A 113,789-nucleotide genomic window follows, 5' to 3' on the forward strand; every position below is an offset into this window, starting at 1 on the left:
GCTGCAGCTGCCAAATACAGAGCAGCTGCAGCAGCGTCGCTGGAAGCTGAGAAGCTCCGCATCCTCCCGATCGGCAAGGTGCGTCCTTCTCCTTTCTTCCAGCATCTCTCCCAGAGCGGCAGCAGTGGCTTCTCCACAGAGACCGACAGCAGGATCCCACACAATGAGGTGAGCGGGCACAGGGACAGTTGTGTGGCTGCAAGAGGGAGGGATTGAACGTGACTGTGATGAATAAATTTTTTAATAATTAAATCGGGGGGGGGGGGGCGCAAGAGACGTTTTTGGCTGGGGGGCGCAAAATTTCAAGCTACGCCACTGGGTCAGACACAGAGGTTGGACGAGGAGGCCTGGCTCACAATCTCTCTTCCAGTTCACCTCAAAGATGCTCAGTGTGGGGTTGAAGTCGGGGCTCTGTGTGGGCCAGTCAATTTCTTCCACAGCGACATCTGACTGCCAAACAGAGAAGCGTGATTGGTCGCTCCACAGGATGTTTGCACTGTCTTTACACCAATCCATCCAATGCTTGGCATTGGACTAGGTGATGTGAGGCTGGCATGCAGCTGCTTGGCCATCCCATTAAGCTTCCGCCTCCTAGTTTTTGTGCTTACATTAATGTCAGTGGAATTTAGGAACTCCTCAGCTATGGAATCAGTCGAGCATTGACGAGTTTTAGGCACCATGGGGCAGATGAATTAAGTCTTAACAAGAGATAGATGCAAGGGTGATAAAGAGAGATAAACGTCCAGCCAATCAGCTCCTTACTGACTTTTTTTCAAACACAGCCTGTAACATGGCAGGTGATTGGCTGGACGTTTATCTCTTTATCACCCTTTCATTAATCTGTTGTTAAGGCTTAATACATCTGCACCCATGCATCTTAGCAGTCGTTGAACCCGCTCTGTGATTTTACGTGGTCTTCCGATTCGTGGCTGAGTTGCTGTTCCTAAACGCTGCCACTTTTTTAATAATAATACAGTTGACCGTGGAATATCCAGCAGGGATGAAATTTCATGAATGGCATCCTTATTACAAAAATGGCAGTAGAACACTGAGCTCTTCAGAATATCCCATTTACCCTTTTTCACACAGCACAAATAACTAGGGTCTGACCCGGGTCGAGCAACTCTGCATTCTGACCGGGTTAATAGAGGTGTTAATCCTGGGTTGCTGTGCAGTTGCTGAACAGGTAATTCGGGTTGAGAGACCCAGGTCCCGTTCACAATATAGGGAGGATTCAGCGTCTGCTTCAAGCGTTGCCTCTTCCTCCACCCCCAATGATGCCCCGCCCCCTTTGTGATTTACAATTACATAAACAATCACATTATTATAACAAAATTATTTAATTAAAAAAAAGGTATAGAGAGAGCTTACATTCTAAAGGGGAGAGGCAGACAGGAGTGACACAGTAGAGGTGGAAGTAGGGATGCCAATCCCAGGGCATTTTTTTCAATCCCCTGCCTCCCCAAACTGACTGGCTGCCTCGCACATTTACTTACATGGACGGGCGGTGTAGCCAGTGGGCTGGCAAGTGCGACCTCTGACCAGGCCACAATCCACATCAGCCAGAGACGGGAACAGCAGTAAGGGCTGTACACACGCTTCCATTTTGACAGGTTTTCTATTTGATTTTTCTTATAGAATGGTTTTTTAAATGCTTTCGATCTGCATTCTATATCGAAAAGAAAAATAGACTGTGCAGGCAAGGAAATATAGAATTTGCTCCAGTAAATGAAATGTGTACAATGTGCCATGAATGTAAAGGGAATTCGATATCGAATGCAAAAGTGCAATGGAAAGCAAAGGTCAAATCAAAAGGGGGTGGAATTGGGGAAATCGAAAGCAAATCGAATTGAAAGTGAAAAAACGATGCGTGTGTACTAGGGATGGCCATTGTTGCCATCGATGGTTGCCATCAATGCCAATTCTGCAACTGGCCATTGATAGTGCTAAACTATGCAATGGATGACCATCGATGTTTTTACATATCGATGGTCATCCATTGTGTTTGATTGGCCTGGTGGCCAATCCAATCATGGGGCGGGGCTTCACGGTTGTTGGGGCGGAGCTATGTTCTGTGTCCCGGCACTTAAAAAAAAAAAAAAGAAGCAAAACATTGTTTTGCTGTTCCATCGATGGAGGGAAACCACCTGGTTCTCCCCCCATCGATGGCAAAAGTATTTAACATCGCCCATGAACCATCGATGATTTCAAATCATCGATGGCCATCCCTAATGTGTACACACCTTTAGACTGCACATGCGCAGTCTAATCCTGGGAATAAAATCCTGGCAATTTTAAGTCCCAATTGGCTACCCTAGGTAGCAGTGAGCATAAACATAAGGTTAGGATGAGAGGTGGCTGGGTTTAATAAAAAAAGTCGGTCTTAAGAACCGGTTTAATGTTTTGCAGAGCGGTTTTGAGCCTGATAGGGGGAGGTAGAGAATTCCAGGGATAAGGAGTACAACAGCCCATATTTTGGAGGCAGGAGTGGGAGGATGTAACCAGTTGACAGGAGAGGGTGGAAGTGTACCGAGAAATGAGGGCACATGTAAGTGGGAGAGGAATGGATGAGGGTTTTGTAAGTGAGTGTGAGAGGCTTTATTTGTACTCTGAAGGGAAGCCAGTGTATGGCTGGAAGGAGTGGAGAGGTGGACATAGTACATTGACAGGAAGATGAGCTGTTTGTCAAGGACGCTAGATAGGAGATTACAGTAGTCCAATCTGTAGATGAGAAAAGAAACATGGATCACTGCGCAGAACACAAGCGGTATATATTGGCAACATCTGTCCACAACAAAAATTTATATTTTATGGGCTAATGGCGTCCTATGCTCAAGCAGCAGCCTTATGTAGGTAGGAAGGAAAGACAGAAAATAACTCTTTTTTTAGGGGCACAATTTATTAAATGTATAGTGTTTTCATGTTAAAAATTAACTTTTATTATGATTCAATTTAAAATATAGGGAGCCAACTGTCATGTAGCCAATATCTGTAATGTAGCTCTCTGCTCCTGTATAATTTAGAACAGATGAGCTACATTTTAATGATAGCGAGCTGGCGAAAATATCACCTTGTGAGGGAATATCTAGTATGCTTCCAATATGATATTGCCTCACTTATAATGATTCAGTCAGTGTACACTGAGATACTACAATTGGCAACCCAAAGATCAAAAAATTTATGAAAATGTTGCAATATCGTTACCAGTCTAGTGTCTGGCTGTTAGCTATTGTACAGCCTTGTAATTGCTAATCAATAGTGACAATAGCTATCACAATCACCCAAGCTATCTAAGTAGTGGAAACAAGATATAAAGCAGCCCATACACGCTGCTAAGCGTGCTGAGCCGATGTGTGCTTTGAGGTGCGCGCTCCCGCGGCACCTCATCGCACAGTACAAAAAGTATGTGCTGCACATTCTTTTTGTACTTAGGTTTCATCACATTGCATCGCATTGCATGCACAACGCATGCAATGCAATGTGATCCCATCCCTGCTATTGCAGCCCACAACGCCCGCCCGCATCGGGACGTGTATGGGCTGCTTAAGGGGAGTTTGTTAAATATGCAGCTAGACACTAATGATAATAAGTGAAAGAATCGCCCTTATATGAGGGGAAAAGATTTTTTTAGGAAGCAGCTGGATATGCAGTTCAGAGACCTATTAATAACTGGTCTTCTATTCCATTATTGATCTTCCTGCTAATCGATTGGGTATCTCAGAAAACATGATATGCAGGAGAAATAGGGGGTATCATAAACATCAGTGCAATAAATGGCTGTTAATCAATGAACCATTGCTCTTGCTAAGGACATATTAACATCTCTCTTTAAGACAATAATTAATAGAGAAGTGCCTTATTGTGCTATAACGGACATAATTGTAATTAAGTTGGTTTATTAGACGCAGCAAGTTGCGTAGGAAAAAATATATATATAGAAAAAGGGAGAAGAGAAAATCTCCTTTAAATCTGCTGCTGCTGCTTGCAGGGGAGTGCACCTGTGCCAATATAGCAAGTGAGCGAGTGCATGCAGATCAGTGGCATAACTAAGTTTTGGGCGCCCCCCCCGCCAAGCACCCCCAATCCCCCGCTGCCCGTGCAAACCCCCCCCCCCCAATCCCCTGCAGCCTTACCTATTGTGCTGGTCCCGGCGGCTCCGTTCTTCTTCTGCTGAGGACCACCACAAAATGGCCGCCCCCATACAGCAGACAGTTTCAGAGAACTGTGTGCTATATGGGGGTGGCCATTTTGTGGTGGTCCTCAGCAGAAGAACGGAGCCGCCGGGACCAGCGAGATAGGGAAGTCTGCAGGGGATTGGGGGGGGGGGGGGGTGTAACTATAGCACCGCAGCCCCCGGCGCCCCCACATGCACAGCGCCCCCCCCCCCCGCGGTGGCGGGGGCTGCGGTGCTATAGTTACGCCGCTGATGCAGATTAATTTTGCCTACTAAAGGAGTCAGAGGGCTTCTGCTGTTAAAGCTCAGTGGGCGGAGCCACCTGGTTAACACTAGGTCATTGCAGGAAAGCTACACACAAAAAGCTCCAATGAGAGAGCCCAGAAAAGCAAATGTACTTATGCAGCCAGTGATGGGATCTCCTTCTAGGTGTCCCCACACCTCACATGAAGAGTACAAGAATTTAGTGTATGAATACACAGATGAAGTGGTCCCTCCACCGGCGCACACCAAGTAGAGAAATAATACGTCCCTACTGGAAAAGTTGCGTTCCTCTTCTCCACCTCCGAATCGGGGATATACTTCTCGGAATTTCCCCCTTAGCTTTGGATATGGTGTCTCTTCTCCCTGCACTGGACTTGCTTCCTCGGTATTAAAACTGTAGGTAGCGGACAGGAATAGAAGGCACAAAAATTCCGAAATATAGTGTAGTACTCTTAATTATTACAATTTTCAAACATATAAACTGATAAAAAGCATATGACACACAAAGAGTAGGCCAGGTAATTGGAGGAAAGCAAGTGGATAATTACCCTGTATAGTGGAGAACTGGGTTTGGGCAGTTCTCTCAGATCGCATTTGGGTATCAAGGGTCTCTTACTCAGCACCGGTACACCTTCTTCGAGATCCAAGAAGCTGTCCACTCACAGTCCCTGGGGCTTTCCGACACGTTTCTACCTCTGCTGAGGTCTTTATCAAGGAGTGTGTCTATGGGCGGTATTCAATGTGAATACCGGCGACGTGCAGCGAATCCTGTTTAGGATTCGCTGCACATTCGCCACTGCTCACTGCGTTCCGGAGCCTCGCCGGCTCCGGTATTCAACGAGTCAGGGGCTCGCTGCCCCTGACTGGCGAATTTGAGCTCCTGCGGCGAACGCCGCAGGGAGCCTGAGGACGGCGGCAGGCAGGGAGATGGAAGTCTCCCTGCCTGTCCCAGAACGTTTGTGGGGGGAGGTGGGCTCCCCGGGTGCCAGGCAGCACAGGCTGCCCCCGGGGGTGCCAGCAGGGGACCGGGTATATTCACTACACCCGATCATGCATATGTAATGATCGGGGGTACTTGTGTATTTTGGCGGCGCCCCCGATGTCCGTCGTACGATGAACGGATCGCATTGCATGCCATGCACCCGATGGCATGCGATGCGATGCGACGCGATTTTTACCCCCTATACGGTCAAAAATCGTATAAGCACCCTTAAGGGTGCTTTTGAGCACCCTAATGGGTGCTTACAATGTTAAATGCACCCCCACGCCACCCCCCCACTATAAATGTGAACCCGAAGCGTGGCGAGCGCAGCGAGCCCGCGAGGGGCGGTGGTACACGTCCTACGACCTTTTCATACCCCCACTATCCACGTCGGCGTGGAGTTGAGAATAGAATAGTGTGGCGAGCGCAGCGAGCCACCGAGCCCGAAGCGTGGCGAGCGCACGCGGATACCTTCACAGGTAAACGCGTCCCTTCGCGGGCTTCACAGGTATCCGCGTGTGCTCGCCACGCTTCGGGCTCGGTGGCTCGCTGCACTCGCCACACTATTCTATTCTCAACTCCACGCCGACGTGGATAGTGGGGGTATGAAAAGGTCGTAGGACGCGTACCGCCGCAGCTCGCCACGCTTCGGGTTCACGTTTATAGTGGGGGGGTGGCGTGGGGGTGCATTTAACATTGTAAGCACCCATTTGGGTGCTTTACATTGTATAAGCACCCATTAGGGTGCTTATACAATGTTTAATCGCATCGCATCGTATGGCATCGTATGCCATGTACAATGGCATGCAATTTCAAAATTGTATGCCATCGTGCACTATCGTACGATATCGCGTCGCATCGCATACCATCGTCTGCGTTATGGTATGCGATGCGATGGGCGCCGCCAAAATACACAAGTACCTGATCAGGTGAAGTGAATATATTAATATCTAATGAGCGGCTCGGCTCCCCCTGCTGGCTGGTCTGTGTAAAAAAAATATATATATTTTTTTAAATTAAATATATATTCATGTGCTTACAGCACATGAATAAAAATAGCATGCCCCTCCTCAGAATAAAATTCCAGATTTTTTGTCACCAAATGTAAAAAAACAAAACACTTTAGTTTAAAAGTTCACATTTCACTTCACCATAAAAAGATAGCGATTGCTACTCTGTGAATCATGAAAAAAACCTTGAAATGTATTCGCCATGTGGTCATTGAATAGGGTGATTCTCCGTTTTAGTCAGAAATTCGCCTTACAGCACAAAATCGCCATAAAAACCTGGCGAATCAGCCTCATTGAATACCGCCCTATGTCTTCCTGGATCCGGTTTTTATCCTCTGGGTGTCCAATCCAGGGAGTCCTAAATGGTCACATGGTTCAGTGTACTTGCCTTGACACTCCAGCTGTTGTTGAACTACACATCCCAGCATGCCCTGCATCAGTTTTAGCGTGGCCAAATAGTAAAACTGTAGCAGGGCATGCTGGGATGTGTAGTTCAAAAACAGCTGGAGTGTCAAGGTTAGCCATCACTGTATTATTAACCAAACAAGAGAATTTTCCATCATAACTGTATGGTCTAACCAACTAAGTAAATGAATACCTACATGGTGACCGAGGCCCCTGTTAAATATTAACTTTTTTCTCTGAAGTGAACATGTTGAAGGTGAACTGTAGTTGCTATACGTTCCAGAAACCTGGCACATGTGACCGCATATTAGGGATGGCCATCGGCACTATTGCCATCGATGGCGATAGTGCAAACGCCCATGGATGGTAGCGTAGTATGTGACGTATGACCATTGATGGTTTTAACTATAAATGGCCATCCCTTTTATCTGACTGACCCCTGGGCCAATCAGAATCCAGGGGCGGAGCTTTATGTCAGAGGCAAAGCTATGCTCAGTTTCCCGGTCCCTTGGGTACAAAAAAAATAATTGGTTATGCTTTGCCATCGATGGAGGGAAACCATCGAGTTCCCCATCAATGGAAAAACTATTCTATATCGGTCATAAACCATCAATGATTTTGAATCATTGATAGTCGATGGCCATCCCTTCTCTGCATATAGTATTTTCTGTGGTGAACACGCAGGCAGATGTGTTTGACGTGAGTTTATCACTTGTATGGTGTGACCCCTATTGCATACCTCCCAACATGACCCTCTCCAGGAGGGACACATTGCTCTGTTTCTGGACTTCCCTCATAATATATGATTGCCATCACCTGTTTCACACAGGTTAATTGATTAGAAAGGTGCTTCAACACAGGTAATGGCAATCATTAATTAAGATAGAAGTCCAGAAACATAGCAATGTGTCCCTCCTCGAGATGTTGGTAGGTATGCTATTGTGTTTTGTGCCGTATTTCAACTTCTATTGGTGATCTCTTATATATTTGGCTACATCTGTCACTCAAAGTGTGTCTGGAGATATAACCCTGGGTGGAGCCTCTGACTCACATGACTGACTCACATGACAGAGAACCAGCCCAGTGAGCCCACAGACAGTGCCAGACACCCTCTGCCTCTCCATGTTACACAGCAAAGACACAGCTACTCACCAGACACACCAGGTGAGCGCCCCACACCTCCATACCTCCCAACATGACCCTCTCCAGGAGGGAGAGAATGCTCTGTTTGTGGACTTCCATCTTAATTTATGATTGTCATCACCTGTCATTTTAAACAGGGTAATTGATAAGAAAGGTGTTTAAGCACAGGTGATGGTAATCCATAAATTAAGAAGTCCAGAAACAGCGCAATGTGTCCCTCCTGGAGAGGGTCATGTTGGGTATGCACCTCCCTCCACCCCCCCATTCACGGCATCCCCACGATTAAATGGCACATGCAAAACACTGACATGGCTATGGTCGACAATGAAAAAGGTTGACAAGATTTATTTTTCACTTTTTCAATGTTTTCATATTCATTCTCATGTGTCGACATGGACACCAATGAAGTGCCACACTTATGTCAACATTTACATGTGTTGACCTTTCTTGATTTTTTTCTTGTGGCGATTCGCGGCACCCCCCGCGACCCCCCTCCCCCGATTTGCAGCACCCCCCCCGCAATTCGCGGCACCCCTGGTGACTCCCGCGATTCGCGGCCCCACCCCGTGACACCCCCCCTCCTGCAATTCGCGCCAACCCCCGGGCCCCCCCTTCCGCGGTTCACGGTGCCCCCCACGACCCCCCCTACCGCGGTTCACGGTGCCCCCCACGACACCCCCATACCGCGATTCCCCACCCCTGACCCCCCCTCCTGTCATTGCGGCAACCCCCGCCCCCGCGACCCACCCTCCCGCGATTCACTGCAACCCCCCCCGCCCCCCCCCATCCCACGATTCGCGGCACCCACACCCCCCCCCCACGACCCATCCTCCCGCAATTCACGGCATCCACCCACGACCCCTACTCCCGTGATTCGCAGACACCCCTCACTTCCTCCCTCCCCCACCCCCGCGCGTGATTCACGGCAATCCCAGGATTAAATGGCACATGCAAAACACTGGCACGGCTATGGTCGACAATGAAAAAGGTTGACAAGAGTTTTTGAAGATTTATTTTTCTTTTTTTTAATGTTTTCATATTCATTCTCATGTGTCGACATGGACACCAATGAAGTGCCACACTTATGTCAACATTTACATGTGTTGAACTTTCTGTGTTGATTTTTTCTTGTAGCAATTTTTTTCCAGTGACAACTATAAACTATGTGCACGTCAACCTTCACATCATCAACCAATTCTTTGTATAATATATAACACCTGTTCTGTTTTACTGAAGGTGTTTTAAGTCAGACCTTTTACTGCTACTATTACTGTTTATGTAAATGCATTCTGAATGACAGCAACATCCTACCATCCTTCTACAAGAATATATAACCAACTAGGTGATTCATCGCGCCCCGTGCCCCCCCCCCTCCCGCAATTCACGGACCCCCCGCGCCCCCCCTCCCGCGATTCGCAACCCCCCTCGCGCAATTCACGCCCCCTCCCACGCTTTGCGGACCCCCGCCCTCTCCCGCGATTCGCCGACACCTGCGCCCCCTCCCTCCCTCCCTTGATTCACGGCACCCCCTGCGCCCCTCCCGCAATTCACGGCACCCCTAAGCCCCTCTTTAGTCCCCCGTATACTCACACACCCCTATCACTACCCAGCTTCCTGCTCTCCTGAACCGTAACTTCCACCACTGGGGAGTCGCTGACGCTGTTTCGCCCACATGCCCCTATCATGCCTCATAGCCCAGCCTCCTGCTCTCATGCACCCAAACTTCCACCCAGTAGTAGGAGACACTGACTAAGGGCCACCATCCTGTACTGCCACGCTGGACCCTCACCCACTGGCAGAAGCAGCACAGTATCTCCCACCCTCCTCTTTAGTCCCCCTTATTCCCACACACCCCTATCACTACCCAGCCTCCTGTTTTCCTGTGTCGTGACCTCCGCCAGTGGGGAGCCGCTGACTCAGAAACACCCTACTATACTATTGCACACACACACACACACCTAAACAACATGCACACACAGCCCCCCCCCACACCCACAAATGTCACTGTACCATCCACACTATCAATGTACATCTTACTCTGTAACCGCTTTTTAATTAAACAAAACAATACACCCCCCCCTTCCACATCATATGCTCTCTATTTAACGCATTTCACCTATAACTCAAGTTGCAATACAGGCATCTTTCATATAATTCTAACCATATTTCTCACAATACAAACGTTCACAAATTAAGGGGGCGCAGCCCCTTACGACGGTGTGAAGAGCGCCCGTAGGGCGCGATGAATCACCTAGTTTATTATATAAGGTCCCGTGGCCAAAGCATTAACCCTACTGACTAGTCAGCCTGGCCAGGGGTCCTGGGGGAGTGGGGACCCCCCCAATAAAGGGGTCCCCCCCTCCAGGACTTACCTGGCCAGGCTGAAGCCTGGTGCTGTCCCCGGGCTGATAAAATGGTGTTAAAAAAATAGAATGAACTATTGTCCAATACTGTGGAACCATGAGTCCCAGCAAGCCTCCACCGCATGCTGGGACTTGGAGAACCACAAGTCCCAGCATGCAGGGCATTAAAGGGCCTGCTGGCACTTGTAGTTCCACAGTATTAAAAATAGTTAAATAAACACACATACTAATGTGATTCATTTATATATATATGTGCATGTAGTGATTTATAGGCATACAATGCCATACTAATATAAGATATATTGTGCTATAAACATATGCTATCCCCACAGGGGACATTGTCTGAGAAATGAACAATTCCCAGCAGTCTCTGCAACTGGTGAAGAGGTCAGGAGTTGGTCACATGACCAGGGTCAGGGGAGACAGTTGAGAGTGAGGAACAGTTGTGCTGTGCAGTCTGTGAGGGGAAGATGGAGAGTCCCTGAGGAGATGTGTAACAGGCAGAGCTATGCAGCAGGCAGGGCGGACAGCGGTGCTGACAGGCGGTCTCTGAGGTGGAGAATCAGCAGTGACGCAGCATCCGGAGGGCAGTCCCGGCCAGAGTCAAAGGAGAATACTAATCCGCAGTCATAAGAGAGGTGCGGTGAGTCCCGCCCTGACACCCATATATATAGCAAAGGAGGGGAATGGCTAACTATCTAATACAGGGGTGGGGAACCTCCGGCCCGCGGGCCGGATACGGCCCCCGCACCCAGTATGTCCGGCCCGCCCGCCTATATTACAGAAGTATCATCCGCCCGGCCGCCTATATATCATACCAGCCGCCGGGGATGGCTGCTGCTGCCGCCGGGGAGATGTGCATAAGACGCGCCCGCCAATCACTGCCGGCGCATCCCCTCCACAGCCACTGTGATTGGCTGGCGCGTCTTCTACACATCTCCCCGGCGGCAGCAGTAGCAGCCATCCCCGGCGCCTGGTATGTAATATAGGAGGGAGGGCGGGCGGATGATAATACATCAGTAATATAGGCGGGCGGGCGGCTGATACATCAGTTATATTGGCGGGCGGGCAGCTGATTAATCGGTAATATAGCCGGGCAGGTGGCGGGGGAGATGTGCAGAAGACGCACCCGCCAATGCTGCTTCTCTCACCCTCCCTTCCCCAGTGACTGACACATCCAGGGGTTGTCATTTACCCCTGGATTCACCCCCAAACAGGTTAATGTGATTATATCTGATTCTCATAATCCGACATAATCACATTAACCTGTTTGGGGGTGACACCCCCCCTTCCTCCACACTGTCACTTTTTATGGTGTCTCTGCCCACATGTATATGCCGCTGCCCGTGTGTATAATGCCCACATGTATATGTCGCTGCCCGTGTGTATAATGCCCACATGTATATGCCGCTGCCAGTGTGTATAATGCCCACATGTATATGCCGCTGCCAGTGTGTATAATGCCCACATGTATATGCCGCTGCCAGTGTGTATAATGCCCACATGTATATGCCGCTGTCAGTGTGTATAATGCCCACATGTATATGCCGCTGCCCGTGTGTATAATGCCCACATGTATATGCCGCTGCCCGTGTGTATAATGCCCACACGTATATGCCGCTGCCAGTGTGTATAATGCCCACATGTATATGCCGCTGCCAGTGTGTATAATGCCCACATGTATATGCCGCTGCCCTGTGTATAATGCCCACATGTATATGCCGCTGCCCTGTGTATAATGCCCACATGTATATGCCGCTGCCAGTGTGTATAATGCCCACATGTATATGCTGCTGCCCTGTGTATAATGCCCACATGTATATGCTGCTGCCCTGTGTATAATGCCCACATGTATATGCCGCTGCCCTGTGTATAATGCCCACATGTATATGCCGCTGCCAGTGTGTATAATGCCCACATGTATATGCCGCTGCCAGTGTGTATAATGCCCACATGTATATGCCGCTGCCAGTGTGTATAATGCCCACATGTATATGCCGCTGCCCTGTGTATAATGCCCACATGTATATGCCGCTGCCCTGTGTATAATGCCCACTTGTTTAGTGTTATGCCGCTGCCAGTGTGTAGAATGCCCACATGTATATGCCGCTGCCAGTGTGTATAATGCCCACATGTATATGCCGCTGCCCTGTGTATAATGCCCACTTGTTTAGTGTTATGCCGCTGCCAGTGTGTAGAATGCCCACATGTATATGCCGCTGCCAGTGTGTATAATGCCCACATGTATATGCCGCTGCCCTGTGTATAATGCCCACATGTATATGCCGCTGCCCTGTTTATAATGCCCACATGTATATGCCGCTGCCCTGTTTATAATGCCCACATGTATATGCCGCTGCCCTGTGTATAATGCCCACATGTATATGCCGCTGCCCTTGTGTATTATGCCCACATGTATATGCCGCTGCCCTGTGTATAATGCCCACATGTATATGCCGCTGCCAGTGTGTATAAGCCCACATGTATATGCTGCTGTCAGTGTGTAGAATGCCCACATGTATATGCCGGTGCCCTGTGTATAATGCCCACATGTATATGCCACTGCCCTGTTTATAATGCCCACATGTATATGCCGCTGCCCTGTGTATAATGCCCACATGTATATGCCGCTGCCCTTGTGTATTATGCCCACATGTATATGCCGCTGCCCTGCGTATAATGCCCACATGTATATGCCGCTGCCAGTGTGTAGAATGCCCACATGTATATGCCGCTGTCAGTGTGTAGAATGCCCACATGTATATGCCGCTGTCAGTGTGTAGAATGCCCACATGTATATGCCGCTGTCAGTGTGTAGAATGCCCACATGTATATGCCGCTGCCCTTGTGTATTATGCCCACATGTATATGCCGGTGCCCTGTGTATAATGCCCACATGTATATGCCGGTGCCCTGTGTATAATGCCCACATGTATATCCTGCTGCCCTTGTGTATTATGCCCACACGTATATGCCGCTGCCCTGAGTATAATGCCCACATGTATATGCCGCTGCCCTGAGTAAAATGCCCACATGTATATGCCGCTGCCCTGTGTATTATGCCCACACGTATATGCCGCTGCCCTTGTGTAAAATGCCCACACGTATATGCCGCTGCCCTGTGTATAATGCCCACACGTATATGCCGCTGCCCTGTGTATAATGCCCACATGAATATGCCGCTGCCCTTGTGTATAATGCCCACATGTATATGCCGCTGCCTGTGTATAATGCCCACATGTATATGCCGCTGCCCTGTGTATAATGCCCACATGTATATGCCGCTGCCCTGTGTATAATGCCCACGTGTATATGCCGCTGCCAGTGTGTATAATGCCCACGTGTATATGCCGCTGCCCTGTGTATAATGCCCACATGTATATGCCGCTGCCCTGTGTATAATGCCCACGTGTATATGCCGCTGCCAGTGTGTATAATGCCCACATGTATATGCCACTGCCCTGTGTATAATGCCCACATGAATATGCCGCTGCCCTTGTGTATAATGCCCACATGTATATGCCGCTGCCCTTGTGTATAATGCCCACATGTATATGCCGCTGCCCTGTGTATAATGCCCACATGTATATGCCGCTGCCTGTGTATAATGCCCACATGTATATGCCGCTGCCCTGTGTATAATGCCCACATGTATATGCCGCTGCCCTGTGTATAATGCCCACATGTATATGCCGCTGCCCTGTGTATAATGCCCACGCGTATATATGCCGATAATTGATAATTTTTATATGGCCCCCGACGGGTTTTCAAATTTTCCAAATGGCCCTCGGTAGAAAAAAGGTTCCCCACCCCTGATCTAATAGAATCAAGCTGCAGGAATTGATAGTCAGGGAGCCAGCACCGCTTTCTATGCGTGATATACCTAGTGCTATACTGCTGGAACATCACACAGCCTTAGCTGAGGAACAGTACATTAGTATACAGGACAGTATTTATACAGCACAGCAAAGACTTCCGGCAGAGAGTTACACTATGATCCAGCTAAAGTGAGGATTACCTCATAAAACGTCCAGACTAATTTACATTGAGGATCCTGCATTTGAGTAAACAGATCATATACCTAAAGGGTTTCACCGCTAGCTAGTAGCTACACATACCGGTCAGCCAGTGCCCGACAACAGTAACTGTCACCGTAGCAACCTACTCCAGCAACGTCCAGTACTAAGGGAGCAGAGTCGCTTCAGAAAATTGTCTACTTTCACTGCAGTATATGGTGAGATTGATAAGCAGGCAAGTGTTGAAAGAAAGATTTATTAAGGACAGAGGCCCTTATTCTGATCGGTGCGTCCGGATCCGAATATGCGGCCAGCACCGTGCGTCCTAAATTCCGCCTTCCATACGGATCGCCAACTCCGTCCGTACGCGGTAAGAAGCTGTCCGAACGGACCGCACGTGTATTTCTCATGAATACACCTCCTCCATCTCAGGGAACCTCCCCCATAATTCGATGGTCGCAGAGGACCGAGTGGCCAGGCAGCTCCCGCAACCTCAGACCACACGGGCATTTCTCCGTGCAAAAGCAGGGATCTGGGCGGGCAGCTGACATCCGGCAATGTCATATGTCCGCCCCCTACACGTGCGTCACGGCCGCATTACCATACGTACGCCCAGCGTTTGCATGGGAACGCCCATGAAACGCGGGGTGTAAACATATGGTAATGAGCCCAAAAAGCCCTTCACACCCCTCTCCACCCCCTGTTCGTAGTGTACACATTTCATGCGGAATGTGGCCGTGCGTCCCGCTCGCACATGCACAGAGACGCCTCTGCACATGCGCAGACACAAAACATCGGCGGCACGAACGCACGCAGATATTACCGCACCAACCAGAATAAGGGCCAGAGTGACATATAGCACAGCCAGGAGAGCTCTGAATATTGGAAACATTATTGTATGTTTCGTGGGCATTCTACTAAGGAACTGAGCTGTCCGTGCAGCGAACATAGAATAATGCAGTTCAGTCATCTACATCTCTTATATATTTGGCTACATCTGTCACTCAAAGTGTGTCTGGAGATATAACCCTGGGTGGAGCCTCTGACTCACATGACTGACTCACATGACAGAGAACAAGCCCAGTGAGCCCACAGACAGTGCCAGACACCCTCTGCCTCTCCATGTTACACAGCAAAGACACAGCTACACACCAGACACACCAGGTGAGCGCCCCAAACCTCCATACCTCCCAACATGACCCTCTCCAGGAGGGACAGAATGCTCTGTTTGTGGACTTCCATCTTAATTTATGATTGTCATCACCTGTCATTTTAAACAGGGTAATTGATAAGAAAGGTGTTTAAGCACAGGTGATGGTAATCCATAAATTAAGAAGTCCAGAAACAGAGCAATGTGTCCCTCCTGGAGAGGGTCATATTGGGTATGCACCTCCCTCCCTCCCCCCGCCCATTCACGGCATCCCCACGATTAAATGGCACATGCAAAACACTGACATGGCTATGGTCGACAATGAAAAAGGTTGACAAGATTTATTTTTCACTTTTTCAATGTTTTCATATTCATTCTCATGTGTCGACATGGACACCAATGAAGTGCCACACTTATGTCAACATTTACATGTGTTGACCTTTCTTGATTTTTTTCTTGTGGCGATTCGCGCGCCCCCCCCCCGCGACCCCCCTCCCGCAATTTGCAGCACACCCCCCCGCAATTCGCGGCACCCCTGGGCCCCCCCTCACGCAGTTCACGGTGCCCCCCACGACCCTCCCTCCCGCGGTTCACGGTGCCCCCCACGACCCCCCCACCGTGATTCCCCACCCCTGACCCCCCCTCCTGTCATTGCGGCAACCCCCCGCCCCCGCGACCCACCCTCCCGCGATTCACTGCAACCCCCCGCGCCCCCCCATCCCACGATTCACGGCACCCACACCCCCCCCCACGACCCATCCTCCCGCAATTCACGGCATCCACCCACGACCCCTCCTCCCGTGATTCACGGACACCCCTCACCTCCCCCGCGCGTGATTCACGGCAACCCCAGGATTAAATGGCACATGCAAAACACTGGCACGGCTATGGTCGACAATGAAAAAGGTTGACAAGAGTTTTTGAAGATTTATTTTTCTTTTTTTGAATGTTTTCATATTCATTCTCATGTGTCGACATGGACACCGATGAAGTGCCACACTTATGTCAACATTTACATGTGTTGAACTTTCTGTGTTGATTTTTTCTTGTAGCAATTTTTTTCCAGTGACAACTATGAACTATGTGCACGTCAACCTACACATCATCAACCAATTCTTTGTATAATATATAACACCTGTTCTGTTTTACTGTAGGTGTTTTAAGTCAGACCTTTTACTGCTACTATTACTGTTTATGTAAATGCATTCTGAATGACAGCAACATCCTACCATCCTTCTACAAGAATATATAACCAACTAGGTGATTCATCGCGCCCCGTGCCCCCCCCCTCCTGCAATTCACGGACCCCCCGCGCACCGCCCCGCGATTCGCAACCCCCCCTCGCGCAATTCACGCCCCCTCCCACGCTTTGCGGACCCCCGCCCTCTCCTGCGATTCGCCGACACCTGCGCCCCCTCCCTCCCTCCCTTGATTCACGGCACCCCCTGCGCCCCTCCCGCAATTCACGGCACCCCTAAACCCCTCTTTAGTCCCCCGTATACTCACACACCCCTATCACTACCCAGCTTCCTTTTTTCCTGTGTCGTAACCTCCGCCAGAGGGGAGCCGCTGACTCAGAAACACCCTACTATACTATTGCACACACACACCTAAACAACATGCACACACAGCCCCCCCCCCCCACACACAAATGTCACTGTACCATCCACACTATCAATGTACATCTTTCTCTGTAACCGCTTTATAATTAAACAAAGCAATACACACCCCCTTCCACATCATATGCTCTCTATTTAACACATTTCACCTATAACTCAAGTTGCAATACAGGCATCTTTCATACAATTCTAACCATATTTCTCATATACAAATGTTCACAAATTAAGGGGGCGCAGCCCCTTACGACGGTGTGAAGAGCTCCCGTAGGGCGCGATGAATCACCTAGTTGATAAAGAATTGTCTTCATGTGAAGTACTGAACACCTGTCCTAAGAACAGAGAAACCGATTCACCGGAGTGGATACTTACATGATAGATTTCACACTGACACTTACCTATCTTGATCCCGTAGGTAGGTCCCTGGGTCCGGTGTCCGTGGTCCGGGGGTCCGGTGTCCGACGCAATCCATAGGGGAACCTGTGGAAGGAAATTCTACTTACAACTGTCCGGTGAAGATCACATCCTCTATTTTTCCAGCAGTAGTCCAGGGGTCTTGGAAAAAAAATAAACCGGCAGTACCCGAACCCAGACGGACTGAGCAGGAGCAGCACGTTGACTTTGTTTACATAGTGCAGCTCCGCCCACCGAATACCACTATTGGCCGGTTGTGGCGCCTAGCGGCCAATCAGGAGCCGCTAGGCCGCAAGACAGCTAATAGCGGTCATTTCATAGTAAATCCCCCCCCCGTTATGTTAAGCAGGCTGAGGGCCCATGCTAAAATGATACAGGATTCTGATCATTAGGTTCATGTCACTTTATATGCCCTTAAGAAGGCAGGCAGTAGCCTGAGCCCCTCTTGATTGGCTGGGCATTAGGGCATTAATGTGCAACAAGGAGCCATAATGTGTGGGCATAATGTGCAACAAGGAGCCATACTGTGTGGGCATAATGTGCAACAAGGAGCCATACTGTGTGGGCATAATGTGCAATATGGACCCATACTGTGTGGGCTTAATGTGCAACAAGCGGCCATACTGTGTGGGCATAAAGTGCAACAATGGGCCATACTGTGTGGGTATAATGTGCAACAAAGGGCACTACTGTGTGAGAATAATGTGCAATAAGGGGCCATACTGTGTGGGCATAAGGTGCAATAAGGGGCCATACTGTGTTGGCATAATGTGTGGGCATAATGTAAAATAAGGGACCATACTGTGTGGGCATAATGTGCAATAAGGGGCCATACTGTGTGGACATAATGTGCAATAAGGGGCCATACTGTATGGGCATAATGTGCAATAAGGGGCCATACTGTGTGGGCATAATGTGCAACACATATTGGTACTATTGTGTGGACACCCCCCCCCCCCCCCTCCCTCACTGTGTGGACACTGTTTTTTTTTTTTTTGCATAAAGGTCCCCACCTGGGAAATCTTTACATTACATTAGGCATCTATTGGGGCAATTCCCCATTCTACTGATGCCTAGGTCGGCCATCAACAAAATCCAAGATGTTGTAAATCCTAGAATCACTGATTCCATCCCAAAAATGTTTTCCGCGTCCCCTCGCCACGCTTCAGGCTCGGTGGCTCGCTGCGCTCGACACGCTATATAAAATCAACTCTATGCCCACTTGGATAGTGGAGAAATGTACAGGACCATGTTAACATTGAATCCTATGGAAAATCGCATCGAATCGATCTTAAAATAGAGCGCCCAGATACTACATAAGTACCTAAAGAACTGCCAGTGACCACTAGTGGGCACTCAACGGACCAAATTACTCCTTTGTGTGCTAAAAAAATAGAAAGTGACAGCAATTTTTGCAGGGACACTGATCTGCTTCAATCTTGCTGGATATGGGGAGAGGGAGCTGTGAAGACAGAGATTGGAGGTAGGAGCAGAAAGGGGCTGGGGTGGAGAGTTTGTGGGCTAAAAACAATCACAGCTGAAAGTGAAAGTAAAAACTGCCACAGCTCAAAGTAAAAGTACATTGCAGGAGCCGTCATTTTGATGGACTTTTTATTAGTAAGACATAAAACACAAATTGTAGGAGCTTATCTTTTAAAATGAGATATGTTCAGGAATCACCCAACGCGTTTCAATGTGTGGAGCAGGCTGCATTGTTCAGCTCCTACCTCTTCTGTTGATGCCTTAAAATGGAGGCGCGGATGTTTCTTCTGCCCCGTGGCTGTGACAGCAGCGCGCACATAGAGTAAGTAGATCCGCAACAGGTGAGGGAGCGGAGGGGAGATAAGGAGGTACTGTAGGTGGTTGGTCATAGTTAAGAGAAACTACTTTTTAGAATAAGTTTTTTTTTAAGATAATTGGGTTTTATTTTTGTGTTGAAGAGGCTAAGGGGCCCATTTATCATACTAAGGGGCCCATTTATCATGCCAATAGCCGCAAATATATTAAGTATCATTGGAATGTATCAGGAGGGACCACAGCAAGAAATCTCTGATCCCTGCTGCGATCCCTCCTGCACTGCCACCGGCTGCTTCCCCCATAGGTTACTATTGGGAATGCGAAGCTGGGCGATGTATCAACATCGGGCAGCAACGCTTCGCATCCCTGGGCTATTGCCATTCTGAGATGGCGGTAGCCCATTGTAGCCTATGGGCTATAGATTGCACTTCCGCTGGGGCAGTGCGGTTAGTGGGGTCGGTAAGGGGTCAGCACTAACCACACATGTGCAGACACCCCCCCGGCGCCCGGCTCAGCACATTGCATGGACAGGCTCCTTTCGGAGCCCTGTCCCTGTGCGCCAGGAATGATACATCCCGCCAATAGGATCGCATTTTTACAATGCTATCCTGGGTGGTAACAATCCGCCCAGATCACATTGTAAATGCGATCTGTGATAAATGGGCCCCTAATGCTTTTAACTCCTTTGCCGCTGAGGGTTTTCTCACCCTGGTGCTTAGGGTATTTATATAGTAATTTAGTTAGAATCAGGGCTGGGTGCCGGGACACGGAGGCAGCACGAGTGTGGTGCAATGGGGGCCTTGATGGCCTCACTGGTGTCACCAATGTGGGCAGTACTGCGGCGCCAATGTCAATATGGGACCGGGTGGTCCCACCAACGACACCGATGGAGGCGTGCCCGGCACTTACATAGGAGAATGGGAATAGATGTCGTGTGTGTGTGTAGGGCATCTATTCACGTGACGGCACGGGCAGGGTGTTTTAGCAGGGTGCTGCTAAAGTGCCATACAGAAAAGGAAGAACCACAAGTCTAGCTATAGCTGCTGTATAAGGAGTGTGTAAGTATCCTATAAATTGATAGGCCAAAAAGAAAAAAGAATTATACAGCGCTAGGTTTGACTGAATGAAACACACTACCACATGTAAAAAGTTAATAACACAGGGTTGCCGACCCTCCCGGAATTATCAGGAGTCTCCCGAAAATCTGATCCCCCTCCTAGACCCCCCAGAAGGGTGGGCAACCCTCTCGGAATCAGACCCCCACTGAGCCCCCCCGATCGCGGCATTTAAATGCCGCAATCCGCGGGTCTCAGAGGAGGGAGCAGAGCTAAAATGACACTCGTGTCGTTTTAGCCCCGCCCCCTCCATGGAGATCAGTGATTTTGACTATTTCCCTAATGGGGGCGGGGCTTAATGACGTCAGTCAAGCGCCCCCCAGCGGAGAATTTGAAAGTCGGCAACCCTGCGTTATACTATACAGTAACACCCTTATAAATGTTTTGTTACACAGTAGTATCACTACACAGTACACTACACAGTATTGCCACTTACACAGAACACCCACAGTAGTTGTGCCACACATCATGCCCACAGTCGTAGTGCCCAGTACACATAATACCCAAATTAACAGTGCACAATACACCCACAGTAGTAGTGCCACACATAATGGTACTTATGTACTAACTGGGCTGACGATTTTTGAAATCGGGTCCATCGCATCGCATCCGACCATATCGCATGCGATGCGATGGACCCGATTTTTCCATAGGATTCAATGTTAAAATGGACTGAGTCCATTTTAACATGGAATTCAATGGGAAAAGGGGTCCTTTTCATACCCCTACTATCCAAGTGGGCATGGAGTTGGATATAAACCTGTGGCGAGCGTAGCGAGCCACCGAGCCCGAAGCGTGGTGAGCGGACACAGAATACCGTCCCCTCGCTACGCTCGCCACAGGTTTATATCCAACTCCATGCCCACTTGGATAGTAGGGGTATGAAAAGGACCCCTTTTTCTCATTGAATTCCATGTTAAAATGGACTCAGTCCATTTTAACATTGAATCCTATGGAACAATCAAAAAAATCGGCAGCCCAGATAATACATAAGTTCCCACATAACACCCACAGTAGACATGTCACACATAATGTGCCAATTACACATAATGCCCACTGTAGTAATGCCCCTTACACATAATGCCCATAGTAGTAGTTGGGTGGTGTGGTTATTACACTGCACAGTGCTTAGATTGGAGAACTATTAAGCTGCTGATGCGGCTGATGCTTTAATCAAAATAAATCTTCAAATAAAGACAAAGAAAACTTTATTTTTATAATCTATGCATCCATTTTTAAATGGTCAGTAGTGTGATTAGGGGATCAATCCTATTTTTTGCAGCTGCACTAAATCTCGCACCCTTCGCATCCTGGGGTAGCGAGCACTTTTGTTGCCGTAATGATTTGCATCAGAAAATGAATTATAAATAATAGGTTCAAACCCTGGGGAGAATGTGGAGAGGCTGTGGGATGCCAGGTATCCGCGTCCACCCACCTACCACACCTGCCACTCCACCACCCACAGCACCCCCACATCCACCTGTGGAAACACCACACACACTCCTTACACACCTGCCCCTCCCCCACCCATGGCACACCAGGCTCTCCCACATCCACAGCAGGCCCAGACCCTGTCTAAACATTTTTTTAAACTTATAAATGCAATAGAGCTGGGGTAGCCAACCCTAGTCCTCGAGAGCTACCAACAGTGCATGTTTTGCAGGTCTCCTCACAGAATCTCAAGTGAGCTAATTAGCTCCATCTGTGTATCTTTTAAAATGTTTCAGTGATTAATGAGTGCAGCTGTGCAGCAGCTAGGTTGTCTGGAATATGTGAACTGTTGCATACCCTCCAACATTTGAATATAAGAAATCGGTACACATTCAGAAAGAGGGCGTGGTCATTAAAAAGGGGGCGTGGTCATGTGCAAAGAGGGTGCAGCCACGTCCCCTACTGAATGTGTACTGTGCACCAACCAACTACTACACCCCTTGGCTATATGTACCCAGGTTACCTAGGATTGCTGATGGTGTCCCCTGTCCCGTTGCTCCGCTGTTGCATGAGGCAGGCAAGTTTCAAATTAATTTCCAGACTGCTGTGTTATGATTGGCTGCAGTGCCTGCACTGTGATTGGCCGCAGATTGTGTAGGCGGCTACCATTGGCTGCAGCACTGTCAGTATTATGCAAACTTATTTATACAGATGGGCAGCTCCCCTGTCAGCCAAGCCAGCATCGGCTGTCATATTCTGCAGTTCCCCATAACAGCACCACTATAGTGGATCCCCAGCTGCTATCAGGCTCCAAGTGGCCAGCAGTGCATGCTGGGACTTGTAGTTCGAAACAGGAGATTCACGTTTGCAAAACTTGGCCAGCAGATGCGACTACTGGTATAAATTAAGTTCAGGAAAAGGAGGCGAAGAGCGGAAGTAGCGGGAGCAGTCGTCCACCCCCGAAGACACTCCACTTTTCTTACCAGTTGGTCTGTATCGTCCATTGCGGGTCGGGTGGGCACAACAAGCTGGGCCACAGAACGCTAACTCCTGCTGCTCCAGTGTTGCCGCCTTCTCCTCCTCCCCCCGCACGCCCGGGACTGGTGCGAGCTTGCCGCCGCACATGAGTTAGGCAGCTTGGTCTGCATGACACCCATGCCAGTGCAGGAAGGGAAGTGCCACTGAGTCAGTATAATAGGGCTGAGCAACTACACGTGTGGGTTAGTTTCTCTGGTACTTATGTATTAACTGGGCTCCCATGTTAAATGCACCCCATTTTTTCATACCCCTACTATCCAACTACGCATGGATTTGATTTTATATAGTGTGGCGAGCCACCGTGCCCGAAGCGTGGTGAGCACACGTGGTCTCATAAGAAAAACGGGAGCCCAGATATTACATAAGTACCGTTTCTCTTCGTGGAACCCTTACTCTGCGACTGCAGCCAGAGTCCAGACACTCCTGTGCTGCCCGCACCTTCAATGACACCAGCGCAGGGTTGCCTAAAACCGGTACACTATGATTTAGCCGGTACAGACCATTTAAAAACGGTACTGTACCGACTAAATCAGTACAGTTGGAGGGTATGCTGTTGGTAGCTCTCGAGGGCTAGGGTTGGCTACCACTGCAATAAAGGACCTCACAAGTTAAGGAGGCGGAGCAATGAATCACCTAGTATAATAATATGTTTTGCAAATTAAGCTGAAAGTTGTCAGTACAGTCACACAGCGAGTCTGACAGCACAGTTACACGGTTCTAACTTAACAACAAAATGAATATTGCGTTGGTCCATGGTGGCTGTGCCACTACCAATTCTGAATGAATTGGTAACCCCATCGCCAAGGGGCCACGCCCGATAGCCATGCAATAACAGCCACGGGTGGGGGGGGGGGGGGGGGAGGGGGAGTGGGATGGGTTTCTTTGTCTCAGGTTCCCAAGCCTGTATGTGGGTCTCTTTGTCTTCGGTTCCCAAGCCTGTATGTGGGTCTCTTTGTCTTCGGTTCCCAAGCCTGTATGTGGGTCTCTTTGTCTTCGGTTCCCAAGCCTGTATGTGGGTCTCTTTGTCTTCGGTTCCCAAGCCTGTATGTGGGTCTCTTTGTCTTCGGTTCCCAAGCCTGTATGTGGGTCTCTTTGTCTTCGGTTCCCAAGCCTGTATGTGGGTCTCTTTGTCTAACTCATGCTGCACCCACAACGTTTCAGAAATTTGGAGGCCCTTGACCTGGATGAGCCAGGGGGCACCTGCTCAGCTGGGCAATCAGCCACAGACAGGGTGGGCATTTGGGAGCATTGACCGGGTCTGCTGGCTTGGTCTTGAATTTGTCTTCCGGCTTGGTCTTCAATTTGTCTGCCGGCTTTGGTTTTGACCGGGTCTTCTGGCTTGATTTTGACCGGATCTGCCTGCTTGTCCTTGACCAGGTCTGCCGGCTTGGTTTTGACCGGGTCTGCCGGCTTGGTTCTGACCGGGTCTGCCGGCTTGGTTCTGACCGGGTCTGCCGGCTTGGTTTTGACCGGGTCTGCCGGCTTGGTCTTTAATCTGTCTGCCGGCTTGGTTTTGACCGGGTCTGCCGGCTTGGTCTTTAATCTGTCTGCCGGCTTGGTTTTGACCGGGTCTGGTGGAAAGATGTTGAATGGGCCTGCAGACTTGTACTTGAACGGGTCTGCCAGCTTTCTCATGCGTAGGTCTGCCCGCACGTACTCGAATGGGTTAGCCGGCATGTACTTGGATGGGTCTGCCAGCAGGGACTTGACTCTTTCTGCCACCAGGTACTTGACTGGGTCAGCCGGCCTGTACCTGGATTGGTCTGCCAGCCTGTACTTTAATATGTCTGCTGGCTTGGATTGTTCTGCCGGCTTGTGCTTGACCTTGTCCGGGTCTGCCGCCTTGTACTTTAATGTGTCTGCCGGCTTGGTACGTTCTGCCGGTTTGTGCTTGACCTTGTCCGGGTCTGCCGCCTTGGATCGTTCTTCCGGCTTGTGCTTGACCAGGTCTACCGGCTTGGCCTTGATCGCCGTTGCCGGCTTGGCCTTGACCGTGGTCGTCGGCTTAGCCTTGACCATGGTCGGGTAAGTGGCCTCTGGGTAGAGTGAGATCCGCTTAGATGTTGGGGGCCTTCGCGCCGGATGATTATTTACCACAAGCGCATACGGAGGCCAGTGTGGTGTCGCTGATATTTGAGCAATAGGCATGTCAGCTGTGACTACTTTGGACACTCTTGTGAAATGAATTTCCGCTGTGACTACTCTAGACTGTGACTTATCTTCTTAAGAGGCTGCAGCAGAATGAGGACCAGCAGCTCTGAGCACTCTTATTTAGAACCTCTATTTGGGCATTGTGATGTCATAATAGTTGTGTTCTATGCATTGTGATGTCATAATAGTTGTGTTCTATGCATTGTGATGTAATAAAGTACTTTCTAGATGCCCAGACATGCCCAGACATGCCCAAGCCAGTTCAAAAGTTTGGAATCGCATAGATATTTCCTTATTTTATAAAGAAAAGCAATGTTTATTTTTAAAATAAAGATAACCTTAAATTAATCAGAAATACACTACACTGTTAATGTGGTAAATGCATAGTTGCCTTCTCTCCTAAATTTTACAGGAGACTCCCTGAAATAGCAGCAATCGCCCTCTCTCCCTGATTAGTCTAGCAATCTCCCTCATTTCACCTAGCCCACATTATGTAGCTGTTACATTTTCGGGAAAAAAGGATAGATGAACAATCCCTGACACGTACTAGTGACTCTTCTTTAGCAAGTATAGTAGCTCTTACTAACTGCTTTGGGGATCATCTACATTTGGATATGTAATTTTAATAGTTTCCTCAGATGTAGTAAAACACACCCACGCTTCTAGGTGCCAAATTCACAATATCTTCAAATATGGAACTAGACACGCCCTTTGGGTGGAGCATGACACACCCCCTCAATGGGCACTGTGCTACATTCTACTACCAACCATAATCTCCCTGAAATTAGTTTTGAAAAGTAGGCAAGTATGATCTTAAGCAATAAACCACATTCTAGAGCAGTAATCCTAGATAGTGTCTGGAAAACAGAAAGTGAAACTAACACTCTGTCATACCTCCCAACTGTCACGATTCCGTCGGGACAGTCCCGATTTTCGGGTCCTGTCCCGACGTCCCACCCGCGGCAGGCATTGTCCCGCTGCGGGGGGTGGCAGTTGGGAGACCCCCCAATGTAGTAGAATAGACGCTGTGCGCATGCGCACAGCGTCTATTCTCGTATGAAAATGAGGTCGCGGCTAATTAGCATAAGCCGCGCCCTCATTTGCATACGCCACGCCCCCTTTTCGGGTGCTCGCGCGGCTTCGCCGCGCGAGCGTCCCTATTTCTTCAAATGAAAAGTTGGGAGGTATGCTCTGTTCCCAGCTACCAAACACCATGAGGTGAGGTAGGGGACATGTACCCCAACACTAGGACAGTGTTGGTATTGGGTAGTAGTAACCTTCCTCTATCACACTAATCACCATGAGGTGAGGTAGCTGTGCATGACATAGGCTGTGACAGGCAGCTCCACACTCCTCTGCTATAATGCCTAACCCACAGCACCTGGTGTGCACATGTGGTCTCCCACTCAGTACTAACCAGGCCCCACACTGCTCAGCTGCCAAGATCAGATGAAATTAGGTCTATCCAGTGTGGTATGGCTGGGGTCTGGGAGAATGAGAGGGAGAAGATGGGAGCCCTGTGGCAGAAAGCCCCTGAAGGGAACTGTCTATAGCAGGGCTGGGCAATTGCGGCCCTCCAGATGTTGATGAACTACACATACCAGCATGCCTTGCTTCCGTTTCAGCTTGGCCACATAGCAAAATGAATGCAAAGCATCCTGGGATGTGTAGTTCATCAACATCTGGAGGGCCGCAATTGCCAAGCCCTGGTCTACAGGGTTGTGGAGACAAAAAAAATCACACACAGCGCCTTAATTAGGACAGTGGGTAACAGGGGCGTAGGGAGGGCGGAGCCGCATAGTTGCCTACCCTCCTGCATTATGCAGGAGACTCCCTGAAATAGCAGCAATCTCCCTCTCTCCCTCATTAGTCTAGCATTCTCCCTCATTTCACCTATCCCCCATTACACTGTTAAATTTTTTGGGAAAAAATTTATGAGAGATAGATACAGTTACATTAAATCATCAGCACCATTTCCCAGCACTTTACCAAGTATAGTAGCTCTTACTAACTGCTTTGGGGATCATCTACATTTGGATATGTCATTTTAAAAGATTCCTTCAGATGTAGCAGTACACACCCACGCTTCTAGGTACCACGTTCACAATCTCTTTTCACAATCTCTCCATATATGGAACTAGACACACCCTTTGGGTGGAGCATCACACGCCCCCTCAATGGGGTGCTGTGCAAAATTCTACCACCAACTATAATCTCCCTGAAACTATTTTCCAAAAGTAGGCAAGTATGGCGGAGCCGGCGGAGCACAAGCTCCAGGCGCAGAGAGATCAAGTGGCGCCGGAGCAATGCAAACTGTGCCGCTGGCTCCCCCGTCCTACTTACCCGCTCCCTCCCCCGTCTGGCTGGCTGCGGCACTTACAGTGCTTGTAGTTCAGTGTGCGTGGAGGTGCCGGGATTCAGCATTCAGAGGCACCCGGCAGGACGGAGAGGCAGGGACAGTGACATCATGGGAATTGTAGTTTATATGTTACTGCTCAGACTTTGAGCAGTTAACTATTAAACTACAAATCCCATGAGGCCATGCTTTGCCCTTGGCAGGAAGTCTCACACTGAATAAACAGTGGAAACACGCTGCCTGGTGACATGCCTGCGAGTCAGACAGAGACACTGCAGTTACGATTCTGGAGGGAGACAGCTCTGCAGTTCTCTCCCTCCCCCTACCTCCCCTGCGTTTATCTAAGCTTCAGCAGCAGCATCAGGAAGAGGACCCTCCGTGACAATGTGTCATCAATGAGGGTAAAGATTCTGTAATGTGGCTTGTAGTTAATTAAATTGGCAGCTCCTGCAAACAAAATGGAGTGAGTGTGTGTGTGTGTGTGTATATGTATGTGTTATCTGCGTGTATTTGTAGGTGTTGTGTATATATATGTGTGTGTGTGTGTGCAGGGCCACTGGAGGGAGGTAGGTGGGAGCAGGGACTCCTCCTGGATGGAGGTGAGAGGTGATCCCCTCCAACCCCCTCTGCCCGAGCGACTTAGCGGCTGCCGCATCACCCCCCCCCCCCCTTCACATGCCGCCTGCACCAAGCATCTCCCCCCTCCCATCCCCCGGGACCCTCTTACTTGCTGCAGGAGGTGCCGGTCAAAACGCTTATGTTGACTGGCTGTTTCCTGTCTCCTGCCGCCGCACTAGACCTGAGCCGGCCCGACGCCCAGCAGGTGACTTTGAGACCACAGCCTCCCTTCAGCGCTGCAAGTCAGAGGGCCAGATGTATTAAGCTTAAGATAGTGATAGAGTGATAAACAACCAGCCAATCAGCTCCTTCCTGTCATTTTTCAAACTTAGCCTGTAACATGGCAGGTAGGAGCTGGTTGGTTGGCTGTTTATCACTCTCCATTTTATCACTTTTTGAACTTTGATACATCTGGCCCAGAGTGAGCAGTTAGCCCGACTGCGGTCCCTCCATCACCATATACACCCCGGCTGTGGCGAGTCCTTTCTGGGTTGTGGGTGGCACCCACTGTGTGTGTGTGTGGGGGGGGGGGGGGGGGGGGTTGTGCTGACCACTTGCCTAGGTTGCCGGGGAACCTTGCACCGGCCCTGTGTGTGTGTGTGTGTGTGTACATATAAATGGAAGCATGATGGCTCCCGTCAGCAGTGTAACTAGAAATGTTGTGCCCTCCTTCCAAAAAAGTTGGAAGTTTCGGGCACCGTGGAACGTAGCTACACCACTGATTGGTAATGACAGGCACTACACTAATTGGAAGAGACACAAACATAAGCAGTGGCGTAAGTTCATCCCAGTTGCCCGGAGGCAAGATAAGTATTGGTGCCCCCCCAAGTAGGTGTCTGTCTCCAGTAGGGTCATGGGATCTAACACTGGGGAGTCGCTGACGCTGTTGCCCACATGCCCCTATCATGCCTCATAGCCCAGCCTCCTGCTCTCATGCACCCGAACTCCCACCCAGTAGGAGGAGACACTGACTAAAGGCCCCCATACATTAGGCCGACTTGTCCTAGGGACAAGTCGGACCCAATTTACCTGCGAGCCGCCCGGCAGCTCCCCGGGAGGCTCACATACAATTTGGCACTTGATGTGCCATTTTTACATGGGATAAATCGCATGCGATTTATCCCATGTAAAAAAAACCCCGGGGAGCTGCAGGGCGGTGAGCAGTAGTGGGGACGGGCAGCGGTGGTGGGGGCGGCCAGCGGCGGTAGTGGGGGCAGGCGGCGGGGACGGGCGGCGTGTGCGGTGAGCGCAGTGTACTTACACATAGCAGCAGTGGCGGGGACGGGACGCGCAGTGGCGGCTATTATATTTTTAAAATACTTGTCAAATGACCGGCCGCTCTCTGATTGGCTGAGAGCTCTCCGGCCAATCAGAGAGCGGCCGGTCATTTGACAAGTATTTTAAAAATATAATAGCCGCCACTGCGCGTCCCCGCCGCTGCTGCTATGTGTAAGTACACTGCGCTCACCGCACACGCCGCCCGTCCCCACCGCCGCTGGCCGCCCCCACCACCACTGCCGCTGGCCGCTCCCACTACTCCCCCGGTGTCTGTATGCATATGCCTGTCAGGTGGCAGGCATATGCATACAGGGAGGTCGGACGTGATCGTATGTACAGACCGTCCGACCTCCCTGATCCGGTCCGATGCGCACGGGACCGCGCATCGGATCGGATCAAATGTCACATACCTACGATTTTGGGTCGATTTCATCCGATTATCGGCACAAAGTGCCGAAATCGGATGAAATCGTCCCAAAATCGCATAGTGTATGGGGGCCTTAAGGGCCACTATCCTGTACTCCTGTGCTGCCACGCTGGACCCTCACCCACTGGCAGAAGCAGCACAGTATCTCCCACCCTCCTCTTTAGTCCCCCTTATGCCCACACACCCCTATCACTACCCAGCCTCCTGTTTTCCTGTGTCGTGACCTCCGCCAGTGGGGAGCCGCTGACTCAGAAACACCCTACTATAATATTGCACACACACACCTAAACAACATGCACACACAGCCCCCCCCCCCCACACCCACAAATGTCACTGTACCCTCCACACTATCAATGTACATCTTACTCTGTAACCGCTTTTTAATTAAACAAAACAATACACACCCCCTTCCACATCATATGCTCTCTATTTAACACATTTCACCTATAACTGAAGTTGCAATACAGGCATCTTTCATACAATTCTAACCATATTTCTCATATACAAATGTTCACAAATTAAGGGGGCGCAGCCCCTTACGACGGTGTGAAGAGCGCCCGTTGGGCGCGATGAATCACCTAGTAAGTTAATACATTGCCACTTTTTTTCTATATATCGGCGACGGATGTTTTTCTGCCAGTACAGATAGATATCTAATATCTATCGATATTACATTTGCAGGTATGTATAGCATATTGGGGACCACAAGCTTCCCTTTTACCAGAATCTACAACTAAAGGATATATTGATAGATTGCCTAAAAATAACAGGTTGTAGTAATAGATATCCTGAATGGAACCGGAAAAATCCATATAAACCTGGTTAACGTCCCAGCCAGATGCTAATGATTAACAAATGGAGCGCACATCCGGAAACAGTTGGAACGCAGAAAGCGGAAGTGATTTTAGACTGCGGAAGCAGAGTCTGGTCCGGGCGGGCGCATGCGCGGTAGGTGGTGGGGTGGAGGAGGCGGCGCCCAGGCTGTAAAACCGGTAATTAAACTTATTGCCCCTACTCTGTGTCACTCACCTACAGGAGCTGCCTCTGGTGTCCCGGGGATGTGTGCCCCATCTGTCATCTCCCCCCCCCCCCCCCCCCCCCCCTCTCTCATATGTGACCAGTGTCACCATCCCTGTCCCCTACTGCCCCTATATACTGTATGTACCTGTATATCCCACCCCTTATATCACCTACTGCTCCTATATACTATATGTACACTTGTATATACTATATATACACCTGATGCTCAACATCGCTCCCCTGCACACACACGCAGAGGAGCATGTAAATTAGATTAACCCCCAAAATGCCATTTACTACCTTTCCCCCTGTGTCTTAATGACTCTGGAACAGAGATTTTCGGGTCATGAGAACAATGTGACACGTGGTCTGTCCAGCAGGTTTTTCTCTTTGCAATTTCTCCCCAACAACAGTTCAGGAAGAGTAAGTAGACTTATACCCCTTTCACATTCGCAGTCCCGGGTCATACCCGGGACTGTGTTCCCAGGTGGAACCCGAGACACTACCTGGGAATGTACCATTTCACACTGGCCACCCGACCCGGAATGAAGTCAGGCGGGTGGCATCATCTGGAGGCTTGCCCGGTGCGGCGCTGGGAGGTGTCAGCACCTCCCAGTGGTGCATTTTCACTGCAGTGAACGGGATCTGGGTCACGCTGAACCGGAATACCTGTTCACACTGACCGCATCCCGTGTCGATTCCGGGATCTACCCAGGTCAGGACCTGGGTAGAGATCCCGGAATGCTGAAGACGGGATATTCGTCCAAGACCCTTTCACACTGCACTAAATCCCGGGTTGCCCACAAAAATGGTGGGTTCGCCCAGAAAACCGCTGCATGGGGTGGACGGCTGACATCAGCTCCCTCCCCGTTCTCGGTTGTAACCCTCAAATGATTTCTCGCGCATTGCAAGTCCTGCTGGAGTGTCAATAAAGTTCAAATGTCTTAAATGAAGAAATGGACTGCCCCCAAGCCAATGTCAGCCTACACTGCTGTATACCCAGGGTAGAGTAATGTAACACATTGATCAGAAATTGAGACCTCTGAGGTTTTACACTTTCCCTCTGGACACCATCAGCTCATTAATGGTCTTTATGTAATCCCTTAGCGGGCACCCCGGAAACAAGAGATTACTCCAGTGAGCTGTAGAGATGGGATGCAGTTAAAATCCCGGCGATGGACACTTTCTCCCTCCGTGGGTGTCCACGGCACCCCTGGTGGGAGAATAAATTAGCGTGCTGAGCGGAGCGAGCCCGCAAGGGGGGGCGATCCACGTCCCCCTCTTGTCGGGATTTCGGCGGTTGGGATTCCGGCATCGGGATTTTGAACGCTGGGCTCCCGACCGCCGGGATTTCATACTGAATCCCTAGAGATCAGCACTGTGTTCATGCTAGCAGCCTGCAGTTCATCATTCCCGCCTGCAGTGTCGCTCTCTGCTGCGGTGCCTCTAGCACAGTGTGGTCTGTATCTTAGCACTCAGACCAGTCCGTGCTAGAAGCAGCAAAGCAGGAAGCGACACTGCAGGCCCAAAAGAGGAACTGCATGGAAGGCGCAGACTACTAGACGAACACTACGGCAGCCATTATTAGGAAGATGTGCCTGAAGTGGTCCGTGTTTCCTCGCAATGTGGTTTATTTGTGTTTAGATTTCTTTATATCTGTTATGCTCATGTTGGTATATTTTTTTTTTTTTAAGTCATTTCCAGATCTGGACGCACCTCAATAATGTTATTGCGCCCCCCAATGACTTGCTCTTATGCCACATCCCCCAAGCTGATGTAAGTATTATTCGACAAACAGTAGGACTTTATTTACCCTCCCGCATGACTTTCAGTGTGTAAACAGATCTCTGCATCTCCTCCCTCCTCCTGCACGGTTCTTAAGGAGTAACGTGATTGCAGCTGTACTGAGCCTTTACAGCAGACTAACAAGTCCCCTTCATAAACGCTATATTGTATTCTCTTTCTGTAGACTGAGCAGTGAGGTTATGTGTTACCCAGCTTTAGGGCAATAGAGTCCAGCCTACATGGTCACAATTGTAATGAGCATGGACAAAGACAGGAGTCGTATGACTGAAAGGATACTGAATCTCACCCTGGAGATCATCTACCTGCTGACAGGAGAGGTGAGGGGAGAGTGTCACTGTGACATCATTGTGCTCAGGGGAAACTGGGAGTGTCACTGTGACATCATTGTGCTCAGTCACAAACATTACATGATATTTATTAGTGTCAGTCTCATTACAGGATTATGTACCTGCAAAGAAGTCAGGTGATCATGTGGCACCCAGTAGCTGCCCCCGTGTGTCAGGAGGAGGGAGCCGGACCCAGAGCCCCATCCCGGTGCCTCCACCTCACTCACTGATACATGAGAGAGACAATGAGCTGAAGATTCTTGAACTCACCGACAAGATCATCCAGCTGCTGACCGGAGAGGTGACTGCTGGGAATGGGGCATTATACAGTAACATCAGGGGGGGATGTGACCGGAGAGGTGACTGCTGGGAATGGGGCATTATACAGTAACACAGGGGGATGTGACCAGAGAGGTGACTGCTGGGAATGGGGCATTATACAGTAACACCGGGGGATGTGACCAGAGAGGTGACTGCTGGGAATGGAACATTATACAGTAACACCGGGGGATGTGACCGGAGAGGTGACTGCTGGGAATGGAACATTATACAGTAACACCGGGGGATGTGACCGGAGAGGTGACTGCTGGGAATGGGGCATTATACAGTAACACCGGGGGATGTGACCGGAGAGGTGACTGCTGGGAATGGGGCATTATACAGTAACACCGGGGGATGTGACCGGAGAGGTGACTGCTGGGAATGGGACATTATACAGTAACACCGGGGGATGTGACCGGAGAGGTGACTGCTTGGAATGAGGCATTATACAGTAACACTGGGGATGTGACCGGAGAGGTGACTGCTGGGAATGGAACATTATACAGTAACACCGGGGGATGTGACCGGAGAGGTGACTGCTTGGAATGAGGCATTATACAGTGACACCGGAGGATGTGACCGGCGAGGTGACTGCTGAGAATGGGACATTATACAGTTACACCGGGGGATGTGACCAGAGAGGTGACTGCTGGGAATGGGACATTATACAGTAACACTGGGGGATGTGATCAGAGAGGTGACTGCTGGGAATGGGACATTATACAGTAACCCTGGGGGATGTGACTGGAGAGGTGACTGCTGGGAATAGGGAATTATACAGTAACACCAGGGGATGTGACCGGAGAGGTGACTCCTGGGAATGGGACATCAAACAGTAACACCGGGGGATGTGACCGGAGAGGTGACTCCTGGGAATGGGGCATTATACAGTAACACCGGGGGATGTGACCGGAGAGGTGACTGCTGGGAATGGGACATTATACAGTAACACCGGGGGATGTGACTGGAGAGGTGACTGCTGGGAATGGGGAATTATACAGTAACACCGGGGATGTGACAAGAGAGGTGACTGCTGGGAATGGGACATTATACAGTAACACCGGGGGATGTGACCAGAGAGGTGACTCCTGGGAATGGGGCATTATACAGTAATATCGGGGGATGTGACTGGAGAGGTGACTGCTGGGAATGGTGAATTATACAGTAACACCGGGGATGTGACCGGAGAGGTGACTGCTGGGAATGGGACATTATACAGTAACAGGGAGGGATGTGACCAGAGAGGTGACTGCTGGGAATAGGGCATTATACAGTAACACCGGGGATGTGACCGCAGAGGTGACTGTAGGGAATGGGACGTTATACAGTAACACCGGGGGATGTGACTGGAGAGGTGACTGCTGGGAATGGGGAATTATACAGTAACACCGGGGGATGTGACCGGAGAGGTGACTGCTGGGAATGGGACATTATACAGTAACACCGGGGGATGTGACCGGAGAGGTGACTGCTGGGAATGGAACATTATACAGTAACACCGGGGGATGTGACAGGAGAGGTGACTGCTGGGAATGGGACATTATACAGTAACACTGGGGGATGTGACCGGAGAGGTGACTGCTGGGAATGGAACATTATACAGTAACACCGGGGGATGTGACCGGAGAGGTGACTGCTAGGAATGGGGCATTATACAGTAACACCGGGGGATGTGACCGGAGAGGTGACTGCTTGGAATGAGGCATTATACAGTGACACCGGAGGATGTGACCGGCGAGGTGACTGCTGAGAATGGGACATTATACAGTAACACCGGGGGATGTGACCAGAGAGGTGACTGCTGGGAATGGGACATTATACAGTAACACTGGGGGATGTGATCGGAGAGGTGACTGCTGGGAATGGGACATTATACAGTAACCCTGGGGGATGTGACTGGAGAGGTGACTGCTGGGAATAGGGAATTATACAGTAACACCGGGGGATGTGACCGGAGAGGTGACTCCTGGGAATGGGACATCAAACAGTAACACCGGGGATGTGACAAGAGAGGTGACTGCTGGGAATGGGACATTATACAGTAACACCGGGGGATGTGACCAGAGAGGTGACTCCTGGGAATGGGGCATTATACAGTAATATCGGGGGATGTGACTGGAGAGGTGACTGCTGGGAATGGTGAATTATACAGTAACACCGGGGATGTGACCGGAGAGGTGACTGCTGGGAATGGGACATTATACAGTAACAGGGAGGGATGTGACCAGAGAGGTGACTGCTGGGAATGGGGCATTATACAGTAACACCGGGGATGTGACCGCAGAGGTGACTGTAGGGAATGGGACGTTATACAGTAACACCGGGGGATGTGACTGGAGAGGTGACTGCTGGGAATGGGGAATTATACAGTAACACCGGGGGATGTGACCGGAGAGGTGACTGCTGGGAATGGGACATTATACAGTAACACCGGGGGATGTGACCGGAGAGGTGACTGCTGGGAATGGAACATTATACAGTAACACCGGGGGATGTGACAGGAGAGGTGACTGCTGGGAATGGGACATTATACAGTAACACCGGGGGATGTGACCGGAGAGGTGACTGCTAGGAATGGGACATTATACAGTAACACTGGGGGATGTGACCGGAGAGGTGACTGCTGGGAATGGAACATTATACAGTAACACCGGGGGATGTGACCGGAGAGGTGACTGCTAGGAATGGGGCATTATACAGTAACACCGGGGGATGTGACCGGAGAGGTGACTGCTTGGAATGAGGCATTATACAGTGACACCGGAGGATGTGACCGGCGAGGTGACTGCTGAGAATGGGACATTATACAGTAACACCGGGGGATGTGACCAGAGAGGTGACTGCTGGGAATGGGACATTATACAGTAACACTGGGGGATGTGATCGGAGAGGTGACTGCTGGGAATGGGACATTATACAGTAACCCTGGGGGATGTGACTGGAGAGGTGACTGCTGGGAATAGGGAATTATACAGTAACACCGGGGGATGTGACCGGAGAGGTGACTCCTGGGAATGGGACATCAAACAGTAACACCGGGGGATGTGACAAGAGAGGTGACTGCTGGGAATGGGACATTATACAGTAACACCGGGGGATGTGACCAGAGAGGTGACTCCTGGGAATGGGGCATTATACAGTAATATCGGGGGATGTGACTGGAGAGGTGACTGCTGGGAATGGTGAATTATACAGTAACACCGGGGATGTGACCGGAGAGGTGACTGCTGGGAATGGGACATTATACAGTAACAGGGAGGGATGTGACCAGAGAGGTGACTGCTGGGAATGGGGCATTATACAGTAACACCGGGGATGTGACCGCAGAGGTGACTGTAGGGAATGGGACGTTATACAGTAACACCGGGGGATGTGACTGGAGAGGTGACTGCTGGGAATGGGGAATTATACAGTAACACCGGGGGATATGACCGGAGAGGTGACTGCTGGGAATGGGACATTATACAGTAACACCGGGGGATGTGACTGGAGAGGTGACTGCTGGGAATGGGGAATTATACAGTAACACCGGGGATGTGACCGGAGAGGTGACTGCTGGGAATGGAACATTATACAGTAACACCGGGGGATGTGACCGGAGAGGTGACTCCTGGGAATGGTGAATTATACAGTAACAGGGAGGGATGTGACCGGAGAGGTGACTGCTGGGAATGGGACATTATACAGTAACAGGGAGGGATGTGACCAGAGAGGTGACTGCTGGGAAAGGGGCATTATACAGTAACACCGGGGATGTGACCGCAGAGGTGACTGTAGGGAATGGGACGTTATACAGTAACACCGGGGGATGTGACTGGAGAGGTGACTGCTGGGAATGGGGAATTATACAGTAACACCGGGGGATGTGACCAGAGAGGTGGCTGCTGGAAATGAGACATTATACAGTAACACTGGGGGATGTGACCGGAGAGGTGACTGCTGGGAATGGGACATTATACAGTAACACTGGGGGATGTGACCGGAGAGGTGACTGCTGGGAATGGGACGCTATGCAGTGTCTGGGTGATGACTGTATCATTGTATGTGTCAGGTTCCTATAAGGTGTCAGGATGTCACTGTCTATCTCTCCATGGAGGAGTGGGAGTATATAGAGGGACACAAGGATCTGTACGAGGATGTGATGATAGATGATTGCCAGTTCCTCACATCACTGGGTAAGGAAAGGCTTAATCATAGATATATAATATCAGTTGTAACCAATATATGTCCCTATATATATTATGTAGGGAAGCAGAGAGTAGATTGGAGAAAGTAGAACAGGAAAGCAGGAAGTAAAAAGAATGGAGGGAAGCAGGAAGTAGAAGTGGTAGAACGGAGGGAAGCATGGTGATGGAAAGCAGGAAGCAGAAGTTGTAGAATGTAAAGAAGCATTACGCAGAAGTGGTAGAATGGAGAGAAGCCAGAAGTAGAAGTGGTAATATGGAGGGAAACAATATGGAGGAAAGCAATGGGGGGAAGCAGGAAGTAGAAGTGGTAGAACGGAGGGAAGCAAGTTGGACAAAAGCAATGGAGGAAAGCAGGAAGTAGAAGTGGTAGAATGGAGAGAAGCAGGAAGTAGAAGTAGTAGAACGGAGGGAAGCAAGTTGGACAAAAGCAATGGAGAGAAGCAGGAAGTAGAAGTTGAATACAGCCTAATTATGTTCATAATACAGACGTGCATGTTGGTGACATTCTGACCAGATATGTCAGCATTTTGAATGCAGACAAAGTGACTGCACACCTTATATGCTGTATATAGTATAGCTGTTAGTTTTCATTCTAGCACCCGCCATCTTTGAAAACCCGTGCAGTTCCTCTTCCCTGCCTGGGGTGTCGCTGTCTGCTGTGGGGTTTCTAGCACAGGTCTGGTTTTCATATCAGTGCTGATATACAGACCACACTCTGCTAGAAGCACCACAGCAGACAGCGACACCCCAGGCAGGGAAGAGGAACTGCACGGGTTTTCAAAGATGGCGGGTGCTAGAATGAACACTAGCTGTAATATGCTATTTGCTACTCTATTACAAGGAGAATAGCATATTGGAACCCAACACACACATACACACAGACACTTGGCTGCAACATCTTTCGATCAGCCCCCATCTTTTTGGTGTCTTCACACTTCACTTTGTTCCCTCATTGGGAGCCATTAGCAGGAAGATGGAGGACCTTTTATTATGTAGATTACGAAATCTAGATAACAGTTCATAGTGTCCCAACCCATTATGTGCTGCTTGGAGCTACTGACTTAGGAACAGCTATTTTTATTTCTACACGGATGGAGTATATTCCATTGTCTTTATGCTATTATTTTATCTACTGTGTTTATTCCGAACAGGATTAACTAAAGCTTCAAAGTCATGTGGAGGATCCCGCTCCCAGATTTCTACACCAGATTGTACGAAAGAAGATCAAAGTGTGGGTTTAAATACCCAGAATGCTAAGCGTTTACCAGAAGATGAACGGTACGCAAGCAACAGTGTGGAGGCAGTCATTCATACACCTACAATTAGCCCACAAAGTATGTCTGCTCACATGGTGGAGGGACCAGTCTCCTGTGATGGTGGAGACGTGACAAACGCTGATAATTATACTCCCACAGGTCATACACCGTATACAGCTAATCCTATTAAGGAGGAACCAGACCTATATACTCCCACATGTCATACACAGTATACATCTCATGTTAAGGAGGAAACAAGTGATGGGGGAGACCTCACACACACTGACCTATATACTCCCACATGTCATACACAGTATACACCTACTCGTATTACAGAGGAATCAATCTCCTGGAGGGGCGGTAATCTCACCGTCACTGACGTCTTTATACCCAGTGCGCGCACACAATATGTATCTACTCATGTTAAGGCGGAATTGGTCTCCTGCGAAGACGCAAAGCTCAACCCAACAACTATTTATACTGACGGACATGATCAACTCCCCCAGAAGCCCCAGTCTAAGGAGAAGACCATCCTGTGTTCCGCCTGTGGGAAGTGCTTCAGATGTTTCTCCGAACTGGTCTCGCACCAGAGAAGCCACACGGGGGAGAAACCGTATTTCTGCTTCCTGTGCGGAAAGTCTTTCTCTCTGAAGCGGAACCTGCTGAGCCATAAGCGGATTCACAGCGGGGACAAGCCCTTCTCCTGCTCCGAGTGCGGGAAGGCCTTCATCAGCAACTCTCACCTCATCAAACACCAGAGGATCCACTCTGGGGAGAAGCCGTTCTCCTGCTCCGAATGTGGGAAGTGTTTCATCACCAGGTCGGATCTGATCCGACACCAGAAGATCCACACCGGCGAGCGGCCTTACTCCTGCCCCCAGTGCGGAAAGTGCTTCAAACGCAACTCTGACCTCATCAGGCACCAGCGGATCCACACGGGAGAGAAGCCCCATTCCTGCTCTGATTGCGGGAAATCCTTCGCTCTCAAATCGAATCTTTTAGTGCATAGGAGAGTTCACACGGGAGAGAAGCCTTATTCCTGCTCGGAGTGTGGGAAATGTTTCCTCAGCAAATCTCAGCTTCTTATTCACCAGCGGATTCACATAGGACGGAAGCCATATGCCCTGTCCGACTGTGGGGCCATCTCGTAGGGTTGTCCCTGTCGAACTTCATACTGTCCGCCCTATGACCCATACCTCACAGACGCTAAGTTATTTCCCTGTACGGAATAAGGAGAATGCCAGCTTGCTAAGGTAGCCTGATGAGGGAGAAGACGCTGGCACTGGGCCGGATTCCAAAAGCGTCTTTTGGGCACAGCTGCTGTGGGAGAATATGCGAATGCCTCAGCAGGCTTCTGGTGTAAAGACACTCCTTCTGCAGGAGGTCCGCACACACTGTGAGGTAGATGTATGAAGAGTGATAAGGGAGAAGTGGCCCTTGGCAACCAATCAGCTGCTCTGTATCATTTTATATTATGCAAATTATAGATGTTACTTCAGTGTTGATTGGTTGCCATGGGCCACTCCTCCTTCCTTATCACTGCTTATCTACCCCTGAAGTTGCCATACATTACTGTGACTTCTCGCAGCTGCGCATCTTCATTCACCCATTGAACTGAGCGCACTTTAGCACTGATATTTATTTATTACCAGATATTTATATAGCGTACACGTAGGCCCTTATTCTGGTCTGTTCGCAAGGGCTTTGATGGTTGCGTATGGTTGCATGTGGCAGGGGCATATGCGTACTCCAGGTGCGTGCGTCCACGATAGACTGTGTGCGGGGGGGGGGTGGCCCGGCCCATTAGCAAATGGGAACACCCAGCGTTTCATGGCTGAAACAGAAGTCCAGTTGCGATGTCCTTTGTATGGTTTCTCCGTAAACCCCATCTGATTACCCTACTTCTGCACTTAAATGGAATATTGAATCCAATAGAAATCGGTTTCCTCTGGGCCCTGTCGGACAGCCAGGCGTAGGTCTTTCTATCTCAGGTAAGTATTGGCCATGGAGAAACTACATGTCCCATCATGCCTTGCCGCGGTTTTGCTATTAGGGAATGCTAAAACTGTGGCAAGGCATGCTGGGATAAGTAGTTTTACAACAGCTGGAGGGTCACAGTTTGGACAGGCCTGTCCTAAAGCCACACTGCTGCAGGTCTCTTTGCATTAAGATGAAGCTTGGATGTATATAAACTGTTTACATGCTGAGGTCAGATTTCCTGTTTTTCTACTGGTTTTATAAACACAATGGTTAGTAAATCCAAGATTTCTATTCTTTCCTGTGTTAAATAATCGATGGTCGGTCGAATGGTCTATTGGCGTCTAAATGGTAATTCCGAATCCGACACTTACCACAGTATATTTACCCCTTGGGGTCAGTAAATTAGTAAAGATGGGGGTTGTATTACAGGAACACTTTCTGTTGCACTAGTTACGATGACGGTGGGGACTTATATGCACTATGAATGAAATTCAAACAGTGGTATCCTGGCACTCCTCCTGGCTCCTTATGAAAAATGTCCCTCACAAAATGGCCGCCCCCTTATAGCAGACCGTTTTTAAGGATGCTAGAGGAGGCTGCCTCCTCTAGCACCCTTAAGGGGGCGGCCATTTTGTGAGGGACATTTTTCATAAGGAGCCAGGAGTAGTGCCAGGATACAGACTAGTAGATCTACTTGCCTTATATGAAGATTATGAGATAGATGTATCAGAGATAGGAGGGAATTAAAGTACCAGCCAATCAGCTTTTTGCCATTACTTGCCACAATGTGTTTATAATCAGGATGTTTCTCTCGCCTCTACTCCTGGGAGAGGCCACGACAATTCTCAATGGTTTCACGTCCTGTTATGTTATACTGGGGACCCTAATCAATTTTTTTGCAGTCAGTGAATAAATACTTGAAATATTTTTCTGACTTTTCTGTACTTTGTCATCTGTGTCCTTAACTGAGAGGCTTCAACATTTTTGCACAAAATTTACTATTTTTGTACTAAACGCGGCAACAATAAGAGCGGCAGCCATTTTCTTGTGGTTCAAACTTTCCTGTCATGAGCCTACCGGCTCTCTGTTCTTCCATAACATTGGTGTCAGCCATGGCTGGGATGTCTAGCTAGGTGATGTTAACTGGATAAGGCTATCCATGGCTGAACATAGATGGTTAAATAAAATAAAAAATGACTGAGGTAAAATTTGTTTACCTGTGCTCATTCAAGGATATCCTTATAACCTGGCCTGTTATACTCCTTTCACAGCGTACCTCGGACCTGGGTTGGTGACATATGGACCCGGTTCGAGGTGCAGTGTGAAAGCTTATTTATATCCCGGGTCGACCAACCTGGCAATTCGACCGGGATTATATCAAGAGTTAAACCCAGCTACCCGGGTTTAATATGAAAGTGTCGGTCTTGGGTCTGACCTGTGTTTGCGATGTGAAAGTGGTATTATGGTGCGTTGCGGATCGAGTTTGGGGACCATCGATGTAACCAAATACATTAATTTTTTTAGGCTATTTATCTATGTCTGCTAATCCAGAGAAAGGCCTAAAATGCTCAATGTAACATTTCCCCAACTCCAGGGGGTTATTCCGGTTCACTCGCAAAGGAAAATTCACTCTCAGAGGAACAAAACCATATGCACTGCAGTAACTTGTGCAGAGAGAGTTACATTTCGGTGGGGTGTGTACTTCAAACTGATATCTATTTTGCAGTGTAAAAATAAAGCAGCCAGTATTTACCCTGCACAGAAACAAAATAACTCACACAAATCTAACTCTCTCTGCACATGTTACATCTGCCCCACCTGCAGTGCACATGGTTTTGTCCATCTGAGAGTGAACTTGCCTTTGCGAGTGAACCAGAATAACCCCCTCAGTCCCCAGAGACCCCTAAGAGCGCATCAAGCCAATGAGAAAACATGTAAATAAAAACAAAAACACCTCGTTGACCATTTGTGGCGACCGCGGTCATGTTGGCGTTTTGTACCAGTTGGCCATATCGACTTGTTATCTAGATACCGTATTATTCAGTCTTAATAAGTGCTGGATTTTGGCCTATATCTGAATTTTTTTTTATTTAAATATTGATATTTGACCTTCTGTGTTTCTGGTATGTCGGCATAAAGGACAGCGTGATCAAATAACAGCGCTCAAGTTAATTTCATGAATGTTGTATAGATATTAGCGTTGGAAAGGGTGGGGGAAGGAAACCAGGCAGCCAGGAGACACATACACACATGGAATAGACACTCATAGTTTATTCAAATTCAATGCACACCTGATCTAGCCATAATTCAGCATGACCTGATCACTTCTACTGATAGCCGGAGAGCTTAATGACGACAGGGTAGCGGGTGCGGTGGGTCATGCACTTCTCCCGGTCAATGAACAGCGCGTTGCTTTTGAAGGCTATGTCTTTTTCCAGAGACATCCTCGTGTCCTCCAGGTTCCTGAGAGACTGCTCGGCATCATCCAGCTTCTGCTTAAGGAATTCTACGGATTCCGTCAGCTCTCCCACTTCACTGACCAGCCTACGGAGACGCAACAGAAACCATACCGAGGATTACACAGGAACATGGCCTGACCTAGCAGAAGATCTTTGGAAGATGTTTGTATGCGGAGAAAAAAGGTTATGTGACCAAGCTGAAGCTAACTGACATTCTCCTAGTACCATTTATAAACTGCAAGCAGTGTCTGGCTGATGCAGAGCTGGAATACATGGAATGGCATCACCAGACTGTCCTGACATTAAATAGAACCCGTGTACCCTTCCATTAAAATGAAACACCTTATTTTCCTCTAGGGTAATCAATGACCTTTAATCTAATTTGGATTATGTCATTAGTTGTACTTTGGAGTCTGTTATGTTCATTAAAAGTATGTAGAGGTGACATCAGCATATTCTATTGGGGTCCGGTATGATATGCCGGCGGTCAAAATACCGACTCTGGAATCCCGACCCAATGCCGACAAGGGGGTGCGCTCCCTTGCCGGCCCGGTGCCTCACTACACTCGGCACACTATTTTATTCTTACCCATAGAGGTATAAAGTGCCGGCATTGCGGCCGCCAGGATTCCGGCGGCATATTGACTGCATCCCATTCTATTGTACTATGGGATTAACTACTATGTGGATTATTAACTATGTATTGAGTTGACTTCAATCCGTAGTTAATCCCCAAGCCTGAACCCAGTGCTTGGGATAACTGTTTCCACACATGTTGTAGCTTCCATCAGTGCGATGCCCGTCTCAGGTAATCTCTGTTGCCTGTTCTGCACAACCATCCAATCAGGACAGTTGGGGATCACTTAAGGCCCCCATACACTAGCCGATTTTGGTCCGATTTAGGCCAGATCAGTCGGATCTGGGCGAAATCGGACCAAAATCGGCTACTTTTGATGTCCCCTCAGATCCGATGCGCGGTCCCGTGCGCATCGGATCTGAGTCGGGTGGTCGGACCTGCTGCACGTCCGACCACCCGACTTGGGACCTTTAGCTGGCGGTGAGTGCTGACCTGGGGGCGGTGTGGTCAGCAGCAGGGCTCATCAGGGGGACGTCGGAGCGGGGAGCGTGTCCTGACGCTGTAACTAGCCGGCGGCGCCTGTGTGTGATGATCTGGCCGGGCGCTGTGATCATTCACATATATCATTCAGCAGCGCTGCGGGACGGACGGGGCCGGGCAGTGGCGGGTATTATATTTTTAAAACACCTGTCAAATGACTAGCCGTTCTCTGATTGGCTGAGAGCTCTCAGCCAATGACTGACCGTTGGCTGAGAGCTCTCAGCCAATCAGAGAACGGCTAGTCATTTGACAGGTGTTTTAAAAATATAATACCCGCCACTGCCCGGCCCCGTCCGTCCCGCAGCGCTGCTGAATGATATATGTGAATGATCACACGCCCGGCCAGATCCTCACACACAGGCGCCGCCGGCTAGTTACAGCGTCAGGACACGCTCCCCGCTCCGGCGTCCCCCTGATGAGCCCTGCTGCTGACCACACCGCCCCCAGGTCAGCACTCAGTACCCCCGCTGCCCGCCCCACTGCTGCCCCTGATCACCACCGGCCCCCATGCCCCTCACCGCCCGCTGCAGCTCCCCGTACATGTGATAAATCGCAAGCGATTTATCACATGTAAAATTTGGCTCATCAAGTGCCAAATTGTATTTGAGCCTCCCGGGGAGCTGCCGGGCGGCTCACAGGAGTATTGGGTCCGACTTGTCCTAAGGACAAGTCGGCCTAATGTATGGGGGCCTTTACGCATACTCTGTTATGATTCCACAACAACAGCCATAGTCCTAGTGTTCATTCTAGCACCCGCCATCTTTGAAAACCCATGCAGTTCCTGCCTGGGATGTCGCTGTCTGCTGTGGTGCTTCTAGCACAGTGTGGCATGCATATCAGTGTTGATATACAGACCACACTGTGCTAGAAGCACTACAGCAGACAGCGACACCCCAGGCAGGGAAGAGGAACTGCATGGGTTTTCAAAGATGGTGGGTGCTAGAATGAACACTGTCCAATTCAGATGGAGCTGGAACGTTGATGAGTTACCGGAACTGCGGCGGGTCCCTGCAGAGTTCTACGTTCGGTCTGTAGGAGCGCTCGTAGAGCCGGCTCTCTGCCACCTTCATAGGGGCCTCCTTATCTTTAATAGCCTGCTTAAGGGCGGCTATATTCTTCTCCTGCCCGCCGATCTCACTCAGGATCTGTGTAGGGAGAAATGATACATATATTTATACCAGTTATCTATATAGCGCACACATATTCCGCAGCGCATCACATGAGGGTACATGGGAGTCCTATTGAATATGGGATGTTGCCCATAGCAACCAATCAGCTTCTACTTCTTGTTTATTTAGCACCTTCTAGAAGATAACAGATAGAATCTGATTGGTTTTTATGGGCAGCTCCCATCTTAGTAAATTTACCTCAGAGAGTCCCAGGCAAACCAGGATGGGGTTGTCTCCTTATATACGAGTCTTAGAAGACACTGGGATAACATAACAGGACTTGGCCCATGTCCTAGGTCAGTGATGGCTAACCTTGACACTCCAGCTGTTGTTGAACTACACATCCCAGCATGCACTGCATCAGTTTTAGCATGGCCAGATAGGAAAACTGTAGCAAGGCATGCTGGGATATGTAGTTCCCACCAGCCAATCAGCTTCCAACTGTCATTTTTAAAACTCAGCCTGGAACTTATTGGCCAGTGATAAAGTACCAGCCACTTTATCACAGCACCAGGCTTAATAAATCTGCCCCTCAGTTCTACCCGTTACTGTACTAAGCAGATGACAGCAGGGTTGGCCATCAGTGAGTTACCCACCGATGGCGCCATAGCTGGTTCCCTTTTTGATGGCAAAAGTATTCATCATTGGTCATAGACCATCGCTGATTTTGAATCATCGATTGGCGATGTTAATCCCCACATGACAGCGGCCTAATACAGGAATGGTCGGATACGCTTAGGGTCTGACGTACGTTTCTCAGGTGGCTTTCCATCTTCCTCTTGGCATCTTCCACTTCCTCGCAGCGCTGGGCAAAGGCGCTGTTCACATTGGCGCACTGAGACTGCAGGTCCTCTGCCGTGTCCTGCAGAATGCTGTCAATCAGAGAACGGAGGTTGATGGAGGCCATTCTCTCCCGCTCGGCCTTGTATATGATGTCGTGGCTGTACTGGGCCCACGTCTCCGGCGTGGAAGTGCTGGGGAAAGAAACGGACAACTGTTTTGTTCTCTTATACCACGCGCATTGTCGACCTTCCAACCCTGTCAATCTCAGCCATGTGGACTTATTTCATGAGTTGACCTTCTGTGGGCGTATTCGCAGCTGTGTGATCAGACCTGAACCGCACTGATGGGCATTATGGCAATAAGGCTGTGTGAATGGGTAATCCTGTGTTAGTGATATTGATGTAGTCCTCTGCTGCCATCTACTGGCCCATGTGATGAATGATCACAGCGTACTGTAGGCAGAACTGGAAGTGTAGACGACTGTGATTACATACAGAGGGAGGATTCATGCTAAGGTCCAGGCAACGGCAAACACACACTCAATGCTGGTCACAGACCCTCTTATAATCAACCATCGGAGTAACCCCTATCCCCGTGCAGAATGGCCGCAGGATCGGAGACGCTGGCTCCATTTTTGCTGCTAATGCCAGTTACCTCCCCCAAACGCTCCCTAAATGCCAATCCAGTTCCCAAAAATCCTCATGGCACCAGATTTAGGCCCACAGGGGAGATATTTAGTGTACTGATTTATGAAGTCTGATCAAATGTACTCATAGAGAAATAATGACAGCTGCGTATAACTAGCAACTTGTTGCTCAGTGTCCCTTGCAGTGGGCACCACACATAAGTTGGGATGCGATGTTGTCTGTAGGTCTCCTCTGCCACTGCCTTATTGACAGCAGCATTGAGGCCTGCAATCCCAGAAATGGTACGTTTCACCCCATTTCCTGCATTCGCCATGACAAGGCCCCATCCCTACACTTACCCCAGAAGTGACATTTTTCGGCCAGCTCCAGGTCTCTGACTGAGCACATCTAAGCCGGGACAGGCCACAGTGGATCATTATGTGGCTAATGTAACGTAACGTCAGTGTATCTGTAGCCTCAATGCTGGTGCCATATGTACTCCCTGCACTGGGTAACGTGACGTCAGTGTATCTGTAGCCTCGCTGCCGGTGCCATATGTACTTCCTGCACTGGGTAACGCAACGTCAGTGTATCTGTAGCCTCGCTGCCGGTGCCGTATGTACTCCCTGCACTGGGTAACATAACGTCAGTGTATCTGTAGCCTCACTGCCAGTGACGTATGTACTCCCTGCACTGGGTAACGTAACGTCAGTGTATCTGTAGCCTCGCTGCCAGTGACGTATGTACTCCCTGCACTGGGTAACATAACGTCAGTGTATCTGTAGCTTAACTGCCAGTGACGTATGTTCTCCCTGCACTGGGTAACATAACGTCAGTGTATCTGTAGCCTCACTGCCAGTGCCGTATGTGCTCCCTGCACTGGGTAACGTAACGTCAGTGTATCTGTAACCATACTGCCAGTGACGTATGTACTCCCTGCACTGGGTAACGTAACGTCAGTGTATCTGTAGCCTCACTGCCAGTGACATATGTACTCCCTGCACTGGGTGACGTAACGTCAGTGTATCTGTAGCCTCAATGCCGGTGCCATATGTACTCCCTGCACTGGGTAACGTGACGTCAGTGTATCTGTAGCCTCGCTGCCGGTGCCATATGTACTCCCTGCACTGGGTAACGTAACGTCAGTGTATCTGTAGCCTCGCTGCCAGTGCCGTATGTACTCCCTGCACTGGGTAACGTGACGTCAGTGTATCTGTAGCCTCGCTGCCGGTGCCGTATGTACTCCCTGCACTGGGTAACATAACGTCAGTGTATCTGTAGCCTCACTGCCAGTGACGTATGTACTCCCTGCACTGGGTAACGTAACGTCAGTGTATCTGTAGCCTCGCTGCCAGTGACGTATGTACTCCCTGCACTGGGTAACGTAACGTCAGTGTATCTGTAGCCTCTCTGCCAGTGACGTATGTTCTCCCTGCACTGGGTAACGTAACGTCAGTGTATCTGTAGCCTCACTGCCAGTGCCGTATGTACTCCCTGCACTGGGTAACATAACGTCAGTGTATCTGTAGCTTAACTGCCAGTGACGTATGTTCTCCCTGCACTGGGTAACATAACGTCAGTGTATCTGTAGCCTCACTGCCAGTGCCGTATGTGCTCCCTGCACTGGGTAACGTAACGTCAGTGTATCTGTAGCCATACTGCCAGTGACGTATGTACTCCCTGCACTGGGTAACGTAACGTCAGTGTATCTGTAGCCTCACTGCCAGTGACATATGTACTCCCTGCACTGGGTGATGTAACGTCAGTGTATCTGTAGCCTCAATGCTGGTGCCATATGTACTCCCTGCACTGGGTAACGTGACGTCAGTGTATCTGTAGCCTCGCTGCCGGTGCCATATGTACTCCCTGCACTGGGTAACGTAACGTCAGTGTATCTGTAGCCTCGCTGCCAGTGCCGTATGTACTCCCTGAACTGGGTAACGTGACGTCAGTGTATCTGTAGCCTCGGTGCCGTATGTACTCCCTGCACTGGGTAACATAACGTCAGTGTATCTGTAGCATCGCTGCCAGTGACGTATGTACTCCCTGCACTGGGTAACGTAACATCAGTGTATCTGTAGCCTCGCTGCCAGTGACGTATGTACTCCCTGCACTGGGTAACGTAACGTCAGTGTATCTGTAGCCTCTCTGCCAGTGACGTATGTACTCCCTGCACTGGGTAACGTAACGTCAGTGTATCTGTAGCCTCACTGCCAGTGCCGTATGTACTCCCTGCACTGGGTAACATAACGTCAGTGTATCTGTAGCTTAACTGCCAGTGACGTATGTTCTCCCTGCACTGGGTAACATAACGTCAGTGTATCTGTAGCCTCACTGCCAGTGCCGTATGTGCTCCCTGCACTGGGTAACGTAACGTCAGTGTATCTGTAGCCATACTGCCAGTGACGTATGTACTCCCTGCACTGGGTAACGTAACGTCAGTGTATCTGTAGCCTCACTGCCAGTGACATATGTACTCCCTGCACTGGGTAACGTAACGTCAGTGTATCTGTAGCCATACTGCCAGTGACGTATGTACTCCCTGCACTGGGTAACGTGACGTCAGTGTATCTGTAGCCATACTGCCGGTGACGTATGTCATCCCTGCACTGGGTGTCCTTACTTGTCTTCCATTTTAGAGGAGTTGGGATGAAACTGTATCTCAGTGCTCTGATTATTGAATCGGCCGCACTTGGTGTCAATGGCGTAAGCATCCACTTTATCCGACCAGTCCATCTCCAGCTTCTCCTTAGCATCTCTGTTCATCCTAAAGGACCAAAATCACAGCAGTAAAACTGGGAAGAAAGTCAGGATTGAGTCAGCCCGCACCAATAAAAAGTGCTGGAACCTGTGACAACCAATCAAGAAAATGGCAGTTTTTGATTGGCTGCTATGCATGTTTAGATGGTAATCACACACATTACAGTCCCAGGCAATTCCCTGGTAATGACTGGGCAGGATGGGACACAGCAATGCAGCACTAGACTATATAGCCGTGTAGGATGATATTTCCCAATTCGGGGTAATTCAGACCTGCTCGCTAGGCTGCGTATATATTCCCTGCCTAATGAGCACGTAAAAGCCTGTATTATGTATGGGGGAAAGTAAATTGGGTTCAGTATGATGCCGACCATCATTAACCAACAGTCAAAATGCTGACGCATTCCAAATGTCGACGTGCATTATGCCGACATGGTCAAAATGTCCACATTTAAATGGTCGATGTGTCAAAAAGTCAATGTGAGTGTTTCTCATTTTTTGGGGTGACTGTGCCAACATGGACCCCATATACAGATGGAGCGCCCCTTGTCCTTACCCGGCGCCCGCCAGAATGTCCCCTCTGGCGAGCACCAGCGGACAGGGACTCCATTAAATTGGGACGCACGCGTGTCCCAGTTTCTTGGCGGCCGGGTAGCGGGTCCCTGCCTGTCTCCGCTTTGGGGAGATGGGCAGGGTTTGGGGGGGTCGGGGCGGCCATGGGGATGCGGCGGACGGTGGTGGGGAGCTCCATTGCCATAAATGCTTGTGTCAACCTTCCCACCCTGTCGTCGACCTTGAGTGGTCGACCTCTCTGCCAACTGGGATGGTAAAGTCTGATGAACAAGTAGGTTTCAAAACAAGAATCATGAAATACGTGTGTCGACACTTTTGACCATTTAAATGTAGGCATTTTGATTGTGTCGACAGAATGTATCTTTGACATTTTGAACGTGTCGGCATTCTGACTGTGGGGGCCAATAGACGGCAGCAGTAACACCCCATAGTCATAGCTGCAAGAACCCCTAAGACATAACAGCAGCATAGTCTCCCAGGTGTACCTTACAGACAGTTGTCACTGCCCGCAGCTATTGCCCTTGGGTGATGCCCGGTATAAGAGGGGTCACAGCACAAGACTGCATTACTCTTAACCACTAAATTCATATAAAGACCCTGGTTCAACTTTCTTCTGAAGAAAGCTAAGTTGGAGAGTTACTAAGCCAGATGCCCTATCCCCATTATACCTTATCTGCTGGACGGTTTGCTCCAAGGTCCTTTTCAGCAGTTCTTGGACATTTCGGATGAGTTCTACCTCCTGGGTAAGGGAAGGAGACAATGTATCACCATAATCCACAAAGCGTGCGTATGTCGGAATTAGTCAGTCATGTGATGGCTGGTACAGAACTTTATACAACCCAGATTTCCTGATCCAGGGGACCACCAAGGAATTTGGGCAAGGACAGCGAATTGCTGCAGGCACTAGAATGACTTCTGTCCACATGCATCGTCCTCTGCTGGTGACTCTCAGTAAATCCTTGTAGGACTCAGGTACTGGTAGTAGAGAATACACATACAGCTTGCCTGACCCCTGTGATCTGGGTCTTATTATCTCAGCTGCTAATGTGAGCGGTTGAATGTTTTATTAGTAATCTTTAGTTAAACGCAAAAAGGACAATGCAACAAAAAAACTTTAAAATCCCTTTTAAAGATGATTAAAGGAAGAATTCCAAGGTCAAATTGCATGTGTAATTTATTACACAGACATCACGTGTATCATGTGTATTGTGCTGAGCCAGAAAAAAAGAAACATCTCAGCGAATAGCTGAACAGGAGAAATGCAGTACTGCAGGCAGCAATCTCAGTACCAATTACTGCAAAATGTCCTATATATTGTTACTAAGAGCAACCGCAGCGCTGTAGAAACATAGGTTTAGGCACCAGCGGGTGGGTAAGGCTGTGGGGAGAGAGGGATAGGCACTAAGAAGGGGGTGGGGTTAGGCTACAGGGAGGAGGGTTAGGGTTCCGCCGCGGGGGGTTGGCGACACATACATGCAGCCATGTAGTATGGATGACACACATGTACACATACACGCAGCCCGGTTGTATGGATGACACATACATGTAAACACACAGTCCTGTAGTACGGATGACACATGTACACATAGCCATGTAGTATAGATGACACATGTACACAGACAAGCAGCCATGTAGTATAGATGACACATGTAGTGTGTACACAGACGTACATGTAGTACGGATGACACACATGTACACAGACACACATGTAGTACAGATGACACAAGCATGTACACAGACAAGGATAGTATGGATGACATGTACACAGACACACATGTAGTACATATGACATACATGTACAGACACGGATAGTATGGATGACAGATACATGTACACAGACACACATGTAGTACAGATGACACATACAAGTACACAGAGACGGATAGTATGGATGACAGATACATTTACAGACACAGATAGTATGGATGACACATGTACACAGACACGCATGTAGTACGTATGACACACACACATGTACACAGACATACATGTAGTACGGATGACACATACATGTAAACACACAGTCCTGTAGTACGGATGACACATGTACACATAGCCATGTAGTATAGATGACACATGTACACAGACAAGCAGCCATGTAGTATAGATTACACATGTACACAGACAAGCAGCCATGTAGTATAGATGACACATGTAGTGTGTACACAGACGTACATGTAGTACGGATGACACACATGTACACAGACACACATGTAGTACAGATGACACAAGCATGTACACAGACAAGGATAGTATGGATGACATGTACACAGACACACATGTAGTACATATGACATACATGTACAGACACGGATAGTATGGATGACAGATACATGTACACAGACACACATGTAGTACAGATGACACATACAAGTACACAGAGACGGATAGTATGGATGACAGATACATTTACAGACACAGATAGTATGGATGACACATGTACACAGACACGCATGTAGTACGTATGACACACACACATGTACACAGACATACATGTAGTACGGATGACACATACATGTAAACACACAGTCCTGTAGTACGGATGACACATGTACACATAGCCATGTAGTATAGATGACACATGTACACAGACAAGCAGCCATGTAGTATAGATTACACATGTACACAGACAAGCAGCCATGTAGTATAGATGACACATGTAGTGTGTACACAGACACACATGTAGTACGGATGACACATACATGTACACAGACGTACATGTAGTACGGATGACACACATGTACACAGACACACATGTAGTACAGATGACACAAGCATGTACACATACACACATGTAGTAAGGATGACACATACATGTACACAGACATGGATAGTATGGATGACATGTACACAGACACGCATGTAGTACATATGACACACACATGTACACAGACATACATGTAGTACGAATGACACATACATGTACAGTCACACATGTGTAGTACGGATGACACATACATGTACACAGTCACACATGTGTACTACGGATGACACATACATGTACACGGATAGTAGTAGTACCTTGAGCAGCTCCTCCTCGGGCCCGTCCCGCACCAGCTCCCCGGCCGCCCTCCGCTCCCGGCACTGCAGGTTATCGCTGGCGATGCTGAGCGGGATCTCGGTGGCGTCCAGGCTCCGCTCCAGGCGCCGCTTCTCCCCCAGCAGCAGCTCCGTCTCGGCCGCCAGGTCCCCGATCTCCCGGGCCAGCTCGGACTGCCAGTAGTGGGTGTCCAGCAGCCTCTGGCCCAGCTGCTTGGTGGCGTCCGCCTGGCTGCGCCGGGCCCGGGCCTCGCACTCCGCCGCCAGCTGCTTGCTCTCCCCCCGCAGCGCCTCCGAGCTGCCCCGGTCCGTGGCCGCCTGGTACCAGGACGATTCCGCGCCCTGCCGCCATTCCTCCAGCAGGTACTTGGCGGTACGGAAGCCCGCGGTGGCCAGGCCGGACGAGGTGCTCTGCCCGGTGTTGTGGGCTGGCTGCACGGTGCGGGGCGGGAGGCATTCCGCGGGGACGCTCTGCGGGATCAGCGGGCGGGAGACCAGCACCTGAGCGGACATGGCGGCGGCCTGTGAGCTGCGTTACTACGGCAACCGCATACACTAGCGGCGGCCGCCGCGTCCCGTTGCTAAGGGATCGTTTCCTGGCAACGACTTGTGTCAACCAGGGAGCCAATCACAGAGCGCAACGGGAAACGTCATGAATAAGTAAGACAGCAAATAGGCTGTTCATGCACATTTAATAATTTGCTCATGAATAAGTAATGAAGGGTCTGCTCATAAATGTGTAATAAAGGGAGTAAGCATCTCCTGAATATGTAATTAAAGGAGTGGGAGGCTCATGAATCTGCTAATATCTTCTGGTTATGGGATCTGGCGATTGGTCGACAGTTATTAGGCCGACACTCAATAGGTCAGCCATTATTGGTTGACATGGCATAAGTCAACATGAAAAATGTTGACATGGTTTAGGTTAAAAGCAAAAGGTCACCATTGTAATGGTCAACACATAAAAAAGGTCAACACAAGCTTTTTTATGGTTCTAAAAAGCACGTCGTCCTTTTTCATGTGTCGACCATTTCCACGTCAGCCTTTTGATTGTGCCGACCTTTTGTCAATATCTACCTAAAGAATGTCAACCTTTTTCACGCGTCGATCTATGTCACGTCGACCAATAGTGGTTGACCTATTGCCTGCCAAACTACTTACTGTCGACCTAATAATCCTCACCCGTTTATCGTGATGTAGGCGAAACACCGGCATGACATCACTCGAGTGTGTACCCAGCTTTAAGCACCACCAATAGGGTTAATATTAGGTGGGAGCTGGGGATAGGGGTTAGACTACTCACCAGACCATTTGTTAATGGTGCAGCATGTCGACAGATCATCCGTGTAGGCATGATAAAGGTTGACATGGCCACTGTGAGCATGCTGCATTCAGCATTCTGCGGTGGGCAGAATGAGTGGCCTGGACCCTTCCCTGTCTCTCAGAGAGGCCAGGCCCAGGACAGCTGGACCCATAGCACCCCTCTGATGGCAGCCCTGATCTTTACTGTAGGAAATACGGCAACTTTAATTCACGTAGTTCCCATTCTCACTGTCTTAGGGCCTGATTTAGAGTCAGATGTGAGTTTGCAAAATGACAATTGCTGGTACTAGGCTGCGGGGGGGGGGGATGTCAACACAGGGCAAGGCCACAGGAACCCTCCTCCGTTGTGTGCGCAGATGGCTCAGACACACCTGCATTGTCCAGACTGCGCCCACACATCCCCAAGTCACCGCCTCCCAGTTGATCCATCACCTCCACCACCCCCCCCCCCCCATTGCACCTTGGACTGTGCTCACAATGCCACTGCAGTTCAAGAACCCCACATACGCACTGATGTGTGCACAGATCTGCAATGCTTGTTGATTGAGCCCCAATAAATGTACGGGTTGGGGATCCCCATAATCCTGTGTAGCAGTCCGCCTCACAGTGACTGTGGACCCTGACTCAGGAGGAAATGATTGGGAATCTCTCACAGCTTAGCTGGGCTCCACAATGTGTCTGGAAGTTGCTGGGTAATTGTAGGACATGGTCAGTGGTCGTGTGCAGTACTTTCCCGTCCTAAGTAACTTGCACAGAAGGGCTTCTCAGGGGGGAATTCACTAAGATGGGAGTTCTATTTCACCTGGGATGTTGCTATAGGCAAGCAGGGCCGCCAATAGGGGGGTGCTGTGGGTACAGCTGTCCTGGGCCCCAGCCTCTGGAAGGACCCGGGCAGCTCATTTTGCCCACCACAACCCCCCGACTGCCTCCGCTGCGCTCAGTGTGCTGAACAAAGTAGGTCCCGGAGTGCAGGTTTATTTAACCCGTCTTTTGAGCCAATCAGAGCTCGCGTACCGGCAGCCAATCAGAGCAGCTGCCGGCATGCGAGCTCTGATTGGCTCACCAGCCGGTGCTGCATTTTAATTGGCCGCCAGCATCCTGGGTTGAAGAAGCCTGCGCTCCGGGACCTCCGGGCTGCAACTCAGCAGAAGAGGAGATGGAGGAGCAGGAGCCGGGTTACGAGTAAGACAGGTGAGGAGAGGGGGGCCCGGGGCCCAGACTGGAAATGAGTCCCGGGCCCCAAAATTACTGATGGCAGCCCTGTGGGCAACCAATCAGAATCAACTTCTTATTTAGCACCTTCTAGCAGATAATATATATAGTATCTGATTGGTTACCCATAGCAACATCCCAGATAGGGCTCCCATCATAGTAAATTTCCCCTTCATAGTGACTGCAGGAGGTGTATGGTTAGAAACATCAAAAAAGGGGGAAAGGGAATATGGGAAGTACTTCTGCACAAGTTTTATTTTCTTATTATTTTCGCTGATGTCCCCAGTTTATAGTTACCGTGTTCAATTACTGTTAGTAGGGTGTTAGTGGGGGTGCTGCCAAAGACAATAATTGTATTCGGAAGAGCAAGAAAAGAAAAGTCGTACGGTGCAGTACCCAGACATAACCAGAGTGACATGGTCAAAACTCTCTTGCGATACTGATTGCAATATTGATTGATGCAATCTACCTTTATTACTCCAATCCCCAATGGCAGTCAAACATTAGCGGAATTATAACCGCACAATAGGATAGCAAATAGCCATTTCTGTAGGTAGGGGATATCTGCATTAAAATAACGGGCTAATCCCCAGAGCCGCCAAGTAGAGGAGTCTGGTAAAACGCACCATCGGACAATACACACGGTACAATCGCTGGGAGGACACGAATCACAAAGGCATCAACACGACTGACCAAAGCGATATTACCTAAGGGGACACAATTTCACATTGCAATAGGAAACCAACAGGATAGTGGAAAACCTATGATACGATTCACACCAAAAGTGACACACACACACAGCGCGTGCATCATTTTAAATAATTGTTCAATGTTTGTGTAAGTCATGTATGTAGCATATACTGTATTTCACTATAACGGCTCTTTTTTACTCACACCATTAAAAGTTATATTTTAATAAATTATTTTCTTCAGTGCGCCAGCAACAAAGACAATCCTTTTCTTTTCTTGCTCTTCTGGTTAGAAACATCCCAATGTGCCATCAGATGCTCTGTCTGCCTGAAATTCCCATTCATTCCTTTCGTTTGGGGGCAGCCATTTTCCAAAAGTCACTTTTCTTATAAGAAAAGTGACTTTTGGAAAATGGCTGCCCCCATACGAAAGACAGTTTTTTTAAACAGGTTTTCCTATGGGGCAGCCATTTTCTGAAAGACACTTTTTTTCATAAGTGCTTCCGACCATACTGAACTGCAGTGCCGGGATCCACAACCGGCTGCACGGGGGGTAGGTCGACACAGGGGGGGGGGGGGCGGGGTGTCGACATGCGCGGGGTCAACACGCGCGCGGGGGGGAGGGGGGAGCTGCACGGAGGGGAGGGCTGAAGGCTGCACTGGCTTTGACCCTGTATTTGGAAAGTTTACAAAAACGGGTCTGCCAGTGTAAAAAAATCGGCACTTAAACGGTAATATACCGTTTAAGAGCTGCGGTGTGAAAGGGGTTTTATCTGGCAGACCGTTTTTGGAAACGTTTTCAAATACAGGGTCAAAGCCAGTTATGCGGTCTGAAAGCAGCATTAGAGTTTTTCTGAGGATATATTCCAAAAGCTGGGACTCTCCCCCTTTGAGGGACACTAGTAGCTTGACCCGCTTAAATATTTACTGCATGGAGCGGTAATTGATGTGTAAATTAATTGTAATTATCAGACTCATTCACCACCACCTGCATCCATTGTGAAGTTGCGGCTAGCTGCTGCAGACCCTCTTTGCTGGTGTCTGCGGTTGGGTTAGGCACTAGAGGGAAGGTTAGGGTTAGATTGAGGCCAAAATAAAAATAAAAATGGGCTTTGACGGTTCCATATCAACATTTTCAAGGTCAATCTGTTCATCCACATCTGCAACACTCAAGACAGAAATGGTACATGCCTGAAAACCGCCGGAATATCCTCCACGCTACTGTATATGTACACTCACATGGGCACGCTGTGTAACAGAACGTGAACTACACTCATCTCTGAGATTTCTGTGGTTTAAATGAACATACACAAAACAGGGAGTACCAATAGCTTCTGATATTTAATAATAAATATAACAGGTCAGTAAATAGTATCTTACTCACACAGGGCCATAAAGCTTCAAAATGGAGAGTGATAAACAACCAACCAATCAGCTCCTACCTGACGTTTTTCAAAGACAGTATGTGACATGGCAGGCAGGAGCTGATTGGCTGGCTGTTTACCACTCTCCATTTTATCACTTTTGAAGCTTAGTGTATCTGGCTCACAATGCAGTGAGGGAGGGAGGGAGTAGAGAACACAGTGAGGGCGGGTGGTAGGGGATATGGTCATTAGGTCTACAGTAACAAGGTCGACAAGCATTGGGTCGACACCACTACATGCAACAAGGTCCACATGGGTTAAGGTCGACACTAGCATTAGGTAAACACTAGCGTTAGGTCGACAGTCAAAAGGTTTTTGAGCCGACGTGCCGACAGGAGGTATTTCATGCCCTACCATCCACTAGGGCGTGGCGGGAGAATAAAGTAGTGTGCCGAGCGCAGCGTAGGGGATGCGGTGCACTTCAAACGGTGTCCATGTCGACATTCGGGTAAAAAAACTGTAGAAGACCCCATGTCGACCTTTTGACTGTCGACCTAGTGGTGTTGACCCAATGCTTGTCGACTGAATTATCCCAACGCGGTGGGAGTAGGGAGCAGTGAGTCACCAGCCAATCAAAGCTGGCCAATCAGCAACCAATCAGGAGATGCTGCTGCACCTGCTTCCCCGACTGGCTGCTGGTCTGCCACTTACAATTTGCTGCCAGCAGGTGCTACATTTGCCCCTGGCCCTGGCTGTGTGCCTATGGCTGACCACCTAAGTGGCATATACACCACTGCCAGCCAAGTACTGCTAGGGCTGCCGAACACAACTGTGCATGTGAAACCTAATCCCTTAAACCCAGGATTGGAGGCTCCAAACCTCAGATTCAAATGATCATTTCTGGGATGAGATCCCGCTGGTCACGATCCCGGAATTTGCCTCCCCAGTGACAGGTAATAACCATTTAAGGAAGGGTGACTAGAAAAACACAGGAGATTTCTGGGAATGTTCCAGTCAGCCACTGTGAAATCATTCGCATCCGGACTGGCTCCGGCGTCTAAACCGACACAGATATTCAGAGACAACATAAAGTTGCTCAGAAGTTCGATGGCGTGACCGATGTTCCCGATGTTGTACTTAAGCAGCAGATCTGAAACAGCGGAGGTGGGAATCTCTGTACACAAGATGGCGGCTGAGTTATTATCCTTCTATTTATTTTGCACAATCTGTTTTTGTAGAAGTCACCAATAACATAACGGGTGCGGATAAAAAGGTCAACAGTGAATAGTCGACACATCAAAAGGTTGACTTGATTTTTTCCCACGGGTTTTTGTGGTCAATGTCGACATGAGCCCCCAATTAGTCTAGCACGTACCCTCGTACCATTCCCAATTGTAGTCCACATATATCGTAAAAGCATGAAACATAAAAAAAAATTGTGAAAAAACGCAAGTCGACCTTTTAATGTGTCAACATTATACCTGTCGACTAAGTAATAGCATGGACATAACAGAGTAAAAAGTAACAATAAGGCATGACTAATAACAAACCATTAATGAACAATCACTGCTGAAACATCCAATCAGCTGAGGATGGGACCAACTGACACTTAACCATGAAAAGAGGCAGCAGTCGGTACAGTGGGTGGACACTTCCTGTAACCACCGAACGGTTAAATCCAGGCTTGGTTAAGGATCTTAGATTCAGTCAGGGGTGGTTAGTTATTACAATGGGCAAAACTGGCATATACTAAAATTGTACTTGTACATCACAGTATACCGATGTTATACCTTGTCACCAATATGAGATTTTTGATGTCTGACAAGATGTACCTTCTGCGTAAAACATTTCCCACACTCCGAGCAGAAAAATGGCTTCTCGCCTGTGTGGATTTTCTGATGCTGAATGAGATTTCCTTTATGTGTAAAACATTTCCCGCACTCGGAACACGGAAATGGCTTCCTGCCTGTGTGAACGATCTGATGCACAAGGAGGATGGATTTTTGTCCGAAACACTTGCCGCACTGAGAGCAGGAAAACGGCTTCTCCCCCGTGTGAATTCTCTGATGTCTGGCGAGAACGGTTTTGTTGGTAAAAGATTTCCCACAGTCTGAACAGTAACAGCCACTCTCACCTGTGTGCATTCTCTCGTGGTCTAAAAGTGTTGCTCTCTGAGTAAAACATTTCCCGCACTCCGAACAGGAGTATGGCTTCCCGTTTGTGTGGATTTTCTGATGCACATCGAGAGTCGATTTACGTGCAAAACTTTTCCCGCAATTAAAACACAAAAACGGCTTCTCGCCGACGTGAATGATCTGATGTCTTGCGAGCGATGACTTTAAGGTAAAACCTTTCCTGCACACAGAACAAGAAAATGGCTTCTCACCTGCTTCGATTTCCTGAGGTAAAATATCAAACATTTCATTATCTCTGTGAAGTGTTTTATTGGAGTGATCAGGAAAATATGCCCCACATCTTGATTGGTCAGATGAATGATCTGCAATTTGCATATTTGGTGCAATAAAGTTTTCTCCTAGAGGATCTTGTGTGATGTCATCCTCACCGTCCATGTCACAAACCAGAGACAAAGTTAAATGACCCTCGGTGTAACTTCTGTTCTGTTTCCCTGCTGGAAATAACACAAGCGGGAAAATGTTGTATGGTGCAGTATTATCTCTGATGGTTTTTTTAAAGCGGCAATCTACGAGGTATGGTTTTGCCTTGTAAATGATTGCCGCTTTAAAGAAGAAAAAAAAAAATCAAAGATCAGTTGGCATACCGCACCTCTGGCAGCGTTTATTATATCAAAGTTAATTTGCATTTCTTTTATTTGTATGTATTTATTTATTTACAAAAGGGACGCGCTGCAATGCCTCTAAATGTACATGTTAGTCAATTGCTCCCTTGCAATGGCCATCCCTAGGGACAGGCCTTGGAAACGACACATACATGTTGTGGAGTGTGTACGTTCTCCCCAGGCTTGAGTGGGTTTCTGCAGGGGTGTTGCAGTTTCCTCCCATTATCCAATAACATGCTGGTAGGTTAGTTTTGGCCAAAAATAAACCCTAGTGCAGGCATGTCCAAACTATGGCCCTCCAGCTGTTGTTAAACTACACATCCCAGCATGCCTTGCCATAGTTTTAACATTCCCTAATAGCAAAACTGTGGCAAGGCATGATGGGACTTGTAGTTTCACAACACCTGGAGGGCCATAGTTTGGACATGCCTGCCCTAGTGTATTTGGTAGGGAATATAGATAGTAAGCTCCACTGGGGCAGCAACTGAAGTGAATGGCCAAATACAACTATTCCAGCTAAAAGGTCTAGTGTATTCTTCTTGTTGTATAAGGGAGGAGAACCAACGTGGCAACCAATCAGCACTGAAGTAACATCTATAATTTGCATAATATAAAATGATACAGAGCAGCTGATTGGTTGCCATGGGGTACTTCTCCTCCCTTATCACTGCCTCATACATCTACCCCTCAGTGTGTAATACCCACCTGCACTGATAAATGCCGGGGTATCCTCCTTCTCCTCATACTGCTCCTCACCCCTCATATGCGGCTCTTCTCCTTCACCACAATCGTTCCCGCATGCGTTACTTCTCACACCTTTCAGTTTACCATCCTGAATATGACAGAAAGTTAGTGAATGATGGAATATTGATAAAGCCATCATTTATGGCTAATGGTGTAGATTCACACGTAAAAGGTAGACAGTACAAAATGTCAACAAGTAATGTAATACCTATGGCTTTTATACATATACCCCCAGGGCCACATACAGCAGCCATAGCCTGTGCATCAGTAGCCCATTGCGACACAACTATGACATCATCACTGGCTATACACTGGCAGCCATCTTGTTGCTGCGACCCCCCCCCCATCACATCAGGACACTGATCCCGATTACACCAAGAGCATGGACAAGTGCTCACTACAGCCCATTTACATGGCTGGCAACATCCCGCCATCTCCAAACCCTGGAGCACCAGCAGGGGGCAGTACAGGGACGGCCCAGCGTCCGCTCTCCCTGTGCACCCCAGCCGGGCCCGGTTATGCTGCAGGTATCCACCAGTGAGCTCCTGCAGTTCCTGGCAGTGTATGTCTGCCGGCGGTGCCCCAACCTGAGAGACCTGATCCCAGAGAAACTCATCTACCGGATGAACGTTGTGGACACCTGGCTTCTGAAACGCGATCAAGCGCACAGCTTCATCACTCCAACCAACGTGGTATTTGTGTACATGATCTGCAGAGAGGCCATCGGTGACCACCTGGACAGTGAGGACGAGGTACGGACCACCTTCCTCTCCTGCCTCTATGTGGCATACTCCTATATGGGCAGTGAGACACAATACCCTGCGATTGCCTTCCTCGGAATGAACGACAGCGCCAGGCCCTTCTGGGACCTGACCATCGTATACCGCACCAGTGCCAAAATGCTGAAGATCAACGTAGATCCCCATTACTACATAGAGGTTCTCCAGGACCTGTGTAATAGGGGTACGGGGACAGGAAAGGAGCCAGAGGTGCCGTGTGTGTCAAGGAGAATGCCAAGGATGTTACTGCAAACCCCGGACCCAGCAATGGACCAGAGCAGGTGCCCCAGGACCTGTGTAATGAGGGCATAGAGCCAGGAAGGGTGAAGAAGAGGTCACGGATGAGATCTGCACTAAGATGGATGAGGCGAGTGGTGTCCTCTGCAAGATGGAGGTTCCTGAGGAAGTAAGACCACACCCTGGTCACACACACGTCTCCGGACACTGGTGATTACATCACTCTGCGGTTCCCACTCAGCCGCTACGATGACACCCAATAAAATCCGACTACAGTGTTTGCATATGCACACATCCCCTCATCACGTGTTTTATGTACATGTGTGTGACGTGTGTATTATATGTAATGTAATCCGGTCATGTGATTAGTTTGTTCTGAAACCTGATCCTAAGGCTCTCCCTTATTGGCTGGGGGCAGAAAGTGGAGGGAGAGCACCAGTAAGATGGTGCAGATAGGGTGACACTTATGAGTTATGGTGATGCATGCAGACATGAGTAGTAGAGCCCAGAGTATTCTCCATATGCAGACACACAGGATCCCGATTTAACATATGAGAAGGGGTAACCGCACACAGTCGGACCTGCAGCTCCTCACTAAGGACATGTAGCCATTGACTTCCCCATAGCACTGCTCACTCTCCTGCTGTCCTCATGTCTGGCTTATATACATAAGGTAATAAAGGTCACAGACAAGAAGATCCGGTCTCAGGGCAGTCCGGTAGGAGCGGAGGATGCCGGAGAGAGAACAGGTGGGATGCCAGTTACCCATGGTGATATGGCTGCAGCTTTAGATAGCAGAATGGGGACCAGCTTATAGAAGGGTTGCCCATTGGCAGGTTCTACAACTCAGTGCTGATAGGCACTGCCAATGTTCCCCTCTCATAGTGTAGAGAGAAGAGCAGCCCCCGGTGCTCTTACCCAGTGTCCGAACCTTCAGGCTGGAATAGCAGCTGCCTACCAGGCCACATCCAAGACAGACAGCCGCTCAAATGCGGGACAGAGCCCCAGGCTTCTCTACATCAGGTGTGGCAGTGAGGTCTGCTGGGGTGTCCTGCTGAGCCATGATGCAGATCACATGGCTCACACAGGCAGCTGCTGCGGAACTCTGCCTGACCACTGGGGACACTAGAGGGAAAACTGCTCTATCACTACACTGGCAGCAGCAGAGCGGGTCTCCGGAGACCCACTCATTTGTACAATTGAGTCCTAGGTCTGTAATTTGGGGTAAAAGACGCCCTATAGAGCATATTTGCAATCACTGACTTTTCATTTCTAGAAATACCCCTACACCAACCTCATAATCCTGTGGGGTACGGTGATCTTCCTGTGTAGAATCCTGAAAGTATAGACAACACCTCTCCGTGGTATCCCTGTTACTGGAGCCATCTGTGGGAGACACACAGTGACTGAGGACATTGTATCGGTGGTTATTAGATGACACATGTATCTTCTGCCTGTCCTTGTGACCTCTCATTCCTCAACATCAGCTCAGGATTAAATGGTCAATGACCACGCAGGAGTCAGGAGTGCGTCCAGCTTATCCGCCATAGGGCCCATGGAATGACGGGAGCAGCATGTATGTACTAGCCTTAGGAACAGTGGCAGAACGTAAGGGTTGTGGGCCTAGGTGCAAAAATATTAATTGCGCCCCACTACTCCACCCCAAACCCAGATCACAATATACAGCATGGCAGCGGGTGACGGGGGGGGGGAGGCGGAGTGTGATGGGGAAAACAGTGGGTGACAGGGACAGCAGTGGGCCCTTAATCCTCAGGGATTCCGGTGTACTGCACATACTGCACCAATTGTAGTAACCTCTGATTAGGAATGTCCTCCTCTTGTGATGCTCTGACCCTACATACTGGGAATGGCCAATAATGCACAATCAAAGCTGGGAATGGAGCAGGGTGCACAATCGAGGCACCTGTGCCAGTATAGGCAGGGCTCCCCCGTGCCGGTATAGGCAGGGCGCAGGGCTCCCCCGTCCCGGTATAAGCAGGGCTCCCCCGTGCCGGTAAAGGCAGAGCGCAGCGCTCCCCCGTGCCGGTATAGGCAGAGCGCAGCGCTCCCCCGTGCCGGTATAGGCAGGGCGCAGGGCTCCCCCGTGCCGGTATAGGCAGGGCTCCCCGTGCCGGTATAGGCAGGGCTCCCCCGAGCCGGTATAGGCAGGGCTCCCCCGTGCCGATATAGGCAGGGCGCAGGGCTCCCCCGTGCCAGTATAGGCAGGGCTCCCCCGTGCCGGGATAGGCAGGGCGCAGGGCTCACCCGTGCCGGTATAGGCAGGACGCTGGGCTCACCCGTGCCGGTATAGGCAGGATGCAGGGCTCACCCGTGCCGGTATAGGCAGGGCGCAGGGCTCACCCGTGCCGGTATAGGCAGGGCGCAGGGCTCACCCGTGCCGGTATAGGCAGGGCGCAGGGCTCACCCGTGCCTGTATAGGCAGGGCGCAGGGCTCACCCGTGCCTGTATAGGCAGGGCGCAGGGCTCACCCGTGCCGGTATAGGCAGGGCGCAGGGCTCACCCGTGCCGGTATAAGCAGGGCGCAGCGCTCACCCGTGCCGGTATAAGCAGGGCGTAGCGCTCACCCGTGCCGGTATAGGCAGGGCACAGCGCTCACCCGTGCCGGTATAGGCAGGACGCATCGCTCCCCCGTGCCGGTATAGGCAGGACGCAGCGCTCACCTGTGCTGGTATCTGTAGGACGCAGGGCTCACCTGGGTACTTGTGTAATTTCACGTTGGAAGCCTAAGCTAAGCCTTGATAAAGCTTTTTGGTGAAACGATTGTTGGCTCTAAGGGCCACTTTCTCATTGTTAAATTGTGTTTTGTTCTATTAATATACATTAGGTACCGTTTTACTGTGTGATAATACCAGCCCAGAAAACACTCAGATGCAGGTCCCCCCTGCCGCCCCGTGTGAGCGCAGAACGGACAGCGGGAGGTAGTGAGCGGAGTCAGTGTGCCAAATTGGAATGAGCACCTTATTCAGAGCTACGGTAGTCTCTAATAAAATTTAGATTGAACTGACAGGAGCAGTGAAAAATATCAGTCAGTCACTATTGAAAATACTGGAATTGTATGATGTGCCCCTAATAGAAAGGGTAATATCCCCCAAGATTGACAATACAATCACATAGAGGAACATTTACGTTTCCTGGTACAGAGTGACAGTAAAGTGAAACAAAAATCGTTTTCTCTATATAAATAAAACGATACAAAAGGATAAAAAAGGACACTAAGACGTATATAGAGAAATAATGAGTTATTAAAGCTCACAATCACTCTCAGAAACATACCAGAACACACAGGGGCACACTATCCCTGCAAATAAAGGATTTAAAGAGACAGTGGTCCCTTTTCTTTTTAATACACTTATTCTTCCTTTTTTCACATCTGTCGAAAATGTTTTCATATTTCACCTACTTTTATCTTCAATCAATTAAAAGTTATATTTTATAATCATTATAAAGGACGTCCAGTGCACCCAGCAATACTTTCTTTTCTTGTGCGGTTGTGTACGTTGTCAGCGTAGCCCAACGGCTGCCTAGCGTAGTTAGCGTAGTGTCTCTGCGGCAGCCCTGCGTAGTTAGCGTAGTCACCGTACTGTCCCCGGGAGCTGCAGCTCTGTCCCCGGAGTGCCTGACAAACATAGTGAGCGCCTCTCACACAGCGCCGGCGCCCGCATGATCCGCGGGAACACTACGCTGATTCTGACAGGGACGCTACGCTAACTACGTAACTGCGGCCGTGAAACTACACAAGTACCCTCACCCCTGTGCCGGTATAGACAGGATGCAGCGCTCACCTGTGCTGGTATCTGTACGACGCAGGGCTCACCTGTGCCGGTATAGGCAGGACACAGCACTCACCTGTGCCGGTATAGGCAGGGACACAGTACTCACCTGTGCCAGTATAGGCAGGGGTTTCCTCCTCCTTACACTGCTGGTCACCCGGTACATACGTCTCATCTTCTTCCTCTACATCTTCAATTTTGATATCAAGTAAGTCATCTCCCTTAGCAACCCACAAACAATAGGTTTAAATGGTGATATTTGCACTTGTTCTAGAACTCGGATTACCCAAATGACATGTATTCAACCCCACATGGCTATACGCATGACCCCTGATGAATTATGGGAAATTCTAGGCACTGCTAAAGGTCCTTCATCACTGAGCGTAGTAATGAAGCAGGGCAGTAAGGAATCAGGAGCTGTGCCAGGTAACTGAACGCCGCTGAGAGGGTCAGATCCCAGATCTTTGCCCAGGAAAGGATTCAATGGGGGAAATGTACTAAGATGTGTATTCTACTTCACATGTGATGTTGCCACGGCAACCAATCAGAATATACTTCTTATTTATTGAGCACCCTCTAGAACATTGGTGTACAACTCATAGCCCTCCAGGTGTTGTGGAACTACACGTCCCAGCATGCCCTGCCACAGACGTGTAGTTCCACAACAGCCGGAGGGCCATGAGTTTGACACCACTGCTCTAGAAGATAGTAGACAGGATCTGATTGGTTGCCTATAGCAACATCACATGCGAAGTAGAATACACATCTTAGTAAATTTCCCCCATTGTGTCTCCACCGTAAGAGATCTCCAGTTTTTTTAATTGTATAATGTCCCATTCCCAGCAGTCACCTCTCCGGTCACATTCCCCGGTGTTACTGTATAACGCCCCATTCCCAGCAGTCACCTCTCCGGTCACATCCCCGGTGTTACTGTATAATGCCCCATTCCCAGCAGTCACCTCTCCGGTCACATCCCCCGGTGTTACTGTATAATGTCCCATTCCCAGCAGTCACCTTTCCGGTCACATCCCCCAGTGTTACTGTATAATGCCCCATTCCCAGCAGTCACCTCTCCGGTCACATCCCCCGGTGTTACTGTATAATGTCCCATTCCCAGCAGTCACCTCTCCGGTCACATTCCCCGGTGTTACTGTATAACGCCCCATTCCCAGCAGTCACCTCTCCGGTCACATCCCCGGTGTTACTGTATAATGCCCCATTCCCAGCAGTCACCTCTCCGGTCACATCCCCCGGTGTTACTGTATAACGCCCCATTCCCAGCAGTCACCTCTCCAGTCACATCCCCCGGTGTTACTGTATAACGCCCCATTCCCAGCAGTCACCTCTCCGGTCACATCCCCGGTGTTACTGTATAACGTCCCATTCCCAGCAGTCACCTCTCCGGTCACATCCCCCAGTATTACTGTATGATGCCCCATTCCCAGCAGTCACCTCTCCGGTCACATCCCCGGTGTTACTGTATAATGTCCCATTCCCAGCAGTCACCTCTCCGGTCACATCCCCCGGTGTTACTGTATAATGCCCCATTCCCAGCAGTCACCTCTCCGGTCACATCCCCCGGTGTTACTGTATAATGTCCCATTCCCAGCAGTCACCTCTCCGGTCACATCCCCCGGTGTTACTGTATAATGTCCCATTCCCAGCAGTCACCTCTCCGGTCACATCCCCCGGTGTTACTGTATAATGTCCCATTCCCAGCAGTCACCTCTCCGGTCACATCCCCCGGTGTTACTGTATAATGCCCCATTCCCAGCAGTCGCCTCTCCGGTCACATCCCCCGGTGTTACTGTATAATGCCCCATTCCCAGCAGTCACCTCTACGGTCACATCCCCCGGTGTTACTGTATAATGTCCCATTCCCAGCAGTCGCCTCTCCGGTCACATCCCCCGGTGGTACTGTATAATGTCCCATTTCCAGCAGTCACCTCTCTGGTCACATCCCCGGTGTTACTGTATAATGTCCCATTCCCAGCAGTCTCCTCTCCGATCACATCCCCGGTGTTACTGTATAATGCCCCATTCCCAGCAGTCACATCCCCCAGTGTTACTGTATAATGTCCCATTCCCAGCAGTCACCTCTCCGGTCACATCTCCCAGTGTTACTGTATAATGTCCCATTCCCAGCAGTCACCTCTCCCGTCACATCCCCCGGTGTTACTGTATAATGTCCCATTCCCAGCAGTCACCTCTCCCGTCACATCCCCCGGTGTTACTGTATAATGTCCCATTCCCAGCAGTCACCTCTCCCGTCACATCCCCCGGTGTTACTGTATAATGCCCCATTCCCAGCAGTCACCTCTCCGGTCACATCCCCCGGTGTTACTGTATAATGCCCCATTCCCAGCAGTCACCTCTCCGGTCACATCCCCCGCTGTTACTGTATAATGTCCCATTCCCAGCAGTCACCTCTCCCGTCACATCCCCCGGTGTTACTGTATAATGCCCCATCCCCAGCAGTCACCTCTCTGGTCACATCCCCCGGTGTTACTGTATAATGTCCCATTCCCAGCAGTCACCTCTCCGGTCACATCCCCCGGTCTTACTGTATAATGTCCCATTCCCAGCAGTCACCTCTCCGGTCACATCCCCCGGTCTTACTGTATAATGTCCCATTCCCAGCAGTCACCTCTCCGGTCACATCCCCCGGTATTACTGTATAACGCCCCATTCCCAGCAGTCACCTCTCCGGTCACATCCCCGGTGTTACTGTATAACGTCCCATTCCCAGCAGTCACCTCTCCGGTCACATCCCCCAGTATTACTGTATGATGCCCCATTCCCAGCAGTCACCTCTCCGGTCACATCCCCCGGTGTTACTGTATAATGTCCCATTCCCAGCAGTCACCTCTCCGGTCACATCCCCCGGTGTTACTGTATAATGTCCCATTCCCAGCAGTCACCTCTCCGGTCACATCCCCCGGTGTTACTGTATAATGTCCCATTCCCAGCAGTCACCTCTCCGGTCACATCCCCCGGTGTTACTGTATAATGCCCCATTCCCAGCAGTCGCCTCTCCGGTCACATCCCCCGGTGTTACTGTATAATGCCCCATTCCCAGCAGTCACCTCTACGGTCACATCCCCCGGTGTTACTGTATAATGTCCCATTCCCAGCAGTCGCCTCTCCTGTCACATCCCCTGGTGTTACTGTATAATGTCCCATTCCCAGCAGTCACCTCTCCGGTCACATCCCCCGGTGGTACTGTATAATGTCCCATTTCCAGCAGTCACCTCTCTGGTCACATCCCCGGTGTTACTGTATAATGTCCCATTCCCAGCAGTCTCCTCTCCGATCACATCCCCGGTGTTACTGTATAATGCCCCATTCCCAGCAGTCACATCCCCCAGTGTTACTGTATAATGTCCCATTCCCAGCAGTCACCTCTCCGGTCACATCTCCCAGTGTTACTGTATAATGTCCCATTCCCAGCAGTCACCTCTCCCGTCACATCCCCCGGTGTTACTGTATAATGTCCCATTCCCAGCAGTCACCTCTCCCGTCACATCCCCCGGTGTTACTGTATAATGTCCCATTCCCAGCAGTCACCTCTCCCGTCACATCCCCCGGTGTTACTGTATAATGCCCCATTCCCAGCAGTCACCTCTCTGGTCACATCCCCCGGTGTTACTGTATAATGCCCCATTCCCAGCAGTCACCTCTCCGGTCACATCCCCCGCTGTTACTGTATAATGTCCCATTCCCAGCAGTCACCTCTCCCGTCACATCCCCCGGTGTTACTGTATAATGCCCCATCCCCAGCAGTCACCTCTCTGGTCACATCCCCCGGTGTTACTGTATAATGTCCCATTCCCAGCAGTCACCTCTCCGGTCACATCCCCCGGTCTTACTGTATAATGTCCCATTCCCAGCAGTCACCTCTCCGGTCACATCCCCCGGTCTTACTGTATAATGTCCCATTCCCAGCAGTCACCTCTCCGGTCACATCCCCTGGTATTACTGTATAACATCCCATTCCCAGCAGTCACCTCTCCAGTCACATCCCCCGGTGTTACTGTATAATGTCCCATTCCCAGCAGTCACCTCTCTAGTCACACCCCCTGGTGTTACTCTATAACCTCCCATTCCCAGCAGTCACCTCTCCCGTCACATCCCCCAGTGTTACTGTATATTGTCCCATTCCCAGCAGTCACCTCTCCGGTCACATCCCTGGTGTTACTGTATAACGTCCCATTCCCAGCAGTCACCTCTCCGGTCACATCCCTGGTGTTACTGTATAACGTCCCATTCCCGGCAGTCACCTCTCCGGTCACATCCCCCGGTGTTACTGTATAATGTCCCATTCCCAGCAGTCACCTCTCCGGTCACATCCCCCGGTGTTACTGTATAATGCCCCATTCTCAGCAGTCGCCTCTCCGGTCACATCCCCCGATGTTACTGTATAATGTCCCATTCCCAGCAGTCGCCTCTCCTGTCACATCCCCTGGTATTACTGTATAACATCCCATTCCCAGCAGTCACCTCTCCGGTCACATCCCCCGGTGTTACTGTATAATGTCCCATTCCCAGCAGTCACCTCTCTAGTCACACCCCCTGGTGTTACTCTATAACCTCTCATTCCCAGCAGTCACCTCTCCGGTCACATCCCTGGTGTTACTGTATAACGTCCCATTCCCGGCAGTCACCTCTCCCGTCACATCCCCCTGTGTTACTGTATAATGCCCCATCCCCAGCAGTCACCTCTCCCGTCACATCCCCCGGTGTTACTGTATAATGTCCCATTCCCAGCAGTCACCTCTCCGGTCACATCCCCCAGTGTTACTGTATAACACCCCATTCCCAGCAATCACCTCTCCGGTCACATCCCCTGGTATTACTGTATAACATCCCATTCCCAGCAGTCACCTCTCCGGTCACATCCCTGGTGTTACTGTATAACGTCCCATTCCCGGCAGTCACCTCTCCGGTCACATCCCCCGGTGTTACTGTATAATGTCCCATTCCCAGCAGTCACCTCTCCGGTCACATCCCCCGGTGGTACTGTATAATGTCCCATTCCCAGCAGTCACCTCTCCGGTCACATCCCCGGTGTTACTGTATAATGTCCCATTCCCAGCAGTCTCCTCTCCGATCACATCCCCGGTGTTACTGTATAATGCCCCATTCCCAGCAGTCACATCCCCCAGTGTTACTGTATAATGTCCCATTCCCAGCAGTCACCTCTCCCGTCACATCCCCCTGTGTTACTGTATAATGCCCCATCCCCAGCAGTCACCTCTCCCGTCACATCCCCCGGTGTTACTGTATAATGTCCCATTCCCAGCAGTCACCTCTCCGGTCACATCCCCCAGTGTTACTGTATAACACCCCATTCCCAGCAATCACCTCTCCGGTCACATCCCCTGGTATTACTGTATAACATCCCATTACCAGCAGTCACCTCTCCCGTCACATCCCCCAGTGTTACTGTATAATGTCCCATTCCCAGCAGTCACCTCTCCGGTCACATCCCCGGTGTTACTGTATAATGTCCCATTCCCAGCAGTCTCCTCTCCGATCACATCCCCGGTGTTACTGTATAATGCCCCATTCCCAGCAGTCACATCCCCCAGTGTTACTGTATAATGTCCCATTCCCAGCAGTCACCTCTCCCGTCACATCCCCCGGTGTTACTGTATAATGCCCCATCCCCAGCAGTCACCTCTCCCGTCACATCCCCCGGTGTTACTGTATAATGTCCCATTCCCAGCAGTCACCTCTCCGGTCACATCCCCCAGTGTTACTGTATAACACCCCATTCCCAGCAATCACCTCTCCGGTCACATCCCCTGGTATTACTGTATAACATCCCATTCCCAGCAGTCACCTCTCCGGTCACATCCCCCGGTGTTACTGTATAATGTTCCATTCCCAGCAGTCACCTCTCTAGTCACACCCCCTGGTGTTACTCTATAACCTCCCATTACCAGCAGTCACCTCTCCCGTCACATCCCCCAGTGTTACTGTATATTGTCCCATTCCCAGCAATCACCTCTCCGGTCACATCCCCTGGTGTTACTCTATAACCTCCCATTCTCAGCAGTCACCTCTCCGGTCACATCCCCCGGTGTTACTGTATAATGTCCCATTCCCAGCAGTCACCTCTCCGGTCACATCCCCCGGTGTTACTGTATAATGTCCCATTCCCAGCAGTCACCTCTCCGGTCACATCCCTGGTGTTACTGTATAACGTCCCATTCCCGGCAGTCACCTCTCCGGTCACATCCCCCGGTGTTACTGTATAATGTCCCATTCCCAGCAGTCACCTCTCCGGTCACATCCCCGGTGGTACTGTATAATGTCCCATTCCCAGCAGTCACCTCTCCAGTCACATCCCCTGGTGTTACTCTATAACCTCCCATTCTCAGCAGTCACCTCTCCGGTCACATCCCCCGGTGTTACTGTATAATTCCCCATTCCCAGCAGTCACCTCTCCGGTCACATCCCCTGGTGTTACTGTGTAACGTCCCATTCCCGGCAGTCAAATCTCCGGTCCATCCCCCGGAGTTACTGTATAATGCCCCATTCCCGGCAGTCACCTCTCCAGTCACATCCCCCGGTGTTACTGTATACTGTCCCATTCCCAGCAGTCACCTCTCCGGTCACATCCCCCAGTGTTACTGTATAACACCCCATTCCCAGCAGTCACCTCTCCGGTCACATCCCCTGGTATTACTGTATAACATCCCATTCCCAGCAGTCACCTCTCCGGTCACATCCCCCGGTGTTACTGTATAATGTTCCATTCCCAGCAGTCACCTCTCTAGTCACACCCCCTGGTGTTACTCTATAACCTCCCATTACCAGCAGTCACCTCTCTAGTCACACCCCCTGTGTTACTGTATAATGTCCCATTCCCAGCAGTCACCTCTCCAGTCACATCCCCTGGTGTTACTCTATAACCTCCCATTCCCAGCAGTCACCTCTCCGGTCACATCCCCCGGTGTTACTGTATAATTCCCCATTCCCAGCAGTCACCTCTCCGGTCACATCCCCCGGTGTTACTGTATAATTCCCCATTCCCAGCAGTCACCTCTCCCGTCACATCCCCCAGTGTTACTGTATAATGTCCCATTCCCAGCAGTCACCTCTCCGGTCACATCCCCTGGTGTTACTGTGTAACGTCCCATTCCCGGCAGTCAAATCTCCGGTCCATCCCCCGGAGTTACTGTATAATGCCCCATTCCCGGCAGTCACCTCTCCAGTCACATCCCCCGGTGTTACTGTATAATGTCCCATTCCCAGCAGTCACCTCTCTAGTCACACCCCCTGTGTTACTGTATAATGTCCCATTCCCAGCAGTCACCTCTCCAGTCACATCCCTGGTGTTACTCTATAACCTCCCATTCCCAGCATTTACCTCTCCGGTCACATCCCCCGGTGTTACTGTATAATACCCCATTCCCGGCAGTCACCTCTCCGGTCACATCCCCCGGTGTTACTGTATAATGCCCCATTCCCAGCAGTCACCTCTCCGGTCACATCCCCCGGTGTTACTGTATAATTCCCTAATCCCAGCATGCACCTCTCCGGTCCCATTCCCAGCAGTCACCTCTCCGGTCACATCCCCCGGTGTTACTGTATAATGTCCCATTCCCAGCAGTCACCTCTCCGGTCACATCCCTGGTGTTACTGTATAACGTCCCATTCCCGGCAGTCACCTCTCCGGTCACATCCCCCGGTGTTACTGTATAATGTCCCATTCCCAGCAGTCACCTCTCCGGTCACATCCCCGGTGGTACTGTATAATGTCCCATTCCCAGCAGTCTCCTCTCCGATCACATCCCCGGTGTTACTGTATAATGCCCCATTCCCAGCAGTCACATCCCCCAGTGTTACTGTATAATGTCCCATTCCCAGCAGTCACCTCTCCCGTCACATCCCCCGGTGTTACTGTATAATGCCCCATCCTCAGCAGTCACCTCTCTGGTCACATCCCCCGGTGTTACTGTATAATGTCCCATTCCCAGCAGTCACCTCTCCCGTCACATCCCCCGGTGTTACTGTATAATGTCCCATTCCCAGCAGTCACCTCTCCGGTCGCATCCCCCAGTGTTACTGTATAACACCCCATTCCCAGCAGTCACCTCTCCGGTCACATCCCCTGGTATTACTGTATAACATCCCATTCCCAGCAGTCACCTCTCCGGTCACATCCCCCGGTGTTACTGTATAATGTTCCATTCCCAGCAGTCACCTCTCTAGTCACACCCCCTGGTGTTACTCTATAACCTCCCATTCCCAGCAGTCACCTCTCCCGTCACATCCCCCATTGTTACTGTATATTGTCCCATTCCCAGCAGTCACCTCTCCGGTCACATCCCTGGTGTTACTGTATAACGTCCCATTCCCAGCAGTCACCTCTCTGGTCACATCCCCCGGTGTTACTGTATAATGCCCCATTCCCGGCAGTCACCTCTCCCGTCACATCCCCCAGTGTTACTGTATAATGTCCCATTCCCAGCAGTCACCTCTCCGGTCACATCCCCTGGTGTTACTGTGTAACGTCCCATTCCCGGCAGTCAAATCTCCGGTCCATCCCCCGGTGTTACTGTATAATGCCCCATTCCCGGCAGTCACCTCTCCAGTCACATCCCCCGGTGTTACTGTATAATGTCCCATTCCCAGCAGTCACCTCTCTAGTCACACCCCCTGTGTTACTGTATAATGTCCCATTCCCAGCAGTCACCTCTCCAGTCACATCCCTGGTGTTACTCTATAACCTCCCATTCCCAGCATTTACCTCTCCGGTCACATCCCCCGGTGTTACTGTATAATACCCCATTCCCGGCAGTCACCTCTCCGGTCACATTCCCCGGTGTTACTGTATAATGCCCCATTCCCAGCAGTCACCTCTCCGGTCACATCCCCCGGTGTTACTGTATAATTCCCCAATCCCAGCATGCACCTCTCCGGTCCCATTCCCAGCAGTCACCTCTCCGGTCACATCCCCCGGTGTTACTGTATAATGTCCCATTCCCAGCAGTCACCTCTCCGGTCACATCCCCCAGTGTCACTGTATAATGTCCCATTCCCAGCAGTCACCTCTCCAGTCAACAGCTGGATGATCTTGTTGGTGAGTTCCAGGATCTTCTGCTCATTGTCTCTTTCCTGTATCAGTGAGTGAGGTGGGGGCACCGTGATGGGGCTCTGGGTCCTGCTCCAACCTACTGACCCACGATGGCTACGGCTGGGTGTCACATGGTCACCTGATGTTTTTTTTACAACAATGTATTCCTGTGTATAGCGAAAATAAATAATATCACTGTGACAGTATTATTTCAGAGTTATTTATAAAACACACATATTACACAGTGATTTACAGGGAATATTTATTCATTTACATCAGTCCCTGCCACAGTGGGGCTTATAGTCTATATTTTCTACCAGCATCACTTTGTTATGTTAATAGAAATAAGTAAGAGTGATGCTGAAAAGGCATTATCAGACTAAAGTATCTCACCTCTCATGTAAAGGCCCTTGTTTTAGTAATAGAGACAATAGTGATGTCACTGTGACGCTCCCAGACCCCCCTCACCTCCCCAGTAAGGTCCCTGTGTCAGTAATAGAGATAACACTATGACACTCCCAGACCCCCTCACCTCCCCAGTCAGGTCCCTGTGTCAGTAATAGAGATAAGACTGATGTCACTGTGACACTCCCAGACCCCCTCACCTCCCCAGTCAGGTCCCTGTGTCAGTATTAGAGATAAGACTGATGTCACTGTGACACTCCCAGACCCCCTCACCTCCCCAGTCAGGTCCCTGTGTCAGTAATAGAGATAAGACTGATGTCACTGTGACACTCCCAGACCCCCTCACCTCCCCAGTCAGGTCCCTATGTTAGTACTAGAGATAAGAGTGACGACACTGTGACACTCCCAGGCTCCCTCACTTCCCCAGTCAGGTCATTGTGTTAGTAATAGAGATAAGCGTGATGTCACTGTGACACTCCCAGACTCCCTCACTTCCTCAGTCAGGTCCCTGTGTCAGTAATAGAGATAAGAGTGATGTCACTGTGACGCTCCCAGACCCCCTCACCTCCCCAGTCAGGTCCCTATGTTAGTACTAGAGATAAGAGTGACGTCACTGTGACACTCCCAGGCTCCCTCACTTCCCCAGTCAGGTCATTGTGTTAGTAATAGAGATAAGCGTGATGTCACTGTGACACTCCCAGACTCCCTCACTTCCTCAGTCAGGTCCCTGTGTCAGTAATAGAGATAAGAGTGATGTCACTGTGACGCTCCCAGACCCCCTCAACTCCCCAGTCAGGTCATTGTGTTAGTAATAGAGATAAGTGTGATGTCACTGTGACGCTCCCAGACCCCCTCACCTCCCCAGTAGGGTCATTGTGTTAGTAATAGAGATAAATGTGATGTCACTGTGACACTCCCAGACTCCCTCACTTCCCCAGTCAGGTCCCTGTGTCATTAATAGAGATAAGAGTGATGTCACTGTGACGCTCCCAGACCCCCTCACCTCCCCAGTCAGGTCATTGGGTTAGTAATAGAGATAAGTGTGATGTCACTGTGACGCTCCCAGACCCCCCTCACCTCCCCAGTCAGGTCCCTGTGTTAGTAATAGAGATAAGTGTGATGTCACTGTGACGCTCCCAGATCCCCTCACCTCCCCGGTCAGGTCCCTGTGTTAGTAATAGAGATAACAGTGATGTCACTGTGACGCACTCCGATCCCCTCACCTCCCCAGTAATCAGGTAAACGATTTCCAGGATGAGATTTAATATACTCCTAGTAATGCGACTCCTGTCCTTGTTCATCGTCAAGACTTAAAATTGGCTTAGATCTTGGTGAAAGTGATCACCTGTGGGTTGAAATGGAAATTATAAAAAAAGAAAAGAAATGCTGTTAATCAGGCACCACAAGTATCAGTGTCCTATAAGCTGGGAACCACAGGTTTCATGTATTTAGTATATGAAATGCTTCGGGGCAGTATGTAAGGAGAAAGGGCTAGGAAATGAGGCTGCAGTCTGATCAAAAGCCTGGAGAGGTCTGAGAAATGTTTATGTGATGGATTAAGAATGTTTTTGCACATTTATTCAATCTGAAGTGCCGCCTCTGAAGGGGCGCTATTGCTTTATATTAAAACTCACACCCCCTTAGGCAGCATCGCTGACCACTGTGCCACCTTGACGTCCAAATAAATTACCCACCCAAAATAAGTGATGACATTTGGATGCAAATAAAGCCCCATACACACAGGGAGATATATTGCTCAGCAATATATTGCCCAGTGTCTCCTTTTCATCAGCGACCAGAGATGGTCGCTGATGAAAAGGAACCTCTGCCGGGGGAGCCGCAGAGGTAATTAGCTGGTCGCAGGAGCAAGCTCCTGCGACCAGCGATTGGAAAGGGGCTGAAAATGGGAGCGGGCACCCGGTGATTTATCGCCGGGGCACACTCCCAATCACTGGCAATATGGTCGCCATCGAACATATTTCCAGCAATTTCAGCCCCCATCGCCCCCGTGTGTACACAGCATAACCCTTTGTCATTTGCACTCATACATTACTAGGTTTTCATTGGCTGGTGTGTGGTCAGCGGTACACTTTGAACACAGGTCTGTGCTTAAGGTAGATGATTTGGACAACATTCACTGCTTGGGTCTCCCAGGAGGATGGAATTTCAGAAACACTGCCCGAGTCCTAGTGCATTTGTGTATTAAAAGATTTAAGCCCTCACTCGCCATAATGATATCATTGTTTTCATTCATCATTGATTGGAGATTAAATTGCCCCAAAATGATAGTATAGGTGACAGTGGCGTTCTTCCGTCAAAAGCGTTTGCATAGGTTTCTATGGAAACTGCTTTTTAGAAAAATGTACCAGCTGTGATGGATTCCGGAGCTCGGCCAGGAAGCTAATGCTAGAGATTGCAAGAGTTACCTGGAGAGGGATCTGTAGGATCCCTCCCTGAAACATTTTACTTGCACATGGCATAAGACATTCTATTCAGCTAGTCTAGGACTATAATTAAATAAATACATCCGCAACAGCAGTGGGGGCACATCTCTTGTAATCTGCTGGATCATTCCTCTTCTATCTATTACATGCTTGTACAGCTAGACCCCAGCATAAAGGTCAGCTCCACTTCATAGACCAGCTGTATCTGCTACTGGGGATATCTTATTATTATAGGGAGCACGGGTCCCTGGGATGTACTGTGCTCCTCTTTTGCCTTCATTAAGCCACGATAACCACTCACCTGTGCCGATAGTGATGGAACTTTTCTTGTATCGTTGTATCTATGGCGACAAATATCCTACTGCCCAGACCCAACATGGCCGCCGTTACCTCACTTCCCGTAACGTCGCACGCACGCTATGTGGAAGGCAAGGCCCGCCTCTTTCACTCTTGTGCTGGGCATGCGCAGTGTGAGGACGGGGGGGGAGGTTCGGTAACGCCAGTCTTCCGCCCCTACTACAGTCGCTTAACTTGTTGTCCTTCGAATTTAGGTAATGGAGTCTAGACAGAGATCGACTTTTAGTGTCATGGTAGTATTACCATTTATTATTATAATGAAGAGGGAGCGGCAGTGTCCTGGCATTAATTATTATTATTATTATTACTATTATTATTATTATTATTATTATAATACAAGGGGAGCAGCCTGTAGTGTCCTGGTATTATTATTATTAATATTGTTATTATAGAGGGGGAGAATCCTGTAGTGTCCTGTTGTTGTTGTTATATAGTGGTAGCATCCTCCCGTGGGCGCAAGAGACGCGAATCGCATCTTTATAGCCCCGTCCCCGCTAATTCTCACCAGAATTGCACGGCAGGGTGTGGCCATGCCCCCATACTGGTCATCGGTTGGCCAACCAGCACCCATCCCGCTCTGTCAGTGGCCCGCCGTGCAGCAGCCTGTGGTGCTGCTGTTATTATTATACAGGGGGAGCAGCCTGTGGTGTCCTTTTATTATTATGGTGGGCAGGGGGAGGAGGACTCAGTTCTTCACATCTATGTTACATATGTGCTCTGTGCTGTATATTATAATTATTATACTTACTCCTAGACCACTGAGCGGTGAGGAACCAGAGAATTCGCTACACGTCATTTGAGTATGAGACACGTCACTGATTCCCTAAGGATAGAGAAGAATGGGACTCCTATGTCTGAGCGTATTCTAAGTCTCACCCTGGAGATCATCTACATACTGACTGGGGAGGTGACAGTCACATCAATAGTAATAATACAGGGAGGTGACTGGGGAGGTGAGGGGATCTGGGAGTGTCACTGTGACATCACTTACATCTATAGTAATAACCAGGGGCGTAACTAACTATTTACCAACACCCCCCCCCCCCCCCCCCCGCCGCCGCACGTTTATTCCCCCCCCCACCACCTAACCTTCCCCCCTTCTTACCCGCGGTCTGCGTCTCGCCCGGCTCTCTGTCGGGACCTTCCTGACCGCCACGGTCCCGGCCGGCTCCTGCTGCTACAATGAAAACGGACTCTTAGAAAATGGCTGCCCCCATACTGCAGACAGAAAACTGTCTGCAGTATGGGGGCAGCCATTTTCTAATTGTCAGTTTTCATTGCAGCAGGAGCCGGCCGGGACCGTGACGGTCAGGCAGGTCCCGGCAGAGAGCTGGGCGAGACGCAGACTGCGGGTAACTATAGCCCCGCAGCCCCCCCGGCGGCGCCCCCAATTTCTCTTTGCCCACCGCGGGTGCTGCGGAGCTATAGTTACGCCACTGGTAATAACACAGGTACGTAACTGGGGAGGTGAGGGGATCTGGGAGCATCACTGTGACATCACTTGTATCTATAGTAATACAGGGATATGACTGGGGAGGTGAGGGGATCTGGGAGTGTCACAGTGACATCACTTATATCATGGGTCTTCAACCTGTGGCCCTCCAGATGTTGTGAAACTACATGTTCCAACATGCATTGCCACATTTTTCCCTACAAGAGCATGCCACAACTGTCAGGGCATGCTGGGACATGTAGTTCTACAACATCTGGAGGGCCACAGGTTGAAGATATATAGTAATAATACAGGGACGTGACTGGGGAGGTGAGAGGATCTGGGAGCGTCACTGTGACATCGCTTATATCTATAGTAATAATACAGGGAAGTGACTGGGGAGGTTAGGGGATCTGGGAGTGTCACTGTGACATCACTTATAGCTATAGTAATAATACAGGGACGTGACTGGGGAGGTGAGGGGATCTGGGAGCGTCACTGTGACATCACTTATATCTATAGTAAAAATACAGGGATGTGACTGGGGAGGTGAGGGGATCTGGGAGTGTCACTGTGACATCACTTATATCTATAGTAATAATACAGGGACGTGACTGGGGAGGTGAGGGGATCAGGAGCGTCACTGTGATGTCACATATCTATAGTAATAATACAGGGACGTGACTGGGGAGGTGAGGGGATCTGGGGGTGTCACTGTGACATCACTTATATCTATAGTAATAATACAGGGACGTGACTGGGGAGGTGAGGGGATCTGGGAGTGTCACTGTGACATCACTTATATCTATAGTAATAATACAGGGATGTGACTGGGGAGGTGAGGGGATCTGGGAGTGTCACTGTGATGTCACATATCTATAGTAATAATACAGGGACGTGACTGGGGAGGTGAGGGGATCTGGGAGTGTCACTGTGACATCACTTATATCTATAGTAATAATACAGGGAAGTGACTGGGGAGGTGAGGTGATCTGAGAGTGTCACAGTGACATCACTTATATCTATAGTAATAATACAGGGACGTGACTGAGGAGGTCAGGGGATCTGGGAGTGTCACTGTGACATCACTTATATCTATAGTAATAATACAGGGACGTGACTGGGGAGGTGAGGGGATCTGGGAGCGTCACTGTGACATCACTTATATCTATAGTAATAATACAGGGAAGTGACGGGGGAGGTGAGGGGATCTGGGAGCTTCATTGTGATGTCACATCTATCTGAAGTAATAATACAGGGATGAGAATGGGGAGATGACAGTGATGTCACTTATACCTATAGCAATACTACAGGGATGGAAGGTGAGGGGATCTGATAGCATCACAGTGATATTTGTTTTTTCCCCTAATACACAGGACTACACAGTAGTCAAGAAGACATCTGGTGAGTATGAGACACAAAGCAGCCGTCCCCATGTGTCAGGAGGACTGAGCAAGACCCAGAGCTCCATCACTGTGCCTCCACCTCACTCACTGATACATGAGATGCACAAAGACCAGAAGATCCTGGAACTCACCAACAAGATCATCCAGCTGCTGACTGTTGAGGTGACTGCTGGGAATGGGGCATTATACAGAAACACAGGGGGATATGACCGGAAAGGTGACTGCTGAGAATGGGACATTATACAGTAACACCGGGGGATGTGACTGGAGAGGTGACTGCTGGGAATGGGGCATTATACAGTAACACTGGGGGATGTGACTGCTGGGAATGGGGCATTAAGCAGTAACACCGGGGGATGTGTCCGGAGAGGTGACTGCTGGGAATGGGACATTATACAGTAACACCGGGGGATGTGACCAGAGAGGTGACTGCTGAGAATGGGGCATTATACAGTAATACCAGGGGATGTGAAAAAAGAGTGGGCAGACACCTAGGTGTCTGTTAGGGGCGCCTGTATGAGCGGTTGAGCCTGCAGCAATCAAGATAAAGGGATTGTCAGTCCCTACAAGTGACAAGAAAAAAAGGGGGGGGGAAGATTGCGCAAAGTTGATGACAGAAACAGTAATTAGTTAAAAAAGTACAATATTAGTTTATTAAAACATACATGTGTAATATAACCTGTGCAATTGCACGGGGGAAGGGGTTAAGAATAGTAAAAAATGGGATATTGAAAAAGCTGCATCCAGAACTGAGTAGTGTCACCTTATCAGCTGGCAAGTGGAAATAAGGTGGATGGGCATATATTATGTCCTCTTTGACACTGGGACATTAAAACCTTTTTGCAGAGTGTCCTCCAATAAGGAACTGAGATAGAATAGTCCTTGATATGGATTCTCTGTGGTGTGGGTTCTGCTTTGAACCAGGTGTGGGTACCTTAAAAGGTGGCGTTCCTTTAGACGTGGGTACTCCAAGGTGTAGGCAGGTGGATAAAAGTCCCGGTCTGATTTTCCTCTGGAAAAGAGATATTGCAATGGTGTATTTTCCTATGCCAAGGTGATGTCTGGATGTGCAGCAGAATGGAAGGGGTAGGTGGCTGGGTAGCCTGGCCAACGCGTTTCACTGCTTAGGAGCAGCTTTTTCAAGGTAGCTTAACAGGCTGGGAGTAGGGGTATATATATCAAGGACTATTCTATCTCAGTTCCTTATTGGAGGACACTCTGCAAAAAGGTTTTAATGTCCCAGTGTCAAAGAGGACATAATATATGCCCATCCACCTTATTTCCACTTGCCAGCTGATAAGGTGACACTACTAAGTTCTGGATGCAGCTTTTTCAATATCCCATTTTTTACTATTCTTAACCCCTTCCCCCGTGCAATTGCACAGGTTATATTACACATGTATGTTTTAATAAACTAATATTGTACTTTTATAACTAATTACTGTTTCTGTCATCAACTTTGCGCAATCTTCCCCCCCCCCTTTTTTTTAATACCAGGGGATGTGACCAGAGAGGTGACTGCTGGGAATGGGACATTATACAGTAACACCGGGGGATGTGACCAGAGAGGTGACTGCTGGGAATGGGACATTATACAGTAACAATTGGGAATGTGTCTGGGTGGTGACTGTATCACTGTGTGTGTCAGGTTCCTATAAGGTATCAGGATGTCACTGTCTGTCTCTCCATGCAGGTGGGGCAGTATATAGAGGAACACAAGGGTCTGTACAAGGACATGATGATGGAAAATCACCGGCCCCTCACATCACTTGGTAAGAGAAGACGTTTATTGTAGAGGGGAGAGCAGGTATAGGAGTCCCCTTTATACACCATCATCTGATTAATAAATTATTTATATATATATATATATATATATATATATATATATATATATATATATATATATATATATAAATTATATAATATGTACTCAGATACTGTGTGTTTCCGACAGATGGGCCCAGTAACAGAGATACCCCAGAGAGATGTCCCCGTCCTCTGTATTCCCAGGATTATACAGCAGAGAATCACAGGACCCCACAGGAGGATCAGGTAGGTGGGATTTAGGGTGTCACCAATATACCAAAATGACTGACACTATATGATCTGTGTTTTCTTATACACTGATATTATATTGTGTAATCTTAAAGTAACCAGACAATAATAACTTATGATAGTGGTTATTTAGGGTGGAGGCCTGACTGATATTAAGGCAGAAGATACAGAGGGAGAAGAGACGGATGTGACCGATATTAAGGCAGAAGATACAGAGGGAGAAGAGACGGATATGACCGATATTAAGGCAGAAGATACAGAGGGAGAAGAAGAGACGGATGTGACCGATATTAAGGCAGAAGATACAGAGGGAGAAGAAGAGACGGATGTGACTGATATTAAGGTAGAAGATACAGAGGGAGAACAGGCAAATGCAAGAAGTAATCAGCAGTGTCATGAGAAGAAAACCCCTACAAATATCAGTACAGGTGAGTAATAAGCAATTATCACAGAATTGTGTTTCCATGCACCAAGATGACAGAGTGTTCAGTTTAATTATGACCCGTGTGTTATGTGGGTGGAGTTGTTCTCCCAGTTTTTGAGTGGATTTCCCTCCCCAGTCCAGAAATATGTTGATTGACAGAATGCACCTGTGTTTGTGTTAGAATATTTAGATTGTAAATTACCAGCCCAGAGATCTGACCCGTCTCCTCCCCACACTCTCTGGTGTATCTCATACATCAGGAGCCATCATCCCCTATTATACTCCTGCTCTCCCCCTCACATCATGTCACTGTGTGTTACCAGCCCAGAGATCTGACCAGTCTCCTCCCCGCACTCTCTGGTGTATCTCATACATCAGGTGCCATCAGCCCCTATTATACTCCTGCTCTCCCCCTCACATCATGTTACTGTGTGTTACCAGCCCAGAGATCTGACCAGTCTCCTCCCCGCACTCTCTGGTGTATCTCATACATCAGGACCCATTAGCCCCTATTATACTCCTGCTCTCCCCCTCACATCATGTCACTGTGTGTTACCAGCCCAGAGATCTGACCAGTCTCCTCCCCACACTCTCTGGTGTATCTCATACATGAGGAGCCATCAGCCCCTATTATACTCCTGCTCTCCCCCTCACATCATGTCACTGTGTGTTACCAGCCCAGAGATCTGACCAGTCTCCTCCCCACACTCTCTGGTGTATCTCATACATCAGGAGCCATCAGTCCCTGTTATACTCCTGCTCTCCACCTCACATCATGTTACCATCCCAGAGATCTGACCAGTCTCCTCCCCACACTCTCTGGTGTATATCATACATCAGGAGCCATCAGCCCCTATTATACTCCTGCTCTCCCCTCACATCATGTCACTGTGTGTTACCAGCCCAGAGGTCTGACCAGTCTCCTCCCCACACTCTCTGGTGTATCTCATACATCAGGAGCCATCAGCCCCTATTATACTCCTGCTCTCCCCTCACATCATGTCACTGTGTTACCAGCCCAGAGATCTGACCAGTCTTCTCCCCACATTCTCTGGTGAATCTCATACATCAGGATCCATCAGCCCCTATTATACTCCTGCTCTGCTCTCCCCTCACATCATGTCACTGTGTGTTACCAGCCCAGAGATCTGACCTGTCTCCTCCCCACACTCTCTGGGGTATCTCATACATCAGGATCCTCAGCCCCTATTATACTCCTGCTCTCCCCCTCACATCATGTCACTATGTGTTACCAGCCCAGAGATCTGACCAGTCTCCTCCCCGCACTCTCTGGTATATCTCATACATCAGGAGCCATCAGCCCCTATTATACTCCTGCTCTCCCCTCACATCATGTCACTGTGTGTTACCAGCCCAGAGATCTGACCAGTCTCCTCCCCGCACTCTCTGGTGTATCTCATACATCAGGAGCCATCATCCCCTATTATACTCCTGCTCTCCCCCTCACATCATGTCACTGTGTGTTACCAGCCCAGAGATCTGACCAGTCTCCTCCCTGCACTCTCTGGTATATCTCATACATCAGGAGCCATTAGCCCCTATTATACTCCTGCTCTCCCCCTCACATCATGTCACTGTGTGTTACCAGAGATCTGACCAGTCTCCTCCCCACACTCTCTGGTGTATCTCATACATCAGGGGCCATCAGCCCCTATTATATTCCTGCTCTCCCCCTCACATCATGTCACTGTGTTACCAGCCCAGAGATCTGACCAGTGTCCTCCCCGCACTCTCTGGTGTATCTCATACATCATGAGCCATCAGCCCCTATTATATTCCTGCTCTCCCCCTCACATCATGTCACTGTGTTACCAGCCCAGAGATCTGACCAGTCTCCTCCTCACACTCTCTGGTGTATCTCATACATCAGCAGCCATCAGCCCCTATTATACTCCTGCTCTCCCCTCACATCATGTCACTGTGTGTTACCAGCCCAGAGATCTGACCAGTCTCCTCCCCGCACTCTCTGGTGTATCTCATACATCAGGAGCCATCAGCCCCTATTATACTCCTGCTCTCCCCTCACATCATGTCACTGTATGTTACCAGCACAGAGATCTGACCAGTCTCCTCCCCGCACTCTCTGGTGTATCTCATACATCAGGAGCCATCAGCACCTATTATACTCCTGCTCTCCCCCTCACATCATGTCACTGTGTGTTACCAGCCCAGAGATCTGACCAGTCTCCTCCCCACACTCTCTGATGTATCTCATACATCAGGAGCCATCAGCCCCTATTATACTCCTGCTCTCCCCTCACATCATGTCACTGTGTGTTACCAGCCCAGAGATCTGACCAGTCTCCTCCCCACACTCTCTGGTGTATCTCATACATCAGGAGCCATCAGCCCCTATTATACTCCTGCTCTCCCCTTACATCATGTCACTGTGTGTTACCAGCCCAGAGATCTGACCAGTCTCCTCCCCGCACTCTCTGGTGTATATCATACATCAGGAGCCATCAGCCCCTATTATACTCCTGCTCTCCCCTCACATCATGTCACTGTGTGTTACCAGCCCAGAGATCTCACCAGTCTCCGTCCCACACTCTCTGGTCTCCCCTCACATCATGTCACTGTGTGTTACCAGCCCAGAGATCTGACCAGTCTCCGTCCCACACTCTCTGGTCTATCTCGTACATCAGGAGCCATCAGCCCCTATTATACTCCTCCTCTCCCCCTCACATCTGATTTAGCCACCAATCGGGTTAAATATTTTGCCTCCAAGGCAGTCTAGGCTCCTCCTCTGCCCCCAGGGAGCAAGTTCTCATTGGTGCTGGCACAAGCCAGAGCACCTTTATAAACGGGGAGCTGCATTAGGCAGCCTTATTTTAAGATTTTATTCTTTCTTGTTTTACACTGTGCAGCAGCTCTGGGTGTCTGATAGACACCAGCACTATTGCACCATCACCTGGGTGCCGGTGGCCGCAGCACCACACCATAAGTGCTTGACCTTGGCTGGGCACTGAGGGGGACTACCGCTGCAGCTGGATGCCGGACACAGGTAAGGGGGCTTCCTTCACGCGGAGGGGCTAGTGGCTAGGTGGTACCAGTGCAGGGGGCCACTAGGCTGCTCTAACAGCGGGCACCTGGTCACTACATCCTCCCGCTAGATTACCAGGGAAGCCGGGATTTACTGGCACTGCCCTGGAGACAATTTTCTGTGGATTTGTGTCAGCAAGGGGAGGTGGGCTCTCCCCGCTAGCTCCTCCCCCTGGTCAGTGGCACACTCCCTCACACAGGCTTCCCGCCACTGGCCTTCTTCTCCTCCCTCTCTCACATGGACCAGAGACGCCGAGCAGCCTTAAGATCCAGTCGAGAGTTTGGTTTGCCGCCCCCATGTGCCTCTACTCCACCAAGGATCAGGTCACACCAGTATGCTCCTTACAGCGCTGCTGCTAGTTGAGCTTATTGCCCAGTATTTCTGCAGTGTATTTACTGTATGCTTGCTCTCTGTGGTGCCGTCCGCGGCCCAGACAGGTTTGCCCCCCCCCCCCCTGTTGGAATCGGCATGGGCAAGTATCTGCCTCCGTTCAGAGCCTACAACACACCTTACAGGGTAGATCTGTTAAGCGGAGAACTGAGCACAGTGAGGGTTCTACTTCTCAGTCTCTGTGCAGATAGATTAAGTGTGAGATGGCCCCTGTTCTTCGAAGGCTGACGCGGACTCTAAGAGAGCATTGGAGGCACTTCCTAATGAAGGGTCAGTGCTCTTTGGCTGGGAGCTCAACAAGATAGTGGCTACAGTAGCGGACTCTAAGATGGCCTTCCTCTTGTCTATTCCCACCCCGCGTTCTCATCCCACTATCTTTCAGTCCTTTAGAACTCAGGGTATTGGTAGATTCCAGTCCTTCTTCTGGTCTCAGTCCCAGGCCAGTAGGCCTTCCAAACCAAAGGGCAGGCAGTCCTGGGCAACTAGATGCCCAGACTCTAAGCCCGTTGACAAGCCCTCTGCATGACATGGAGAGCCTCCACCTGGAGGACTCCAGGGTGGAAGGCCAGCTGTTGAAGTTTTTGGCCATGTGGCGGGATTCCACAAAAGACGCCTGGGTAATCGACATCGTGTCCAGGGGCATATGCCCTGATGTTTTGATGTTGACCACCCAGATGCTACTTTTCCATAGCTTTACCAAGGAACTCAGATAAGCCAGGGCCTTTTTGGTAAGGAAGCCCAACAATCTTACCGTCTGATACTGAATCTCAAGCATCTCAACAGGTTCCTGCGCATGGAAACTTTGCACTCGATCATCCAAGCATTGGAACCAGGGGAATTCATCGTTTTCCCTGGATATACAGGATGCCTATTTGCATGTCCCCATCTGTCTGCAACTTCAAAAATATCTGATGTTTGCGATGCAGGGGTGACCCTTTCAGTTTCTTCCATCTGGACTCTCCGCTGCTCCCCCTGTCTTCGCGAAGGTCATAGCAGTCATGGGGAGCAGGCTTCGGGGGCAGGGCTACCGTACCAGGAGGACTTGCCCATCCTGGCTCAGTCCTCAGAGGTACTATCACCTGTCCATAGTGGTACAGTCGTTACAGGCCCACAGCTGGATTATCCACTGGCCCAAGTCTTCAATTGTTCCCACACAGTTCATGTTGCATCTGGGAGCTCAACTGGACTCAGTTCATCAACGGATATTTTTGGTTTGGATCTCATGCCAGATCTTGGTCCCCCGATGATAGTCCTAACCCCGGAGGTGCATCTTTCGCTGTCCTGGAGGCTTCTGGATCAAAAAGAGAGATAAATGACTTTTGCCCAATAGGGTCGCTGTCACTTTAAGAAGCGCAGTCTTGTCAGGACAAATGATTGTTCATTCAGAGTTAATAATCATGGGTACATTTATTAAAAAATACTAATACATGGTATAGAAATGCACTTCATAACAATAAAAAACATATACAAGACAAACAACACACAACATATACTGCTGGCGATGATACTAAATGAATGAGGCTTAATGATGGCTCAAGTTGGATATAATTCATGTGTGGATTTAAAAGTTCCTTTTTGATTTAGACAATGTGGTATCCGTAATGTTTACCAGTCCCATGTATACTCAATGGTCTCCTGCAGCTGTGGATAGATTCAAAGAACCTCCTCAAGCCAGTATTATTCCGCAAGTAGGAGTCCTTCTATTCAATTACCGGGTGATGGTACCTGGATATGATCTGAGAATAGTGCTGCCGCAATATAATGGACCAAGGCGCTATTGTGCCTGACATCAAGGTGGCACTCGCAGTCAGTCTACTATGGCGGAGACCTCCTGCATATTCCAGTGGACAGAGAAACGTAATCCAGCTCTGTTGGCAATCTTCAAACTGGGTATCCTCGATTGGGAAGCAGACTTCTTGAATCATCAGACTCACGCCGGCGAATGGGCACTCCACGCAGAGGTGTTCCAGATGCTGGTCTGACGTTGGGGCAGACCAGAAATCGAATATGGGTCTCAGACCCAGGAGCTTGCATGGTGGATGCCTCGTTGGTCCCATGGCCCTTTGCCCTGATGTATTGTCCCAGGAGGGTCTGTTACTCCAATCTCCAGGCTTTAACCGTATGAAGCTCCAATACGTCTGCCTCTGCTCCCGGACCTGCTTAGTCTGTGTTTGCATCCAGACCTTCCTTGTCTGACTTTTCAAGGGGTGGCTATTGGGACCTCACTGTTGAGAGCCAGGAGGTTTTCTATTAGGGTCATCCATACCATGCTCCAGGCACGCAAGCCATCCTCAGCTGGTGCAAATTACAGCAAAGACTCAATCCCAGGACTTTCCACTTGTCTAGGATTTTGTCTTTCCTCCAAAAGGGGTTAGAGGCCGGATTACGCCTTTCCTCTCTAAAAGTCCAGATTTTGGCCTTGTGCATTCTCTTCCATAGGTGACCGTACCAGACGTTCGCACTTTCTTTCAGGGAGTTCTTCACATTCAGACAACCTTTTGTTCCTCTGGTGTCTCTTTGGGATCTTTCTCTGGTTCTCAGAGCTCTTCAGGGCCCTCCTTTTGAGCCTCTGCGTTCGGCGGACTTGCCTTGGCTCACCAGGAAAACCGTTTTTTCTGCTGGCCATAGTTTCGGCTAGGAGTGTCTTAGATCTCTCTGCTTTCTCCTGCCATTCCCCATGTTATGATATTTCACCTGTATAGGGCTGTCCTCAGGACCAGACCTGGTCACCTTCCCAAGGTGGTGTTGAGGTTCCATTTGAATCAGGAAATCATTGCCCCGGTCTAACATGGGTCGGGGGTTTCTGCTGAGCAGTCTTCTCTGGATGTGGTCCGGACCCTGTGTCTCCTGAGGACCGAAGAAAAAAGAAAGATTTATATCTTAACTGTTAAATCTTTTCCTTCAAGGTACCCAGGAGACACCGGGATCCCACCCTGCCACGCCGGCTTCCAAATATTTACGGTTTCTGAGTTTCGTTGTCTGGACTGAAATATTTGATCTCCAGTAGCCTGGAGACGTTTTGTATGTGGTTCTCCTCTTCCTTCCTTCCTGTCTCCTGCCTTGGGCTTGCTAACCAGAACTGGGGGTGGAGGTGGGGCATAGGAGGGGGAGGAGCCTCGGCTACCTGTAGGCAAAAGGTTTAACCCATTTGGTGCCAGGCTACTCCAACCCCTACACCCCAGCGCCAGCCCTGTGTCTCCTGAGTACCTCAATGTAATGTTTATGCCTGTAAATCACCCTGAGTCCTTTTGGAGAATATAAAAAAAAAAAAAATGTATTATTGGTAATATGTGAGAAATCTGTAGCAGTATCATACTACAGTAGGAGCAAGTTTCATCTTTGCTCCTTTGGCCATGGCTAGCCATGGCTAGCCATGGCTATTCTATTGTTCTCAGCTGCAATACAATACGTATTGCAGCTGAGAACAATAGAATAGCCATGGCTAGCCATGGCTAGTCATGGGCAAAGGAGCAAAGATGAAACTTGCTCCTACTGTACCTGCATAAAAGGATACTGGAGGTTATTCACACTGGCTGTGAATGGAAGTTTTACACAAACTTCCATTCGCAGCCTGTGGGGTAGCACCCACATCATTCGATGGACGGGGACCATCGAATGATGTGGAACGTGCACGCATATGTAAAGTTGCATATGCGTGCACATTTAGAAGGAAGTGGGCGGGCAGCTGACATCTGTTGCCCCCGCCCCCTGGCCGCAAGGTTGCACCGGTGCACCAAGTGCATGCGCAGAAATGCACATAGCTGAAACATGGGCCGTGTGCGAATTGGGGAGGTGAGAACGCTTTTACCTGCAACTGAATTTAGCCATTGGTTGGTATTTGGGGACGTGACAGGGAATAGTTACTAGTGACATATATTTATTATATTCCCAGCAGATGGATGTAACAGAATGAAGATCTCAGCGAGACATATCGTATCTCCAGATGGTAAAATAGAAGATATCACAGGAGGTTCTCCAGGGCAAAACCCCAACACCCCAATTATACACCCAGTACCCCCCAGTGCAGATATCTCATGTAATCCCTGTAATCATGTCCAGTGTTCTCCTGATCACACAGTTATTGTTACGCCTATTACAGCTCTTACAGCAGATACAGTATATACCTGGTCTATAGATGTTCAACAGAACACAAAGCTCATTAATAATCAACCAACTAAGCCAGGAGAGAAACGTTATTCATGTTCTGAGTGTGGGAAATGTTGTACATCTCAATCGCGTCTTGTTAGTCATCAGAGAAGTCACACAGGTGAGAGACCGTTTACATGCTCTGAGTGCGGGAAATGTTTTATGCACAAATCACATCTTGTTAGTCATCAGAGAAGTCACACAGGTGTGAAGCCATTTCCATGCTCTGAATGTGGGAAATGTTTTACACGGAAATTAAATCTTGTTGTACACCAGAGAAGTCACACAGGTGAGAAACCATTCACATGCTCTGAGTGTGGGAAATGTTTTATGCACAAATCACATCTTGTTACTCATCAGAGAAGTCACACAGGTGAGAAGCCATTTCCATGCTCTGAGTGTGGGAAATGTTTTACACGGAAAGTACGTCTAGTTCTACATCAGAGAAGTCACACAGGTGAGAAACCATTTACATGCTCTGTGTGTGGGAAATGTTTTACAGACAACGCAGGTCTTATTTTACATCAGAGATATCACACAGGCGAGAGACCATTTTCATGCTCTGAGTGTGGGAAATGTTTTATGCGTAAATCACATCTTGTTAATCATCAGAGAAGTCACACAGGTGAGAAGCCATTTCCATGCTCTGAGTGTGGGAAATGTTTTACACGAAAAGCACGTCTTGTTCAACATCAGAGAAGTCACACAGGTGAGAAGCCATTTCCATGCTCTGAGTGTGGGAAATGTTTTACACAGAAATCAATTCTTGTTGTACACCAGAGAAGTCACACAGGTGAGAAACCATATGCATGCTCTGAGTGTGGGAAATGTTTTACACACAAATCAGATCTTGTTAATCATCAGAGAATTCACACAGGTGAGAGGCCATATACATGCTCTGAGTGTGGGAAAGGTTTTAAACAGAAAACAGATCTTGTTAATCATCAGAGAAGTCACACAGGGGAGAGGCCATTTTCATGTTCTGAGTGTGGGAAATGTTTTACTCACAGATCACAGCTGGTTAAACATCGGAGAAGCCACACAGGGGAGAAACCACTTTCTTGTTCATAATGTGGCAAAAACTTTACACGGAAGTCTCTTTTTAAACCTCGGGAAATAATAACCAACATGAAACAGATGGTGATTATGCCGTATATAAGTGTTATAGTTACATTTCCATCCACATACATAGTTAAATGGATGTCATCAATGTAAGACTGGAATTTATTTATAAAGATGCCAGCATCGGGGCGTGGCCTGGGACAGGTAGGTGAAGGCAGCAGCTTAGCAGCTCCCCCGCTAAAATCCCGATTTTTATCCTATATATAGCTGTTTCTCCCCCAAATTTACTTTTAATTGGATGGTATCCAGCCCTGCTTGCATGAGGCTCTGTGGAAGACTGCCCACCTCTGTTTTTCCTGCAAAATTTCGGGAGATATGAGTGCTCAGTCTAACCTAGCCTCCCCTCAGAGACCGGGTGCTTTTTATCTATGGTTCATTATGTGATTGCCCTTACCTGCTGTCATGTCCTGCTCCGCTGCTGCGATCCCTGAGGTCCTGTGTCTTGCTTCTCCGGAGTCCGCCTGTTCCTTCTGCAGCTTGAGGCCCTCTGACTGCCGCCATTTTGATACTGGTTGCTCCGACTGTCTTCGGGATTTTCAAACCCTTAGCTGCCGCCATCTTGCAGCAGGGGTTCTTCCCACTCTGGGATTTGGTGCACCATACGCGCTGCTTGATGTATCTACTACTCCCCTCTGGTGGACGACCTGCAAGCACCAGTTTGCAAAGTCCTGCATTGCTGACTGAACGCCTTACAGATGGTTTGTTCCTTACAGCAGATTATCCAAGCTATTACTGCCTCCACTCAGAGACTTCTCACTAAGGCCCAGATGCAGTAAGCTTCAAAAGTAATAAAATGGAGAGCGATAAACAACCACCCAATCAGCTCCTGCCTGATATTTTCCAAGCACTGTCTGTGACATGGCAGGTAGAAGCTGATTGGCTGGCTGTTTATCACTCTCCATTTTATCACTTTTGAAGCTTAGTGCATCTGGCCCACAGTTTGATACTCTGCTGCCTGTTTCCCCAAGTGCCTCGGATGCTATTTCCAAGTCTCCTAAAACAGAGCCATCCAGAATACAGGATAAATATACTTGTGAGCAGTGGCGTAGCTACGTTTTGGGCGCCGCCCCGCCAAGCACCCCTGCCCCGCCGCCCATGCAAACCCCCCCCCCCCCAAAGCCTTACCTATCGCGCTGGTCCCGGCGGCTCCGTTCTGCTGAGGACCTCCACAAAATGGCAGCCCCCATACAGCAGACAGTTTCAGAGAACTGTGTACTATATGGGGCGGCCATTTTGTGGTGGTCCTCATCAGAAGAACGGAGCCGCCGGGACCAGCGAGATAGGTGAGTCTGCGGGGGATTGGGGGGGGGGGTTAACTATAGCACCGCATCCCCCGGCGCCCCCACATGCACAGCGGTGGCGGGGGCTGCGGTGCTATAGTTACGCCGCTGCTTGGATCAGTTCTTCATTTATTTAGTGGCAGGGTCTGGTCTTCGGGAACTATCTCTTGGATAGTTTATATCTGTGAGACTATCCCTGTAAGATTGTGCAGTTCCGGATCTCGATGCACATTTATGTTTTTGTCCTTTATGTAGGTCTCTGTTTTAATGGGAACATTATGACTATTTTAACTACGCAAAAGGCTGAAGTTTTGTTAAGCAGGTTTGCCTTGATAGTTGTTTTTTTATTTTTTATTATTATTTCTTTATTCCTTGTTTGATAGGTAGGTATGCATTCTTATTTAGGTTTGATATAGTAATTTGTACTAATGGGGGGGGGGGGGGGGGTGTAACTCGCTTATCCTGTTTGTGATCTATGCCTTAACACAATGTATATTGTCATATAATGTTTTTGCTGTTACATGTCGATATGTCCACTATGTATATATTTATTTTTGTTTTACCGTTTAAGGTAGTAATATTGCAAAAACTCAATAAAAGATGATTGAATCTCTTATATATTTGGCTACATCTGTCACTCAAAGTGTGTCTGGAGCTGTAATGCTGGGTGGAGCCTCTGACTCACATGACTGACTCACATGGCAGAGAACCAGCCCAGTGAGCCCACAGACAGTGACAGACACCCCCTGCCTCTCCATGTTACACAGCAAAGACACAGCTACTCACCAGACACACCAGGTGAGCGCCCCACACCTCCATACCTCCCAACATGACCCACTCCAGGAGGGACAGAATGCTCTGTTTGTGGACTTCCATCTTAATTTATGATTGTCATCACCTGTCATTTTAAACAGGGTAATTGATAAGAAAGGTGTTTAAGCACAGGTGATGGTAATCCATACATTAAGAAGAAAGTCCAGAAACAGAGCAATGTGTCCCTCCTGGAGAGGGTCATGTTGGGAGGTATGCACCTCCCCCCCCCCACCCCCCATTCACGGCATCCCCACGATTAAATGGCACATGCAAAACACTGACATGGCTATGGTCGACAATGAAAAATGATATTTTTCACTTTTTCAATGTTTTCATATTCATTCTCATGTGTCGACATGGACACCAATGAAGTGCCACACTTATGTCAACATTTACATGTGTTGACCTTTCTGTGTTGATTTTTTCTTGTGGCGATTCGCGGCACCCCCCGCGACCCCCCTCCCGCGATTTGCAGCACACCCCCCGCAATTCGCGGCACCTCCGGTGACTCCCGCGATTCGCGGCCCCACCCCCTGACACCCCCCCCTCCTGCGATTCGCGGCATCCCGCGACCCCCCTCCCACGATTCGCGCCAACCCCCCGGGCCCCCCCTCCCGTGGTTCACGGTGCCCCCCACGACCCCCCTTACCGCGATTCCCCACCCCTGACCCCCCCTCCTGTCATTGCGGCAACCCCCCGCGACCCACCCTCCCGCGATTCACTGCAACCCCCCCTCCCACAATTCACGGCATCCACCCACGACCCCTCCTCTCGTGATTCGCGGACACCCCTCACCTCCTCCCTCCCCCCCCACCCCCGCGCGCGATTCACGGCAACCCCAGGATTAAATGGCACATGCAAAACACTGACACGGCTATGGTCGACAATGAAAAAGGTTGACATGAGTTTTTGAAGATTTATTTTTCTTTTTTTTAATGTTTTCATATTCATTCTCATGTGTCGACAAGGACACCGATGAAGTGCCACACTTATGTCAACATTTACATGTGCTGAACTTTCTGTGTTGATTTTTTCTTGTAGCAATTTTTTTCCAGTGACAACTTTGAACTATGTGCACGTCAACCTACACATCATCAACCAATTCTTTGTATAATATATAACACCTGTTCTGTTTTACTGTAGGTGTTTTAAGTCAGACCTTTTACTGCTACTATTACTGTTTATGTAAATGCATTCTGAATGACAGCAACATCCTACCATCCTTCTACAAGAATATATAACCAACTAGGTGATTCATCGCGCCCCGTGCCCCCCCCCTCCCACAATTCACGAACCCCCGCGATTCGCAACCCCCCCTCGCGCAATTCACGCCCCCTCCCACGCTTTGCGGACCCTCTCCCGCGATTCGCCGACACCTGCGCCCCCCCTCCCTTGATTCACGGCGCCCCTCCCGCAATTCACGGCACCCCTAAGCCCCTCTTTAGTCCCCCGTATACTCACACACCCCTATCACTACCCAGCTTCCTGCTCTCCTGAACCGTAACTTCCACCACTGGGGAGTCGCTGACGCTGTTTGGCCCACATGCCCCTATCATGCCTCATAGCCCAGCCTCCTGCTCTCATGCACCCGAACTCCCACCCAGTAGGAGGAGACACTGACTAAGGGCCACCATCCTGTACTGCCACGCTGGACCCTCACCCACTGGCAGAAGCTGCACAGTATCTCCCACCCTCCTCTTTAGTCCCCCTTATGCCCACACACCCCTATCACTACCCAGCCTCCTGTTTTCCTGTGTCGTGACCTCCGCCAGTGGGGAGCCGCTGACTCAGAAACACCCTACTATACTATTGCACACACACACCTAAACAACATGCACACACAGCCAGCCCCCCCCCCCCACACCCACAAATGTCACTGTACCATCCACACTATCAATGTACATCTTACTCTGTAACCGCTTTTTAATTAAACAAAACAATACACACCCCCTTCCACATCATATGCTCTCTATTTAACACATGTCACCTATAACTGAAGTTGCAATACAGGCATCTTTCATACAATTCTAACCATCTTTCTCATATACAAATGTTCACAAATTAAGGGGGCGCAGCCTCTTACGACGGTGTGAAGAGCACCCGTAGGGCGCGATAAATCACCTAGTTAAATAATAATAAAAAAGATACATACAGATAGTGGTAGATGCTCAATTAGTTCAGTAATACCACTCAGGTTCATTGGAGGAGGGGTAATAATAAGTAAGTAAAGCACCTATTCAGGTCTCACCATGAACTGGGGTAAGTCAGCTATATAATGCCACTGCAGGGTGCCCCACCAGCTTTCCCAGTGATCCCGCCTCCCTTGTGTTGGGTGTCCCAATTCAATATTTAGGCATTTTTATTAACAGTACTCCCTGATTACACACCTCTTAATCTAGCTCCAATCTTGGCATATATTAAGGATAGATCCGGCCACTGGTGCAAGCTACCCCTCACGGTGACGGGGAGGGTTAATTTGATAAAGATGGTGGTGTATGTCCTACAGCAGTCCCCTGTGTATATTCCTGTTGCGTTTTTCAGAAAACTAAATAGCATGCGAAATTCACTGATTTGGGCCAACAAGCGACCCAGGATAAAAATGGATACACTGACTAGACCTAGGGTCGCTGGTGGCCTGGCTCTACCACACTTTAGGTATTACTACTATGCCACACAGCTCGTCCATCTTAGGCCGTGGGTTCAGGATGCCAGTGTGGATTCATTACATGCTGCATTTGTTCTTCAAGTAATCCCTAGATGTACTCCGGTGCAGCTGCTCTTGGGGGCCAGGTTGCCTCCTCGCTGCCCCCCTATATTGTCCCAGGCACTAAAGGCAGAACACCGAGGCCCTGGTTAGGTTATCAGATATCGACCCTGAGACTTCCCTGTGGCACTCTACACAACTCTCCGAGTTGCGACCTCTTGCGGGGAGGCGATTATGGGCCTCCAGGGGATTTATATCGCTAGGCCAATTATACCTGAATGGGGTGTTCAAATCTTTTCAGCAACTAAAAGAGGAATTTGATCTACCACAACATTTCTTCTTTCCATACTTACAACTAAGGCACGCCTTACAGGCACAGTTAAAAGACTTCCCTCCTACCTTACCTCCTTCCCCCGTTAGGTCTTACTTAGATACTCTCAGTGGACAGAAAACAGTCTCCTTAACTTACTCCCTTCTGTTATTTAACCATCATTTAGACCCCCTCACTACACTTAGAGACCAATGGGCGCTTGACCTGTTCCCTATGGATGATTATGACTGGATAGCCACTAGGGAATGGCCTCGCCTGTAGACCACTAGTGCTACGATTCAACAAATACAACTATTTATTTTACATCGCACATACTTGACGCTGGTAAGACTAGCCAGGTTTGGGGTTTGCTCTTCCTCTGCTTGTCCAAAATGTGGGGCTGGGGGGGGGGGGGGGTACCTTCTGGCATCTGTTATGGGACTGCCCACTTGTAAAGGTCTTTTGCACTAAGGTACAGCAAGCTTTGGACTCTACGGGTATAGCCTCTAATATCTTGACACCTAAACTATGCGTGCTGGGAGCTGCTGATGAGGGGGCTTTGCTTGGGGCGGATTTACCGTATGTTCTAAATGTGTGTGCACTGGCTAAGGTCATCATTGCCCGCTCCTGGATGGTCTTCACCGGCCCTGACTTCTCCACCCTTCAATTCCACAATCGACCATGAACGATATGTCTATATGATCATAAAGGCAAGTGTTACATTTTAAAAAATTTGGTCTAGGCGGATGCAATCTACTTATTATCCACGAGAGGGAGCTGTTTAGGATTGCAGACCATTTGTTATCGGGCAGCCAGTTGCTTATGAACGTAGGCAGCTATAGACATTTGGGGTATGATAAATGGCTGGGTGGCACATCTGAGGTCAATGCATTGGTTACATATACCTGCGCAATACATATACCTGCATTTTTCAGCAACATTCCCATCAACCCCCACCCTTTGTGCCCTTTCAACCCTTCCCATATACCCATATCCCATAAATAGAGCATAAGAATAAAATAGAAAGAAAACCCTAAAAAAACTTAGCTTAGGGCAGTGGTTCCCAAACTGTGTGCCGTGGCTCCCTGGGGTGCCCCGGGACACATGCAGGGGTGCCCTGGGTTGGTGGTCCAGGACCAACTCAAATTATTAATGGGTAATTATTTATGAGCAAAACCAGTGCTGGCAGCTGCCAATCATAAAATATGTGTACACACAGAAGCAAATTCTGCCCTTTACCACATAACTGACCCTAAGAATAGCATATAAACTCCATCAAATTATTTTTTATTGGCCATGGGGTGCCGTGAAAAAATTCTGATACTCCTAGGGTGCCGCGATTCAAAAAAGATTGGGAACCCCTGGCTTAGGGGAATGTTTAAGCAGACCCCTATACTTTCTTCAGCAGGATCTCCTCTCTATACCATCGACATGTTATATCCTGACACCCACCATAGCGGGACAACCTTGTTTAAAGATTCATTAAACAAGACAGAACCCTCCTCCCTCTCTCTCCTCTCACCCCCTAAACATGGCATATTAAGTCATATTACATAGTGTCTAATTTGCCCCATATCTCACACATTATTTTCCACTTTCTGCACAAGGCTGTCTCTCAAGCCAATTCTTAGCTTCCTTAGGGGAGGTAAAAAAAGAGTGTTGTATTATCATAGATCACCATGAACGAGGCTTTGACTGTAGTGATCCTGAAGAAGGACAAGAGTTTGAAAAATCCAAAATCGTTTAGGCCGATCTCCCTTGTAAACACGGATGCAAAAATATCAGCAAAGATTTTGGCCTCAGATTGGACTCAGTAACTCAGAATATTGTACACATAGATCAGACAGGGTTTCCTAAGGGCAAAAGTGCTACCTTGGTTGTACAATAATTAATTGATATAAGGGTATTTTTGTTAAAATTACCGTTCGAATCCCTTTCTCTGAGTCCATCCTGGTGACACAGATAACCATGGGATGTAGGTGGGTCCGCAGGAGCAAGGCACCAATGCTGACTTCTTTGAGAGGCAGGCTCCTCCCTTCTGCATCCGAGCATTCCTCAGTTCAACTTCTAAAGCACACTAGGATACATTACTCAGGACAACACCTGAACATATTAATATGCACAATCAAATAACATGACAATACATGAATGGTATAAACTTACTGAGGGTAAGGGAGGGATCGCTGTGTCACCAGGATGGACTCAAAGAAAGGGATTCGAACAGTAAGTTCTCACAAAAATCCCCTTTTCTCTGTCGTCCATCCTGGTGACACAGCTAACCATGGGACGTTCAAGAGCCGGTCCTTTGGGAGGGTACGCTCAGGCTTACAGTTCTCATCACTGCTCGCCCAAATGATGCGTCCTCCGACGAGAACTCATGGAAACTGTAGAATTTGGTAAAGGTATGAACAGAGGACCAGGTGGCAGCCCTGCATAACTGCTCCACTGTAGCCCCATGACGCACAGCCCAAGAGAAAGCAACCGATCTGGTGTAAGTACTTAGTATAAGCAAAGGCAATTACTGACCTTAACCATCTAGCAATGCTCTGCTTAGAAGCAGGCCACCCTCTCTTATGTATGTCATATAGTACCAAAAGAAAATCAGTTTTGGGAAAATCCTTTACTCTATCAACATAGATGCTCAAACTGAGGATTTTGTAGAACCGACAAAACCAGAGACAGGTCCCAAGGTGCCACCGGCTGCCTATATGGAGGTTAAAGTCTCATAACACCCTGTAAAAAAGTCTGTACTTCTGGCAAAAGAGCCTCTCTTTTCTGAAAGAATATGGATAAGGCCGACAGCCTTTAAGGACTGCAGGCTAAGCTCTGCTGAAAACCCATCCTGGAGGAACTCCAAGAGTCTAGTGACCTTGGGGTAGATTTATTAATCCTGCTTTAAGGAACCTTATGGGCACAGGTTCGCTTCACCACTTTATCGTGGTGAAGAGAACCTGACTTTCGCCCGAATCTATCAATGTGTGTGCGCACGTTATGGGAGTGCGTTATCCCCTCCTGCCGGGGATACGTTTCCTCCCATAACGAATGCTGTAGGCGTCCGGCGGCGTCTTCTGCGCATGCGCCGGATACCTTGGTCTCGCGTTGTGTATCCGGCGCATGCGCAGTTTTCCGCTTGCTGGTCTCCTGCATCTTCAAATTCAAACTGCGCATGCGCCGGGTAATGTTCGCCGGGGATGCTGTAGTACCCGGCGCATGCGCAGTTTGAATTTGAAGACGCTGGAGACCAGCAAGCGTCGCGTAACTTCATAGAGGAGACCCGCAGCGCCAGAAAATTCTGGCGATAAGGACAGCACCCCAAAGACTCACGAAGGGCACATAAAGAAGAATCATAAATTAGGTATGGCTAATGCGCGCTGTACTAAAACTAGTACATGCGCTAAGTCCCCGCCCCCGAACCGCTGCTGTTAAAGTACCCGTACAACGGGTTTGATAGATCAGGGGATGCGCTATCCCCTGCTTTAGCGCACGGGGATAGCGCATATACCCCACTTCATCTGTTAATAAATCTACCCCCTTGAACCTAGAGGTGTGTACCTTTTGCCGTTCACACCACCTCATATAGATTTTCCAAACATGATGGTAATTAGCTGCTGACACAGGCTTGCGAGCCCTAAGCATGGTTTGGATAACAGCATCTGAGAAACATTTATTCCTTAATAAGGAGGTTTCAAAAGCCAGGCCATCAAATTGAGTCGAGCTAGGTCCAGGTGCAGAAACGGTCCTTGTTTGAGTAAGTCTGGCTGAAGAGGAAGATGCCAGGAGTCAGTGTACAACCTCAGTATGTCTGAATACCACAACCTCCTGGGCCAATCCAGGGATCTTGAGTACCCGAGCAATCATAGGAAACAGACAAAACACATAGGCGAGGGTGAAACACCACGGAACTGTCATGGCATACACCGCCCACGCGGTCGGGTCCCTGGTCCGAGAGCAGAACCTGGGGACCTGACAGTTGTGTCTGGACGTCATCAAGTCTATCTCTGGGAGCCCCCAAAGAGTTACTATTTCCTGAAAGACTTCTTGATGTAACGCCCACTCTCGCGCATTTTCTTAAATACACAATGAGCTGGCACTTTATCCTCATCTGATAGATTCAAAGTCTGCTTAACTGCAAGGATCAAATCCTCAATACCAGGGACAGAAGACTCAACTTCTTCCCTCTGGTCCCAAAAAGGCATCCTCAGCACACACACTTCCTCAACAGAATCTAAAGTCAACAGGGGAGGTGTAGATAAGGGGTGTCTGGGAGAAGTAACCTCAGGGGTCTTGGCAGCTGTTCCATGAATACATAAATTTTATGAACACTCTGAGCAGTGTCCTGCATAACCTGCAGTAAAGCTGGGTCCCTCTGAGATGGGATAATAGAGCCCACAGACTCTTGAGAGGGGGAAAAGGGGCCAGGAGATTTCACAAGATCATCCCTCTGCCTGTTTAAAGCCTGAACCAAAGCATTCATACAGTAGGAGCCAGTTTCATCTTTGTTCCTTTGGCCATGGCTCACCATGGCTATTCTATTGTTCTCAGATACAATCAGGGCTATTTTTGTGCAGGCTCCAGCAGGAACTGTGGCCCCTATTCTAGTTCACTCTTTCTGACAAAATATTTCTTAGATGGACAAAACCATGTGCACTGCAGGTGAGGCAGGTGTTACTTGTGCAGAGATAATTAGATTTGGGTGGGGTTTTACACCTGCCTTACCTGCAGTGCACATGGTTTTGTCCATCTAAGAAATATTTTGTCAGAAAGAGTGAACTAGAATAAGGGCCACAGTTCCTGCTAGAGCCTGCACAAAAATAGCCCTGGATACAATACATAGAACAATAGAGCAGGGGATTAGCAGAGTAATCCAATTACTCACTTAATCCTATTATGGAGATAGATGGCAGTGGTTCCCACTGTAGATCTCCCCAAGGCAGCCGCCCACGCAGGTTCAGGCTGCTCAGGCCTCTGGGCTTGAGCCCCACTGGGCACAGACTCACACGAAGGGCACAAATCCCCCTGATTCATCTGTTCATTTAACCCCACAAAACCTGAAGTTAATTAACATGGCAGGCGCTCCCTCCCCCAGAGCAGCAGCACTACACCTTTCTGTCATAATTACACACAGTGCACAATGTCAGGCATCTGTACAGAATGCCACTTGGAAGCGTCCAGCTACGCTGCACTCCTGTAATAGGCATCAACTCCATTTCTGGATTTCTGCCTATAAGCCCCTGAATATGGCAGCGCCATAGCGCGGGGGGTCCGTCCCCCAAGATCCTACCCTAAGCAGGGAGTCGGTTGAGGGCTCACCCCAGGGCCCAGGAAATCTCTCTTCATGGAGGTTAAAGCACTGTGCAGAAAAGGCAGAGTGTTCCTCTGCACACAGAGAGCTGACAGGACGCGCTTCTGTCAGCCTCTGCTGCGCTCTCAGTGTGCATAAACTTCCTCTAGAAGTCATACACCGTGCCTGCACTAACTAGTGAATATTAATAAAATAACAAACACCTAGCTACTCTAACACAAAATGGCTGCAGCACGGAGCCATTCAGCGCAGCACCCACTCTGGTGGGCACCTAAAACAAACTGAGGAATGCTGGGATGCAGAAGGGAGGAGCCTGCCTCTCAAAGAAGTCAGCATAGGTGCCTTGCTCCTGTGGACCCTCCTACATCTCATGGTTAGCTGTGTCACCAGGATGGACCACAGAGTAAATGTCATTATATTAAATATAATTATAATTAATAATAATAGGAAATCATGGGAAGAAGATATTGTGGTCCTCCCAGGATAGAGAATGGAAAGGGGCACTTTCACCACCCACTTGGGCCACAATGGCTACAAAATTCCAACAGCATACCTCCCAACAGTCCCGATTTTGACGGGACAGTCCCGATTGTCAGGGCCTGTCCCGCTGTCCCACCCGCGGGCGGCAGTGTCCCGCGGTGTGGGGGGGGCTGTTGGGAGTCCCCCCTGTCAGCTGCTAAGCAGCGGGGAATAAACGCTGTGCGCATGCGCACAGCGTCTATTCCCGCAGCCAGGGGGCATGACTAGAGGCTCACAGAGCCTCTGGATCATGCCCCCATAGCGGCAAAATGGGGGCGTGGCCTCGTGGGGAGCCGCGAGTATAGGCCACGCCCCCAAATTAGGCCACACCCCCAACAATTTCGGCGCAGGTCTTCCCCCCCCAGGATCTAGCTCCTCCTCTTCCTATATAGCTGAGCACCTCCCTAGTATCCATAGTCTTTGAATGTCTCCACCCAAATCCTAGGGAAAAAAACAGGGAGGGCTAAAAAATATGGTCTACCATGAAGTACTCTGAAGAAAAGGCATTATCGTAAGTATAATCTGTTGCTTTCTTCTTCCTACTTCATGGCAGCCATTGCATTGGGATGTACCAAAGCAGCAGGGAGTGTAATACAATACCTCAAGCCAAAGCTTGTCTCAACACTTCACTTCCAAACCCGGTCTCGGAAACATCCAGAGCATAATGTTTAGAGAAGGTGACCCAGTGGCCGCCCGGCATATCTCTTTAGCCAAAACTTTTGCCTCTCTTGCCCATGAAACCGCCATTGCCCTAGTTGAGTGTGCTTTAATGACTTCGGGAACCATACGCCCTACTTTCTTGTAGGTGAACGAAATTACGTCTTTGAGCCATCTTGAAATAGTTTGCTTCGACCGTACAAATCCTTTCTTTGCTCCTTGTGGAATTACAAATAAAGCTTCAATCTGCCTAAAACTGGCCGATCTATCCAAATAAATTGATGGCCCTGACGACAACCAGAGTATGTAAGTTCTCTTCCTTCTTGTTCGAAGGATTCGGGCAAAAGCAAGGTAACACAATCTCTTGATTCAAATGGAAACATACTACTTTTGGGCAGAAATGATGGCTTAGTCCTAAGAACCACTCTGTGTGGAAATATATTCAGATATTGATCTTTCATGAACAAGTCCTGCAGTTCCCCCCACTCTTCTGGCTGACGTAACTGCTACCAGGAAGGCAACTTTCCATGTCAGAAACTCCAAACCGACTATCCAATGGATCAAAAGGAGCCAACATTAATCCATTTAAAACTAAATGAAAGGTCTCATTGAGGAACAATAGACCTAATCCTCGGTCGAATTCTTTTAATAGCCTGGCAAAATCTCTTAACCAGACTATGTTCCACAAGTCTCCTATCCAGCAATGCACTCAAGGCTGAGATATGTACCTTCAGCATGGATACTGCTAACCCTTTGTTGAAACCATCACAAAGGAATTGTAACACATGCAATATATTTGCCTTGGGAAAAAAAAAAACTTGCCCTTCGACCACCTTCGACCATCTTCCATATTCTGTAGTAGATAGCTGATGACACCTTCTTCCTAGCTCGTAGAAGAAGCACTTCAACCGACTACAGGGGTCAGATTCTTGCTCTTTAGCTGTTGCCTCTCAATCTCCAAGCCATCAAACACAAATTCTGAGGCTCTTGGGCAATTGACAGGACCCTGACTGAGGAGGTCCACAGATACCGGCAGGAACAACGGGTCCGCTATGACCATACTCTCCACCATAGGGAACCAAGCCCTCCTGGACCAATATGGTAGCACATTTATGACTTGGCTCCTTTCTGTTCTGACCTTCCACAACACATTGGGCGGTATTCAATGAGGCTGATTCGCCAGGTTTTTATGGCGATTTTGTGCTGTAAGGCAAATTTCTGACTAAAACGGTAAACGACCCTATTCAATGACCAGATGGCGAATACATTTCAAGGTTTTTTTCGCCATGATTCACCGAGTAGCAATCGCTATCTTTTTATGGTGAAGTGGAAGGTGAACTTTTAAAATAAAGTGTTTTGTTTTTTTACAATTGGTGTCAAAAAATCTGGAATTTTATTCTGAGGAGGGGCATGCTATTTTTATTCATGTGCTGTAAGCACATGAATATATATTTAATTAAAAAAAAATATATATATATTTTTTTTTTACACAGACCAGCCAGCAGGGGGCCGGAGCCGAGCCGCTCATTAGATATTTATATATTCACTTCACCCGATCATTACATATGCGATCGGGTGTAGTGAATATACCCGGTCCCCTGCTGGCACCCCCGGGGGGCAGCCTGTGCTGCCTGGCACCCGGGGAGCCCACCTCCCCCCCACAAACGTTCTGGGGCAGGCAGGGAGACTTCCATCTCCCTGCCTGCCACCGTCCTCAGGCTCCCTGCGGCTTCCACCGCAGGAGCTCAAATTCACCAGTCAGGGGCAGCGAGCGACCAGTGGCGAATGTGCAGCGAATCCTAAACAGGATTCGCTGCACGTCGCCGGTATTCACATTGAATACCGCCCTCTGTGGATGAGAGCAAATGGAGGGAAGACATAGGCTAGCGAGAATTTCCATCTCTGAGGTAGGGCATCCACTCCACACAACCCCAGAGTTGGGTATCTGGAGAAAAATTGAGGAAGTTTCTTGTTGGCTGATGACGCCATAAGGTCTATTTCTGGCTGGCCGAAGTGACATATTATCAAACGAAACACTGACTCTTTCAGCTCCCATTCTCCTGGCACCACGCTTCTGTAACTCAGGAAGTCTGCCAACTGATTGTCTTCCCCCGGCACATGCAGCACTGATATCAATTGAAGATGCTCTTCGGCCCATGTCATGAGACTTCGTACCTCTTCCACCAACACTTTACTTTGTGTCCCTCCTTGCCGATTGATATATGAAACGGTTGTAGCGTTGCCTGAAAAGATATGCAGGTGAGACACTGTGATATCTTCGCAGAAGAATTTTATTGTGTGCCATACTGCTCTTAGCTCCCTGTGATTGGTTGAGAAATCCGCCTCTTGAGATGACCATACACCTTGACGGGTTTGCCTAGACCGTATGCCCCTCAGCTTATGGCTATTGTATCTGGAAATTTTATTCTGCGCTCCAGGGCGATTTGCCTCTTCATGCAGCCCAAGAGGAACCACTGCAACAGTCTCATCCTCCACCTTGCAAAGGGAATGACATCCACCGCGGAGGCCATCATGACTAGCAAGCTCATTGCTGTCCTTAATGACACGTGTGCTTTCGCGAATTGACCAAATTAGCGGTTTGAATTGACCAAATTAGTGAAGACACTGTGTCTATCAATATTCCTAAGAATTGAATGTCTTGTGTAGGAATAAGCAGACTCTTTTCCCAGTTTACCAGCCAACCACAGTCTTGAAGGAATTGGATGGTATAATGTCTCGCTGCAACCACCTCGCTTTCTGACTGTGACGAAATCAAGAGATCATCCAAGTACGCCCATATCATGATTTTTTTTCTTTCTTAATGTTTCCATCAGCACCACGAGGACCTTCGTAAGAACTCCTGGAGACGAGGTGAGGCCGAATAGAAGGCAAGTGAATTGGTAGTGCCCTTCTATGCAGAACCTCAGGTATTTCCTGTTATTGAGTGCAATAGGAATATGGAAGTTAGCATCTTTCAAATTGACCGATACTAAATAATCGTTCCTTCTAAGACCCATCAGGATAGGCTTGGTACTCTCCATGTGAAACTTTATTTTCCTTATTCGGGTCGTTCAGACCTCTTAAATCCAGTATGGTTCTGAAACCTCCAGAAATGTTGCTTATAATGAGCAGACAGGAGTAAAAACCTAATCCCATTTCTGTGTCTGGGACGTCCTCGACTGCCCCCGAGTCGACTAGTCCTTTTAAACTCAAATTTAGAGCTTCCCTTTCTGTCCTCAAAAGAGGAAGCTTGGAACTTACAAATTTTGCCATTCTTGCCCTTGAAGAAATTGCAGCCGGTACCCCATGGTAACCACCACCAGCACCCATCTGTCCCGAATGGTTTGTTCCCAGACGTGAGCAAATTTTGACAGTCTTCTGGATATGCACCTTCACTGCTTTTGACCAGATCCGGAATTTTCGCCTCTCTTCTTGACAGATTGGCGAAAAAAATGCTCTGGAGGTACCTGTTTTTTTGGGAATGAGAATTAGCAGCCTATGACTTCAACCATAGGGCTCTTCTGGCCACAACACATGATGTAAGTGACTTAGCCGAAAGTCCAGCACATCCAAGGATGCTTCACAAATGTAGTCCACTGCTATCTGGGCTAGATTTTTACTGATCTGCTCACATGAAGCTCTATCCTGTAAATCTTGTAGCGAAGCGCACCAGATTCTAAGTGCTCTGGAAAGAAATATGTAACCTGTTCAATGCGCTCTCCATTTTCTTCTCCATCGTGTCCTCTAAGGACGCTCCATCCTCTAAAGGAATAGTCGTCCGCGTTGTACCCTCAGATACTGTCGCATCAAGCTTTGGGATGCGACACCACTTTATAAAGTCCTCATCATCAATGGGAAACATTTTATTAACTCTCTTAAATGACCCCACTCTTTCATCCACATTAAGCCATTCTTTGTCAATATGTCCTTGACTGCTTTGTGTAAGGGGAAACCTCTGCCTTTCTTTGATCTAGCCTCAAATAAGGCATCAAACTCTGTTTTTACCAGCTGCTTGTAATTCAGAGTTTTATAGAGGGTTTTTTTAAAACCATCTCCACCAAATCCAAGTTAACTAATCGCTCATCTTCCAAAACTTCACCGGATTCTGCACTAGAATCACCAGACCCTTCTTTCTCAGAGTAAACTTCTACCGATCCACACTCTTCCTCTCTATCCAAGCTGGTCTGTGACCTAGATCTTTTAGTACTCAGAAACTCGTCTTTGGTCACAAAATTCCTTTTCATCCAGCTCAACTCAGTAATTTGAGACGACACACTAGGACCTGATTCTCCTTTCTTAACGCAATCCTGGCATAAAACCTCTTTCCCTACAAATGATTTATCACATGTTGGCATTATTTTTCTTAAAGGTCTTCTTTTTTAGTTGATGAGGGCACACTACAAAAAGAAACTGCTAACTATCTAAAACCAGCAAAGATGAAGAAAAAAAACAGTCCTCCAAGAGGACTTACCTGGGCAGCGGAACATTTGGAGAGGCTTCCTCCATGTTTAGAAACTCCAAGCAGCACCCCAAGGCCTATTACACCAGCCAGGCGCTTAAATACCGGCACTTACGGTATCTGGAATGCATGCGGCCTGCTCCTGGAACGCAGGCCGCCTGCACAGAGTGCGCCAGCCGAAAGTGCGTGTCATCATCTTCCAGCGCTAGTTCTCTGCATCAGCGGTTAGAAAAACACTGCCGCCAGCAGTTACCACCCCGGACATGCTGCTGCCATGCCCCCCCCCCCCCCCCCCCCCCCCCCCCCCCCAGAAGCTCTAGAAGCACAAGGGAACACATGCGCAGCCTGGATACAGCCGAGTAAGGTACCGCCAGCCCCAACCACTGAGCCGCACTTACAGGCGTGAGTCCATGCTACCAGCCCGGACATAGCTAAGGTCAGGCACCGCCAGCCCTGCACTGCCTAGCAGCACACACACCCTAGAGGGGGTTCCATGCTACCGGCCCGTACCTAAATAGGGCAAAGCGCTGCCAGCCCTACACTGCCCAGGATCCAGCAGCATAACCAGCTTGCTGGAACTCCAAAAATAACAAACACTTAACTAACTACCTGTTTACAGACAGAGGAGACAGGAAAAAGACTATGGATACTAGGAGGTGCTCAGCTATATAGGAAGAGGAGGAGCTAGATCCTGGGGGGGGGGGGGAACTACCTGTCTAATTGGGAGAGAGGGATGAACCCAATGTAATGGCTACCATGAAGTAGGAAGAAGAGAAATGATTTATGCCCAAAATGCAGTATACAGCAGGGTACATGTATGCATAGGATTTGGCAGTGTCACAGGGGAAGGGGTTTTGGGGAGAAAGTCCAAAATATAATGGTCAAGGTGGGACTACCGGTAGAATATCTGGATGTAACTATGTATTTTGGGCATAAACCCACAGGTAAGGGCAATGACCCGTTTATACCGCCGGTGGAGAACCTAGCTCCTCTGGCAAAAGTAATATTAGCAGGGAAATGGAGGCGCATGAGGCACCGGATTTATACCACGGGATCCATCTGGTAAACCATACAGTAGATAATGAGAAGTACACATACACCAAAAGTAATAATGTAAGAAAGTGTCATCAAACGTGGGAGAGATGGACGCTGTCAGAATTCTATGAGGCTTATACAGGAGTATACACAACAATACATATACATTACACAAATCCACACTATTACACAGGACCAGACACAGGAATAGCTTTATTATAAATGGCAGTATACAGAAGGTGAGATAGATGAGGCACAATGTAAGTTTAGTATAATCTGTATAATGGCATCGCTTGTCAGACATAAAGCACATATACACTGCACAGATATAAGGTAGGGGAAAGGATAGGATGTAATATCTCATCTCTGTATCATACGCATATTGTAATAAGAAGAAATACGAAATAAAATAAAAAATAAGATCTGGGCAGTGATTGGGTGGATGTTTGTATCCCAGGATGTAAATGTCCCAGGAGCAGCCTGGCTTCCTGCTGAGCTGGTGCCTGGAAGCCTGCAGTATGATTCGAGTAAGCCGGCAGCTCTGGAGGAGATACAGTCATTGGGTCTACAGCAAGTTTGTCGACAGTCATTAGGTCGACACCGTTAGGTTGTCATGGGGATAGGTCGACATAAGCATTAGGTCAACAGTCAAAAGTTGACATGGGGTTTTCATTGTTGTTTGAGCCGACACTAGGACGTGGTGGGAGAATAAAATAGTGGTTGTGGAGGAACATCAGCCAGGACAGTTTCTGCTGGGCTTATATTTAAGAACCCATGGGTAGCTCCCACAGTTTCTAGGGGGACCTCGAGCCTGCATTGTTTCAGGGAGACTACTCTCAGATGATCCCTGTGCAGGCAACAGGGGTATCCTCACATCAATGCTCATGTTTAATGTAGATCTGCTCTTCAAAATTTTATTTTTCTGGTATTTACAAAGTATACATTTATTTAGAAAATATTTCCCACACTGCAAACATGGTAAAGGTGTCTCTGATGTCTAACAAGATGTGATTTATTGGTAAAACATTTCACACACTGTTACCTGTATGTACACTCTCATGTACAACAAGCCTGGATTTATCCCTATAACATTTCCCACACTCAGAACATGCAAATGGTTTCTCACCTGTATGTACTCTTTCATGTTTAACAAGATTGGATTTAATTGTAAAACATTTCCCACATTCAGAACATGCAAATGGTTTCTCACCTGTATGTACTCTTTCATGTTTAATAAGATTGGATTTAAGTGTAAAACATTTCCCACATTCAGAACATGAAAACGGTTTCTCACCTGTATGTACTCGTTCATGTTTAAAAAGATTGGAATGATGAGTAAAACATTTCCCACACTCAAAACATGAAAATGGTTTCTCACCTGTATGTACTCTCTCATGTACAAGAAGACTGGATTTATCGCTATAACATTTCCCACATTCAGAGCATGAAAATGGTTTCTCACCTGTATGTAACCTCTCATGTACAATAAGACTGGATTTACGAGTAAAACATTTCCCACATTCAGAGCATGAAAATGGTTTCTCACCTGTGTGATTTCTTTCATGAGTAACAAGACTGAATTTATGAATAAAACATTTCCCACACTCAGAACATGAAAATGGTTTCTCACCTGTATGTACCCTCTCATGTTTAACAAGACTGGATTTAAGTTTAAAACATTTCCCACATTCAGAGCATGAAAATGGTTTCTCATCTCTGTAATCTTTTGGATGTGAAACTGACGGATGTATAGAACTCTCACCAAACTCAGAACTGGATGATACTGTATCATCTTTATGGTCTGCACTGTATGTAGTAAGGTCTGAATGATCAGGAGAAGGTTCCTCATTACTAGAGGAACCAGATGAAATATCTGCACTGGGAAATGTTGGGTGTGTGTTGGGGATAATGGGGTTTTCTTCTGGAGAATCTGGTCTGATGTTCTTATCTTCTAGTATATAATCTGGAGACACAATGAGATCTCCCTCCGAGGTATTCCTGCTTGTGCGCCCATCTACAGGAAACAGATGAATGACAACAGACAGAATTGGTTACATTGAGAAGGAAATGTTCATGGATGTTTTATCACTTACACTGAACATGTCTAATGCTGCGCACACACTGGCCGATATATCGCTGGTCCGTCAGCCAGTGGGCACCAGTAATAGGACTGTAACCAACGTGAGCTGTGCAACAGAGCCGATGGCCGATATATTGGTGCATCGTGCTATGGGACCGATTCTGGTTAAGTCTGTACTGAGTCTCGGAGTGGGAGTGGGAATGCCCATGACATGCTGGGTGTTCCCGTGGGTCATCACCTCCTGCTCGAGTGCCACGCTGAGAAGGTAAGTCGTGGGGTTGGTACAACAGAAGCCCTGCACATAACTGATTATGCGCAGGGCACCAACATCGGTCCCCCATGTGAATATGTGGACTAGAATCGGGCCCTATGTGTACAGGCAATCTGCCTTCCGCCCATATAACCCACTGCAGGAACCGGCGGTGATTGGCAGCTGAAATGGGCAGGAGCATGTAAATGTGCCCACCCAGCTGTGACGTTGGATTAGGCAGGGGGAGAGGGGAACTTGTAGGGGAGCCCGGCACCGGAGAACGGGAAGCCCGCTGTAAAGAAGAAAGAGACCTACCTCCCGTCCCCCGCCTCATCCAGTCACCCCCCAACACCTCATCTTTCTGCTCCCACCCTTTCCTACTTTTTGCTATCTCCTAGTCCCCTTCTCTCTCTCTCCCCTCCACCCCACCCCTCTTCTCTTTCTCTCTCCCCTGCTCTCTTCCTTCTGCCCCATTTCTGCCCTTAGTATCTCTCCCCTTTCCTACTTCTCTCTCACTTATTATATAATATTGCCACTATCGACAAAGTATCATTCTCTTATTCTATCAATATAAAATAATTGGCTTCTGGCTACTGAGCCACGTATATGCACCTTACAGGATCAGCACTAGTGATGGTGGTACGGGTCTGTTCTGTCAGCATACACATGGTGGGATAGGAAGTCCAGCCAGGCCCTAGGAAGCAACAGGGCTATAAAAGTTATAGTTTCACCTATCCCTCTTAGAAGAAACCGGGACAAAATGTATAGTGACCTTAAGCCGTAGTGGCCCGGCTCTCCTGCAGGGGCCTAGTAAGGAGAACCTAGTGACAGAGACGCAAAGCTACAGATGGAGCGTCGTCTCACATGCACGCGAGTCCCAGCACGTGGAGAGGTCCCTGGGCGGCGAGTGGCACCGAGGAAGGCAGCGGGTGAGGTGGCGGAGAAAGCTCCGTAGCCACAGGGTGCCAACGCAAGCTTCTCGTGCGCCCCTGGTGAGAGCCGGGCCCTACAAGGATGGAGCCGGCTCCATCTGTATAGAGGATAGCAATAATCACGCTGTAAGTTAGTGTGAAATGTATATGCGTTACAGAACAACAGGATATCCTAAAGAATATTAAAAAAAAAGGATATTCGGGCATAGAGAGAATATATATATATATCCAACAATCTTTATAATCCACCTTCAGCGGGTGCCCGCATCCACGGCTGAGACAGCGTATGTAGAGGACAATGATGCAGCACTCCAGCTTAGTACAAAGACGTGGTTTAATAATTAGCTCTTATAGCTACGTTTCAACAATTACATGTTGTCTTCAGGCTAATACATAAGCAAGTGATACAAGTTTAAATAGCAGTGTGTGCTGCGTGAGGCGGGAGTCAAGCCCACGCCCTGCCCCACGATCTCCACAGAGTGATGTCATCACCCCTCAACGCCATATCGCAGGACGTTGTTAGGGGATACCAGTAAACAAAGCAACAAAGATGGCGCGCTCCATAGCGCTATACGTGATTCGGTGATATCAATTAAAAAACGTGATAAATGCAAAATACATAGAAAACACAGCAAATGAAAAAATGTAAAATGTTTTTACATTTTTTCATTTGCTGTGTTTTTCTATGTATTTTGCATTTATCACGTTTTTTAATTGATATCACCGATCACGTATAGCGCTATGGAGCGCGCCATCTTTGTTGCTTTGTTTACTGGTATCCCCTAACAACGTCCTGCGATATGGCGTTGAGGGGTGATGACATCACTCTGTGGAGATCGTGGGGCAGGGCGTGGGCTTGACTCCCGCCTCACGCAGCACACACTGCTATTTTAAACTTGTATCACTTGCTTATGTATTGCCTGAAGACAACATGTAATTGTTGAAACGTAGCTATAAGAGCTAATTATTAAACCACGTCTTTGTACTAAGCTGGAGTGCTGCATCATTA

At 48.9% G+C, this 113,789-nt stretch overlaps 5 protein-coding genes and 1 pseudogene across 8 annotated transcripts in view; 2 read left to right on the forward strand and 4 right to left on the reverse strand.

The window, feature by feature from the left end:
- Positions 1–26,438: 26,438 nt before the first annotated feature.
- LOC146011764 (5S ribosomal RNA) lies at positions 26,439–26,556 on the reverse strand (annotated as a pseudogene).
- Positions 26,557–30,670: 4,114 nt separating this feature from the next.
- LOC146010154 (uncharacterized) lies at positions 30,671–93,215 on the forward strand. 2 transcript variants are annotated; one of them, XM_083151115.1, is made up of 7 exons: positions 30,671–30,740; positions 32,463–32,544; positions 32,738–32,891; positions 33,013–33,201; positions 37,273–37,396; positions 38,560–39,767; positions 91,435–93,215. In XM_083151115.1, the coding sequence occupies exons 3-7, from the start codon at positions 32,793–32,795 to the stop codon at positions 92,386–92,388; spliced, it is 2,574 nt and encodes an 857-aa protein (XP_083007241.1). In that variant the 5' UTR covers positions 30,671–30,740; positions 32,463–32,544; positions 32,738–32,792; the 3' UTR covers positions 92,389–93,215. The 2 variants fall into 2 exon arrangements, with proteins under 2 accessions (XP_083007241.1, XP_083007240.1); XM_083151114.1 differs by lacking the exons at positions 30,671–30,740; positions 32,463–32,544; positions 32,738–32,891; ... (1 more) ...; positions 37,273–37,396; positions 38,560–39,767 and adding exons at positions 78,490–78,594; positions 79,155–79,325; positions 81,209–81,400; ... (1 more) ...; positions 83,193–83,290; positions 83,427–83,721 and having other exon boundaries at positions 91,064–93,215.
- TEKT4 (tektin 4) lies at positions 42,898–53,761 on the reverse strand. The gene is made up of 6 exons (XM_083151202.1): positions 53,153–53,761; positions 50,800–50,870; positions 49,422–49,565; positions 46,141–46,363; positions 45,211–45,365; positions 42,898–43,188 (listed from the first exon to the last, which is right to left on the reverse strand). Exons 1-6 carry the CDS (start codon positions 53,681–53,683, stop codon positions 42,972–42,974), a joined length of 1,341 nt encoding a protein of 446 aa, XP_083007328.1. The 5' UTR covers positions 53,684–53,761; the 3' UTR covers positions 42,898–42,971.
- Positions 58,999–78,520, reverse strand: LOC146010188 (uncharacterized). Of its 3 annotated transcripts, none has more exons than XM_083151185.1 (7): positions 78,345–78,520; positions 76,823–76,944; positions 75,170–75,361; positions 66,183–66,327; positions 63,610–63,701; positions 61,261–61,387; positions 58,999–60,384 (listed from the first exon to the last, which is right to left on the reverse strand). In XM_083151185.1, exons 2-7 carry the CDS (start codon positions 76,898–76,900, stop codon positions 59,543–59,545), a joined length of 1,476 nt encoding a protein of 491 aa, XP_083007311.1. In that variant the 5' UTR covers positions 76,901–76,944; positions 78,345–78,520; the 3' UTR covers positions 58,999–59,542. The 3 variants fall into 3 exon arrangements, with proteins under 3 accessions (XP_083007311.1, XP_083007310.1, XP_083007312.1); XM_083151184.1 differs by having other exon boundaries at positions 58,999–60,387; positions 78,345–78,510; XM_083151186.1 differs by having other exon boundaries at positions 58,999–60,387; positions 66,216–66,327; positions 78,345–78,504.
- Positions 61,448–62,413, forward strand: LOC146007378 (cyclin-dependent kinase 5 activator 2-like). The gene is made up of 2 exons (XM_083145727.1): positions 61,448–61,452; positions 61,535–62,413. Exons 1-2 carry the CDS (start codon positions 61,448–61,450, stop codon positions 62,388–62,390), a joined length of 861 nt encoding a protein of 286 aa, XP_083001853.1. The 3' UTR covers positions 62,391–62,413.
- A 16,532-nt stretch (positions 93,216–109,747) lies between the features above and the next one.
- Positions 109,748–113,789, reverse strand: part of LOC146009555 (uncharacterized) — a 122,729-nt gene continuing 118,687 nt past the window's right edge. Inside the window, 1 exon segment of the mRNA XM_083150001.1 lies at positions 109,748–111,532. Coding sequence (XP_083006127.1) covers positions 110,547–111,532 — 986 coding nt within the window. The 3' untranslated portion in view covers positions 109,748–110,546.

Source organism: Crinia signifera, chromosome 6 (assembly GCF_055691185.1).
Source record: "Crinia signifera chromosome 6, ASM5569118v1, whole genome shotgun sequence".
NCBI classification, from domain to species: domain Eukaryota; kingdom Metazoa; phylum Chordata; class Amphibia; order Anura; family Myobatrachidae; genus Crinia; species Crinia signifera.

Coding starts and splice junctions, on each gene's coding strand:
- LOC146010188 (XM_083151184.1), bottom strand. CDS start 76,900: ATGAACAAGGACAGGAGTCGCATTACTAGGAGTATATTAAATCTCATC. Junction 75,362..76,822: donor TTTACCTGATTACTGGGGAG/GTGAGGGGATCG, acceptor CGCTATACACAG/GAATACATTGTTGTAAAAAA. Junction 66,328..75,169: donor TCCAGCTGTTGACTGGAGAG/GTGACTGCTGGG, acceptor TGGGTTGCTAAG/GGAGATGACTTACTTGATAT.
- LOC146010154 (XM_083151115.1), top strand. CDS start 32,793: ATGGTCACAATTGTAATGAGCATGGACAAAGACAGGAGTCGTATGACT. Junction 32,892..33,012: donor TCTACCTGCTGACAGGAGAG/GTGAGGGGAGAG, acceptor GTCTCATTACAG/GATTATGTACCTGCAAAGAA. Junction 37,397..38,559: donor CCAGTTCCTCACATCACTGG/GTAAGGAAAGGC, acceptor TATTCCGAACAG/GATTAACTAAAGCTTCAAAG.
- TEKT4 (XM_083151202.1), bottom strand. CDS start 53,683: ATGTCCGCTCAGGTGCTGGTCTCCCGCCCGCTGATCCCGCAGAGCGTC. Junction 46,364..49,421: donor TCCTCTAAAATGGAAGACAA/GTAAGGACACCC, acceptor TTCTTTCCCCAG/CACTTCCACGCCGGAGACGT. Junction 45,366..46,140: donor TGGAAAGCCACCTGAGAAAC/GTACGTCAGACC, acceptor CTCCCTACACAG/ATCCTGAGTGAGATCGGCGG.